Source organism: Ovis canadensis, chromosome 3 (assembly GCF_042477335.2).
Source record: "Ovis canadensis isolate MfBH-ARS-UI-01 breed Bighorn chromosome 3, ARS-UI_OviCan_v2, whole genome shotgun sequence".
NCBI classification, from domain to species: Eukaryota; Metazoa; Chordata; class Mammalia; order Artiodactyla; family Bovidae; genus Ovis; species Ovis canadensis.
Genome location: NC_091247.1, coordinates 57,808,633 through 57,952,811, shown reverse-complemented (window position 1 = coordinate 57,952,811; position 144,179 = coordinate 57,808,633). Strand labels below are relative to the sequence as shown.

General features: G+C 45.0%; 1 protein-coding gene, 1 long non-coding RNA gene and 1 other non-coding gene across 4 annotated transcripts; 2 read left to right on the top strand and 1 right to left on the bottom strand.

Moving 5' to 3' along the window:
* Window positions 1–28,390: 28,390 nt before the first annotated feature.
* Window positions 28,391–28,462, top strand: TRNAS-GGA (transfer RNA serine (anticodon GGA)). The gene has a single exon. It is a non-coding gene; the product is annotated as a tRNA-Ser (tRNA).
* Window positions 28,463–54,681: 26,219 nt separating this feature from the next.
* ST3GAL5 (ST3 beta-galactoside alpha-2,3-sialyltransferase 5) lies at window positions 54,682–116,897 on the top strand. Of its 2 annotated transcripts, XM_069583122.1 has the most exons (8): window positions 54,994–55,192; window positions 82,981–83,102; window positions 83,335–83,458; window positions 86,327–86,441; window positions 105,295–105,638; window positions 109,333–109,519; window positions 110,706–110,864; window positions 115,541–116,897. In XM_069583122.1, exons 3-8 carry the CDS (start codon window positions 83,337–83,339, stop codon window positions 115,787–115,789), a joined length of 1,176 nt encoding a protein of 391 aa, XP_069439223.1. In that variant the 5' UTR covers window positions 54,994–55,192; window positions 82,981–83,102; window positions 83,335–83,336; the 3' UTR covers window positions 115,790–116,897. The 2 variants fall into 2 exon arrangements, with proteins under 2 accessions (XP_069439222.1, XP_069439223.1); XM_069583121.1 differs by lacking the exon at window positions 82,981–83,102 and having other exon boundaries at window positions 54,682–55,192.
* LOC138436879 (uncharacterized) lies at window positions 59,350–62,566 on the bottom strand. Its single transcript, XR_011255652.1, has 2 exons — window positions 61,436–62,566; window positions 59,350–60,054 (listed from the first exon to the last, which is right to left on the bottom strand). It is a non-coding gene; the product is annotated as an uncharacterized lncRNA (long non-coding RNA).
* Window positions 116,898–144,179: the final 27,282 nt, after the last annotated feature.

Below are 144,179 nucleotides of genomic sequence, written 5' to 3'. Positions count from 1 at the left end.
TATTCTTGCCTGGAGAATCCCATGGACAGAGGAGTCTGGCTGTCTACAGTCCATAGGGTTGCAAAGAGTTGGACATGACTGAAACAACTTAGCAGACACTCACACACAATCAGGTCTATCCCTGAATCTACCTGTAATCGGAGTTAATAAATTATCTCTTTCCTCAACATGCACTGGGATACAGACTGGAGGTAAAGGTCAAAGTAGCTCTGTTTCTTCTTTCAAGTTCCCGAGACAGCCCTCAGTTAGAGCTTGAGACCAAAGGGGCAATGCTTATCTCTGAGTCAGAAACCATAAGGGCAAGTCCAGTTCCAGATCTATGACCTGGATAGACCTCTGGAGTTAGTTGTTAACAGAGTTTGTGAACTCAAATAGAATACATGCCCACTAGGACTGCAGGGATGTATTTCCAGAAAATCCCCAAGTTTCGCAAACAGTGGTCTGTGATTGCTCAAACCCCAGGGCGGTCCAGGCCCTGCAAGGATGCTGAGAAGAAGGGGCCACTAAAGCAGCTTCTGATGGGGAGTCCTCCCCTACACTGTACTCAGCAGTGGCCTTGGAAAAATCGCTAGATGAGGGGTGTCCTTGCAGTTAGTAGGAAGGGGGAACAGTTGGGTTGGCTGGCCTAGATACTGACTGCTTTGCCTGGGCTGTCCCTGTTTCTGCCCTTTAGAGCATGGAGCATTCTAGGAGCTGCTCTGCATGGTTTTCCCTTCTTTTCACCTAATGGAGTGAACACTATATCAATTAGTGTGGAATACTATGCAAGTCAAGCATTTTTGCATTGTGCAAATTATCAATATTCCTACTGATTTTTAATTTTTATCTATTTGGCCTGTAAATTACAGAGAAATGTATTAAAATCTCCTATTATGATGACAGATAAGTCGATTTCTTATTATTCTAATTTTTGCTTTTCATTTTTTTAACCCCCCTTTTTTTGGCCACTCCTCAAGGCATGTGGGATCTTAGTTCTCCAACCATGGATTGAATTTGCACCCTCTGCATTGACAGCACAAAGTTTTAGTCACCTGGATCATCCAGGAAGTCCCTTGCTTTCCATTTTTTAAAAACAACTACTTTTTAAGAGCATTTTTAAGTTCACAGCTAAATTGAGCAGAAGGCATAGAGATTTCCCATATAGCCACTGTCTGCATGCATGCATAGTGTCCCCACCATCATTATATCCCTCCAGCGTGGTACATTTGATACAACTGATAAATTTACACTGATGCGTCATCATGCAAAGTCCGTAGTTTACATTAGTGCAGCTTGGTGTATATTCTATGAGTTTGGACTAATCTATGGTATGTATCCACCATTAGAGTCTCATACAGGATTGTTTCACTGTCCTGAAAATCCTCCTTTTAGCTCAGCATTCCACTGCTTTATAGCCCATGGCTCCCTTACTCAAGGTCCAAGTTGGCTTCTGGAGCTCCAGCCCTCACACCTCTCTTCCAGTCAGTTGGATGGTGTTAGGGAGGGAGAGGCTCTATATGACATAAAGATCCTTTGTGTTCACAGCTCTGCCTTCTCAGGTTCTTCCCTGTCTCTCATCCTTCATGGCCACATCTGGGTGGGCGCTGGAAGGGCTGCTTCTTGGAGCTTCATTGCCTTCAAGGTCTGCTTCTGCTGGTACAGACTTGTGAGTTTAGAGTGTGCTTTGGAAGGGAGTGGATTAACTCTCGGAGGTTGTACCAGGCCAGTCTTGGGATTTTTTTTTTTTTCAATAAAGTTCCCTTGAAAACTTAGTAGGCTTCCAGGCTTTTTTTGCTTTCTCTTGGAACCAAGACTGTTTCTTTTAAACCTCAAGACCATCATCTTTCAGTTACTGTCTCTGTTCTCCCCATACTTCTCCCCTTGAAATAGTCCGTTTCATTGCCTTCCAGGAACAACTTTCCTGAACTTTTCACTGAAAGGTAACATATGTATATAAAAACATACAAGTTAGAGTAAACATTTTGACAAATTTTCACAAACTGATCACACCTGTGTAACTGATACTCAATTCAAGAAACAGAGCATTGTCCATAGTATAAATCTTACAGTCAGTACGTCCCTCAAGGGCAACCACTATCCTGACTTCTAACATCATGGATTTCTTTGTTTTGCCTATTTTAAAATTATATAAGATTATGTATAAATAGAATAATCCATGTACATTATTTTTGTGTCTGTGTTCTGTTGTTCAAAGCCCTAAATGTTTGTGGATATCATGTATGTTGTTCTGTGTGGCTATGATTTCTTTATTCTTACTGTTGTATAGCATTCCACTGTGTGAATATACTGCGAATTATTTATTCTGCTGTTGATGGGCATTTTGAGGGTCACCAGCTTGGAGCTAGTACAAATAGTGCTTCTATTCTCATATTTATCTTTTAATGAATTTATGTACATGTTTCTGTTGGGTGTTGTTTCAGTTATCTATTGCTGCATGACAGTCTGATTTATTTTATTCTATTTTTGTGGCCATGCCCTGTGGCTTTTGACAGAATTCAACATTCATTTATGATAAAAACTCTCAACAAAGTGGGTATAGAAGGAACCTACCTTCACATAAAGGCCATATTTGACAAATCCACAGCCAACATAATGTTAATAATGAAATGTTGAAAGCATCCTTGCATCCCTGGGATAAATTCCACTTGATCATGGTGTGCTGTGCCATGCTAAGTTGCTTTAGTCATGTCTGACTCTTCGTGACCTGTTGACTGTAGCCAGCCAGGCTCCTCTGTCCATGGGATTCTCGAGGCAACAATACTGGAGTGGGTTGCCGTTTCCTCCTCCAGGGTGATCATGGTGTACGAAACCTTTAATGTTTTGTTGAATTCAGTTGTCTATTATTTTACTGAGGATTTTTGCATCTATATTCACCAGTATATCGGCTAGTAATTTTCTTTTTGTGTGTCTTTTCTGGTTTTGGTATCAGGGTGATGCTGTCCTCATGAAATGAGTTTGAACGAATTCCTTCCCCTAAAATTTTCTGAAATAGTTATAAAAGGATAGAGATTAATTCTTCTTTAAGAAGAATCACAATATTTTGTAGAATTCACCTGTGAGGTCATCTGGTCTTGGACTTTGTTTCCTTAGAAATTTTTAAATTGCTGACTCAACTTAATTACTGGTAATCTGTCTGTTTATAGTTTCTATTTCTTCCAGACTCAGTCTTGGGAGACTGCATATTTCTAAGAATTTATCCATTTCTTATAGTTTGTTCATTTTATTGGCATATAATTGCTTATAGTCATCTCACTATATTTTGTATTTCTATAGTGTCAGTTTTAACTTCTCCTCTTTTGCTGCTTATTTTTTTTTATTCTCCAGAGACATAAATGGTGTAATGGATGGGGAAACTTACACATCTGAAACAAGGCTCTGGAGTGATACCCTACCGTGTGCAACAGACAGGTAGCAGTCTTTCTTCTCATGCTAGGTCTTATTTATTTGGGCCCTCTCTTTTTTCTTGATAGCTACATTTTCTTTTTTTTCCCCTTGATAGCTACCGTTGGTAGCTTAGGTGGTAAAGAATCTGCCTGCAGTGTGGGAGATCAGGGTTTGATCCCTGGGTTGGGAAGATAACTTGGAGAAGGGAATGACAGACAACCCACTCTGGTATTCTTCCTTGGAGAATCCCATGGACAGAGGAGCCTGGTGGGTTACAGATAGTCCATAGGATTGCAAAGAGTCAGACATGACTGAGTGACTTACACTTTTTTGTTTTATTCTTGGTGAGTCTGGCTAAAGGTTTTGCATTTTTTTCAAAGAAGCAGCTCTTAGTTTCATTGATGTTTTCTCTTGTTTTTCAGTCTCGATTTCATTTATTAACATTTATGCTCTGATATTTATTATTATTTATTTTCTTCTATTCATTTTGGGTGTTGTTTGTTCTTCTTTTTCTAATTCTTTAAGCTCCGGGAGTTGGTGGTGGATAGGGAGGCCTGGCGTGCTGTGATTCATGAGGTCGCAGAGTCAGACATGACTGAGTGAGTGAACTGAACTGAACTGAAGCTGTAACAGCAGATGATTTAATTGAGGTTTTCCTTGTTCCTTGAGGTAGGGCTGTGTAACTATAAAATCCTCTCGTAGAAATGATTTTGCTGCAACCCAAAGATTTCGTGTTGTTCTATTTTCATTTTCGTTTGTCTCTGTGTATTTTTAAAATTTTCTCTTTGATTTTCTTTAGTGGTTTTCAATTTCTCTTTTTATATTGTTACATTTGCTTTAATGTATTTAAGTGTTCCTATTTAGGGTGCATACATATTTTCCAGTGCTATCTTCTTTTTGTATTAATCCATTTATCATTATGTAATGTTTTTCTTTGTCTCTTGTTTTAAATCCTATTTTTTTTCTGATGTAAGTATTGTTCTTTCAGTTTTCTTTCTTTCTTCTCTTTTTCTGCCGTGCAGCTTGCAGGATCTTAGTTCCCTGACCAGAGACTGAACCTGGGCCATGGCAGTGAAAGCCCAGAATCCTAACCACTATCACCAGGGAACTCCCTTCCAGCTTTCTTTTCACTTCTGTTTACATGAAATACCCTGTTCTAAACCCTAACTTTGAGTCTCTATGTATCTTTAGATCTGAAATGAGTCTCTTGTAGACAGCACATATGTGGGTCTGGGTCTTGTTTTTGTATCCATCCAGCCTCTCTGTGTGATTAGAACATTTACATTTAAGCAATTATTGAAATTTACATTTAAAGCAATTATTGATAACTATTTACTTAGTGCCATTTTGCTAATTGCTTTGGTGGTGTTTTCAGAATTCTTTTTTTGTTCTTTTCTCCTTCTTTTGCTCTCTTTATTTGTGATTTGATACTTTTTTTTTTTTAATGGCCTCACAGCTTCTTAGTTCCCCAACCAGGAATCAAACCTGTGCGTTTTTCTAGTTCACCTACCAAGAGTTTTACCTTTCAGAGGTACTGGTTTGATGAAAGAGTCTCTAATCCTACTGTCCAGACCACACAGATTCCAGAACTTGCTCCTACTGCCAGCACACAAGACCTAGGACAATACACACGCTCCAGGCTCTCAAGGATTGGCAGGTGTCTTCTGGATGAGTTCTAACTTTAGCATTTGCTTAGCCCTGTATTTTGGTTTTCTCATCTTGAATCTCTGTAGATTTCTCTTCCTTTCTCTCTATTTTAACTCTATATTTTAAAAGATGTTTTTAAAAATAGTGTATCCAGCATTTCTGGGTGGTCTAATTGTCGGGATTTCTCTAGCACTTCTGCTGGGAATGATCACTTTTGGATGGCTGCCTGATGACAAATGCAGCTCCAAGTTGACCTGAGCATGTCCAAATCTATCAGGTGATCAGAGCTGAACCAAAAGGCCTATTGCATAACAGATTTTCTTCTTTATAAGGCAGTTGTGGTTGATCACAGAATATTTTTCCCTGCTGTTACAGTTCATACAAACAATTTGACAATGATGAGTTGCTCTCAGAGGGGGGCAATTTTGTACCTTCTTTCCCTACAGGAGACATTGGGCAGCGTCTGAAGACATTTTTGGTTGTCACAGTTGAGAAGGGGGTGCTGTTGGCATCCAGTGGGTAAAGGCCAAGGTTGTTGCTAAACAACCTCTGATACACGGCTCCCAGGCAACAAAGATGATCTGACCCTAAATGTCAAAAGAAATTTTGGAAAATAACTATAATGTCTCTTAAAAATCTTCCTGTCTCAAGTATAGGATATGACGGCTGTTTCTTCTAACTCTTCTGGCTTAGATATAAACTTTGAAAATGTTTATTTGTCTAAAAAGGATGAAGGAAAATGAACATTGCTACCATCGACAGACCATCTTTTCTGCTTCAGGCATGGTGTTAAATGTGTTAAATGAAGATAGTATCATTCATTTCATCATTTTCTCCAGTACTCTGGGTCAAAAGTTGACATAAAACTTTCAGATAAAACCATAAGTCGACTGCAAGTTTCAAGCAAATTATGCAACTCAAAACAGTATCAACTTTAGTTAAATTTCTAGGTTTGAAAACATGTGGCATTTCTTTGTAAAAATTTTTTATTTATTTTTGGCTGTGCTGGGTCTTCATTGCTGCTTGTGGACTTTCTCTAGTTGTGATGAGTGGGGGCTATTCTTCGTTGCGGTGCTCAGGCTTCTCATTGCAGTGGCTTCTCTTGTCCCCAAGCACAGGCTCTAGGGTGCTCAGGCTTCAGTAGTTGTGGCACATGGGCTTAGTTGCCCCTCAGCATGTGGAATCTTCCTGAACCAGGGATCAAACCCATGTCCTCTGCATTGGCAGGTAGATTCTTAACCACTGGATCGGTCACCAGAGAAATCCTACTTGTGGCATTTTAAAGTTTAACTTGACAAGGTCAGCATATCATAGTGTGATCGATGTAACCAAATAACTTTCTTCTGACTTTCGGAAAACCTAGAGATGGCAAACACAAGCCTGACTTTGCAGGACTGTGGGTCAGGCTGCGGGTAAGAAATGCTCCTAGGATCACTCCCTGGCCTCCATCTTAGACTCTACCTGTGTCAGCCTGTAAGGTCGTCCTTGCAGGGTTTCCCTTTCAGGGAAGGGAAAATTGAATAATGACTTGAAAATCTGATCGGCAGCATTAAACCCACTTGACTGGTTAGAAAGAAAATAAATACACACTACTGTATACAAAATAAACAACAAGCCCCTACTGTATAGCACAGGGAACTATATTCAACATCCTGTAATAAACCATAACAGAAAAGGATTTGAAAAAGTATATGCATATATATAACTGAATCACTTTGCCGTACACCTGAAATTAACACAATGTTGTAAATCAACTATGCTTCAATTTTAAAATAAATAAATAAAAATTTTTTAAAAAGGAAGAAAATAAGAGAGGGCCTCCCTGGTGGCTCAGTGGTAAAGAGTCAGCCTGCCAATGCAGGGACATGGGTTTGATTCCTGGTCCAGAAAGATCCCACATGTCCAGCGGCAGTGAAGACCATGTGCCCTGACTGCTGAGCCCGTGTTCTGGAGCTCAAGAGCCCTAACTACTGAAGCCTGTGCTCTACAAGAGAAGCCACCACAACGAGAAGCCTGACATTACAATAGAAAGCAGCCCCTGTTCACCACAACTAGAGAAAACCCAGCGCAAACAGCAAAGAAGACCCAGTGCAGCCAAAAATGAATAATTTTTTTTAAAAAGAAAGAAAAAAAAGAGAATAAATATCCTCACAAATATAGTGCCATTTGACTTGAGGAATCCCACAGGGTTGTCCAGAGAGCAGGGCCGGGGACAGGGATGGAGCAAGCAGGTGTGAATAAACAATGGAATAAAAGTTGTACCTTGATTAGGAAGGACTGTGTAGGTTATACTGAGAATGATTCTGAGGTAGTGTCCAAATCCAATGGGAAAGAGTACAGTTATTAGCTCAGGAGAGTTGATTTATGTCTTATTTGCTTTGTCTGCTATCATGTCCTGCTTTCATTTGAGAAAGGCACAATTAATCAGGAAAAGTTATTGATGGTCTCACTTATGCTATTGATACGGGGTTAGGAGAGGAGTCATTACACAGTAGAAAGGGTATAAATGCTGCTGAGTGTTGGCTCATGTCATCAGAGTCATCCACACGTCCTCATTGTCTTATAACACTTTGTGGCTTTCATCTTTCCTAGACCTAGAATTGGTGGGATTCATATTTATGGCCTTGGTACAGACTGCCAGATATTCTACAGCAGTATCACTCCGTTTTATTTTCACTCCCATCAGCAGTAGATGACTGTGCTTGCTCACTCACGACCTGCCAAACTTGGGTGTTGCCATTCTTCTTAATATCTGTCAATCTGATGGTTGAAGATAGCTGCTGATTTTGATCCAGTCTTGTTGGCTCACTTTTCAAGCTTGTGTTCCCATGGTCCTGCCCCTAAAATTACTCCATAGTCTAACTTTTACCTAGTCAAAGGTAAACGTTTGACTCAATCACTGTGTGACTAAGTGATTGAGTCTCTATCACTAGAAACAGATCTCAGAGATCAGGACTCTTCTATTTCAAAATTTCCTCTCTTCTTCCAGGGCCTTAAATATTCTGTGGGGGGGTAGAAGAAAGTGAAAGCGAGAGTCGTTCAGTCATGTCTGACGCTTGGCGACCCCATGGACTATACAGTCCGTGGAATTCTCCAGGCCGGAATACTGGAGTGGGTAGCCCATTCCCTTCTCCAGGGGAGCTTCCCAACCCAGGGATCAAACCCAGGTCTCCTGCATTGCAGGTGGATTTCTTGCCAGCTGAGCCACAAGGGAAGCCCAAGAATACAGGAGTAGGTAGCCTTTCCCTTCTCCAGCGGGTCTTCCTGACCCAGGAACTGAACCAGGGTCTTCTGCATTGCAGGCAGATTCTTTACCAATTGAGCTATCAGGGAAGCCCTATGTGGGCAGCCCCCAAAATCCTTAAAATGAACAACCTTGGGCCAATTTACATGTGGAGGAAGAGTTTACTGTTGGCTCTTGCACGATTGGGAATTGGGTGTGTTCAGCAGATTTGGGATGTGTAACTCCCAAAGACCTTTTAATTGGGAGGTACTCTGCACCCTTCCAGAAAGGTGGGGGCAGCCTGAATGACCATGTTTTCCCAGGAGACTCACCTTTGGTCATAACCAATTAGACCACAAGGAAGAGCTGATCCAAGCTGAGCCAATTAGATTCTCGGGCATCCACAGCAAGAGACACGGAAACCAATCTATTGTGTTATACTGTGGGCCGCAGGAGTTGTAAGATCATGCAGGGTTGAAGCTGTTCGGAGTAGCATGGTAACCCCGAAATAATGAGTTATTGCAAAGCAGCAGATATCCAAAGCCTGCAGAAAAAATTCTTAACTTTGAAGCAGAGATGAAAGAACTCAGGGAGAGATGGGTTGTGGAGGGGTGGGGGGCTGGTGGGGGAAATAGTCACCAGATTCGAATTCTGGCTCCAGCAGGTGTGCTCCCTGAGGTTATTGTGAAAGTGAAAGTGTTAGTCAGTCCTGTGGACTCTCTGTAGCCCACCAGGCTCCTCTGTCCATGGGATTCTCCAGCCAAGAATACTGGAGTAGGTGGCTATTCCCTTCTCCAGGGGATCTTCCCAATCCAGGGATTAAACCCAGGTCCCCTACAATGAAGGCAAATTCTTTACCACTGAGCCACCAAGGAAGCCTTACAATAAATCCTCTTTGTACGGACCCATCCTGACCAAGACTATGAAACAACTGCCCAAGTCCAGCGGTTTTTGCTCATTTTTCACAGTACTCACACAACCTTTTGAGAACTGCCCTTGACATCATGACATAGGAATACACACCTACCTAGGTATATTTGCTCATCATAGGTGTATGATTACCAAGAGGTTACTGAGTAAGCTCAAGTGTCTAGCACTATGCTGGGGATCAGGTACAGAGCAGAAAAGTAGAGGACATAGGTCCTCACTCCACGGAGTTAAAGTGCGAGAGAAAACTAACATATGAAAGAATTATACCCCGATCTCTCATAAGGGCTGGGCCAAGAATGCTGTTTCCTTGAAAAGACTGCTGAGGTCAGATTGACATGTGCCAGACCCAGCTGGAAGGCACGTGGGAAGCTGTTGGGTCAGGGCAGCCCTAACAAGGAGACGTCAGGTTGTAGCTGGAGCGACCATCCTTCGTACATCCACCCAACACCCAGCCGTGTCCTGGTGACTTGCGGCCTCCCAGGAGGTTGATGAGCCCTCTGGGGAGCAGCCCTCAGGGCCAGTAGGTGTGCCTACAGTCAGGTTGCTCAAAAAACTGTCATTTGAAAGGGAGGAGTTATTATTCTCTTACTTGGCTTGGCACAGTGACAGGGGAGTGGCAGGGGGCATCGAGGTTACGGGCCCAGGTAGGATGGAGGAAAACAGAGAAACTGACAAACTGACCCACTCCAGGCCATGAACTATCCAGGTGAAAAGTCTTTTTTCTCTATAAAGGAGGACATTGTGCTTCCTTCACAGGAAAAGTTTTAAGACTTTGGCAAGCTAAACTGTGGAAATTACATTGCTGCTCTCAAAATGCTACTTGAAAGAGCATTGCACCTATCCTGTTGATCGTGTTGAATGTATTCTTAATTTACTTATCTATGTTTGGACTGGCTGCACAGCTTGTGGGATCTTAATTCCTGAGCCAGGGATCGAACCCAGGCCCCCAGAAATCCTAACCGCTGGACTGCCAGTATTTTTTATTTGACACTGTGTGCTTCTTTGAAGGAAGCAGCCTGCAGGCCCCGCCTGTTCCCCCTTTCTGGAACCACTCCTGACCTGGGATTTAGGGGCCCAGTAATGGCTGATATGAGTGGACACATCACATGCCATGAAATTCTAGATGTGCTACAGGCATTATCTGTCTCCTTCCTGCAGAAGCAAGCATTACAACCATTGCACTGAGGTAGAGGAGGTCAAATGACCCTCCAAACATCACACAGCTAGGAGGCTTATCCCTCGGCCCTTGCACTTGACTCACTCACTCTGTTGCCCTTGGAAACCTGCCTGCCCGCGTGCTTCCCTCCTGATCCACGCCAGCCTCGTGGGCTACCCCGGCTGTCATGTGCTCCAAGCATTCAGATTTGAGAAATTCCTTTCCACTCTCTGAATAAACCCATTTGTCTCTTGCCTCCAGGTCTTTGCACATACTGCTCCTTCCTCTTCATTAAGACTTTGCTTGAGGGGCTTCCCTGGTGGCTCAGTGGTAAAAAATCTGCCTGGCCAGCGCAGGAGACACAGGTCTGATCACTGATCTGGAGGATCTCACATACCATGGAGCAGCTGAGCCCATGTGTGGGCCACAACTATCAAGCCTGTGCTCGAGCCTGGGAGCCGCAGCTACTGAAGCCTGTGTGCTGTGTGCTCTGCAGTGAGAAGCCACCACCACGAGAAGCCCGTGCGCAGCAGAGAACAGCCCCCACTCTCTGAAACTAGAGAAGAGCTCTCATAGCAACAGACTCAGCACAGCCATAAATAAACAAATAAAATTATATGTAAGAGAAGAATTTGTTTGAGTAACTTTTCCAATTGTCAGGGTCTCAGCTTAGACCATATGCCCTCTGAAGAAGCACTTCCTGAACCCTCTGGGTCTGACTTAGGGTACCTACTCTGGGCTCTGACAGCACTTCCCTTATTGTGGGTCTCATCGCTTTGGAGTGGAATTGCCTTTTTTTTCCTTAGGCCATACCAGGCAGCATGAGGCATCTTAGTTCGCCAGCCAGGGGTGGAACCAGGCCCCCTGCATTGGAAGCACGGAATGTTAACCACCGGACAGCCAGGGATGTCCCTGGAATTGCCTTGTTACATTTCTGTCTACTGCATGAGTGCTGCCTACACTTCCCCCAGGGGTTAATTTTGCTCCCTGAGTATCCTGAATGATTAGTATAGTGCCTGGCACATGGGCGTCCCATAGGTACTTGCTGGAGAAGGAAATAACCGATGACGGCTTGGCCCCGCCTCCCTCACGGTCAGTCCCCGCCCGCTCTCCATCCTCGACCACCTGCAGGTTCTCTGGGTTCCTGCGCGCTCAGCATGCCAATGGGGCCCACTGTTGTTTGGTGCTGACTGCTGACCCAGAGCCTGCCTGCTGCTGTCCAGCCACCCCCGCCCCCAGACCCATCGTTTGTCTGCTGGACTGGGTGCGCTTTCTGTGCCCCGCGTCTGCCCCACCTGGAGAGTAGGTCTGGCAGGTAAAAGACCCTCCTGGGACTCTGGGCGGTATCCGTCTGAGTATCCACCTATGGAGCCATTCACAGAGATGGGCTTAATCCATACATAAACAATCTATGTTTGACAATCACAAGAGACCGAAAAGAGGGCAAAGCTACTTTTCACCCATTCCTTGAGAACGGGAATGATGAATAATGGAAATACGAATACATCGCGGACTCCCAGCTGAACACCACCCAGGACCAGAGTTTGGGGCTCTCTTGTTAGGCAAAGCTATAACCCTTTAGTTGCTGAAGGTGGGGAGCCCAGGAGAGGGGCCAGAGCTGAGGGAGTGTGGTCTTCAGGTGGAACGAGACAGCAGATGTATGGCAACCAGTATAGAATAATTTCGATACCTTAACAACCCATAATCGTTTCTTGGTGTGCTCTAGCTGAATGTGTTGTTTCTTCTACCAGTGACCGTGGTCGTCAGCAGGATGACATGGAACTGGAGTGATTGGGTTGAATGATTGAAAGGTCAGCTTGTCTACTATTGCCTAAAATAGTGGGCATCAGCAACTGATTCGTGGTTCAGATGGGGAAATGAACAATCCACTCTGGTGATGTTTCCTTGTGACTTGGGGATTGAGAAACACACTGTGGGAATACAAGAGCTAATACCGACTCAGTTCCTGCCCAGAACAAGCGTTGACAAGAGCTGAGTGTGTGTGTTTGTCTAGATATGTGTCTAGAGATATGTGTCGAGATATGTGTCTAGAGTGTATGTGCTTGTATGCGTGTGATGTGTGGTTTCTGTGTGTGTGATGTGGGGAGTAATATAAAAGTTTCTAAACTGTGTGCCATGGTTGTGGTATGGATGTGTGGTTGTGTGTACAAGGCCCTGCGTTCTGGATGGGACTGCAAAAATGGAGTCTGGGGGAAAAAAAGAATGAAGGGAGCCATCTCTTAGCCAAGCCCTTAGAGTGAGTTGTACACCATCATCCCAGGAGGCCGATTGAACAGGAGACTGGCTGGGACCACCTAGCAACTGACAGAACTCAGTGATGGTCCCCCTGCTTGGGTGGGCTCCCTACCTCTGCAAGAACGTTTTGACAAAAAAGGAGAGAAAGGACATCCCAGTTTCCTTTGTAGCTTCTCTACTGTTTCTTGTTAGAATGCTGTTTTTTGTGTTGTTTTTTCTTTTCAGTATAGTTTTTTGCCAAAAGAACTTGCCCTAGAGAGCTTGTGAGGAAAACTTAAGGCCTTAGTCAGTCAGTCAGACCACATCAGACAAAGCAAAGCCTTCAGCACAGAGGAGATTTTCTCCTTTCCCGGCAGTGACGGTCACACAGGGATTAAAAAGGATTTTGGTCATGGGAGTATCATAATGAACAACCTGTTCTAGGAGCCTGAGGACTCGGGTAGATCCGAGGAGAGGCAACAAACACCTTGTCCAAGGTCACTGCACAGCTTCTCTCTGGTTGAGTGTTGGCAGGGCTGGGGTGGGGTTACTGCTCAGCGTAGATGACTGGGGGCTTCCCAGGTGGCCCTGGTGGTAAAGAACCCACCTGCGAAATCAGGAGATGTAAGAGACACCAGTTTGATCCCAGGGTGGGGAAGATCCCCTAGTGGAAGAAATGGCAACCTACTCCAGTATTCTTGCCGGGAGAATCCAACATAGATTGTTGAAAGAGTGGAGTCTCACTCTGGGCTCCCTGACCCCCAGCTAACAGGATCCTCTAATTCTCTGGCACCTTCAGAATCTCATGGATCATGTGGGGCTGTGACCCAATTGTCACAGTCTCTCCAAGCCCCAGGTCTGAGGGCTTGGACTGTCTTGGTCCTCAGCAAGGGAGTACCATGGGGCCTTGACATAAAAGTCACAAGTAATGACATTTGAGCTTACTGAGGTCCATTTGTAAAATTAGGGGATTCCCTGGTGGCTCGGATGGTAAAGGATCTGCCCACAATTCGAGAGACCTGGGTGCAATCCCTGGGTTGGGAAGACCCCATGGAGAAGGGAATGGCTACCCACTCCATTGTTCTTGCCTGGAGAATTCCATGGACAGAGGAGGCTGGCAGGCTGCAGTCCATGGGGTTGCAAAGAGTTGGACACAACTGAGCAACTAACACTTTCCCTTGTAAAATTATTTTAAGAAACTAATTGAATGGGCCTCATTCTCCATTTTTGGAAAACCCTTTCCTAAATGATTAACTGATGATACAAAATGAAAATGTTTCCAGCTGGTTGCCGACCACGTCCTCAACCATCTCTCCAGCTCAAAGGTCTTTGATGTCTCCATAAATGTTCAGAACACAGTTCTCCCAAGTTCACTCTTAGACCATTTGAGGAATAGCCTGATTTTTTTTTTAATCTTTTTTATTGAGGTATAATTTACACACAGTGAAATGCTCAGTTCTAACCTATAGAGTTTGATGAGTTTTGACATATATTGGTGAACCACTACACCAATCGAGACATAAAACATTTCTATTTCCTGGAAAGTTCCTTCTTGTTCTTTTCCAGTCAATCCAATTCTTCTAACTTTTATCACCATAAATGTTTTTTTTTGTTTTTTTTTTCTAGTGTCTATTACAGACTGAATGTTTATATCCCTCCAAAATTCATATGTTGATGGTATTAGAAGATGAGGTCCTTGGGAAATGATCAGGTCATGAGGGTAGAGCCCTCATGAATGGTAGTGCCCGTATAGAAGGGATCCTGGAGAGATTCCCTCACCCATTCCACCATGTAAGACACAGTGAGAGCATGGGGACTCTATGAACCAGGAAGAAAGCCCTCACCAGACACCAAAACTGCTGGTGTTTTGACCTTGGACTTCCCAGCCTCCAAAGTGTAAGAGGTAAAGTTCTGCTGTTTTTAAGTCACCCAGTCTGTGGAATTCTGTTATAGCAGCCCAGATGAACTAAGATCGTCATATAAATGAAATCAAACAGTACATGATCTTCTGTGTCTTGTTTCCTTCACTCAGCATAACGTCTATGAGATTCATCTATGTTGTTTAATATGTTGGAAATCCTTTCCTTTTTATTGCAGAAGGGTTTCCCATTGTGTGTATAGTCCACAATTTGTTTATCCATTCATCCATTGATGAGCTGTTGGTTTCTTCCAGCATTTGGCTACCAAGAATAAAGTTGCTATAAACATTTACACAGATTTCTTTGTGTGGCTGGATATAAGTTTTGTTTGTCTAAGGTAAAAGTATCTAGGAGTAGGACTACTGGGCCATAAAGCAGGTGGATATTTAACTTTACAAGAAACGTATGGCTTGTTTTTTAGATAACTTTTGTGAAAGGACGTTTAGAAATCAGCTTGCAAAAACCACACCAAAAAGGTTTTTACAGGGAGAAGGTGGTAACAGAGAGGTCACAGCCTTTATGGAAAATGGCTGTTTTAACCAACTCCTGAGTATTCGCTAACTTTGGGCTGTACTGAAGAAAATGCTGTTCAAGTTACTAATGGAAATGGACTAAGTAAAGTGGTAATACTGAGACACACAGAAGGTTATTTGTGCCAAAATGTTGACCAAACCTTTCGGAATTTTGCTTTAAGCTCAACCAATTACAATTTAGCAGGTTGATTTATTGAGAATGTAAACTCTGGAAAGGTCACACTTTGAAAAGCTCATCTGAGTTCTAAATTTTCACTTCTGTAGACTCCATCTTACCCCAGGAAAGATAAACAAGCTTTTCTGTGATTTGAGGGTTTGGCTAACTGGGCCTTCACTGTCTGCCAGATGTACTGTCAACCCTTATTCTATGAGACAGCAGCTCTAGGAAGCTTTTGCATTTGGGGGACTAAACAGGAGAAATGGATCTGACGTTGGCTGGCCCCTTGGGATCTGGAGTAAGGGAAAATGATGGCTGCACCCACATGGGGGAGTCCTGAACCCTATGGAGACCCTGCTTCTCTTGGCAAGACCTCCAAGGAGACAACTACAGGGTAGTTGGTGAGGTGGGGAGCCAGGAAGTGTGGCCAGGAAAGCTTATATGAGAGGCTGGACTTGTTCTCCTACCTGCAAAGTGGGGCCGTCAGAAGTAGGAAAGTAGAGCGTGAAACCACAGTTAGAGAAACAGCAGCATCAGTAGGCTCCTGGGAGGTCTCAGGGGACCAAAACTATGGATACTGCCTTTCCTGGCAATGTTCGTTGTTCTCTGTCATGGGATGAATCATTGTTTACTGTTTTTCAGACCCTTCACATATTAGGGTTTTATACTTGCATCCTAACTTGTGACTCTGCAGTGGTACACATTAGCGTGAAGGAAATATACTTCTGTCTTTGATGTTGGCATGGCCACATGACCAGTTTTAATCAATGAAGTGTGGGCAGAGAGGTACTCACAAGGCCTCAGGAGGCATCAAGGGTCTCTGCTCAACTTCCTGGGCTCCTGCCACTTGCCATGAAAGGAACATGCCCTGGCAGGGCTAGTCCAAGGGAAATAAAGAGGAAGGTGGATGTAAGCCAATTTGAAGGCTTAATCCGCGCCCGGGAGGTTTGTGGCTTCAAGCAGAGCTTTCCCAGCCAAACTACAGATCTGAGGGAGAAAAATCAATGCTTGTTGTTGTATGCCATTGAGTTTTGTGTGATTTGTTATGCAGAATTATTATAGCATTTGCCGACTGATACATAACACTAATATTGCTTTCCTCTTCTTTCACAGTAATGCAAATCCAAGTTTTCATTTGGGCTGATGGCTCAGACTGTAAAGAAAATGCCTGTGATGTAGGACACCTAGGTTTGATCCCTGAATTGAGAAGATTCCCAGGAGAAGGAAATGGTTATCTACTCCAGTATTCTTGTCTGGAGAATCCCATGGACAGAGGAGCCTGACAGGCTACAATCTGTGGGGTCACAAAGTTTTCACTGGCTTTTTGGAATAAAACTAAATAGCCCAGCCTTCCTTGCAACTAGATATGGTCGTGTAATTGAGTTATGGTCAATGAGATGTTAGTAGAAGTGTTGTGTGGTAGCTTCTGAGACTTTTCTTTGAAGGCCAACGACATGCAATGTTTATCCCTTTCTGCATCCTGCTATCTGGAACAAGGATATAATGGCTGGAGCTCCAGCTGATATTTTGGATCCTGAGGAAGAAGGCCATATCCTTTCTCCTCTGGCACTCTCTTCCCTCTGGCCGCCCTCTCTTCTGTTAACTGCCCTACTTGTTCAGCATTCCTGCCCACTCTGTTTTACAAGCATTCTTGTCAAGAAATATAAGAAGATATTTGACTGATATAAATTAACATATGACATAATTGCAAATAGCTTTCCCCACATTGCCAGGTAGCCAACTCCCAAGTGTGCCTCCCCCACCACTAAGGGTGATTAGAGGCGGAAATCCCCTCCATCATTTGCGGGGCTTTCGGTTGACAGCGATACACATTTATGGGCGTTTTCCTACAAACTGGTAAATTTGATGAATGCTTAGATGCATCTAACAAATCTCCCCACAATCCATAGAATATGTGCATTGATGAGCCCAGTTTATAGATAAGGAAACTGAAGCTCAGGGAGGTTAGGGAACCTACCCAATTCTTACAGAGTGTGAGTGACCCTGGGACCAGGGTCCCAGCCCAGGTCTCCCAATTCAGAGTCCCACATCCTTTCCCTTATTTTGCACATCCATTTATTTCTCAGTATCCCCATGGGGTCTACCGCAGACCTGGAGCAGTGGAGATGTTCAGAAAGGGGGTGAAAAGGAAGTGAATGAAGCTTATCTTTGCCAGGTTGCTCAAAGGTCTTTTTTTCTTTAAACTTTTTTTTCCACTTTATCATTTATTTAATTTACTTTTGGTTGTGCTGGGTCTTTGTTGCGGCACATAGGGCTCATCATAGCTGCATCAGGGTTTTCTCTAGTTGTGGTGAACGGGGGCTACTCTCCAGTGTAGAGCTCGGGCTTCTCATTGCAGTGGCTTCTCTTGTTGTGGAACACAGGCTCAAAACCGTGCGAGCCTCAGTACTTGTGGCTCCTGGGCTCTAGAACACAGGCTCAGTAGTTGTGGCACAAAGGCTTTGTTGTCCTGCGGCATGTGGACTCTTTCTGGACCAGGGATCGAACCCATGTTCCCTACATTGCCAGGCAGATTTTTAACCACTGGACCACCACGGAGGTCCCACGCCTTTTTTCCTCATGTGAGATGCATCAGTCTTCACCACCAGCACACACATGTGTGACAAGAAGGCTCACTCTGGGAGATTCATTTGCAAGAGAAGAGTACCCACTGGCCTGTATGGGCACAGTTGGGGGCATAAAATGGGCAGGAGAAAGATGCAGGTGGGGAGAAAGTCACAAGAGGTGTTGCTTGCTCTTCTGAGAGGCAACAAGAGCTGCCTAAACATCTGCTGAGAAGATGGAGAGAAGAGCCTGAGAGAGGAATCCCTTGGGAGAGTTTGAAGGAAATTGAATGTCAAGGAAACTCAGAAACCACAGAAGGAAGGAGAATGTTGGAAAAGGCACAGGCTGGCAAGATGCAGAGACTCTGGAAAAACTAACATCCCTTCACATCATCTGTAACATCTGGCCTCTTTCAAAACAGATTGTAGGTAACTGGATGCTAGACCCTCTGCTTGCACTGTGGCCGCTGCTAGCCCGGGTACTACCAATGCCACCAGACACTGAATGCCTTAGCCATCAGTCCCATCAGAAGGAATTTCCATTACATTGTTCAGCCTGGATTGAAAATATCAAGTGAGGTCCTGATGGGTTGTACTTAGTTCATGTGTCTTTGCTCCCCCTACCAGAGTTCAAGGGGAGCCTTTTCACCCCTTTGGGCTCCAGAGCTAGACATTCATGCAAGGGCAGATTCCCCACAATCAGGAAGCAGGCTCAGATGCTACACAAACTATTAATCACCACTCTATAATCCTGTCCAGCACCACATGTCTGGAACAAACCACCGAGGGACTGCCAGCTTCCACTGCTGTGGACCATGCCTTTGCAAACCTCGGCAGCCAGTTCATCTAAAGCTGCCATCTTTTCCACATTTGCATTTGCCAGGCTGGTTTGCATTTTATGCATTTGGTTTTAAATTAATTTTTTCCCCCTTTGCCTAGGAATATTGGCAGAAGTAAACAAGAAGTAAGTGAGAAGATGCCAAAGATGGATGGGATGGGAGCAAACCATTTACAGGGTCATGGTCGATTTGCCATGAGACAGCCTGGCAGGAGATGTGCCTTTAGCCATCAATTTTCCATTAATTCTTGGAACCAGACCCTCTGTGGTACAGTGGTGAGGAAGGCAAGGTTGATTTTTATGCTCAAAAATGTTGGGACTGGGAAATCCCTGGCAGTCCAGTGGTTAGAACTCTGCTTTCACTACTGAGGGAAGGGTTCAATCCCTGGTTGGAAAACTAAGATCCCACAAGCTGCATGACATGTCTGAAAAAAATATGTTGGGACTGGAAGGGACCTTAGAGTAATCTAGCCCACTTTTTTTGTCTAGCATTTTTAAAGCCTTGGAATTCATGCTTTAAAGCAGTGGTCCCCAGCCTTTTTGGCACCAGGAACAGATTTCATGAAAGACAATTTTTCCGTGGACCAGGGCTGGGTGGGGGGATGGTTTTGGGGTGACTCAACCATGTTACATTTATTGTGTACTTTATTTCTAATCTAAAGCTGCCGCTGATCTGACTGGAGGTAGCAATTCGAGGCCTCCCTCGAATTGGGGGACTCCCGCTTTAAAGGAAATCTTCATGAAAGCCCAAATTCTAAAAATAGATCAAACAGGAAACACTCTGGCTAAAGTGATATTGAAGGCCCAGGGCAGCTAAAGAATCACTGAGTCCACACAGACACAGAAAACAAATATGTGATTACCAAAGAGGAAAACAGTTAGGGTAGGGAATAAATCAACAGTTTAGGATCATCAGATATCAGTCATTTCAGTCGCTCAGTCATGTCCAACTCTTTGTGATCCCATGGACTGCAGCACACCAGGCTTCCTTGTCCATCACCAACTCCTGGAACCTGCTCAAACTCATTTCTGTTGAGTCAGTGATGCCATCCACCTGTCTCATCTTTTGTCGTCCCCTTTCTTCCTGCCTTCAGTCTTTCCCAGCACCAGGGTCTTTTCCAGTGAGTCAGTTCTTCCCATCAGGTGGCCAAAGTATTGGAGCTTCAGCTTCAGCATCAGTCCTTCCATTGAACATTCAGGATTGATTTCCATTAAGATTAACTGGTTTGATCTCCTTGCAGTCCAAGGGACTCTTAAGAGTCTTCTCCAACACCACAGTTCAAAAGCATCAGTTCTTCAGAGCTCAGCTTTCTTTATGGTCTAACTCTCACATCCATACTTAGCTACTGGAAAAACCAGAGCTTTGACTAGATGGACCTTTGTTAGCAAAGTAATGTTTCTGCTTTTTAATACATTGTCTAGGTTGGTCATAGCTTTTCTTCCAAGGAGCAAGCATCTTTTAATTTCATCAGATATAAACTATTATATATAAAACAGATAAGTTTTACAAGTTCCTACTGTACAGCACAGTGAACTATACTCAATATCTTATAATAACCTATAATGAAAAAATATGTATGTTCATATTCATATATGAATTACTTTGCCATACATCAGAAACGAACACAGCTTCATTTCAATTAAAAACCAAAAAAACAGTAAATGAAAATGACCCTGACCAGGGGCTTCCCTGGTGGTCCTGTAGTTAAGAATCTGCCTACCAATGCAAGGGGCACAGGTTTGATCCCTGCTCAAGATCATGTGGGATCAAATTAAGATCTCACATGCCTCAGAGCAACTGAGACCATGTGCCGCAACTACAGAACCTACGTCCTGCAACTACTGAAGCCCTTGTGCTCTACAGCCCATGCTCTGCAACTAGAGAAAGCCTCTACACAGCAACAAAGACCCAACACAGCCAAAAATAAATTTTAAAATTAATAAAATTTTTTTAAAAGAGAGAAAATGAGCAATGCAAAAAAAAAAACAAAACACTAAATCCAACTCTTGTATACAGATGAGGAAACTGAAACCTAAATATGAGAGTGACATTTGTAAGGACACAGAGCCATTCAGTAGCAGAGCCAGCTCCCAGACCCAGACCTCTCAGGACTCCTCCTCCAGCCTCATGCAGGTCAAAAAAGAGCTTTTTCAACTTAAAATTCTAGAAGACATTGGAGCACAAGCAGTACATTGCTCAGACTCCCTCTAAAAGAGGGACAGAGTGGGGCACAGCCTCTCTCCCACACTGCAGTAGGCACTAGACTGGGCAGGACTGGGTAGAATTGTTGGTGATGCCCAAAGGGAGGTGGGGTGATTCTGAGGATGTATGTCCAGTGGGAACAGCAGTGGTCAGGGTTCTAACAGGAAGCAAATGGCATCTCAAACTGAGGAGAGTTTGAAGAAGGGCCATGTACAAAGATGTGGGCAGTGTGAGGGGCTTCCCAAGTGACTCAGCAGTAAAGAATCCACCTACAATGCAGGAGACATGGGTTTGATCCCTGGGTCGGGAAGATCCCCTGGAGGAGGAAATGGCAATCCACTTCAGTATTCTTGCCTGGGAAATTCCCTGGACAGAGGAGTCTGGCGGGTCACAGTCCATGGGGTCACAAAAAGTCAGACGCAGCTGAGCAACTAAGCGTGCATGGGCAGTATGAAGGGAAACTTCCAAGGGCTGAGGAATCCCAGGGTGAGCAGGCTTCATCTCTCCCAGACCTGAAGGCACAAGCGCTGAAGTGGTTAGAATACAGCCACCCGGTCAGAGCTGCAGCCTTTGTTAGGAGAATTAGACAACTCACTGCAAGTTCGATGTAAGCAATAACTTCCTGCCCCCAGTGCCTTCCATTGGCTGAACCTGACCAGAAGCCAGGGCAAAGTAGCCTTGGATGAGCCCATTCACAACGGTCAGCATTGCAGGACACTGGGCATGGCTAGAGGGTGGGGAGGTGGTCTGGAGGGGCGAGTGGAAGACAGCTACCGCAGTGTGGTCCGGTGGAAGTACAGCTTCCAGTAAACCTTTGCGTGCTCATGAGCACACCCCCCAGGCGCTCCCAGAAATTCTCATGGGGCACAGGCACTTTGCAGGGGAGGATGCTGGCAAGAACCTGAGAAACAAGGTCATGAATGTGACCTCATTTGTACCTACAGGGCCTGAGGAAATTCACATACTTCATTACTGAAGCCCAGCTCCTCTCATGTTGGTCATGGAGGAACATGCCCTGCTTGCAAGATCAGGTGAGGTCTATAAAGGTACATTTTGCCTTTGGAGATTTCCTCGTCTCCAGCACTTGCTACCATGGCAGCCTCAGGGGAGTGTGGCTTCCTCTTTGCTTTTCACATCTGCATTCCTGCAATGTAACTCCCATCCCAGAATATGGGATCCAGGTTAGCTCAGACTCCACAGGCTAAGGGCACAGTCTCCGACGAGACAGCCTTTGTACCACAAGCAAACCACAGATTTGCGTTGGGGGTGGGGGGCGGCAGTCCTCAAGCCACCCAGATTTCTGAATAACCAGCTAGATATCTGGGGGCTCCTATTACCCCCTCAGGTTGATAATTCACTAGAGTGACTCAGAACTCAGGCAAGTACTAGACTTATGATTTCAATTTTATTATAAAGGATACAAATCAGGTGGCATTAGTGGTAAAGAACCTGCCTGCCAATGTAGGAGACATAAGAGATGAATGTTCAATTCCTGGGTTTGGAAGATTCCCTGGAGGAGGGCATGGCAACCCACTCCAGTATTCTTGCCTGGAGAATCCCATGGACAGAGGAGCCTGACCGGCTACAGTCCATGGGGTTGCAAAGAGTTAGACAGGACTGAAGTGACTTAGCCGCAGCAGCAGCAGAAGTGACTTAGCACGCACGCACACAAAAATCAGGACCAGCCAACTGAAGAGGCACATCGGGAAATGTCCAGGAGGGTCCCACACTCAGAGCTCCTGTTTCCTTTCCAGAGTACATTGCCTACCCAGCACATGAATGTTCATGTAAGTTCACTAGCCAGGACTTCACCCGAGCCTCAGTGTCCTGAGTTTTTCTTGGGGTTTCATTACACAGGCTTGATTAATGGAATCACAAGCCACGTAATTGAACTCAATCTTCAGCCCCCCGACCACTCTGAACCAATATCACCTGACTCAAGCCCCAACTCTGTAATCACATAGTTGGTCTTTCTGGCTTGGCCAGAAGCTGAAGCTCTTGGCCAGCCTGAAGCTCTCTAGGGCCAATCAGAAGTGACCGCATCAGCATGAACTCAGGTGTGGCCCCAGTGCCTCTTGCAAATAACAAAGATACTCCTAACAGTCAGGAAGTGCCAAGAGTTTAGAAGCAGCATGCCAGGACTCCAGGACAAAGACTGGATACATTATTATACAATGATATCCTATAACATGGTTGTCACAGGCTGAAACATTTACTTTGGGCCTGACTAAAGGCGAGCTGGAGAAGGCAATGGCACCCCACTCCAGTACTCTTGTCTGGAAAATCCCATGGACGGAGGAGCCTGGTAGGCCTGCAGTCCATGGGGTCGCTAAGAGTCACACATGGCTGAGCAACTTCACTTTCACTTTTCTCTTTTGTGCATTGGAGAAGGAAATGGCAACCCACTCCAGTGTTCTTGCCTGGAGAATCCCAGGGACAGCAGAGCCTGGTGGGCTGCAGTCTATGGGGTCGCACAGAGTTGGACACGACTGGAGCGACTTAGCAGCAGCAGCAGCAGCAGCAAAGGCGAGCAGTGGGATGGTTAGGATTTTCCTTGGGTCCCTACCTACCATGATTTCAGTGATGACATAGAGTGCTATGCATGGTTGGGGGAGGATATTCTGAGGCCACATCCAGGATCAACTGGAAGGAGTGATATGATTAACAGCCATACAAGCCTTGTGGCATTCCCAGGTGGCTCAGTGGTAAAGATCCCCCTGCCAGTGCAGGAGATGCAGGAGACCCGGTTTAATCCCTGCATCACGGAAGATCCTCTGGAGGAGGAAATGGCAACCCACTCTAATATTCTTGCCTGGGAAATCCCATGGACAGAAGAGCCTGGCAGGCTATGGTCCACGGGGTCACAAAGAGTTAACTTAGCAACTAAGCATGCATGCATGCCTGCCAACTTTGGCATAGAAGAGGATTGAAAGGGAAGGCGAGATCATACAGATACTTGCTAGGGATAAAGGGATAACATTTTTAAAAGGGAATAGTGAAAGTGAAGTCGCTCAGTCATGTCCAACTCTTTGCGACCCAAACGCCCCGAAAGGGAATAACCTCAGAGTAATAAAAATGATAATACTGTTTGCAAAGACTGCTTGTTAGAACACACAAATCCATTCCCACTTTGGCTCCCATCCTAAGGCCAAGTAGTGGGTACCATGTTTAACTTGTACCACCCAGGAAGTCATATCTTTTAATTTCTCCTCCTTAAAATCTAGCCTTGTGAGACAGAGACTCAGAGAGATAGGAGTGCCTCTCCTGCCCACCACCTTCTGGTTTCCAAGCTAAGGAATCGCTTCTACACCCAAACAACTGTCCTAGTGGGTGTGTGTCCTCTTAAGGAATATCATGTCAACCAACTCTGGGCTAATATGCACTAGTTACCATACAAATTGTTAAGCAAATCAGACACTTCATAGTACTAGTACTAAATCACTTCAGTCATGTTTGACTCTTTGTGACTCTGTGGACCATAACCCTCCAGGCTCCTATGTCCTTGGGATTCTCCAGTCAAGAATACCGGATTGGGTTGCCATTTCCTCCTCCAGGGGATCTTCCCGACCCTGGGATCAAACCTGTGTCTCTTACATCCATCTACTGCACTGGCAAGTGGGTTCTTTACCATTCGCACCGCCTGGGAAAAGCCCCAAACATTTCTTACAGGTTGGCTAAAAACTTGCTGCTTCCTATTTCTAGAATGCACTTCTACTATTCTTTCATCTCCCCTCCCCTGGATGAGGAAGGCTACCTACAATAATTTCCATAGTCCTGTGCAGAATAAAAATGCAAGGCTCCTTGCTTAAAAATTATTGAAGGTTTCAAGACAGAGTCAGCTGAGCATTAAAGCAAGCACAGGACTCTTCTGGGCACATGCTGGTCTATGAGGCTGCACAAGTCACATGACCACGAAACCAACCCTGTCTGGGACCCCTCCACACTGCCTCACAATCTCAGGAAAGAACTGATCCTGGCACATCTGGCACCTCCAGGATCTTGTCCAGCTCCACAGCCAGCATCCTTCTGATGAACATCCTTCTGTAGTTGGCAGAATACATCTCCTGCCTCTCGCCTTGCCACCAGTGCAGGAGAAGCAGGGAATGTGAGCAATAAATAAATCTGTTTTAAGATACTGATGGAAGGTTGATTGTTACTGCAGCATAAAATGGTGCATCCTTTTTTTTTTTTTTTTAAATTCTGGCTGTGCTGGGTCTTCATTGCTACACAGGCTTTTGCTAGTTGTGGAGATGGGGGGCTACTCTCTAGCTGCAGTGCGTGGGTTTCTCATTATGGCATCTTCTCTTGTGGAGCATGGGCCCCAGGGTGTGTGGGTTTCAGTAGCTGCCGACACGGGCCCAGCAGTTACTGTTCTCTAGAGCAAAGGCTCAGTAGTTGTGGAACAGGGGCTCAGTTGCCCCAAGGCATGTGGGATCTTCCTGGACCAGGGATCGAAACGATGTCCCATGCATTGCAAGATGAATTCTCAACCACCGGGGAAGCCCGCAACCTGGTGCATCCTGACAAATACATACCAATGCTGGGTGTTCAGTCTAATCATGTCCAGCTCTTTGCAACCGTATGGACTGTGGCTCACCAGGCTCCTCTGTGAAATTCCCAACTCAGGGATCAAACCTGAGTTTCATGTGTTTCCTGCATTGGCAGGCAGATTCTGTACCACTGAGCCACCTGGGAAGACCAATATGTATCGATATTCTATAAAGTCTTACATATTTTGGCAGTCATCCTGCCCATGTGGGTGTCTCCTTGATGCCCAGACAGGACAAGCCTGGCTGTTTTCCTTGAAGGAACATGACTTGACTCTATTATCAGAAACTCCAAATTACACAGGGCACAACTATATCACCCAATGCTATTTTTAGCATGGGAATTTTCCAGAAAACCAAGGCAGGTGCTTTCGACCAACGTTCTGACAAAAGAGTAAAATGTACATTTATAAATGCATCATAATAGGTCACCACAAAATAAAAGGACTTATGTTTTCATTGGATGGCTTTCTTAAGTGAGTGCCAACTGCCTCTCACTGCTGCATCTGAGGTGATGCAGCTCAAGAAAGAGGAAGGGAAGGAAAATACAAAGGTTCAACTTTTACTGATTTGTGGCAATTACCTCCTTCCCGGAGAGGTATTGTGTGAGCAGAAGAAAAGAACAAAGCGCTGAGAAATGCAGCCTCCTCTGGAAGCTCCCAGCCCCTTCACCCCCTCCCCACTCCATCCCAGTGAAGAAGAGCACAGAGGTGGATATGATGGGTCCATCAACTTTTAAGTACAGTGTTCAAGATTTAAAAATTAAACATCATGTTAAGTTGTTTCAGTCGTGTTCAGCTCTTTGTGACTTTATGGACTATACTTGCCAGACTCCTCTGTCCATGGGATTCTTCAGTCAAGAATACTGGAAATACTGCCATTTCCTTCTCCAGGGGATCTTCCTAACCCAGGGATCAAACCTGTGTCACTTAAATCTCCTGCCTTGGCAAGCATTGGCTCTTTACCACTAGTGCTACCTGGGAAGCCCCCCACCAAAACTAAACATAGCCAGAGGATTTTTTTTTAGGGCAGTGAAAATATTCTATATGACACTCTAATGGTGAATCCGTATTATTATACATTTGTCAAAGCCCACAGACTATATAGCGCAAAGAATGAACCCTGGACTTCCCTGGTAGTACAGTGGTTAAGGATTTGCCTGCCAGTGCAGGGGATGTGGTTTTGATCCCTGGTCTGAGAAGATTCCACATGCCCCAGGCAACTGGGCCTGTATGCCACAACTATTGAGTCTGTGCTCTAAAGCCCGTGCTCCACAGTGAGAGAAGCTGCAGTGATGAGAAGCCGGCGCACCACAACTGGAGCGTAGCCCCCTCTGGCCGACACTAGAGGAAGTCTGCACACACCACCGAAAACCCAGCACCACCAAAAATAAATAACTGAAAATTGAAAACAACTACAGCAAGCAAAAAAAACCCTTTCCACGTTTACCTTTCTTCGGAGTCCTAAGGAGTGGCAGGTTGTGGGGAGACCTGTGTATGGGAAGCCCAGAAACGGACATACATAGAAACTCTAAAGCCGGGTCACCCAGTTGCAAAGGAGGAGAGATGGCCCAGTTCAGCCACAAGGACAGGGCTCAGAACGCAAACGTGGAGCTGAGCAGTGTTGCTTCCTGAATGCCAGAGCTACGGTCACATATAAGAGTGTAAATGGCTTCAGGCTGCTGATGTGGCTGGGGGTATCCAAGGCAGAGCGCCTGATGCTCTCGGCTCCTCCACTCAGGTGGCTGAGACCACTGAGTTTTGTGTCTGCCCATGTGAGGTACGAGGGGGAGGTGAGTCCATCCACTTGTCATCACCTTTTGCATGCCTTATTTGCTCTTTCAGGAGCACCGCCAAGTAGGTGCCCTGAATGCACACAGGCCTGTCCCTTGAACTTGATTCATGGTGTGGCCTCGGGCAGGACGCAGATGTGGGAAGTTGGCAGTGGCAAGTCAGATGTGTGCGCAACTCTCTCCATAAAGATAAACATCTCTCGGCCCACTAGCGTAATTACAGAGATGCTTTCTGTGGAAGAATCTGAGGAAGAAATAATAGCAATAACATTTTGGAAGCAGGAAAGCAAACCAAGGTAGAATAACTGGCTGAGCAGCCTTTTGAACCCAATCCCAAGTATGACTTGGAAACAGATAGAGCAAAGGTTTCGCACCACAGACTCCTCAGAGGGAGGAAACGAGACACAGGAACTTCTGGGTCCAGCAGGCAGGAGCTGTGTGGTTAATTGGGTGAGGACTAGGAGAAGCACTGTCTGAGGAGCAGTCAGAATATGTAAGTGGGCTTCCCAGGCGGCTCAGTGGTAAAGAACCCGCCTGCCAATGCAGGAGACACAGTTTCGATCTCTGGATCGGGAAGATCCCCTGGAGAAGGAAATGGCAACCCACTCCAGTATTCTTGCCTGGGAAATCCCACAGAGGAGCCTGGCCGGCTACAGTCCATGGGGTCGCGAACAGTAAGTAGGTCATAACCTACTGACTAGAACAACAAGAACAAACAACAACAATAAATGTAAATATATGTTTATAGATGCACACCAAGCTAGGATATGTAAATTACCTTGAGCTCACCAAAAACGATGTTTGCGCTTGGTACGCAATCTATGAGTATCTGCTGTTACTGTCTTTCCTGGGTCCCTCAAGGCCCTTTTGATTCCACTGGGCACATACCCCTCTCTTGCTGCAGTAGAAATCTGGAGTTCCACTCCCTGCAGAGGGTAACAGAGTGGGTCTCTGGATTGAGGGCCAAAAGACTGAATAATGTGGAGTGAGGAACAGAAGGATGGAGGACTCGTGCCATTAATGTATACATTCAAGGACTTTCAACTCTTCTTGCGGCTCAGGGTTCAGAACATGCTGGCAGCCTGACCCACCTTTCAGGAAGGAACCTGGAAGATTTTCCTCTAGGAGTCTGGGCAGCTCTGGGCTATGTGGGAAACTGCCCACCCAGATCTCCTACAATATGGTCAGGCTCCATCCACACAGGCTGAACTGATGAGGAAGTGCCATCTGAGATGGTTCTTGGGAGGTTTTAAGAGGGAAGTTCCCTGGTGGCTCAGAGGTTAAAGCATCCGCCTGGAATGCGGGAGACCCTGGTTCAATCCCTGGGTTGGGAAGATCCCCTGGAGAAGGAAATGGCACCCCACTCCAGTACTCTTGCCTGGAGAATCCCATGGAGGGAGCAGCCTGGTAGGCTACAGTCCATGGGGTCACAAAGATTTGGACACGACTGAGCGACTTCCACTCACTCAGGAGGGAAGTTAAAGAGTTGGGGTGGAAGGAATAGTATAACAAATATGCAGACACAGGATAGGTGAGGCCTTGGAGAAAGGGGGTGAATGGGAACTGGGCCAGGGAGCAGGGCAGGAGTAGGGAGAAATGAGAGATGAGGTTGGAAAGGGTGTCTGGGATCAACAGGTGTCTGACAAAGGGATGAATGAGCAGGAGCAACCGGGTTCATCTGCAAGTCTGGGCTGGTTGTTGCGCTGGGGACCAGATGGAAGAAGGCCCTTAAGACCAAGCTTAGGAGATGAAAGCTATTTCAGTAGATAATAAGGAGCCTGATGAAAAGTTTGCAAACAGGAAAGTGACATACAGAATTGAGTTAGACTTGAAAGATGAATTAATTTATGAGCCAGATGCTGAGGAAGGCGATGTGGGGCTACACCAAGGTTAACTGGGAAACTCTTGGATGAATCAGTGTCCATATTTAGAGGATGAAGAAGAGATCAGAGACTACAAAACAGAAATTGCTCAAAAAGGAATTGAGCCCCTTGGACAGGAAACAAGAACTCTGATGGAATGCAGGAGAAAGGATTGAGCAAGAGAGAAAGAAAGCAGCTGCCAGCACATCCGATGAAAACAAACACCTTGAACTCAACAGGCGACTTCAAATGTTACTAAATTTTTTGGCAGTTGTCTCCCCTTTAACCAGCCTAACAAGGAATGGCAGGAAAGACTCATTTCCATTTTCCACTGATGTGGTCTCTTTTTAGCTTTCCAACTGAAAACAGCCTCATGGACGCATTAACTTGTTTGAAGCAGTTTACAAATAGAGGAAGTTTGGGAAGTTGACTTTCCTAGCAAATGTTTTGTCCTTGGAAATTCTTTTCCCCTCAGCATTCTGCATGGGACTTCCCTGACGGCATAGGTAATTACCAGGTCCATCCTTCTGTGATGGGAGGTGGCAATGCCAGCAAAGTAGCCCATGAAGGAAACAGGATCCTCCCCTCTAACTTGGAAGTTGTATTTCCCCACCTGCCTGCAAACTTGAAATTGATCCCCTTCTCTTTTCTCTGAATAAAGGCATGGAGGTCTTGGTTACAAGGGCAAATAGTGGTTCGAAAAGGGAAACAAAATGTTCATTACTAACCATTTACACCTTGGTTCATGTAGCAGGGCCCAAAGGAAGGAAGGCGTCCCAGGATAAATAGTAATTCATACTGATCACACTTGAGAGTAAATTAAAGACTTCCACGCTCATCATCTTGATCCTCAAAGTAGCAATGAGGGCCTTGTAGGAGTATCATCTCCCTCTGACGGCTGAGGGAGTCAAGACTCAGAGAAGTTCAGTGACTTGCCCAAGAGCACGCAGGGAGCTGGCACTGGCGGAACAGGTGTGGAGGTGGACGGTCTGGGGCACCCTCCCAGGGCTCTGTGAGGTGGCAGGACATCAGAGAACCTTGGGCACAACACCACCTTCTAGGGTTGAAGCCACATTGTTTGTTTGTTTAGTCCCTGATTCATGTCTGACTCTTTGTGACTCCATGGACTGCAGCCCTCCAGTCTGCTCTGCCCATGAGATTTCCCAGGCAAGAGTACTGAAGTGGATTGCCATCTCCTTCTCCAGGGGATTGTCCTGATCCAGGGATTGAACCTGTGTCTCCTGCATTAGCAGGTGGGTTCTTTACCATTGAGCCGCCAAGGAAGCCCTGAAGACACATTCAGTTCAGTTCAGTTCAGTCGCTCAGTCGTGTCCGACTCTTTGCGACCCCATGAATCGCAGCACCCCAGGCCTCCTTGTGCATCACCAACTCCTGGAGTTCACTCAGACTCGCGTCCATCAAGTCAGTGATGCCATCCAGCCATCTCATCCTCTGTCATCCCCTTCTAATCCTGCCCCCAATCCCTCCCAGCATCAAAGTCTTTACCAATGAGTCAGCTCTTCACATGAGGTGGCCAAAGTACTGGAGTTTCAGCTTTAGCATCATTCCTTCCAAAGAAATCCCAGGGTTGATCTCCTTCAGAATGGACTGGTTGGATCTCCTTGCAGTCCAAGGGACTCTCAAGAGTCTTCTCCAACACCACAGTTCAAAAGCATCAATTCTTCGGCTCTCAGCTTTCTTCACAGTTCAATTCTCATATCCGTACATGACCACTGGAAAAACCATAGCCTTAGGCTCCCGTAAATTTCACTCATTGCCAGGGCCTCTTCCTTCTGAGTGAGATAGAAAAAAAGGAAGAAGAGAATCATGGGCAGTAAAACCCAGACCACCCATCAATCTTGAAACCCACATCTCCATTCCAGTTCTTTGTTCCTCTATGGGAGAAGGTTCTGGAGAGCCAGCCCTACAGTCACTAACCACGCCAGATTTCCCTCCAAGAGCTGAGATTTTCTGCCTAAAAACCTGGCACTTTCTGGGAATTCTGTCCTCCTGACATGTGATCACTTTAGTTCACAGTCCAAGGTCCCTGAGGTGCTCAGAGGTGGGACTTGACTGCCGGTAGGTCAACCCACCAAGATGGGTAAACACGGAGGTGGCTCCAGATGTTCTCCAGAAAGGACTTTGCCCCCCAAGCTCAGGTCCTGGATAGACATTCATAGGAACTACATCTGAAGGAGGCAAAAACATGGCCATGACTCTGGATTCAAATAATCCCAAATAAGCTGCCACTGTAACAAACCTTCCCAGGCTTCCCAAGTGGCACTAGTGGTAAAGAGCATGCCTGCCAGTGCAGGAGATGTAAAAGACATGTGTTCGATCCCTGGGTCTAGAAAATCTCTTGGAGGAAGGCATGGCAACCCAATCCAGTATTCTTGCCTGGACAGGAGACTGGTGGGCTATAGTCCATAGGGTCACTAAGAGTTGGACTTAGCCCACACACCACGACAAACCTAGACAGCATAGTGAAAAGCGGAGACAACACTTTGCCAACAAAGGTAAGTCTAGTCAAAGCTATGGTTTTTCCAGCAGTCATGTATGGATGTGAGAACTGGACCATAAAGAGGGCTGAGTGCCGAAGAATTGATGGTTTCGAATGGTGGTGCTGGAGGACTTTTGAGAGTCCCTTGGACTTCAAGGAGATCAAACCAGTCAATCCTAAAGGAAATCAACCCTGAATATTTATTGGAAGGACTGTTGCTGAAGCTGAAGCTCCAATACTTTGGCCACTTGATTCAAAGAACCAATTCATTGGAAAAAAACCCTGGTGCTGGGAAAGACTGAGGGCAGGAGGAGAAGGGGGCGACAGAGAATGAGATGATTAGATGGCATCATTGACTCAGTGGACGTCAGTCTGAGCAAACTCTGGAGACAATGAAGGACAGGGAAGCCTGGTGTGCTGCAGTCCATGGAGTCACAAAGAGTCAGACATGATTTAACGACTGAACAACAGCAATGAGGCCAGTGCTACCCTTCCTCAGGATCCCCATGGCAGATCCTTGCAGATAGGAAAACCCCAGCAGAACAGCTGATAACTTGCAGAAGCTTTGACCCAACCCAATGTGGAGCTCAGCAAGGCTGCCTGCATTGTCAAGGCCACAGGAAGCAAGGCATGAAGGAGGCCAAAGTGTTCTTTGCAGCTGAGTCCCTCTGGGAATTCAAGGAGAGCTCTGAGGCTCCTCCCTGTCCCTCCCCTCATCCCCACTCCCACAAGGTACATCCTCACTCGACAGTTTGCAAGGGATCACTGGGGTTTATAGGGCCAAAGCTGCCCATCTAAGGACTTTGGCTAGAGGACCCAGGGCCCATAGTAAAACTGGATGATTGCTTTCTCACCCCTTTACCTCAGACCTCAGGGGAAGAATGAGAGACTGGCAAGAGCCCCATCCCCCACCTGGACCCCACTCTTGACTCAGACCATCTCATCAATATATCATTTGAAAATAAATAATCATTAAAAATGCCCAGAATAGGGCTTCTCTGGTGGCTCAGTGCTAAAGAGTCCACCTGCCAATCCCGGAGATACCGGTTCAATCCCTGATCTGGGAAGATCCCACATGCTGAGGTAAAACTAAGCCCACATGCCATAGCTGTTGAGCCTGGGAACCCGGTAGCCACAGTTCCTGAAGCCCTAGGTCCATGTGCAACCACAAAAGCCACCGCAATGAGAAGCCTGTGCACCGCAACAAAGAGTAGCCCCTGCTTGCTACAAACTAGAGAGAGCACACGCACAGCAATGAAGACCCAGCAGAGCCAATATAGATGAATGAATAAAGAATGGTTTAAAGTGACCATGATAGGCATTCATCTGTGACTCATCAGTATATCTTTCACATCTGAATGCTCTTGATGGCCCAATGAATGCAATTTAATTCAGCATAGTACAGTGAAGGGACTGTTTGAGTCAGAAAGAGCAATACAGCATGAGCATTCAAAGCAGCAATCACAGCATCGTCAGGAAAACACATACACGCTAGTGGCCATTCAGGCCAGTGTTAAGTTAAAGTTTTGGAAGAACAGGGGAGGCAACCATTCTTTCTGGATAGAGGAGAAAAGTTGGTCAGCGGGCTGAGAGAGGAACAGGTATTTGGTTAGACCTTTGGGCCTCTGCTGGGAAGGGCTTGTGATCAAAGCAGAGAGGTGAAGTACACATGTGTTTGAGAAAAGGTGAGTACTCTGGAAGGGCGATATAGGACAGATGTGAGTGTTGAGTTAGGGGAGAGAAGGAATGAGCCATCTACTTGGGCTAGGTAGATCCAAGGCCCAGACACGGAAGGGAGTGTAAGAGAGATTAGTAAGCAACATGGAACACTTGGGCACTGTTATCAGAACAGACTGGCTTCTCCCCTGAGAAATAACATCTATGGTGAGAAGGGCATTGAATCAGGGACTTCCATGGTGGTCCAGCAACTAAGACTCTGGGCTCCCAATGCTGGGGGCCTGGGTTCGATCCCTGGTTGGGGAGCTAAATCCCACATGCTGCAATGCTACAACTAAAAGCCATAATGAAGACCAAGGATTCCGAATGCTGTGAGTAAGACCTAGCGCAGCAAAAGAAAGAAATACTTAAAAAGAAGAAGAGGTGCATTGATCCAAGAAGACCATTCCTAACTCTGGCACTCATAGCCAAGGGACCTTGGATGAGTGGGTTCCCTCCTGGGTATTAGCTAGCTCCTGTATAGGTGGAAGAAATGAATGCTTTCCATTGGTGATGCTTGACATCACATCCTCCTAGCAGAAAGCAGATGGCCCACGAAAGGGGGAAGCTAAGGACAGCTCAGTGAAGGAACTGTTGACCAAGCGCACGCATGCTAAGTCATTTCAGTCATGTTGCACTTGGTAGGACGCTATGCACGGAAGTCCACCAGGCTCTTCAGTCCATGACATTCTCTGGGCAAGAATACTGGAGCGGGTTGCCATGCCCTCCTCCAAGGGATCTTCCTGACCCAGGGATCAAACCCACATCTCTTAAGTCTTGTGCATTGGCAGGCAGGTTCTTTACCACTAGTGCCACCTCAGAATCCCGGTTAAGGGAGCCAAAAGGAGATGGCAAAATGCCAGAGACTTGCAACATCTGGAAGCCATTATCACTCCTTGACCTGAAGGGATACGTTGAGAAACCAGAAGCTGGAGTTCTTAATTAATAATGTGCTGATTGTGACCTGCAGAGTGCAGGGGCAGAGCCACTTTCATGGGGGTGGGTGGGGACGGTGCACAGGACAGAGCTCCCTCAGCATGTGAACGTCCCTTTGAGGAAACGAAACCCGTGGGGTCATGTTGACTGAAGGCACAGTTTCAATACACCTACACAAAGGAGGTAGAGTCATAAAATGTATTACTGTCAGGATTCTAAGAGCTGGGGGAAGGGGGTGGGGCACAGTGAGCTGGAGGAAGGCCAGCCATCCAACGAAAGGTCGTGAGTGAGCAGGACAGACAGAGCAGGGCAGCAAGCACCTAATGCTTATAAGACAGCGCATGTGGAGGTTACTAAGTTTTCTAGCACTTAACTCTCAATGGTTATTTTTTAAAAATATTAATTTATTTTTGGCTGTGCTGTGTGCAGGCTTTTCTCTAGTTGCAGCAAGCAGGGGCTACTCTAGTTTCTGTGCACCAAGCTTCTCACTGTGGCGATTCCCTTGTTGGCAGAGAACTGGCTCTAGGGTGCGATGGCTTCAGAAGTTGTAGGGTAGGGGCTTAGTTGCTCTGTGGCAAGTGGGAACTTTCCGTACCAAGGATCAAACCCGTGTCTCCTACATTGCAAGTGAGTTCTGAACCACTGGACCACCAGGGAAGTCCTAAATGGTCATTTTAAAGCTGCCCCTGGGAATTCCCTGGCGGTACAGTGGTTAGGACTCCGCACTTTCACTGCTGTGGGTCTGAGTCTGATCCTGCATGCCATGCAGACAAAATCAGTAAGCACACAAGTAAATAAATAAATAAAGCTACCTAATAAAGCAGGAATCCTGAGGGCAGGAATCCTAAACTCAAGTCCATGTGAGAGTTGGACCATAAAGATGGCTGAGTGCTGAAGAATTGATCCTTTCGAACTAGGGTGCTGGAGAAGACTCTTGAGAGTCCCTTGGACTGCAAGGAGATCCAACCAGTCAATCCTAAAGGAAATCAACCCTGAATATTCATTGGAAGGACTGCTGCTGAAGCTGAAGCTCCAATACTTTGGCCACCTGAGGCCAAGAGCCAATTCATTGGAAAAGATCCTGATGCTGGGAAAGATTGAGGGCAGGAGGAGAAGGGCGCGACAGAGGATGAGATGGTTGGATGACATCATTGACTCAATGGACATGAATTTGAGCAAACTCTGGGAGATAGTGAAGGACAGGAAAGCCTGGCACATTGCAGTCCATGGGGTGGCAAAGAGTCAGACACGACTGAGCGGCTGAATTAAAATGTCCAGACTCTGAGTGTGAGCAGGATTATCATACTGTAAACTACCTAGGCAGCAACTCAGAAGAAAACAGAAATTGCTTTTCTGATCACAAGGGGTGACAACATGAAGCTATTAGCTGTGAGAGAGGGTCTGCAGGACCAAACCTGTAGCCTTCGATAGAGAATATGGCCAGTGACAACTGGGGAAAAATAGGTCAGAGGCCAGAGGCGTGAGCACCCTGACCTGCAGCTACCCTCTGTGCCTCTCAGCTGAATACACGCAAAAACCAGAGAGCGAGGGAGCAGCTGGAGGTGATCTGCAGGGCTCAGCTTCTCAGGCAGAGCAAGGTGGAGATGGGCCTGGAGGAGGCGTGGAGAATGTCTCACACAGGTAGCAGGCTGACAAATTAAATAGCTATGTGTTTGTTTTCATGTGTAATAGAGAGGCTATAGCTAGCACATCAAAACCATCCATCCATTCACAGCTGTCACTGAGCAGGGAAAGGCTGGAGCAGATCTTTCAGGGATAAAACATTAGATGGTTGAGAGAAAAATATTAAGTGATGGTAAGGTAGTACAAAAATACGGCAAAAGTCAGGGACAGCATTTCTACAACTGAAGTTTGGGAAATTCTGGGCTGGGTGATATATAAGATTTCTTCCCTCTCTGACTCTGAGTTTCTAAGGGTCTCCATGTAGCCATAACTGAGTGCAAGAACTGTCTCAGGTAGTCTAGGTTCAGTTATATGTTACAGTCATTTAACAGGGTGGGATGACATTGGACTTCCAGTGACTTCAATACTCTTTTAAGACTGTTTTTGCTCTTCTTCTCTTTTTTTAAGTTGGAAGATTTTTTTTCTTTATTTTTTAAATATAAATTTATTTATTTTAATTGGAGGCTAATTACTTTACAATATTGTATTGGTTTTGCCATACATCAACATGAATCCACCACGGGTGTACACGTGTTCCCCATCCTGAACCCCCCTCCCACCTCCCTCCCCATCCCATCCCTCTGGGTCATCCCAGTGCACCAGCCCCAAGTATCCTGTATCATGCATCGAACCTGGACTGGCGATTCGTTTCATATATGATATTATACATGTTTCAGTGCCATTCTCCCAAATCATCCCACCCTCTCCCTCTCCCACAGAGTCCAAAAGACTGTTCTATACATCTGTGTCTCTTTTGCTGTCTCACATACAGGGTTATCATTACCATCTTTCCAAATTCCATATATATGCATTAGTATACTGTATTGGTGTTTTTCTTTCTGGCTTACTTCACTCTGTATAATTGGCTCCAGTTTCATCCACCTCATTAGAACTGATTCAAAAGTATTCTTTTTAATGGCTGAGTAATACTCCATTGTGTATATGTACCACAGCTTTCTTATCCATTCATCTGCTGATGGACGTCTAGGTTGTTTCCATGTCCTGGCTATTATAAACAGTGCTGCAATGAACATTGGGGTACATGTGTCTCTTTCAATTCTGGTTTCCTCGGTGTGTATGCCCAGCTGAGGGATTGCTGGGTCATAAGGCAGTTCTATTTCCAGCTTTTAAAGGAATCTCCACACTGTTCTCCATAGTGGCTGTATTAGTTTGCATTCCCACCAACAGTGTAAGAGGGTTCCCTTTTCTCCACACCCTCTCCAGCATTTATTGCCTGTAGACTTTTGGATAGCAGCCATTCTGACTGGCGTGAAATGGTACCTCATTGTGGTTTTGATTTGCATTTCTCTGATAATGAATGATGTTGAGCATCTTTTCATGTGTTTGTTAGCCATCTCTATGTCTTCTCTGGAGAAATGTCTGTTTAGTTCTTTGGCCCATTTTTTGATTGGGTCGTTTATTTTTCTGGAATTGAGCTGCAGGAGTTGCTTGTATATTTTTGAGATTAGTTCTTTGTCAGTTGCTTAATTTGCTATTATTTTCTCCCATTCGGAAGGCTGCTTTTCACCTTGGTTAGAGTTTCCTTTGTTGTGCAGAAGCTTTTAATTTTAATTAGGTCCCATTTGTTTATTTTTTATTTTATTTCCAGTATTCTGGGAGGTGGGTCATAGAGGATCCTGCTGTGATGTATGTCGGAGAGTGTTTTGCCTATGTTCTCCTCTAGGAGTTTTATAGTTTCTGGTCTTACGTTTAGATCTTCAATCCATTTTGAGTTTATTTTTGTGTATGGTGTTAGAAAGTGTTCTAGTTTCATTCTGTTACAATTCTTTTACATTCTTTTTCATTCTTTGACCAGTTTTCCCAGTACCACTTGTTAAAGAGATTGTCTTTTCTCTATTGTATATTCTTGCCTCCTTTGTCATGGAAGATTCTTTTTTAATTTTTATTTATTTGTTTTTGGCTGCGCTGGTTTTTGTTGCTCATGGGCTTTCTCTAGCTGTGGCAGCGGGGCTACTCCTCCCTGTGGTACACAGGCTTCTCACTGCAAGGGCTTCTCATTCCTGTGGCTTCTCTTATTGCAGAGCATGGGCTCTATGAGGTAAGGGCTTCAGTAGTGGAGTCTCCCAGGCTCCAGAGGGTGGACTGAGTGGTTGCCCATGGGCTTAGTTGCCCATGGAACCTTTCCAGACTAGGGATTAAACCTGCGTCCCCTGCATTGGAAGACAGACTCTTAATCACCAGGCCACCAGGGAAGTCCATTCTTCCTCTTCTTGAAGGTTAAAAAAGCATAAGACACAGAGGTAGAGAACAAACTATGAACACCAAGGAGGAAAGGTAAGGGGTGGGATGAACTGGGAGATTGGGACTGACATATATGCACTATTGATACTATGTATAAAACAGATAACTAATGAGAACCTACTGTACAGTACAGGGAACACTACTTGGTGCTCTGGGAAAGAAATCCAGAAAAGGGCAGGTACATGAAAACATATAGCTGATTCACTTTGCTGCATAGCAGAAGCTAATACAACATTGTAAAGCAAATATACACCAGTAGAAATCAATTAAAAAAATAAAATGGGGATAATAATAGTACTCACTGACTAGGGTTGTCATAAGAATCATAACATTTCCCATTACTGTTTTTAAATTATTATTATTTTAAAAATTGCTATTATTGTTGTAATTACAATGCCTTCAAAAAAAAGTTGTGTCTATTTATGTGCCCACAAGCATAGTTTAAGAGTATTGCCCAATTGCTTCAGAAATAATTATAAAGGAATCGGGAGGAAACAATAAAGAAAAAAACACAAACCAAAACACATGAACAAGAACATTTACAGCATCATTACTTGTTATAGTCTCCAACTGGAAGCAATCCAAATATCAGTCAAGGGGATTAAGAAACAATTGTTATATATCCATACTAGGCAGGAATGAAAACGAACACATTTAAGCTGCATGTAGCTACATAGATGAAACCCACCAACCAACACTGAATGAAAGGAACCAGACACAGAGTCCATATAGTGGGATTTCTTTTGTAAACAGTTCAAAAACAGGCTAGACAAATCTTTGAGGTAGAAATCAGAAGAGTGGCTACCATCACAGGGAGGAGGGTGAGTGAAGGTGGAGACCACAAGGAGCACGGGGCTTGCTTTGGGAATGTAGGCAACACTCCTCCCCCTGCCTACCTCTCTACCCGCCACAATGACTACTGTTTACTGAGCACTTTCTATGTACCAGGCTCCTCACACACTACAACCGTCCAACAAGCCTACAGAGCTGACATTTGATTTCTGTTCCATTAATGAGGACGTGGGGGCAGAGTTACTATCTGCCAGGGCCAGCATGTTCATGTCCGTGTTCCACCATCACTAAGACTACTGTTTATTGAGCGTATACTGTGTACCAGGCTGTGTACACGCTGTTGTTGTTGTTTAGGCTCTAAGTCATGTCTGAATCTTTGTGACCTCATGGACTGCAGCCCACCAGGCTCCTCTGTCTATGGGATTTCCCAGGCAAGAAAACTGGAGTGGGCTGCCATTTCCTTCTCCAACACTCTTTCTTGACATGGTATCGTCACTGAGACAGAATTCACTGAGCTGTACATTTGTGATTTTTGATCTTCTTGGTTGGTCTCATACTACAGTAAAAAATTTTAATTTATGTGTTTAGAAAATGGAAAAGTTGTGACGTTTCCCTCGTTGATCTAGTGAAATGGCCACGAAGGATGAATTGTCTCTCTGGGTGGTGTGCCTCTGATGACCAAAGGAACTTTGTGGCAATGGTCTTCGGCTTGGGTCTATGAAGCATGTCCCTAGAGGTGATCTACTTCTTACAGGCATATGAGAAAACCATCAACCTTCAACCATTTTCAAAGGTTTTGGGGGAACTACCTTGTGGTCCAGTGGCTAAGACTCAGTGGTATCCACGCAGGGGATCCCCCAGCCTCATCCCTGGTCAGGGAACTACAGCTCACATGATGCCACTAAAACAACGAAGATCAAAGATCTATGCTGCAACTAACACCAATTGCAGCTAAATAAATAAATATTTAAAAATAAGTTTAAAAAAAGGATTTTTGTTCCAAAAGTGATATGATTTCCAGCCCCAAACCTGCATGAGTGTTGGCTTTTGGTTGGAATTCTCTGAGGAAACTTTCTCTTTATTTTGGTTCCACTCTGAAATAAAAGTAGGTGTGTGCATGCTCAGTCACTTCAATCATGTCTGACTCTTTGCAACCCCGTGGGCTGTAGCTCGCCAGGCTCCTCTGTCCATGGGGATTCTCCAGGCAAGAATACTGGAGTAGGTTGCCATGCCCTCCTGCAGGGGATCTTCCCGACTCAGAGATCAGACCCCGATCTCCTGTGGCTCCTGAATCGTAGGCAGATTCTTTTATCGCTGGACTTCTGCTGAGTCACAGGGAAGCCCAAAAGAAGGTATCTTAAGGCTAGTAATTATCTATGGTGAGTATCACACTGTCTTGGAGAGTGAGATCTGACTACATCTGTTGAAATTTCCCCCCTTTGAGGGTTCTGGGTACCCATAAGGATCTCCCATTTAATCTAACAGTTTTGTCTCCATCTCTGATCTACCTGGCCAGAATTAACAGATGGATCCAAGGCAACTCTGACTCCTGCTCATCTCTCTGTAGTAACATTTTTTCATTGTTTCTGCCTCAGAGGGGCAACTCAGCCTTCCTGTAAAAATATGTTTTTGATAGTTTCCTCAGCAACTTGGGGTTTTTGGCAGATTTCTCCAGCAGCTAGCCTGCTGTATTGCTGGAGCATGGCATTCTTTTTTTTTATTTTGTCTTCATTTTCCGACAGTCTCTTGGAATCCTTTGCTCGTCCTGTTTTCTCTTCCTGGATTGATCTTCATTTTCTCCATTTGCTAAGTCCTACTGAAGAGCAAGGAGACCAAACCAGTCAATCCTAAAGGAAATCAACCCTTAATATTCACTGGAGGGACTAACGCTGAAGCTGAAGCTCCAATAATTTTGCCAACTGACGCAAAGAGCCAATTCATTGGAAAAGACCCCCAGTGCTGGGAAGGATTGAGGGCAGGAGGAGAAGGTGGCCACAGAGGGTGAGATGGTTGGATGGCATCATTGATTCAGTGAACATGAGTTTGAGCAATCTCTGGGAGATAGTGAAGGACAGGGAGGCCTGCCGTGCTGCAGTCCATAAGGCTGCAAAAAGTCAGACAGGACTGAGCAACTGAATAAGAACAACAATTGTGATGGGCAGAAAATTCTAAAACAGCTCCCAAATCCCAAGCCTCTGGTGGACATATACTTTCTCCTGGTTCTTCAATCAAACACTAATCTAGGTTACTGTGAACAAATTTTCCAAATGTAATTAATGTTGCAACTCAGTTGATCTTAAAATAAGGAGATTCTTCTGGGTAGACTGGAATTAATTGTATGAGGTTTTTAAAAGAAGAAAATTTTGTTCGACTGGTAACAAAAAAGAAAGTCATGGAGCTCTGCTCTGGCTAGCCTGGAAGAAAGCAAACATCTGTGTTGTGAACCTCCTAAAGCACCACAAAGCAAGGAACTATGGGCATCCCCTAAGAGCTGGAGGTGGTTCCTTGGCCAACAGTGAGCAAACAACACAAAGACTGCAAGCCCATAACTATGAGGAAATAAACTGTGCCCTAAAACCAGTGAGCTTGAGTGAGGATCCCAAGCCCACACGAGGACGGCGGCCAAGGCCAACACAATTTCAATCACATGGGATCCTAAGCAGAGAATCCAGTCACGCTGCACCTGAACTTAAACTGTGAGATAGTGTGAACTTCCCTGGTGATCCAGTGGTTAAGTCTCTGTGCTGCCAAGGCAGGTGGCATGGGGTTGATCCCTATTTGGTCAACAAAGATTCTGCATGCCATATGGCGCATAATGTATTCTCCCCACCCTGCCCCAAAATCTGTGAGATAGTAAATTTGTGTTGTTTTAATCTAAGTTTATGGTAATTTGTCATACAGTAACAGTAAACTAATACAGCCCCAAATTAATGTAGCTACCAGTATATTTACCTTAACTTTTAATGCCACATTCAACTTTCACCCCTCTAAGAGGTGCCCTTGAGCCCTCAGGCAGATCCAGCCATGTCTCCTTGGGGCTCCCTTGGTGCCTTGTTTACTGTCTTTCTCTTTTATCTCACTGTGTGACTGATTTTGTTTATTTATTCTCAAGTGTCTTTCTCTTCTGCTAGACCATTTGGTCCAGAAGGTCTTAAAGGTCCTGAAGCAAGGACCAGTGTCTTAGGTGGACTCTCGAGTCTGATGGCCTGGGTTCAAACCCTGATTCTGCTACTTCTTAGCCATGTGATCTTGGTGGGTTATTTCCTTTCCATCTGATCTTGGGTAGTTTATTTTCTTTCCCCAAGTTTCTCCTTAGACAAGATATCTCTTCCCTCAAAGGGAAGTTTTGAAGATAAAATGCAGCTCAGCATCTTGATTAGCATAATACCATAAGCTAATAATAATTATGGCACATAACAGGCACTTGGCAAATGTTTGTGCAATGAATATACAGGTGGAAGATGGATGGAATGAGGGCCTGCTTGAATCTCTGTGTGTGAAGACATGTCCCATAGCTTCCAAAAGGATTCAGTCTCTGCAGAACTCTTTCCTCAATAAACTGCCCTCTGCCAGCAGTCTCCCCTGATGCTTTTGTACCGTCTCTTTCCCTCCCTTGTTTGTTTTACTCCTGCTTCTCCCTTGATTGTTCGTAGGAAACATTCCTAGAAAAACCTCAAGGGACCGACTTCCTTTGTGCTTCAGGGCAGCAGACGGAGTCTGCGTTCTGTTGGCTGCTGCTGTGCTCCAGCCTCTAGGGACTGAGGGAAGCACAGAGTCCCCAGAGGACTTGAATGGGAGTCTAACAGAAGGTGAAACCCACCAGGGGTAAAAGATGAAGACAATCCCTGGGTCAGAACCCCCACGAGGCAGTGGTGGAGGGGGAGGGATTCCTGAGCCCCCAGCTCACACACATCCTCAGTCTTGGTTACTACAACTTCCTTCCTTCCTTCTTTCCTTCCTTTCTGGCCACTTACAAAATAGTCACATCAGCATCATCCCTAGCAGCTTCAAGGATGCCGGTCCCTGGGGAAGGTGCAGCTCCTGTCTTGGTGTTAGATGACAGTCATTTGGCAGATGAAAACAGAGCATCTGGAGAGGCCTCTGTTATTGTTGTTCAATCACTAACTCGTGTCTGACTCTGCAGCTTAACAGACTATAGCACAGCAGGCTCCTTTGTCTTCCACTATCTCCACAAGTGTTTTCAGACTCATGTCTATTGAGACAGTGATGCTATCTAATCATGTTATCCTCTTTTGCCCCCTTCTGCTCCTGCCTTCAATCATCCCCAGCATCAGGGTCTTTTTCAGTGGGTGAGCTCTTTGCGTAAGGTAGCCAAAGTATTAGAGCTTCAGCTTCAGCATCAGTCCTTCCCATGAATATTCAGGGTTGTTTTCCTTTAGGATTGACTAGTTTGATCTCCTTGTAGTCCAAGGAACTCTCAAGAGTCTTTTCCAAACCACAATTCAAAAGCATCAGTTCTTTGGTACTCAGACTTCTTTATGGTCCAGCTCTCACATCCGTACATGACAACTGGAAAAACCAGGTAATTTGAACCAATGACTTCCTTGTTTTTATTTATTGTAAAAAATAACATTTAGTAACATGGAAGTACATTTCTTAAAAAAGGAAGAAAGATTACTCACCATCACCCTTATCTCACAACTGGTTTCTTTTTCCAAGTTATCTTCCAGTTTTTGGCCACATGGAAAAATTTGCATACAATCTATCCTTGTGTTTGTTTGTTTTCATTTAATGTTATGTCTTAAACCTTTTTCAGTTTTGGAATAATCTTCACATTGATCTCTCTCTCTCTCTGTTTTTTAACTGAAACTATTCCAGCCAATTTGATTGAAGCATAATTAATGATTTCTTACCCCTTCAGGACATTATTCACTCCCTTGAATCTTTGAAGCTGGCTCTGGGCAACACTGGAAATGAAAGGAAGTTTGTTTTCTAAGCCTATTTGCATGCCTTACAGATCTTCTTTCTTCCCTGCTAGCAGTTTTAGCCCAAGAGTTCTCTCACCAAGGGAGCAATCTGCACTCCATTTCCAACCTGCTCTGAGTCTGTGCCCTCATTCAGCGAGCTATTAAAAAAAAATAAGAATATAGTTCTACTTTTTCTCAACATAAAAGTGATACATGCTCATGTCATCCAATTTGAGAATATATGAAAACAAAAGAAAATAAAAATCTGTTGTAATCTTGCTGGTCAAGATCAGATGCCACGGTTCTTTGTCCTCTCAAAAATGTTGTTGGCACTTTTGACGCCACTCATCTGTGTTAGGATTTTTACCTCCCAGAACCTCCTATGCCTTCCAAATTCATCTTAGAAACTAATTTGTGTTGTAGTGATTACAACTGAATGAGTAAACCCTAGAAAGCATATTATCCTGAGGCCTTAGGCAGCTGTTGAGGAAAAACACAAACACACACACACAAAAAGGTACGTAATGCACTAACTGGGGGCACCTGAGGTTGGCTAGTGTGACCACAGTGGAATTCATTGGCTTATAATCTGCAATATGTAGAAGTAGGATGGACTGCAGGTCTGGTTTGATCAAGTGGCTCAAAATGTCAAAAAAGAATGGTTTCTTTCTAATCTCTCTCTGTATTTTCTCCACAACATTATTGTCTTCCTAAGGTAAGTTCTTCTTCCTTGGAGGCCTTGTCAGTAATCTCTAGGACTACACATTGCTTGGCCCTTGTCTAGCAGGGTATGACAGCATCTCTCTCATATGATTTGATAAATTCCCACAGTCTCCTGTGATTGGAACAGTCTGGTTCCTATGGCCATCCATGAACCAATCCTACTGGCAAGGAGGATGAGCAAAATATGCGTGGCTGAAACCAGTAAGTCTTAAAGGACTCCTTTACACTCACAAAAATTAATGAGGAGCCCAAGTTCAATTCAGTTCAGTTCAGTCGCTCAGTCACATCTGACTCTTTGCGACCCCATGAATCACAGCACGCCAGGCCTCTCTGTCCATCACCAACTCCCAGAGTTCACTCAGACTCATGTCCATCGAGTCGGTGATGCCATCCAGCCATCTCATCCTCTGTCGTCCCCTTCTCCTCCTGCCCCCACTCCCTCTCAGCATCAGAGTCTTTTCCAATGAGTCAACTCTTTGCATGAGGTGGCCAAAGTACTGGAGTTTCAGCTTTAGCATCATTCCTTCCAAAGAACACCCAGGATATCAATAATTACCTTAAGTGTAAATAGATTAAATGCATTAACCAAAGACATAGACTGGCTGGGTGGATGAAAATATGTGCATATATGTACTTCCACTTACAACATCACTCTACTTGACACCCCTCCAAAATTCTATGTAATTACTTTATATTGTTAAGTTAATCATGTTCCTATTATGGCTTATAATTGTAAATATCTTTTATTTTTTGTCTGGCTATTGATTGTGAAATTGATAAACATCTTTTACTACTGTGATCGTGTAACTGTTATTCACTTAATACCATTGTATCACAATCGGTCAACAGAAAAATAATAGAACTCTATATCACCCAAACTAGGATCTAATAGAAAAATCTGCAATCACTTTTTAAAATCCAGATGCATATCAGAATTATCTTGAAATTTTTTGAAAAATACAAATGCTCAAGTATTGCTTTTTTCTCCAGAGCTCCAGATATGTTTCTAATGAGCAGTCATGTTTAAGAACAATTGGACTATATGACGATCTTTTATTTAGTTTGTTTCACTTTTTCTATTTCATATTCAGTGTTCCCATTTCATCTAGTTTATGTTCTCCAGTTTCTCCATCTCTTCTTATTTTTATGTTCTTTCTCAAGCCTTTATCAAGTGTAATAGAAAAGCTTTTATATACTTGTATATATAAATATGTATAATATATATATTTTAGAAAACATGAATTTTTGCCTAACTAAAATTTTATGACACTTTGATTCCACTTGTTTGACTTAGTATGAATAGAATGCTATATTTCTAATTATAAAATAGATATGCAACAAGCAACAAAGGTTTACTCTGTAGCATATAGAACTACAGTCAATAACCCATGATGGAAAATGATTTTAAAAATAATATATGTGTATTTGTATAACTGAATTATCTTTCTGTGCACCTGAAACATTTCAGGTCAACTATACGTCAATTATATATATATATATATGTGTATATATATATACATATATATATATATATATATTTTAGAAAGAAATAGAATCCAAATTGGAAAGGAAGAAGTAAAATGGTCACTGCAGATGACATGATACTATACCCAGAAAGTCCTAAAGATGCCACCCAAAGGTACTAGAACTCATCAATGAATTCAATAAAATTGTAGATACAAAATTAATACACAGAAATCTATTTCATTTCTTTACACTAATGGTGAATTATCAGAAAGGGAAATTAGGAAAGCAATCCTATTTACAGTCACATTAAAAAGAATAAAATACCTAGGAATAAATCTAACAAAAGAGATTAAAGACCTATACTTGGAAAACTCTTAAGATTCTTTTGAAACTGGACATGACACAAACAAATGGAAAGATATACTCATGGACTAGAACTAATATTGTTAAACTCACCATGCTATGCAGAGCAGTCTGCCGATTCAACACAATCCCTAACAAAATGCCATGGCATTTTTCACAGAACTAGAACAAATAATCACAAAATGTATATGGAAACACAAAAGACCCTAAGTATCCAAAACAATCTTGAAAAAGAAAAACAAAGCTGGAGGATTCCAAACTAGAAACCTTCAGTAGTCAAACCAGTATTGTACTGGCACAAAAACAGACACGTGCATCAATGAAACAGAACAGAGAGCCCAGAAATGAACTCATATTTACATGAGAAATTAATCGATGACAAAGGAGGCAAGAATATACAATGGGGGAAAGAAGTTCTTTAGTAAATGATGTTGGGAAAACTGGACAGCTACATGCAAAAGCGCCATCCTGAACTATTCTCTCACACCATGCACAAAAATAAAGTAGAAATGGATTAAAGACTTAAATGTAAGACCTGAAAGTATAGGTAGCATGCTCTTTGACCTCATAAGTAATGTTTTTGGGATATGTCTCCTTAGGCAAGGAAATTGAAAGCAAAAATTAACAAAGGGAACTACATCGAACTAAAGCTTTTGAGTGGCAAATGAAACTACCAACAAAATGAAGAGGCCACCTACTGAATGGGAGAAGATATTTCTTCACCCATTTGTAAACAATATATTCAATAAAGGTTCAATATCCAAAATATACAAAGAACTCATACAACTCAACAACAAGAAAGCAAACAATGTATTAAAAAATGGGCAGAGAATCTGAATAGACATTTTTCCAAAGAAGACATACAGGTAGCCAACACGCACATGAAAAGAAGTTCCACAGTACTAATCATCAGTTCAGTTCAGTCGCTCAGTCGTGTCCGACTCTTTGAGACTCCATGAATTGCAACACGCCAGGCCTCTCTGTCCATCACCAACTCCCAGAGTTCACTCAGACTCACATCCATCGAGTCAGTGATGCCATCCAGCCATCTCATCCTCTGTCGTCCCCTTCTCCTCCTGCCCCCACTCCCTCTCAGCATCAGAGTCTTTTCCAATGAGTCAACTCTTCGCATGAGGTGGCCAAAGTATTGGAGTTTCAGCTTTAGCATCATTCCTTCCAAAGAACACCCAGGACTGATCTCCTTTAGAAAGGACTGGTTGGATCTCCTTGCAGTCCAAGGGACTCTCAAGAGTCTTCTCCAACACCACAGTTCAAAAGCATCAATTCTTCGGCGCTCAGCTTTCTTCACAGTCCGACTCTCACATCCATATATGGCTACTGGAAAAACCATAGCCTTGACTAGACGGACCTTTGTTGGCAAAGGAATGTCTCTGCTTTTGAATATGCTATCTAGGTTGGTCATAACTTTCCTTTCAAGGAGTAAGCGTTTTTTAATTTCATGGCTGCGGTCACCATCTGCAGTGATTTTGGAGCCCAGAAAAATAGTCTGACACTGTTTCCACTGTTTCCCCATCTATTTCCTATGAAGTGATGGGACCAGATGCCATGATCTTCGTTTTCTGAATGTTGAGCTTTAAGCCAACTTTTTCACTCTCCACTTTCATCAAGAGGCTTTTTAGTTCCTCTTCACTTTCTGCCATAAGGGTGGTGTCATCTGCATATCTGAGGTTATTGGTATTTCTCCCAGCAATCTTGATTCCAGCTTGTGCTTCTTCCATCCCAGCATTTCTCATGATGTACTCTGCATATAAGTTAAAGAAGCAGGGTGACAATATACAGCCTTGACGTACTCCTTTTCCTATTTGGAACCAGTCTGTTGTTCCATGTCCAGTTCTAACTGTTGCTTCCTGACCTGCATACAGGTTTCTCAAGAGGCAGGTCAGGTGGTCTGGTATTTCCATCTCTTTCAGAATTTTCCACAGTTTATTGTGGTCCACACAGTCAAAGGCTTTGGCATAGTCGATAAAGCAGAAATAGATGTTTTTCTGGAACTCTCTTGCTTTTTCCACGATCCAGCAGATGTTGGCCATTTGATCTCTGGTTCCTCTGCCTTTTCTAAAACCAGCTTGAACATCTGGAAGTTCACAGTTCACGTATTGCTGCAGTCTGGGTTGGAGAATTTTGAGCATTACTTTACTAGCATGTGAGATGAGTGCAATTGTGCAATAGTTTGAGCTTTCTTTGGCACTGCTTTTCTTTGGGATTGGAATGAAAACTGACCTTTTCCAGTCCTATGGCCACTGCTGAGTTTTCCAAATTTGCTGGCATATTGAGTGCAGCACTTTCACAGCATCATCTTTCAGGATTTGAAATAGCTCAATTAGAATTCCATCACCTCCACGAGCTTTGTTCATAGTGACGCTTTCTAAGGCCCACCTGACTTCACATTCCAGGATGTCTAGCTCTAGGTGAGTGATCACACCTTCATGATTACCTGGGTCGTGAAGATCTTTTTTGTACAGTTCTTCTGCGTATTCTTGTCACCTCTTCCTAATATCTTCTGCTTCTGTTAGGTCCATACCATTTCTGTCCTTTATCGAGCCCATCTTTGCATGAAATGTTCCCTTGGTATCTCTAATTTTCTTGAAGAGATCTCTAGTCTTTCCCATTCTGTTGTTTTCCTTTATTTCTTTGCATTGATCGCTGAAGAAGGCTTTCTTATCTCTCCTCGCTATTCTTTGGAACTCTGCATTCAGATGCTTATATCTTTCCTTTGCTTTTTGCTTCTCTTCTTTTCACAGCTATTTGTAAGGCCTCCGCAGACAGCTATTTTGCTTTTTTTGCATTTCTTTTCCATGGGGATGGTCTTGATCTCTGTCTCCTGTACAATGTCATGAGCCTCCATCCATAGTTCATCAGGCACTCTATCAGATCTAGGCCCTGAAATCTATTTCTCACTTCCACTGTGTAATCATAAGGGATTTGATTTAGGTCATACCTGAATGGTCTAGCAGTGTTCCCTACTTTCTTCAATTTAAGTGTGAATTTGGCAATAAGGAGTTCATGATCTGAGCCAATGCAAATCAAAATCACTAAGAGATATCACCTCGAACCTGCTAGAATGGCTATCATCAAAAGACAACAAATAACAAGTGTTGGTAAGGATGCTGAAAAAAAGGGAACCCTTGTTCACTATGGTGGCCACTATGGAAATAGTATAGAGATTCCTCCAAAAGTTAAAAATAGACCTACCATATGATCTACCAATGCCACTCCTGAGTATTCATCTAAAGAAAATGAAAATATTAACTCAAAAAGATATATGCACCCCTATGCTCACTGCAGCATTATTTACAATAGTCAATATATGGAAGCAACCTTAGTGTCCATCAATAGATAAATCAGGAAAGATGTTTTATATATACATATGTTTTATATATACATATATATACAATGGAATGCTGATCAACTGTCAAGAAGAATGAAAGTTTGCCATTTGTAACAGCATATATGGACTTAGAGGGTACTATGCTAAGTGAAATAAGTCAGATAGAAAAAGACAAATACTGTATGATTTAACCTTTAACCTACATGTGGTATCTAAAAAACAAAACAAATTAACATAACAAAACAGAAACAGAGCTATGGATACAGGGAACAAACAAGTTTTTGCCAGAGGGGAGAGAAGTGAAGGGGGAAAGAAATAGGTGAGGGTGATTAAGAGACACAAACTTTCATTTGCGAAATAAATGAGCAATGATTATATAAGGTACAGTGTGGGGAATATTGTTCAGTCACTCAGTCCTGTCAAATTCTTTGTGATCCCACGGACTGCAGCACGCCAGGCTTCCCTATCCTTCACAATCTCCTGGAGTTTGCTCATACTCATGTCCATTGAGTCAATGATGCCACCCAACCATCTCATCCTCTGTTGCCCCCCTTATCCTCCTGTCTTCAGTCTTTCTCAGAATCAGGGTCTTTACCAGTGGGTTGGCTGTTTGCATCAGGTGGCCAAGGTACTGGTGCTTCAGCTTCAACATCAGCATCAGTCCTTCCAATGAATATTCAGGGTTGATTTCATTTAGGATTGACTGGTTGGATCTCCTTGCAGTCCAAGGGACTCTCAAGAGTCTTCTCCAGCACCACAGTTTGAAAGGATCAATTAATTCTTCAGCACTCAGCCTTCCTTATGGTCCAACTCTCACATCCATACATAACTACCAGAAAAACCATAGCTTTGACTATATGGACCTTTGTTGGCAAAGTAATGGCTCTGCTTTTTAATATGCTGTCTAGGTTGGTCATAGCTTTTTTCCCAAGGAGTAAGGGTCTTTTGATTTCATGGCTACCGTCACCATCTGCAGTGATTTAGGAGCCTGAGAAAATAAAGTCTGTCACTGTTTCCATTGTTTCCCTATTTATTTACCATGAAGTGATGGGACCAGATGCCATGATCTTAGCTTTTTGCATGTTGAGTTTTAAGTCAGTAATTATGTAATACCTTTGTATGGTGACAGATTGTAACTGGACTCATCATGGCGGTCATTTTGAAATGTATAAAATATTGAGCCACTATATTGCGTAACAGGAACTAACTTAGTGTTGTAGGTCAATTATACTTTAAAAACAAGCAAACAAAAAACAAGCAGATGCACAGAAAAAGAGATCAGATTTGTGGTTACCAAAGGCAGAGAATGGTGGGAGGGGAATTAGATGAGGGCAGTCAAAAAGTACAAACTTCTGGCTATGAAATAAATAAGTAAAAGGGATGTAATGCACAACATGATAAGTATAGTCAACACTACTGTATATTACACATGAACATCGCTAAGGGAGTAAACCCTAAGAGTTCTTACATGAGGGAATAATTTTTTTCTATTTCTTTAATTTTGTATCTAGATGAAATGGTGGGTGTTTACTAAACTTATGATAATCATTGCATGATGTATGTAAGTCAAATCATGTTGTACATCTTAAATTTATACAGTGCTGTATGTCAATTATATCTCAATAAAACTGAAAGAAAAAACTGAATTATTTAAAAATAATAAAATAATTTATAAAAATAATAAAATTTCATGTTGACAAAAAGGCTGATGTTTTCAAAATCAAAAAGATGGTGAGAAGAATGCTTTTTTTTAAAAAAAAAAAACAACATATATTCAAGTCTCTTTAAGTATGGCTTAATAGAATGCAGCTGTATTTTCATATCTGCTTTTGCATTCAATCTGTTACAAGTTGTTTTGGTTAAATCATGTGAAGAAAACCTGCTTCACATTGATACAAAATTGGAAAAGCAAAGAGTACTCTAATAGTCTTTCAGGAATATTATGGATATTCTTCTTTGATAGTACACCAAAACTCTACAAGAGGTTATTTCTTTATTTATATAAATACTGAAAAGCCGTCAAGTTGATGGCAACACAAGTTTTCCAAAATTCCAAATTTCTTTTGAAATCCAGAAGGTTTTCAAGATTGGCAACAAGTAGTCAATTATTTTCCTTGAAGAGACAGGCTTGCTTAGTTCATTTGCAAGAAGAAGTCTACCAAACACCCAAGCTGAGATAACCATAATTTGTCAGTTGTTTTCTCAAGTAAGAATGGAGTCCCATGAAAAAACAAAACAAAAAACCCACCAGCTATTTCAGCTTGCAACTCAAAGGATTGCATGAGTGCTTCTTCTTGCACAACCATTACATGTCAGTTTGCAGCAAGTGTTTTATGTGCAGTTTCCAGGTAAAATATTTACAAGGTGTGTACTCAAGAGACGCTGAGCTTTTAATGAGTTAATCACATTTTTGTTGCTCCGTCCAGAAAATTCTCAAATGAAACTGCCTTTCTTTTTTCCCACCATGAATGTGTGATGATGAAAACACTACTACAGTTGGGTGCCCTTCCTTTGGGAAAGCACCAGAACACCTTTTGCACACCTTCGCTTTTGCACCATCAGTAACAAAGGAAAATAATGTCTTAGTTTATAATGAAATAATTTTGACTTCAGAGATTCTCTGAAAGGTTGCCCCTGAAAGGTCGTCTGAAAGGGACACCCCTGACCAGGGGTCTGTGGCCCGTACTTTGAGAACCACTGACTTGGACCAATCAGAGACCAGTCATAGAGCTAACAGTGGGGCAGGCTTACCTTAACTGTATGTTGCATCACAGAAGGGGGAAGATGAGGTGAATGTTGGAAGCAATCACAGTATCTGCTATGAGAATGACCAAAGTAATGAGCATAAAGTAACGAACAAGTTACAAAATCGTGGGTGCTGTCCCAGGTTCACAAACAGCCCCACCATTTTGCTAGCCAAGGTCCAAAGGCTTTTCTGAGACCAGTATCTGTCTTGAGGTCTTCCCAGGTGGAGCCAAGGTAAACAGTCCACCTGCCAATGCAGGAGACTCCAGAGACATGAGTTCAATGCCTAGGCCTGGAAGATCCCCTTCAGTAGGAAATGACAACCTGCTCTGGTAGTCTTGCCTGGGGAAATCCCATGGGATAGAGGAGCCTGGTGGGCCACAGTCCATTGGGTTGCAAAGAGTCAGACATAATTGAGCACACACAAACCTATGAGGCTTTGAGATCCAGTGGCTGATTCTCATCTATTGTTTGGGGATCTCTGTCGTAACCCTGAATAGTAACTAAGGGTGGTGGGGACTTCCCTGGTCATTCAGTGTTTAAGACTCCACGCTTCCACTTTAGAGTACTTCGGGTTGATTTCCTTGGGGAACTAAGATCTTGCATGCTCTGCATTGTGGCCAAAAGTAACTAAAGGTGGCCCTGCAGCTTAGTGGAAGGAGTATTAAGAGCACAGCTTGCCTTGTTGCACAGAAAGTCAGTCTCTCTCACAATCTTCCAAGCGAGGGTACTGCTGAGCCTCATGCCAGCCATAAAGGGTATCTGGTTCTTGCCTGCCTCTGGGCAGCTGAAATGTGGAGGTGGGTGGATGAGGTCCCTGCACAGGAGAAGAGAATGGGGGTGATAAAGCCTTACCATGGTTCTGCTGGGCTCCCTGGTGGCTCAGTGATAGAGAATCTGCCAACCAATGCAGGATACAGAAATGGCAACCCACTCCAATATTCCTGCCTGGGAACTCCCATGGACAGAGGAGCCTGGAGGTCTATAGCCCATGGGGGTCACAGTCTGATACAACTGAGTGACTGAATGACTAAACAACAACAATGATTCTGCTGGTGGTGGATTGACTGGAAGATCAGCTGTACCCATTTTTAAAAATACTTTTAAATGAGGTCTGGCTTTATGAATAAAGAATACCTGGGAGAAAAGCAGAATAGCAGCTGAGGCAGATAAAAGTAAAGAGTGTCTGATAAGGCAGGCCTCTGTTTATCTCCAAGAGAGAGGGGCTGAGGTGCTTAGCATTCTCCTTGCAGCTGTCACTGACCCCAGAGAGTTAGGCCTCGGCTCTGCTAGCCAGCCTTGGCCAACACTCAGAATTCAGATCTCCTAGTGACAACTTTTCCTCCAATATTTTAAAAATGCTCACATGTCCTCACCTTTAAATAATCGAGAAACACTTTTAGGACAAAATCCTTTTGAAAGGTGTGAAGGCAGTCCTTCCATGCTTTCCTTTCCAAGTTTTCCCTGTTGATCTTTGTTACCCAAGATCCCACATTTTCCCCCCAGTCCCCCTGCCCCCAGCTGGGGAAGAGGACAGACAACTCCAAGTCCTGTTTAGAACTGTGCAAACCGTGTGCCAACTGTTGCAAAAAACAACAAAACAAAACAAAAAAAGTGACAAGACTCTCCGTTTATGCAAATATATCTGGCTCCGTGTCTAGGATCTTGCTTTTCAAACTGGAACCGTAACCTACATCACAGGCACATGACTGCGATGCCCTGTGTTCGCCAACCCCAAAAGAAAGTCTGAAAGCAGAACAACTTCACCGACCTTACTGAAAACTCAACAAGTCCTACCGCACAGAAATGTCGCAAGGCGCATAATATACTCCTGGCTCTATTAAAGAAACAACGTATCGTGTGCTTTCAAGTCTTTTAATTCCTGAACTTGGGGATTCACGAATATTCACGCTTTAAAAAACTGTATGACATTTCCTCTCCAGATTCAAGGGGGACTCCAGAGATACGGAAATGAGCGCTCCAAACGCAGGTTCGCATTCATACTCTGCCACTAAAAGATTTAGTGTGACTCACTTCTGCTGAGTCTCAATAACCCATCCCCGAAATTAGCGCTCTCTCACTTTTCTCCAATACTTGGAACAACATAAAACTGTTCAGTAAATCTTCAGATACACTCAGGCAGCTCTCGTTGTTGTCTCCAGGGCCCCAGGAACTCCAATCCAGTGTTGTCTGCAGGTCCATCCCAGAGAATAAAGCACGTGACTCCATAAAGCCCCTTCATTCAGCGACTCCGCGTCTACGAGTGCTCTGCGCAGTAAAACCCTATACTCAGTCCAAACACCTTTTGTTCCTTCACCATCTAACCGCGCGCAGAGATCTGGACGGCGGTGGGTGCCCGGGACCCCGTCAGCGCCAGCACACAGTCCAACGCGCGTCCAGCTGGGGGCGCCCGGCTCCCCTAGGCCCGCTGGGTGGAGGGTCGCGAGTCCAGGGAGCGGAGGCAGCCTCGGGAGCCCTCGCGCGCTCTGATTGGTTCTCGTGTCCTCGTGACTCCAAGGCCCGCCCCCGCCCCTCCTCCGCATCCGAGCCGGGGAGCGCTCGGTCTGGGACTGAATGGGCGCTAGCGCGGCGCTGGGGGCGGGCCGGGGCGCGGGGCCCGGGACTAGAGGCAGGCTGGCGCCCGCTCCCTAATATGCGAAAGAAGGCGGCGGGTGGCGCGGAGCGGCGTCCCCTGCAGCCGCGAACCGAGGCGGCGGCGGCGGCACCTGCCGGCCGAGGTACGTGGCGCAGCCCCCTCCTCGGCGTAGCGGGGCCCGCTGGCCGGGGGCGGCGGCGGCGATCGGTTCCTGCCCCCGCGTGGCTGGGCCCGGCGGCTCCGCCCCAGCCTCCCACGGGCAGCGCCCAGGGCACGGCTCCCCCAAATGCGCCTGGCGGGGGCGCGGGCTGGGCGTCGTGGCCGGGCGTCGTGGCCTCGCGCGGAGCGGACCGGCTCGGTACGCCGCGGCCCGCGCAAGTGTGGACGCGGTGGAGACGGAGGGGTGAACGACCGGGATGTGCGCTCCAGGCGCGGTGTCCCTCTCCCTTCTGTGTTCCGCAGCGACTTGGGGTTTAATTCATTGCTCGAAGCTTCCGAGCTCATTTCCCCGGGACAGGATTGGGGGGTCCCTCGGTGACTAGCTGCTCCGGCGACTGCCTTTCGCATCCATCGGGAAGGCGTGATGTGCAGTGTCTGCAGGTAGAAATTCGCCAGTGACCTTTTGTGCCCACTCTGTGCGGCCAGCCCTGCGGAAGAGACACGTTTTGTGGTGACCTTTGGTGTTTCCTGAATTGTAAGGAGTAGCTTGACATGGGCGTGCATTCATATGCGCCTTTAGTGTGTTAAGTAATACAAGATTTTCTGAGAGCATCTTCGAATAGGAAGAAGCTAGGTTCTGCCCAACCCCACAAGAGGTGGGTGACCTTGGCCACGCCGATCCCCCTGTAAGACTCCATCTCCTGATCTGTAGTGGGAGGCTTGTCCTGCAGATGGCCAAGGTCCCTTTCAGGCCCCTGGTTCTGTGGTTCTGATGGCAAATGTGTTCGCCAATGAAGAGGGTCCTGCGGAATCACTAGCTCACTGGAAAGACACATTTTATGTCCTCATGTCTTAGTTCATGTCTGTGGCCTTTGCTTCATTAAGTATCAGTCTGTTTAAAAAGGAAAATGGTTTTTACCTGCCAGCCTACATCTGCCCCTTTGGTTTACCTGCGCATCAGGCCAAGCATGGATCTGACTTTGGGATTACCAAGAGGAAGGAGATGTGGCTCCTGCCCTCTGGTGTTAAGCTGAGCCCTCCACTTGATAATCTGCTTCCACAGAAGAGAGGAACCTTGGGGAGGAATCCTGTCTGCTGAGTGAAGGGGCACAGAAGCAGAAACTGTCAGGATGAGTTGTGGTTTCACTCGCCTAATCCTGAAAGCTTGACAGGTTAGGAGAATGTCTTACATTTCTAGTTGTAGAGCCAGGAATCACCTGAATTCCAGCCAGGGCTTGGACGAGGAGAGACTGATGTAAACGGGCAGAGCCCTGTGACCAGAGTGTAGTGAACCGCTTCATGGGTCTGTCTGGTGTCTGAGGGACGCTATTTCTGTGAGATGGAATGAATCTTGGTTATGATTAGTTGTTGGGTCTTCCTCTAGGCGAGAAAAAAAAATGGGTGAGGTGAGAAGGCATGAAGGTGTTTGTGGAAGAGAGAGGGAGAGGGCTGACAGGCATCAATGATAAACATGCACATTAATGACTGCCTATTTTGAAAATGCTTATAATTTTGGCTTAAACTGCCAGATTGTTTCATATTACCACGATAGGTTACTATTGAATTTTTTGGAATTAACTGACTAGTTTTTATTGGAATATAGTTGGTTTACAATGTCATGTTAGTTTCTGCTGTAAAGCCAAGTGAATCAGTTATATATAAATATGTGTTTGTTGTTGTTTAGTCACTAAGTCGTGTTCGACTCTTTTGCATACATGCTAGGCTGTAGCCCGCCAGGCTCCTCTGTCCACGGGATTTCCCAGGCAAGAATACTGGAGTGGGCTGCCATTTCCTTCTCCAGGGATCTTCCCAACCGAGGGATTGAACTTGCATCTCCTGTATTGCAGGCAGATTCTTTACCGTGGAGCCACTGGGGAAGCCGCATAATATATATATATATATTTAGATTCTTTTTCCATATAGGCCATTCATTATACAGTACTGAATAGAGTTCCCTGTGCTATACAGTAGTTCTTGTTTATCTGTTGTATATATAGTAGTGTGTATATGTCAATCCCAGTCTCCCCAAGTAACCCTTCCCTCTGCTTTCCCCCTTGGTAACCATAAGTTTATTTTCTACATCTGTGATTCTGTTTCTGTTTTGTAAATAACTTTGTGCCGTTTTTTTAGATTCCACATATAAGCGATATCCTATGATATTTGTCTTTGTCTGACTTGCTTCACTCAGTATTACAATCTCTGGATACATTTATGTTGCTGCAAATGGCATTATTTTGTTCTTTTTTTCTGGCTGAGTAATAGTGTTGAATTTTATGACTGTGTTCGAGGCAGGATAAGAAAAACCCTTTGTTCTTTGATGTGCCTCCTCCAGTCCTCCCCTGTTTGCCCTGCTGGTCTGTTTGGCAGGAGTTTGTCTAGCAGGTTGGCTCTTGGGAGGTGAAAGAGACAATAGAGAGGTTTCAAGTCCTCTATGGGAGTCCATCCAGGTGCTGGGGGCAGAAGGGAGAGTCTTGGAAGAAGGCTCATGGCTCCCTTTGCACACCCTTCTGGTTCCTGAGAAGCGGTTTAATCAATTTAATCTGAATTGCCTGTGGAGGTGCTCTCAGAGGGCATGCTCTGTGTTTTTGGTTCATCTGGGAAGGCTTGGCAGAATTAAAGCAACTGGAAGTATACACACATTAACAATGGTACGCACTCCCTAACTGCCGAGAAGCAGCAGCAAGGGGCTGGATCAGTATGAGGGTTGTAAGTTAGCAAAGGCATCCAGAAGTGGGTGAATCACTGGCTTAGTGTGGGAGGAAACCATCACTATGGATGGTGACACGTAGGCCATTAGGGAGAGAGACCCAGCTTGAGCACATGTGCAGAGGGGGAGCAAGGAAGATGTGGCGAGCAGAAGAAAAATGAGGTTAGAGAGGTACAAGGACATTACCAGGCTTGTCTTACTTAGAAGAGTGTTATCTTGTTTTTCTAAGTGTAGCATACATGCTAGAAAAGTAGGCCTAAGTGGATTACTGTCCAACAGATTTTACAAATTCAGCATACAATGCTCTGAGATCAAGAAGCAGGAGCACCCCGTGGGTCCCCTTCGAGTCACTGCATCCTGGAAGAGAACCCCCACTGACTCTCGAGCTTGTATCACCGGAATTCTGCAGTGTCTGTCTGCTTTCCTTCGGACTTGGGATTCTGAGACTCACTCCAGATACTGCCTCTCGCTGTAGGATGCTCACTCTCATTGCTGATTGGGCCTGTGGGTGAAAAATACACTATATCTTTGTCTGTGCACTGTTGATGGACACTTGGGCAGTTGGCAGGTTTGGCTATTAGTTAGTGCTGCCATGACTCTTTTCATACCTGGCTTGTGTGTGTGCATATTTCTCCTTTTAACAGCTTTTTTAAATATTATATTTAATTTTTTAATTTATTGTGACATTTGGGTTCTGGTTCCCTGGCCAGGGATTGAACCCAGGGCCACTGCATTGGGAGCATGGAGTCTTGACCACTGGACCATCCGTGTGCTCAGTCACTCAGTCGTGTCCACCTCTTTATGGCCCTATGGACTGTAGCCCACCAGGCTCCTCTGTCCATAGAATTCTCTGGGCAAGAATTCTAGAGTGGGTTGCCGCTTCCTACTGCAGGGTATCTTCAGACCCAGAGATCGAACCTGTGTCTCTTGTGTCGACTACGCTGGCAGGCAGATTCTTTACCACTAATGCCACCTGGGAAGCCCCTGTATGTGCATTTCTGATGAGGGTCTATGTACGGGTGTGATTCCTGGGTCATGGGTATGTGTATACTCAGCTCTGCATGGGTCGTTCCTCACTACTAACTGATTAGCTCAACATTGGCTTTGAACCGGAGAGACGGAGGAAGGGCGTGTGCCAGGAGCCATGATGAGTTACCACATGGCTGTGGGCTGTAGATTCTCGGCTAGCGCAGTCACCTCCAGGCCACAGGCCACCCTGGGTCAGGCGGCAGGACAGGCTGAGCCCTGGAAAGCCCTCTAGCTCCGTGAGCCTCTGTGGTCAGGGAGTGGTTGTCTCTGGCCAGACTGCCACAGACAGCCCTGGGAACGTCTCCCTTACCTTTTCTAACGCTGCACTTTCTCTGCTTTGTTTTTAGTTATGTGACTTGTGTTCCCTGTACCTCTGGGTTTCTACTGAAGAATTCCCCCACGTCCTAGAGGAAAAGTTTATTTCTTGTTTGATCTTTTGAGACCATGCAAGACATTTTTGCTCCCCTTTAGAGTGTGGAACAATATCCAGAATTAAGTAATACTGGGTGGTTCATCAACTCTTTATACCCATGAATTCTTCCTCTTTTCAAGCTTTAAATATCTGGAATTAATGGTTCTGTTTCATGTGATGTGATATGATTAAAGAGGAAAAAATTGATACAAATAACACATTTGAAAAGTCTGTTTTGATGGACTAGGACGTTGTGTTTTGAACATGAAGTCTGCCTTTAAGACGAGGTGTCATTTTCATAATTAAAGGCTTACATGTGTTGAGTTCAAAGCAGAAGCAGTTTTTCTGTTATTCATATAGAGTTCCTTCTTCTCTAGTCCTTTCTCTCCCCTCAGCTTCTATTCTCTTCTGTGTTGTTCTCCACCTCATTTCTGCTTTTCACAAACATCTTGTTTTCATTTCCAATCTAGACTTCAGCAACAAAAGAGGAAGACAGAGTTGTGGTACTTTTTTTTTTCAAATAGGGCTGCCAATACTCTCTGTGCTTTGCTTGTCATTTTCTTCAATCAAGTCCTTAGTCATCCAGGATTTGGTATCTGGTTTTCTTGTTTAATCTTCCTTTGGAGTGGCTCTGTCCAGTAGAAATGTAACCCAAGCCATATATATATAATATCAAAGTTTTGGTTTCCCAGGAAGACTAAAATAAAACAAACCAGAACTAAACTTAACTTGTATGCTCCTAATAATACAGCTCCAAACTATACAAAGTAAAAAGAATGACAAAAAAAAGTTGACAAATGTGACAACATAATGAGAGATTTTAGCATATCTATTTCAGTAACTGATGGAACAAGCTAACAAAAAACCAATAAGGGATTGATTTAAAAAGCAAAGCAATTAATAAGCTTGATCAAACCAATTAAATAGAAAACATGGTTCCAGCAAGTGAAGAGTATACTTTTACAAAAATTGAACATACACCAGGTCATAAAGTAAGTTCTAACATATTTAAAATAATTAGTATCATATTGACCAAATTCTCTGAATGCAATGAAACGAAATTATGTATCAGTTTTAAACTATAATTTAAAAACATATTTGAAAATTTAAATTTGAAAGTATTTAGATTTGAATGATCAAGAAGTAATAGCAATGAAAAAAGATATGTCAAAATTTGTAGAATGAAGTGTACACCTAAAGCTTGTGGGTTGCAACTAAATAAGGTAAGGGAAATATGTGGTCTTAATGACTCATATTTGCAAGGAAATAGGCAAAAGTTAATAACCCAGTCAGCTAAATTAAGAAGTTAGGAACTTAGCAATTAAACCTAAGAGATTAGAAGGATTTTTTTAAGACAGGTGAATTAATTTTAATAATTTATTTTCATCAAACCAATATGTATAAAATATTATTAAATTAATATAAAAGTTGTTTTGAGCTATTTTACATTCTTCTGGTAAAACTTAATTCTTCAAAGCCTTGTATATATCTTACATGAGAACATATCTCAGTTTGGACAGGCCATATTTGAATTACTCAGCAGCCACATGTGGTTCATGGTATCTTTGTCTCCTATAAACACTGAAGGTATTTATGGTGATAAAGAGGGCAATCAGAGCTAACAGTAGAGGGGTTCAATTATCTGCCAAGAGAATCAAGATTCATGAGAATCTTAAGAGTGTTTTGTGGTTCGCAGAGGGTGACATCTTACATACTACTCTCTACAACAAACCCACATACTATAAAATATAGGACAGAAATAAAGATAAATGCTGTACTGACTCACTATATCCTTACCTGTTTTAGACATTAAATATGTATATGTATAGGCCATGTTATATACACATTATATATGTATATGTATAGGTCACGTGTTGCTGCTTGCTATGCCCCCAGGCACATATATATTATATTATGTATATATAGACATATATGTATGTATGTTCTTTTAATGTTCACAGAACCCATATGAGTTTGGTACCATTATTATCCTCCTTTTACAAATGAGGACATTGAGGCTCAGGGAGGTCAAGAAACTGTAGGGGATGGAGCAGGGATTCAGACTCAGGCAAACTGACCTGGAGGTGGTAGATGAGGCAAATGCATCTCTGTTTTTGTAGCACTCAGCACATTCACACCCCACATCAGAAGAGCTCCCATCGAAATTCCTGAGAGGATGTCTTGAGGTGGTCTCTGGTCCAAGTTCCTGCCTTTCCAGGCATAGTATCCTCACTCTCCATGGCAACTTCCTCACTGGTCCTGCCTCACAGTAGGACTTCCCGTCTCCAGTCCTACCTCGAGAGAGGTCTCTCCAAACTCCAGTTCCAGTTTAAATCCCTCTTGCACAGTTGCTTCTTTTATCTCAGGATGAAATTCCAACCCACCATGGCACGGTCTGCTTCCTTTTGCAGCCTCTCGGTATGTTGTTCCCTCCAGGGCTGGGCCTTCAGACACCACTTCAGTGCCAACTGTCCCTGCTCAGGGGCACCTGCTTCGCCAACCCCCGCCGAGTCCTATCCATTATTCCTTCCAGAAGTGGGGGGAGGCTTTTCTAAGCTCCCTCCCAAACACACAATACACCCAAGTCCCCCAAATGTAAAATATCTCCTAACACTGCCCTCATATCCAATGTAGAATAAGTTAACAAGAAAAATGAGGAAAATATTAACATTGGTGATGGGTCTACTTGTCTAATTTTAAAAATGAGATGAGAGCTTTTTGAAGAAGAGGCTGTATCTGTGTTGCTTCTTGCTATACCCGCAGGCACATACTCCCTGCCTGATTAAAAATGAGGTTACGTGAATGACAGTATGCCTGTTTGGGATCCTGCCCAAGAGCTGGTTTTCCACATTTTTGGAGCAGAGAGTAAAAGGGACGTGTGATTTAGGCATAAAAGGAAATTGTATGTTTTAGTGATGCCTCTCACAGACCTGAATAAATGTTGTCGGTTTTAGGAATTCAAACACTCTTAACTTGTTCTGAGCTTAAAATGACTCAGACAAAGCTTTCCTCTGCCTCATGTGGTTTTTCCCTCTCCTTCAGGCTCTCAGTGGCCAGGGCCTGTCAACCTTTGGGTTGTTCCCAGTCCCTGTTCCTCCAGTTCCTTTTCTGGGGTCATTGTCACTTTCTGATTTGTCGTTCTATATGACTATTTTGGTTCTTCTGTTCCTAAGGACAAAAAGTATTATTGAACATAGTCAGCCCTCCATGTTGACCAACTGCAGATCAAAAATACTCAAAAAGGAACATTTCCTGAAAGTTCCAGAAAACAAAACTTGAGTTTGCTGTGTGCCAGCAGCTATGAACATAGCATTTATGTTGTATTAGGTATTATAAGTAATCTAGAGCTGATTTAAAATATATATGGGAAGATGTACATAGATTATATGCGAATACTGCATCATTTAATATAAAAGACTTGAGCATCCATGGATTTTGGTATCCAAGAAGTGGTGGTGGTCCTGGAACCAATTTCCTGTAGATATCAAGGGACCGCTATACCAGATTACTACAGAAACTGCCTCCCGAATCCTCCGCCTTCCCTTCCCAACTTAGCAGCTAACTGCTCCCTGAGGAATATTGCTAAGGTCCTATTTGGTGACCTCTCTTCATAATCTCAAAGCATAAGAACCTATACGCATACTCTTTCTTCTGGGAGGTGGGATCTTGGTTATTTTAGAATTTGCACACTCACTTGCCCATTATACTCCAGTTTAGGGAAAGGTCCCCATGTTGGAGCTTGAGTCCCAGAGTGGCTGTTGTTAACTGTTCTTTCTACTGACTGTCACTTTTTCCTATTAAGTATTATTTATGCAGCCTGGCTACTTGCATTCCCTTTAGATGAAGAGGGAGATCTTCCATTGAAAAGGTGGCTTTTAGATTTTGCTGTGTTTGTGGCATTCAGGAGGGTGCCACAGATGTGTTCTGCTGTGGTATCTTCTGCATGTCTAATTTGCTGTCACATGGGTGCCCACCACCCAGGAGATATTACATAAGATGTTTTGTTAGAGCTTGGGAGGGACCTGGGCAGTTCTCCGGGCAGTTACCTCAGTTTACTCCAGTGTCCTGTCTTATCCCTTCTGGCCTCCTCCTCTTATCCCCCTTTGTTACCCCTGCCTCGGCCGTGAAATCATCTCAGTGCATGGTGGAACAGTGACAGCTGGTGGGGCCTTCTTGCATGCTTTGCTTTTTTTGTTTTTTTTCTACTAGCAGCCTGAATTTGTTATGCAGGCTGGATCTCAGCAGGCTGGGTGCTAAAAGAACAGCCGCTGCCAGCTCAGTCACCAAGTTCTGTGGCCTCTTCCTTTACCACTCTTGTCATCCCCCATCTCTCTGTCCCTCTCCGTCTCCCCTGCTCCATCAGCCCTGGCTGCAGTGGTCATCAGAGCCCCTTGACCATCCCTCCCGTGGCCTCTTACATCCCTGTGTAAGCTCTCTGCCTTCCTGCTTAAGGACCACTTAAGGTCACTCCTCCTCTGGGGCCAATTTGGAGGCCCTCATTCCTTCTTTTCTCAAATTTTTGATGTTCACTCATTTATTTGACTGTGCCAGGTCTCAGTTGCAGCACGAAGGATCCTTAGTTGGCATGCGAACTCTTATTTGCAGCACTTAGGATCTAGTTCCCTGACCAGGGATTGAACCTGGGCCTCCTGCATTGGGAGCACAGAGTCTTAGCCCCTGGACCACCATGGAAGTCTAATGATTCCTTCTTTGCTACATCTTCTCCCACTTTCCCCCAGATCCCCTGTGACCTGGCCAGAGCAGCCATCCTGGGCATCTTGGCATGCCAGTCCTCCCATCCGGAATACCTGCCCTCTCTCTCCTTTGTGTCTCTGAGGTCCAGTCTATCCTTAAAAGACCTATTTATACTTTGTCTCCTCAAGGAGGCTTCCCTGATTTCATCTGATGGCACTAGTGTTCTGTTGCCTGGGGCACCCCAGGCGTACTGCCCCGCCTCCGCTTTTTGGCATTTTGAGTATTTAGGTATTTTTGTTTTCCCTGGTTGGAGTTTTCGTTTCAAGAGAAAGGCTATGTCTTAGTTTTCTTTATATTCCCTGTGCCTGATATATGCTTATTACATGTCTGTTTTAAGTATCATTAGGTGAACAAAGCAAATTATACAACAGTACAGACCAGCCCTCCCCAGCTGGGGCTCTGCTGCTGCTGTTAAGTCGCTTCAGTCATGTCCGACTCTATGTGACCCCATAGACGGCAGCCCACCAGGCTCCGCCGTCCCTGCGATTCTCCAGGCAAGAACATTAGAGTGGGTTGCCATTTCCTTCTCCAATGCATGAAAGTGAAAAGTGAAAGTGAAGTCGCTCAGTAAGTGTCCGACTCTTCGTGACCCCATGGACTGCAGCCTACCAGGCTCCTCCATCCATGGGATTTTCCAGGCAAGGGTATTGGAGTGGGTTGCCATTGCCTTCTCCAGGGGCTCTACAAGAGGATTAAGCCTGAATGCTCTAAGGCCACCATGATAGTGGGTTGACCAAAAAGTTCATTTGGAATTTCCCATAATATCTTACAGAAAAGCCCAAACGAACTTTTTGGCCAACCCCAATATATTATGAATTAACTTCTCTCCCATGCTTCTGGAGTGATTTGAGTTATAGACCATTGCGAAAATTAAAATAGACACCCAATCCTATTATGTAGCATGGAGAGCTCTGCTCAGTGTTGTGTGGCAGGCTGAATGGGAGAGGAGTTTAAGGGAGAATGAATACATGTGTATGTGTGACCGAGTCCCTTTGCTATTCACCTGAAACTATCAAAACATTGTTAATCGGCTGTACTCCAATATAAAATTAAAAGTTAAATAAAAAGAGGAAATAGACACATAAATACTTTTCTGTAGGGCTTACCTCTAGTGGAACCCAGCCTGAAGATGTCTAGTATAAGTAATATGATCCCAATCCTGATAAAACATACATATTCCAAGAGGAAAGACAGATGCAATATAGAGCATAGTGTTAGGGGTGGACATCACTGTGTCGTAGTGTAACAACCAGTGTGTGATTTCAACATGTTCTTTCTGAAGTTTTCAACTTTGTGGTAACAGAGTTTAAAAAAAAAGTTTTTTGAATAAGCTAAATTGAAGGTCCTAAACCTGGCTGTGCCTTACTATAAGGCAATGGAGAGTTCAGTTCAGTCGCTCAGTCATGTCCCACTCTTTGCGACCCCATGGACTATAGCACACCAGGCTTCCCTGTCCATCACCAACTCCTGGAGCTTACTCAAACTCATGTCCATTGAGTCGGTGATGCCATCCAACCATCTCATCCTCTGTTGTCCCCTTCTCCTGCCTTTAATCTTTGCCAGCATCTATTCCAATGAGTCAGTTCTTCGCATCAGGTGGTCAAAGTATTAGAGCTTCAGCTTAATGGAGAGTTAGGGCTTTGTTTTTAAATATAGGTTCACTGTGAGAACTATATTTAAAAACAAAATCCGGAGTCTGCATTGGCTTATAGTAAGGCACAGCCAGGGTTAGGAACTCCAGTTTGGCTTATTCACAACCCACTCCAGTATTCTTGCCTGGAGAATCCCCATGGACAGAGGAGCCTGGTGGACTACAGTCCACAGCGTTGCACAGAGTCAGACGCAACTGAAGCGACTTAGCACACACGCACCTATAGTGAACCAATCCACCAGTAGTGGATCACTGAACTGACCCTTCAGCAATGTCCCTGGAGAGCCAGGCCTCTGAGTGAGGATGACCAGCTGTCAGACCTCTGAACTTGGGTGTTGCCACTACGCACTTTGTAAATGAAGGGCCGTGTCTAGCAGGCATGACTCACCATAAGAGAAACTAGGACAGTAATGGGTACTTACAGAATACTTTCAAAAGCAAATCTAGAGGTGTTTTTTCTTAACAGCTAAGAGTGAACATTAGTTGCTGTTCAGTCGCTAAGTTGTGTCTGACTCTTCATGACCTCATGGACTATAGCACGCCAGGCTCCTCTGTCCTTCAGTACTTCCCGAAGTTTGTTCAGATTCATGTCCATTCAGTTGGTGATGCTATCTAACCATCTTATCCTTTACCACCCCTTTCTCCTTTTGCCTTCAGTCTTTCCCATCATCAGGGTCTTTTTCAATGAGTCATCTCTTCAAATCAGACGGCCAAAGTATTGGAGCTTCAGCTTCAGTCCTTCCAGTGAATATTCAGGGTTGATTTCCTTTAGGACTGAACATACCCTGGGGTTATTCAAATTAAGTCTGAGACAAGAATTTCAATGCTTGTTCTTTCTCATCAGCTGTTGCTTCAACCAGCTCTGTTTTTTTATTTTCTCTCTGAAGTTTGACCTTACTTGACCTCGCACAGAATTTTATCCATATGGTAGGTGCTGAAACCAGTAGATTGGATGAGGAACAGGGTAATCTCCATGGTGAGTCTCTAAGTATCTCCCATCAAGTTACTTACTAACTACAAAGGGAAGATAGTAACTTGGTAGTGGATAAACTTGCCTTACACAACTTTGAGCAACTGATTTAACATCAACGGTATTGGGACAAAGCAATGTCAGGGCTTTCCTGAGAAAACACACCAGGATGGACCAGTATCACTTCTGGGAAATTCCTGCCTGAAATGTGTACCTTGAATCTAATCATGAAGAAATGGGCAGATCTCCACTGAGGGACATTCTTCAAAACAACAAGGCTGTACTTTTCAAAAAATGCCAAGGTCATGAAAGATAAAGGAACTGTTTCTGATTAAAGGAGGTTAAAAAGATATGACAGCTGAATGTCACATGCGGTTCTGGACGTGTGTTCCTGTTTTTGCTCTGAGGCCATTATTGGGACTGCTAAAGAGATTTGTCTGACGTCTTCAGAGTAGAGAATAGTATTAAAACTAATAATTTCCTGATTTTTATCATCATACTTCGGTGTGTCTGGGAGTGTCCTTTTTAGGAAATACTAAAATATTTAGGGTTGCATGTCATTGTGTCCTCAGCTTACTTTCAAGTGGTTAAAACAAGTAGTATGGATATCATAAAACAGAATCACCAAGCAGATGTGGGAGAATGGTAACAAGCAGGTTGTCTGAGCGAGGCAAATTGTTTGTACTCTTTTTTCAGTCTCTCTATGTGTTTGAGGTTATGTCCAAAAATAAAGGTTAAAAGCCCAAAAACCTCCGGGTCGTGGTGTTGCAGCCAGTGGGGCCCCAGCGGCCAGGGCTCTCAGTGGCTGTCCTGTCCAGGATCACTGCTGAAATCATTTCCGGCAACACTGAGCTCTCTTCAGAGCTGGTTTTGTAGAAAATGGGTTGGAGACCACTCAGTGTGGCTTCACCTGACAGGAAGTTCTTTCCCTAACTTCCTGTTGCTGTCATCGCCTCTGCTGTCCCAGAAGGCATCATGCCTGCTGTTCTCCCCTGGGTGTCTGGTCAGCCAGCTCCAATCCACACATTTGCCGGGTTGAGATTAGACCTACAGCTGTTCCTGCCAAGGAGACTTCCTAGGCAGAGTGTAACTTCACATTATCACCCAACCTGCTTTGAACATACTAGCAAACGTCTTCAGAGAGGTGACTTGGCTACCGTGTAACAGGCAACAGCCAAACAGGTAAGTATTTTCTTTTTTCTTGAAAAACAGAACCAGTTGCTTTTTTTTTTTTAAGTTGTTTTCCCCCCTCAGCTTTATTGGGATATAATTGACATGTAACGTGTAAATCGAAGATGTACAACATGTTGACTTGATACACTTATTTGCTGCAAAATAATTACCACCATAGCCTTAGCTTAAACCTCTATTACATCACATAATTATCATCTTTTGTGTGTGGGAGGGGTTAGAACATTTAAAATTTATTCTCTTAGCAACTTTCAAGTGTGCAATACACTGTTATTAACTATAACCATCATGCTGTGCAATAGATCCCCAGAACTTACAACTGGGGGCTGACACCTCCACATTGCTCCCACTCCCCAGCCCCTGGTAACATCCACTCTACTCTCTGTTTCTGCGACTCCTGCTGTTTTAGAGTTCATCTGTATATGGTATTCCAGTTGCTCTTTTATTTCTGTGTTGGTGGGTGGGAGAGTCATTGGATTATGTTTATCCCCCTTCCTCACCATACACACACAGAGATTCCTGATGGAAAAAGAATTCCCATCAGTGTTCTCCATGTGCTCTGGACACTGCACAACCAACCAATGAACGTGATGTCTGGACCCATGGAAGGATCTAGGCCTCATGTCTGCCTCTTGTTAGGATCTTGCTGAGTTTGGGTTAGTTTTTCTGTGTGGATCTGGCTGCAGGTCACTGATCAGTGCATTCATATATTCATTGGCTCATTGGTTCAACAAATATTTAAGGGCCTTTTACACACTAGGTACTGTTTCAGGATTTGAGGTGACTGCAGTGAACAACATTTACAGTCCCTTCTCTAGGAATCGTATGCTTCAGTGGGGAAAGCAGAAAGTAGGCAAACACGGAAGAATCATGATAAGTGTATGAAGTATTCATTGATTCAACAAGTATTTAAGTGCCTTTTACATGCTGCTGCTAAGTCACTTCAGTCATGTCTGACTCTGTGCAACCCCATAGACGGCAGCCCACCAGGCTCCCCCGTCCCTGGGATTATCCAGGCAAGAACACTGGAGTGAGTTGCCATTTCCTTCTCCAATGCATGAAAGTGAAAAGTGATGCTAGGCACTGTTTTAGAATCTGAGGTTCCAGCAATGAACATCAACAGTCCCTTCTTTAGGAATCTTATGTTTTAGTGGGGAAAGCAGAAAGTAGGCAAATATGGATGAGTTGTGATGAGTGTATGAAGCAGAAAAGTGAATCAGTGGGCTTAGGGTAGGAATGCAATGCTACAGAGGGTGATCGAGGAGGCAACTTTTGAATAAAAACCAGGATAAGGATGGTGTAGGAGGGCCACGGATTTGTCCCTGCAAGAGTTGCTGTCTTCTTAACATCTTTGTCACTTCAGTGAAACCTTGAAGGAACAACATCTGAAGTTTCCAGGCATGTTCTCATTTTGGAAAATGTTTATGTAGTCCAAGGGCTCAGCCTTAACTTCCTTTAATGCTTTTAAACCTATAAAAAGCAGGCAATTGAATGATAGTCATCATGTATTCTCAACATTGAAGTATACCAGTTAATTAGAAGTAGATTACAAAGCATACCTCAGTAGTCTTGCGAGTGCTTGCATCTTGGTAGGTGGTCAAAATTAGAGTGTAGACTACATAAATATTCTGGCTTCACAGATGGTGCTAGTGATAAAGAACCCACCTGCCAATGCAGGAGACATAAGAGACTCAGGTTTGATCCTTGGGTCGGGAAGATCCCCTGGACGATGGCATGGCTACCCACTCCAATATTCTTGCCTGGAGAATCCTGTGGATTGCAAAGAGTTGCAAAAGTTTACAAAGAGTTGGACATGACTGAAGCGAATGAGCATACATGCACACAGACTACTTATTCACAGGGCAACACTTCTATTTTCTATTTAGAAGACAGGTCCTCATAATTTTTACACAGTTTGCTGGCAGATCGGAAATTCTTTAGGCTAAACTCTATTGTTATTCACAGCTGTGCAAACTTGCTGGTGAGCAGTTTCCCAAACAGCCACACCCCCTCTCATACCTTGGAGGGATCTTGCTTGAAAAGCACATTTGGTATCCTCACCTGGTCCTGCCAGGCAGGAAGGTCTGGGGATGAGGTCTGGGAATCTGTGTTTTGGAGTGAGTGGTTCTTCTGCACTGGTCAGGTTGGAGGATCGCAGGCTGAGGTGGGTGGAGGCACTGAACATTCAAATTGAACGAAGACTAGAAGATATGGGATGATGATTGAGTGTGATCGCAGCATCCATGCTCTCACCAGCAGGTTTGTTGTGGTTTTGACCTCATGACTGAAGTTTCACATTCCTAAAATAGAACCGAGCCACTGCCTACCCAACAGAAATAGGAAAGTCCCATAGGACAGAGGTTTCCCACCTTTGCTGGTGGGAGTGCAATGAGATGATTAAGTTGCATGGATCCAGGAGTGAAAGCGGTCCTTCTCCCCACCAACCCAAGCACACCTGTGAACCCCACTTCTGCAGGCTGGTATTTGAACACAGGCCTGTCTGTGCCTGCCAGTTGGTTCCTGTCCCATGAGACAGTTGAGAACAGCACCCCATACCATGATGAGTTAAGATTTCTTGAGGTTATGCAACCCAAACCAAATCTAGAAAACGATTAGATACTGATCTTCAGTTTTTGCCTTGCTTCATTACCTGAAATACTTCAAAAATATAGCAGTGTGGGGACTTCCCTGGTGGCACAGTGGATAGGAATCTGCCTGCCAATGCAGGGGACACGGTTTCAATCCCTGGTCCAGGAAGATCCCACATGCCGTGGAGCATCTAAGCCCATGATCCACAACTACTGGGCCCGTGCTCTAGTCTGCGGGCTGCAACTTCCGAGTCCTCATGTTGAAATTACTGAAGCCCGTGCGCCTAGAGCCTGTGCTCCACAACGAGAGAAGCCACAGCAATGAAAAGCTCAAGCAGGGCAATGAAGAGTGGCCCCCACTCACCACGACTAGCTAAAGCCTGAAAGACCCAGTGCAGCCAAACAACAAATACGTACAAACAACAACAACAACAAATACAGCAGTGTTGAGGCTTTAATATAGAGAGACTTTATCCCAGTGGGTAGTCAACAGACAATGGTAACATTTTTGATTCACCAGCTGGGAGAGAGGGGAGGACCAGAGATGCTAGCAGCTTCTAGTGGACAGAGGCCAGGGATGCTATGAAACAGCCCACATTGCACAAGACAACCTCCTGCCACCTACAGCAAAGAACTGGTGGTTTAGTTGTTCAGTCATGACCGATTCTTGCGACCCCATAGACTGTCCCACCAGGCTTCTCTGTCCTCTGTCCATAATTTCCCAGGCAAGAATACTGGAGTGGGTTGCCATTTCCTTTTCCAGGGGATCTTCCCAATCCAAGGATCAAATCCGCGTCTCCTACATTGCTGGCAGATTCTTTACTGACTGAGCCACCAGGGAAGCCGACAGCAAAGAATTACCCAGCCCCAAATGTCAGCAGTGTTGAGGTAGAGAGACTCTGCAAGAGATCAACTCTTATCTGTGTCTCTTATCTGTGTTATATGTTAGGGTTCAAAATGAGCATTCCTGTTTGAAAAAAAAAAAGAGTTCCACAGCTGAGACTGGTTTGCAGTTAGCCTCCTAGCTTGTATGAAGATGGCATTCTTCTTGGTTGGACAAAGGGCACAAGTCACCAAGACTCCATGAGCCCCAGGGAAGACACTGGCTGGTGTGCTCTTGAGCTTTTCCAACTTAACCATACCCCTTCTCCCACAGCTTCCCCTCCCAGTCGGGTCAGGGTAGAAGAAAGTTTAGTTTAGAGCTTTGGTCTCACCTACTGCTTCTCAGCTTCTGGATCCCAGCCCCGTGGCTTTTGTGACAGTGCCCGTGGGTGGGCTTGAGTAAGACCACACCATGTCTGTATCTGAGCTGTGTGTCAGGCACCACACCTCTGAACAGCCTCCTTCCCTCCCACTTTCCCCACACCATTTAGTTACATTCTTGTCATTTCCCTGGACCTTGGGTTTCTACAAAGTGGGGTCTCAATCCTTCATTTCGCTCTCTCTCGTTGTTTTTTTTTTTTTTTTTTTTGCCAAACTGCACAGAATATGGGCTCTTAGTTCTCAAGTTAGAGATGGAGGCTGTGCACTCTGCAGTGGAAAGCAGAGTCTTAACCACCGGACCACCAGGGAAGTCCCTCAGCCCTTCATTTCATCTCAGTCCCCCCACAGAGCACATTGGAGGAATTGATGAAATTAGAAGTCATCTTTTTTGTGTGTACAGTGGTGATTGTCATTGCTCAGTCACTAAGTCACATCCAACTCTTTGTGACCCCATGGACTGCAGCACGCCAGTCTTCCTTTGTCCTTCACCATCTCCCAGAGCTTACTCAAACTCATATCCATTGAGTCGGTGATGCCATCCAACTATCTCATCCTCTGTCATCCGCTTCTCCTGCCTTCAGTCTTTCTCAGCATTGTGATCTTTTCCAATGAGTTGACTCTTCACATCAGGTGGCCAAAGTATTGGAGCTTCAACTTCAGCAGCAGTCCTTACAATGAATATTCAGGGCTGATTTCCTTTTAAGATTGACTGGTTTGATCTCCTTGCTATCCACGGGACTCTCCAGTGTCTTCTCCAACACTACAATTCTAAAGCATCAATTCTTCGGCGCTCAGCCTTCTTTATGGTCCAGCTCTCACATCCATACATGACTACTGGAAAAACCATAGGTTTGACTATGTGGAACTTTGACAGCAACATGATGTCCCTGCTTTTAAATATACTGTCTAGATTTGTCATAGCTTTTCTTCCATGGAGCAAGGGTCTTTTAATTTCATGGCTGCAGTCACCATCTGAAATGATTTTGGAGCCCAAGAAAATAAAGTCTGTCACTGTTTCCATTTTTTCCCCATCTATTTGCGATGAAGTGATGGGACTGGATGCCATGATCTTCATTTTTTGAATGTTGAGTTTTAAGTCAGCTTAGTGGGGACACTTGTATTACTTTTTTAGGTTAAAGTGATTCAAAATGCATTTTGTTTAGGAACTGTTGTACTCCTTTCTTAAATGCTTGAATTTCCAGAGTGTTATGGACTTGAAATTGTCATGCAGAGTCACAGATTTTATTGAAGGTGTCCTTGTCTGATTTCCAGCAGCATTTTCCTCTTCTTTCCAATCCCTGGAAGGCTCTGCCCTTTGTTCTTCCTCTTGGGGATCTAATCTCTTTAGAGCAGCCTTAATTGTCCCTTTATCCAAACAACTCCATGCCCTTATCAAGGCATCGATGGCCCTACTGCTGACTTTGAAATATTCCTTGTCTCCACCCTCCTCACGGGCAGGATTCTCATTCCATGCAGGAAGCAGCCTGAGCAGCATGTGAAACCTTCCTGGCAGCTGGGGATGGTCACATGATGCAGTTCTGGCCAAAGGGACAGAACTGGCAGCCTGTCAGGGATTTCCAGGGAAGTTTTTCCTCCCCTGATGGAGGTGCCTCCCCTTCCTCTCCGGTTCATCCCTCCTCTCCCTCCAGCCTGGGCTGGAGTTGATACTGGTGGGAGCCAGGAACACCAACGGCTTTGAGAGCCCCTGCACCAGCCCCTCTCTGTTTGTCCCTGGACTTACCATGCTGTGAGAAGAAGACACCCCCAGGGACTTCCACTGCAGGGGCACAGGTTCGATCCCTAGTCAGGGAACTAAGATCCCATATGCCTCAAGGTACAACTAAAAAAAAAAAGAAAAAAGACTTACTCTTTTAGCTGAAAGCCTTGGCTGAAACTCCGGCGCAGATCCCTCCCCAGGGCTCCAAGCATGGGGTCTATCAGCCTGACGGCCCACAGGCCCTGGGGACTCACATGTCCTTCTTGTGACATCCCTGACACTTGAGTTCTCCATCCTGCCTGCTCACCACATCTGACCTACCTCAAGCCCATCTCTTCTGCAGCTGGAAGCCCTTCCTGACCATCTGGCCACCAGCATGGCGGCCAGGGCACAAGGTCTGCTGCTGAGGCCAGCCCTGTCTCAGGCTCGCCACCTCCATCGCATCCCGGCTGCCTCCCCAGTGATGCGCGTACACATATCATGACCCCCTACCACCACACCCGAATAAAATCTTCAAGGTTTCTTCTTGTGATCGTCCATGACCTGCCATCGTCCATACATTGACCCTGCAGACATAATGGTCAGGTTCTCTAAAAAGTGAAACTGTTAGTTGCTCAGTCCTGTCTGACTCTTTGCAACCCCATGGACTCTGTAGCCCTCCGGGCTCTTCTGTCTATGGGGATTCTCCAGGCAGGAATACTGGAGTGGGTTGCCATGTCTTCCTCCAGGGGATCTTCTCCACCCAGGGATCAAACCCTGGTACCCTGCAGGTCGCCTGCGCTGCAGGCAGATTCTTTACTGTATGAGTCATGGTTCCCTAGAAGCAGAGCCTGAGATAGGAATCATGGTCTCTGCTGTCCCCCAATGAGCTTGACTTCCTTGCTCAGAGTGACCCCAGGCCTTTTGTACTCCGTTAGTCATTGCCTGGGGACAGAGGGCACATCCGTGGAGAAGTAGGTAGTTGTGTGTGGTGTCAATACTTGCAGCTGAGATGTGGTGCCGGCCCTGGGATATCCAGCAAACCCACAGTATTGCCCTTAACTCCTGCCTCTGCCCCCACCCAGGACATACTTTCTCAGCTGCACCTAGCTCACTTGGTCCCCAGACTCCCCAGCCCTCTGCTTTGCTCCTGCCCACAGGGTGGGTCTTCCCTCCTCACCTAGCTGCCCCTGCTCCTGCTATAGCTGGGTTTGTTGTCCTTGGCACCAGGGGATGTTTAATCTCTTCATACTTCAGAGCAGCCGTCTCCTCCTGGGGCAGGCTTTCTATCTTGCCTCCTGTCCACTTTTATCAAGTATCTAAAACACAAACCCCAAGCACAATTCAAGTAATTATCTTCTCTGCTTTCCCGTGGATGGGTGTAACTTGTACCAGTTGAGGTTCACAGGAGAGACGTGAATTGACTTCATCTTGTTGACTGGCTCAGGATGTCACTCTCAGACCTTCTGAGAAAGGCTGGCTGGAAGGGTGGGTATTCTGTGGAGCCCGGGGTGGAGGCGGGGGGGAGGCATTTCCAGCTGCCTCTGGGATGTCTTGGTCTAGTTATTTATCATCTCAAGTTCCTCATATCATCATGAGTTCAGTTCAGTTCAGTCGCTCGGTTGTGTCCAACTCTGCAACCCCATGGACTGCAGCACGCCAGGCCTCTCTGCCCATCACAAACTCCCAGAATTTACTCAAACTAATGACCATTGAGTCAGTGATGCCATCCAACCATCTTATCCTCTGTTGTCTCTTCCTCCTGGCTTCAATCTTTCCCAGCATCAGTGTCTTTTCAAATGAATCAGTTCTTCAAATCAGGTGGCCAAAGTATTGGAGTTTCAGCTTCAGCATCAGTCCTTCCAGTGAATATTCAGGACTGATTTCCTTTAGGATGGACTGGTTGGATCTCCTTGCAGTCCAAGGGACTCTCAAGAGTCTTCTTCAGCACCACAGTTCAAAAACATCAATTCTGTGGCACTCAGCTTTCTTTATAGTCCAACTCTCACATCCATACATGACTACTGGAAAAGCCAGAGCTTTAACTAGATGGACCTTTGTTGGCAAAGTAATGTCATGCTTTTTAATATGCTGCCTAGGTTGGTCATAACTTTTCCTTCAAGGAACAAATGTTTTTTAATTTCATGGCTGCAGTCACCATCTGCAGTGATTTTGGAGCCCCCCAGAATAAAGTCTGTCACTGTTTCCACTGTTTCCCCATCTATTTCCCACGAAGTGATGGGACCAGATGCCATGATCTTAGTTTTCTGAATGTTGAATTTTAAGCCAACTTTTTCACTCCCCTCTTTCACTTTCATCAAGAGGCTCTTTAGTTCCACTTCACTTTCTGCCATAAGGGTGGTGTCATCTGCATATCTGAGGTTATTGATATTTCTCCCGGCAATCTTGATTCAAGCTTTTGCTTCATCCAGTCCAGCATTTCTCATGATGTATTCTGCATATAAATTAAATAAGCAGGCTGACAATATACAGCTTTGACGTACTCCTTTCCCGATTTGGAACCAGTCTGTTGTTCCGTGTCTAGTTCTAACTGTTGCTTCTTGACCTGCATACCAATTTCTCAGGAGGCAGGTCAGGTGGTCTGGTATTCCCATCTCTTTAAGAACTTTTCCACAGTTTGTTGTGATCCACACATTCAAAGGCTTTGACATAGTCAATAAAGCAGAAACAGATGTTTTTCTGGAACTCTTGCTTTATCAATGATCCAGCGGATGTTGGCAATTTGGTCTCTGGTTCCTCTGCCTCTTTTAAATCCAGCTGAAACATCTGAAAGTTCACGGTTCACGTACTGCTGAAGCCTGGCTTGAAGAAGCTTGAGCATTACTTTGCTAGCGTGTGAGATGAGTGCACTTGTGCAATAGTTTGAGCATTCTTTGGCATTGGCTTTCTTTGGGATTGGAATGAAAACTGACCTTTCGATTCCTGTGGCCATCATCACTAAACTACTAAAACTGACTTCCATTGCTGTTTCTTTCCGTAACCGGGACCCAGTTGGTTTTGGCCTGCATCTTTTCGGTGCAGGTCTTCATGATTTCTTGATCCGTGTCTGTCCTCGTCCTGTCTTCTTTCTCACCCGGATGTGCCTCAGGCTACCCTTCCCCTCAGCACCCAGCGTCCTGCCCCGCTGCCCACGGGCAGCCTGGTGAGGCCCCCTTCTGCCCTGCTGTGCCGCCCTTCTCAGGCCCTCCCGCCTGGAAGGGCACACTCTCCCGGCTACCGCGTCAGCGTCTCAGCTGCACGTGCTCAGCTCCCCAGGCCAGCCGCGTCGCTCCTATTTGCTGCTTCGTCAGCTTCGGTTTTGTTTTTGATAAGCTTGCGTGTATGTACGTGTTCAGTCGCTCCAGGCATGTCCGCCTCCTTGTGACCCCATGGGCTGTAGCTTGCCAGGCTCCTCTGTCCGTGGGATTCTCCAGGCAAGAATACTGAAGTGGGTTGCCATGCCCTTCTCTAGGAGATCTTCCCAACCCATGGGTCAAACTGGTGTCTCCTGGATGTCCTACTTGCAGGCAGTTTCTTTACCACTGAGCCACCTGGAAAGCCTGCCTTTATTGTTAAAAAAAAAATAAACAAAAACCCAAAAAAACCCTTTACATACAGGTCTACCCACCTATTCCAATACCTACCCTCCCTAAGCAACCCCCATGTGGAAGTGCATGGATAAAGACGGCTGAAATTCTCAGCCCCCTACTTCTCCACTTGTGACTTTCAGCAGATTAAATGTATCAGGTTAAATGCAGATAGCAGTCCAATGAAGTAGGTGTTTTAGTGATTTAGGATTTAGTGATATCTTGTGTAGGATTATTCCCCCCAATAAATATTAGTGCCCTCCTCTTTGTTGCACCACTAGTTGCCTGTATAGTTTATCTAACAATTTTTCACATACTGGTCTGCAGCATATGTTATACTCTTACCTTGGATGGTTAATTCTTAATTTGAAACTATTGGTGCCAGATCTACAAGTGGACTGAAAGCCTGGACCTTGCCCTAATGTTTCTTCGTCAGGGCCTTAATAAGGGTGATTTGCTCATCAGATACATAAACATTTGAGAAGCAGCTGTTACATTTTCATATGTGAGTGGAAATATGTAATTTTGAAAACCAGGTCTTTTCTGCATAGAAGGGATTAGTGGAGGCTCTTACCCTGGCAGTCTGAATGAAAGGAGGGAGATATTCATCAGCCCTGGGATCTTAGCACTTGGAAGGAGTGGGAGGAGCTGCCCGTGAAGGAGATGGACAAGTTGGGAACCAGGAAAGTGCCACAGGGCAGATGGTGATGGCCTGCCAACACATGTCCTTGGAGGAATGCCTGAAACCACCATCACCTCTGAAACCTCGTAAGAAACGGAATATTTATTCAGTAAATAGGTATTAGTTGCCTATTATGTCCCTCTTAACCATCCTGCTGCTGCTGCTGCTGCTAAGTCACTTCGGTCGTGTCCGACGCTGTGCGACCCTATAGACCGCAGCCCACTAGGCTCCTCCGTCCATGGGATTTTCCAGGCAAGAGTACTGGAGTGGGATGCCATTGCCTTCTAGGCACTGTGAACTCAGTGGTGAGCAAAGACACCTACTCTCTTGGAATCTATATTCTAGTGGGGAAGACAAGAGAGAAATGTCTATTCAAAAGAAAAAATTATGAGTAATTTGTCTCATAATAAGTGTTCTAATGGAAACTTCAGTTGCATGCCATCCTCCACCAAAGAGAACATTTTTAGAAATTCATTTATCTGTCTTCGCTGCCACGCCCAGGCTCTTCTCCAGTTGCGGAGAGCAGAGGCTACTCTACTTGCGGCTCATGAGCGTCTCAGTGCAGTGGCTTTTCTGGGTGCACACACTCCAGGGTGCACAGGCTTCAGCAGTTGTGGCATGTGGGCTCAGTAGTTGTGGTGCACACAACTTAGTTGTCTCACGACATGTGGAATTATTAACCCACTGGATCACGGGGAAGTCCCAAACAGAGCATTAAAGACAAAGGAATTGAGTGGACACAGTGCAGATGGTATAGAGATGAGCATGACTAGAAACCCCCGGGTTCTCCGAAGGAGCACCTTAGCGCCACTTAGCTGTGTGTCAGCTGTAAGTCTGTGAAGACAACTCAGCTTGGCCCTCCTTTTGTTGTGTGGAGGGACATGGAATCTAATGGTCCCTGCTAAGTTGAAAGAAGATATTCCAGCCCAAGTGAAACTTCATATGGGAAATCAAATTCTCCTGGTTTGAATGGATATACCCCAGAACGTGATCACATGTATATATACCTATGATTTTACAAACCAGCTTTTTTTCTTACAGTATCTTTCTGTGTCAATAAATGTAGGCACTGAATACTTTAAGCAAGAGCTTCTCAAACTAAATGTTTATATGAATCCTTTGATTCAGCAGGAGTGGGGGGTGGTGAGCAGTTCCGAGATTTCATGTGTCTAACCTCAGCAGAGGACGTGGTCACAGATTCTGCTTCATATATCAAGGCTTTAACAGCCGCGAGGAATGTCCCATATGATTTACACCACAAGTTAGCAACAAATTACCTATTGCTAGGCATGCTAGAAGGGCTTCCCAGGTGGTGCTAGTGTTAAAGAACCTGGTTGCCAATGCAGGAGACCTAAAAGACACAGGTTCGATCCCTGGGTTGGGAAGGTCCCCTGGAGAAGGAAATGGCAACCCACATCAGTATTCTTGCTTGGAGAATCCCATGGACAGAGGAGAATGGCAAGCTACAGTCCCTGGGGTCTCAAAGAGTTGGACACGACTGAAGTGACTTGGATGCACGCATGCAGGCATGTTAGATAGTTCAGTAGAATTTACATTTAACTCTTCGCTCTTATAATTGCTGTTCACATTCAGTTTCACTTTGAATCTTAAATATCATTGGTAAAGTACATTTTGGTGGTGGGGAGTTTATCATGTTTGATGACAGACTATAGGCGTATAACACACGTTCATTCCATGTGGGATGTTTCTTTCTTTCTTTTTTGGCTGTGCTGGATCTTTGTTGTGGCATGCAGGCTTTTCAAATTTCAGCATGCAGGTTCTCTAGTTGTGGCACACGGGCCTAGTTGCTCCACGTCATGTGGGATATCACTTTCCAAACCAAGGATCAAACCCTCATCCCCTCTGATGGAAGGCAGATTCTTGACCACTGGACCTCCAGGGATATTCCTGGGATGTTTCTGAAGGTCCTGCTCTGTGCCAGGTCCTACCCCTGCAGCTCAGTCATTCAGGCAAAAGGGTAGAGGAGACCTAAAATGTACACAGGAAATTTCAGTTCATAATGGTAAACAGAGATAGGGGAGTGCCCAGGGGTGATTATGGTGTTTAAAATGAGTTTCACAGAGAAGGAGAGGGTTTAAGGATGAAGGAGCTTCCCTGGTGGCTCAGACAATAAAGAATCTGCCTGCAGTGTGGAAGATCCAGGTTCGATCCCTGATTTGGGAAGATCCACTGGAGAAGGGAATGGCAACCCACTCCAGTATTCTTGCCTGGAGAATCCCATGGACAGAAGTGCCTGATGGGCAGCAGTCCATGGGGTTGCAGAGTTGGACATGACTGAGTGACTAGCACTTCCACTTTTGCAAGGGGAAAATGGTGCCGAGAATGGGGACTGGGACCCTGGAGTCCTGCGCCTTGCACGGGGGAGTTGATGATTGCAGAGGTAGGGATGGAGGTATGATTCCAAGGCACCCAGTCTGTGGTCTGCAGACTGAGTGAAGGAGCAGCTGGGCCGTCACGGTGGGGAGGAGAGACCCATGAAGGAAGCTGGGCATTTAGAAGGGGGCTCGGGAGAGAGAGCCTGCCCAGAAACTGACAGGGCAAGCACAGGAGGGGCTTCCAGAAGACGCTGCCTGTCCAGAGACCCCAGGAAGGAACATGGACAGGATTCAAGAAGGGCCTCGATGGGGCTGGACTGGAAAGCTGTGGCCAGAAACCAGAGTGCCTAAAGGATGCAGCTCACCTAAGCCCTGAACCATTGGGGTGGAAGCCTGGAAGGCAAGGGCAGGGGCCAGCGACCAGTGGGCTGCTGTCACCCTGTGCCGAAGCCAGTACTTGTCACAGAACTAGAGGTGCCGTCCCCTCTGTTGGGTAGAAACCTAGGATGCTGCTGGAGTTACCTGCGGGCAACTCCATCGCCTCTGCTCGTGTCATACAGGAACGCCGCTCAGTCGTGTCCGACTCTGTGCGGCCCCGTGGACTGTAGCCTACCAGGCTCCTCTGTCCATCGGATTCTCCAGGCAATAGTACTGGAGTGGATTGCCATTTCCTTCTCCAGCGGATCTTCCTGACCCAGGGATCGAACCCCGGTCTCCCGCATTGTACACAGACGCTTTACCGTCTGAGCCACCAGGGAAGGCTGCCGCCCCCGTCCTTGCCTTCCAGGCTTCCACCCAGATGGTCCACAGTCGCAACTCAGCAGGAAGCCGGGTGGCACAATGGAGTCTGGGAATGCAGTTTGCAGGTTTCAGTCTCAGTGGCAGAGAGGATGAGAAGGAGGAGAGGGAGAGAAGAGGCCAGAGCCCACAGCCCTGTCCAGGGCGCCAGCAGTAGGCAAGGGCAGAATCCAGATTCTAATAGCACCATCTGCTTTGTTCTCGGGAGGTCCACTCAGGCGTGAAGTGTCATTCTGGTCATAAAAACACAGGCATCATAGAAACTTCCACTTTATAAATGTCTTGATCATAAGCAGCCGCTTGGGAACCTCTGCTTGGCTGACTGTGTGTCCAAGTAACCACAGAGTTATGGTGGTTGAAAACCCTTCAGGGTCTCAGTTGATCTCATTTCTCCTTTAAAAAGAATTCAGTAGATTCTTCAGCAGAAGTTTGCTCCTGAAGCCCCTGGCATGGTTTTGTTTTGTTTTTCTAATATTTAAATGGAGTGACTCAAGTCTATGAAAATTCTTACATTCTAGTGCTGCAGGGTTAGAATTGGGGAGAGTGTTAATGGTAGCAAAACATCAAATACTTGAATGTCAGTTTGAGAAAAGTTTTTTTCAAAGAAAACGTCACAATACTAATGGGGGAAATGAAGTGAATAATGAGATGTTACTTCCTCCTGCTACAAGACTAAGTATAGTAAAGATATGATTTCCTAAATTAATATATAAACGTACCATAATGCTATAGGTAGGTGCCTGTACTAGCTGAGATTTAAGTAACAGTTGCTTAAATAAGACTGAAGTTTATTTCTGTCATGCAAGAGTCCAGAGACAGGTGGTCCAAGGTGGATTGGTGGCCCTGTCCACAGGGGTGGCCCAAAAACCCAGGTCTCTTCTCTCTTGTTGCTCCTCCACCTCTTGGGCGATGTGCTGTGTCCAGAGTGGCTCATAAGGTATTTCAGCCATCAGGAAGAGGGATAAAGGAGAGAGCGGAGTACACCAAGAGATGCACCCTCAGGTTGTACAAGTCACTTTTGCTTGTTTCCCACTGACTAGAACTTAGCCCTGAGACTGTACTTAGCCCCTGGGGAGGCTGGGAAATGTAGTCTTTATTCTGGGAGGCCATGTGCCCAGCTAAAAATCCAGAGTTCTGTTCAACTGAGAGGAGGGGGGAAACTGACATGGCGGGGAGATGTCTTGATGTGTACTACAATACCCATTAGAATATTACTTAAAAATTGAGAATCTGAGAATAAAATTAATTCAAAAGATTAAGTAAGCAGCGTGCCTGAGAACATACATATTTTTAAAAGAAAAACTTCTTTTAAAATTACCATGTTTTCTTTTTCCCTTAGTGTAACCCTCTTCCTCTGTGTACATTCCTTTTCTTTTTTATGTACACTTTCTTTTTAAATTTTTATGGTAGAAAATTTCAAATATCATTGAGAATTGTATAGTGAGCCCTGTGTACCCATTGCCTAGATTCAGTAGCAATTTAAGGTTCATCTTGTTTCAGCTATTCCCCCATACACTTATCCACTTCCTGTTTTTTAAGCAGTTTTCATATCTCCTGTTTCGTCTGTAAATAGTTCTGTATGTGTCTCTAAAAGGTAAAGGCTCAAAAAATAAATCAGACCTAATTTTGGGATAGTTGTAGAGTCACATGCAGTTGTAAGATATAACACAGATTACTCCTTTTCCCCCCAGTGGTGTGTATCTGTGTGTGCTCAGTGGTGTCCAACTCTTTTTGACCCTATGGACGGTAGCCCTCCAGGCTCCTCTGCCCATGGGATTTCCCAAGCAAGAATGGATTGGAGTGTGTTGCCACTTGCTGCTCCTGGAGATCTCCCCAATCCAGGAATCAAACCCAAGTCTCCTGCATCCCCTGCAGTGGCGGGTGTATTCTTTACCAGAGAGCCACCTGGGAAGCCCTTCCCCCTAATGGTAGCAAAACTGTAGACTATTGAAGCTGGGATATTGACTGGCATATAGTCAGGAGACAGAATATTTCCATCCCCACATGGACCCCTCATGTTGCCTTTCCATAGCCACTTCCATCATTCCTTCCCTTACTCCTGACCACTACTAATCTGTTTACATTTCTATAATTTTGTCATTTCAGGAACATTACGTAAATCGAATCCTATACTGCATAACCTTTCAGTATTGGCTCAGCTCGAGATTCGACCAGTTACTGTGTCTATCAATCCGTCACTCCTCTTTCTGGCTGAGTAGTATTACGTGGTACGGCTGTACAGCATCAAGGCTCCTTAGGGAATTCCTGGTGGTCCGGTGGTTAGGACTCTGTGCTTTCACTGCTGAGGCCCCAGGTTCAATCCCTGCTCAGGGAACTAAAATTCTGCAAGCCACACAATGTGCCTCCCAACCCCACCCCTGTGAAAAAAGTTTCTTTAAAAGCATCATCTACCAAACTTATGTGCCTCTTCCCCTCCTCCTCCCTCTCCTCTCTTCACAGCAATGCCAAGTGACCACAGCCGTGTGAAGCTAAGAAGCGATTGCTCACGGCCCTCCCTGCAATGGTATACCAGAGCTCAGAACAAGATGCGAAGACCCAACTTGTTGCTAAAAGACATCCTCAAGTAAGACTGGGCCCTCGGGCCACAAGATGCCTCTGATTTGGGCAGAACTGGGAGAAAAATTCAGTGAGAGCTTCTTGGCCACACTTGGTCACGGTCGTTTAAAGGCATGTCTGAGTCAGGGTTCAGAGCACATGTGCCCCAGGTGCCTGCATCAAGTCGTGCTTGGTGGCGGTGCAGTGCTGGCCTAGAGGGTGTCCAGGCCCTGCAACTTCCAGGTCATAGCCCTTCCCACTGCTGTCCAACAAAAGAGGGCTTCCCCCTCGCTATTTCCAGTGAGTCTAAAAATGCGGTTAATTAAAATTCCCTACAGGCATTTGAATAACATTTAATATTAAACACTAAAAAGCATGAGAAATATTCCAGCCAGGTCACCCTTCCATCCTAATAAGAGGTGTGAGTGTGAGCATGCGCATTCAGTCATGTGTCTGACTCTTTGCAAACCCATGGACTGTAGCCCTCTGGGCTCCTCTGTCCTTGGGATTTTCCTGGCAAGAGTACTGGAGTGGATTGCCATTCCCTTTTCCAGGGGATCTTCCCAACCCAGGAATTGAACCCGGGGCTCCTGCCTGCAGGAAGGTTCTTTACCACTGAGCCACCTGGGAAGTCATTAATAAGAGAAAGAATTGTTAAAGGGGGGATCTTGTCGGTTTTATTTGGTACCAGCAAAACCAGGTGGTTAATTACCCTTTTTTTTTCATGTCTCTGCGTAGAAATCCAACACTGAAATCTAGTCTCTCAAGTTATTTTACAAATTTGGGAAGGAGATGGGTAGAAAAGAAAGTGTATATTAATAAACATCTCTTTTTATCATCAACCAATAATTATCAAGGCTTCCACATGCCTGGCCCTGTGCTGGATACTGGCCAAGTGGGAGATAGACCTAGGACCAGAACTCCATACAGTGTGGATGGGACAGACTCACAGCCAGGAATTACAGTGCAGCAAAATCAGTGCTGTAGACACTGAACCTGCTATTAACCTTTTCTTCCTTCCTTTTTTTTTTTTTTTTTTTGGTCCATGCTGCATGACTTATGGGATCTTAGTTCCCCTGATCCCCTGCATTGGACGCTTGAAGTCCTAACCACTGGACTGCCAGGAAATTCCCCGCTTTTTTTCTTTTCTAATCAAAATAAGGGAATTATTAATGCACTGAATATAATACCTTTACTGAGGGCTGAAGAAAGGAATAGGTAATAACTGCCTTCACAAGATGAAAAACAGATTAAAGATACTCATCATCTCTGCTCCCACACTTCCTCTTTCCACTTAAAGATGACTAGTATTACCAGTCTTGTGTGTGCAACAAATGTTCTGTGTGTATTTCCCTCCCCACACCTTCAGTTTTTAACACAAATGGTTGCGTCCCACTCACTTACCCATTTTTACACAAATGGTTGCGTCCCACTCACTTCTGTATTTGATCCCACAGAAGAATTAAGATACTTGTTCAGGTTTCATGGTGGACTCTATTGAAATGAGAATCAAGAAGTCTTTTTTAAAATTTTGTTTTTAAATTGGAGGAAAATTGCTTTACAATGTCGTGTTGGTTTCTGCCATACAATAGTGCAAATCAGCCATAATTATACATATATCACCTCCCACTTCCTAGTGATACTTTCTTGCATCATAATCCTCAGATACTAGGAAATATTTCGCACTATTGTGTACAGTATACTATGCTAGATGCTGTATTTTTTTTAACTGTCCCTTTCTTTAAAAAATAGATTATTTTCCCCTTAAGGTTATTCCTTCACTTTGTTTTTTCAATAACACAAATCATTTAAAGGAGTGTTTCTTAAACTTGATTTAAATTTTTTTAACCTTTACTTTGTTAGTAACCCTTGGGGAGCTTAGTAAAACGAGATTTCTTAGGAACTCCCTGGCAGTCCAGCAGTTAGGACTCATCATTTCACTGCCTGGCCCCAAGTTCAGTCCCTGGCTGGGGAACTAAAATCTCATAAGCTTTATGGCCTGGCCAAAAAGAATGAGATTTCTAGAACCAGGACTAAACTCAGTTCTTTTCTCCCTGTGTGTGTGTGTGTGTGTGTGTGTGTGTATTTTAAACTGTAAAATAGTTTTAATTTATCAGTCTTTAAAAAAAAATTTATCAGAGTTTTAAAAATTTTTTTCACAGGTGGTCTTCAAGGTGACTAGTGGTACTGCCTTAGTTCATTCTGTCTCGTTTCTGGGTATAATTTTTTAGAAGAATAATAAGTAGATTATTTACTTTGTTTTCTTTTTTTATGGAAGAGCTCACAGTATATTCTCCAAGTTTCTTTTTTATTATGGTAAAATATCTTAGATTTACTGTTCTAACGATTTCTAAGTGTACAGGTTCATCAGCATTAAGTACATTCACACTGTTATACAACATCACACCATCCACCTCCAGAACTCTTGATCCTTTGTACCCATTAAACACTACCCCCTCCTCTGCTTCCTCTAGCCCCTGGCAATCAGCATTTTAGGTTCTGTTTCTGTCATTTTGACTAGGTGCATCTCATGTAAGTGGAATCTTAAAGAATTTGAAGGGCTATTTTAAAGTAGCAAACAATTAAAGCTGAGATTCTGTAGCTCAAAATTTATTAATTTTTTTGAAGTCAAATAATTTTTATTGTGATTCAGCTTTTACTGTGGTGCCTTTGCAGAAGAAAATTTTTTACTTGTTTATAACAAAGACAGTCATAAGTGACTCATTTATCTTGTTAGGAAAATAAGAAATGCCGCCCTACTAGGTCATCTTAAAGGCTGTACTTTCTTGCCATGCGTCAGACAAACTCAATTTGGGTTAGGTTTTCAGTTATTTCACGTGTTCTCTCTTGATTATTCCATGACAGCGTCACTGTGCCTCCTTAATCTTTTTTCTAGGTGTATACTGCTTGTATTTGGAGTGTGGATCCTTTTTTATATCCTCAAGCTAAATCATACTACTGAAGAATGTGACATGAAAAGAATGCCTTACATGGATCCCGATCGCATAAAGGTTAGCTATTCCATCAGTGTGGTTTAAATTAGAATAGTTCCAAGTGTATACTTAAATAGTAACATCATCTCTAAAGTGTTATAAGTAAATGTTCATGAACGTTATAAGCAGAAGGGAAATCATTTAACCTTTGCACTTCAAAGCACCCCCCTTACCCTCATTGTTCTTCCTTCATTCATTGATGTCATGGGGTGAGGTTTTGAGCACTAGGGATGGGTTTTGTGGAAGACAGTTTTTCCATGCCCTGGGGTGGGAATGGGGATAGTTTGGGGATGATTCAAGCATATTACATTTATAATATCACTGCTGATCTGACAGAGGTGGAGCTTAAGCAGTAAGGTGAGCAGTGGGAAGCGTCTGTAAATAGAAACGAAGCTTTGTTTGCTTGCCAGCTGCTCACCTCCGGCCATGTTCTAACAGATCATGGACTGGTATTGGCCTATGGCCAGGGGGTTCATGAAGTTAATATGCTATGATCCTATCAATGTAAATGTTCTTAAAGCAGATCAGAAAGAAATTCTTTTCCTATTGTTTGTCATTTCTGTGTTTAATTTTTTAGTTTTAATGATTTTACATTGTATTTCAGGATTTTTCCTTCAATGTGTATTTATTTTTTAAAATCAGTTGTCATATTAAATGCTAATTCTGCTGAAATTATCTGATAATGTTCAGCCCTGGACAAAAGATGAGATGATTTTAAGTAAAGTAGCATGGTATTAATGATAACTGACACATATGGGTGCTTTACATATATTATCTTTATAAATTGAATTATATTTAATTGTCATGCAGTGTTCTTTGCATCTTACAGATGAAGCCCTGAGAGGTTAAGCTGCTGGCCCAAGTTCACACTTAGTTTTAGTTCAGTCGTTCAGCCGTGTCCATCTCTTTGCAACCCCAAGGTCTGCAGCATGCCAGACTTCCCTGTCCATCACCAACTCCCAGAGCTTGCTCAAACTCATGTCCATCAAGTCAGTGATGCCATCCAACCATCTCATCCTCTGTTATCCCCTTCTCCTCTTGCCTTCAGTCTTTCCTAGCATTAGGGTCTTTTCCAATGAGTCAGTTCTTCTCATCACATGGCCAAAGTATTGGAGCATCAGCTTCATCATCAGTCCTTTCAATGAATATTCAGGACTGATTTCCTTTAGGATTCACTGGTTGGATCTCCTTGCAGTACAAGGAATTCTCAAGAGTCTTCTCCAACACCACAGTTCAAAAGCATCAATTCTTTGGCACTCAGCTTTCTTTATGGCCCACCTTTCGCATCCATACATGACTACTGGAAAGACCATAACTTTGACTATGCCAACCTTTGGTGGCTAAGTAATGTCTCTGGGTTTTTAATATGCTGTCTAGGTTGGTCATAGCTCTTCTTCCAAGGACAAGCGTCTTTTAATTTCATGGCTGCAGTCACCATCTGCAGTGATTTTGGAGCCCAAGAAAATGAAGTCTGGCACTGTTTCCATTGTTTGCTATCCATTTGCCGTGAAATGATGAGACTGGATCTTCATTTTTATGAATGTTGAGTTTTAAGCCAGCTTTTTCACTTTCCTCTTTTCACTTTCATCAAGAGGCCCTTTAGTTCCTCTTTGTTTTCTGTCAAAAGGGTGCTGTCATTTGCATATCTGAGATTATTGATATTTCTCCTGGCAATCTTGATTTCAGCTTGTGCTTCATCCAGCCTAGCATTTCACATGATGTTTAGTTTAGTTAGCTAGTTTAGTTAATCTGGTGTATTGTGTGTGTGTGTGTGTGTGTGTGTGTGCGCGCATGCACACGCTCAGTCATGTCTGTGACTCTTTGTGATCTGATGGATTATAGTTTACCAGGCTCCTCTGTCCATGGAATTTTCCAAGCGAGAATGCTGGAGTGGGTTACCATTTCCTTTTCCAGGGGATCCTCCTAACCCAGAGATTGAACCCACGTCTCTTGCGTATCCTGCGTTGGCAGGTGGATTCTTAACCACTGCCTCACCTGGGAAGTGCATATACTGTGGAGCTGTTCTAAAAATGATTTCACAATAGAAGTTCATTTGACCCTCATTATAGTCCTGGAGATAAAGCTATTATTATTATTACCCCATCTGATAGCGGAGGATATGTAGGAACAGCAAGATTAAGTAACCTGTCTAAGGTTACCTGAGTGCTCGAGTCAGGGCTTGGACCCAGCAGTGTGGTTTCAGAGTGCAGGCTCCTGATGACTCTGCTCCTTGCCTGGGTAGAGTGTCCACAAAGAAGAAGCCAGAAGTTATAGGTAGTGTGATGCAGAAAACAGAGAGCTTCAACTTTGACCTGGTTTCAAATCTAAATGCCACTCAATTACAGTGAGACCTTGGGCAAGTGACTTAATTGTTTGCTGTGCATGCCTGCTAAGTTGCTTCAGTCATGTCTGACTCTTTGTGACCCCCTTGGACTGTTGCAGCCTGCCAGGCTTCTCTGTCCATGGGATTCTCCAGGCAAGAATACGGGAATTGGCTGTCATGCCCTCCTCCAGGGTATCTTCCCGACCCAGAGATTGTACCCCAGAGTCCCCATTTTCTCAGTTGTGGGGCATTGATAACATCATCTGAAATGGAGTGATCAGAGTCCAGTAAGATAACAGGCACAGAGCCCCTTTTCTAGTTCTGATTTTTACTCATGTATTTCTAATCTGTATATGCTTGGAAATACCTCAGATTTTTTGGGGGACAAACAGGTATAAACACATACATGAAAAGGGCGTAGTTAATAAATCCACACATGGCTTGTGTAGAACCCTTGTGTCTCAGGAGTCTTGCTGATCATGGGGCCTTTCTTTCGTGCTGTTTCTGTCCTCAGACGTTTGCCGACTCGGTTCATCCCGGCAGCATGACTTGGTTCCTGCCAGTCTCTTCAGCCCCTGTGTCACCCCACCATCGTAGCCCTGCCTGTATCAGGCACACAAAAAAACCCTTAATCTACGATTAAGTTGTAGATCTTCTAAGGAGAAAAGCCTATTCAAATTCCCCACCCGATTTTTAACTGCGTTATTTGTCTTTTTATTACTGAGCTGTATTAAATTCCAGAGGAAGGAGAGAGGTTCCGTGAACCACAGTGCAACGTCTCCTCTTTGAACTCCAGATTGTACAGAAAATCCAGGGTTAAGTTTTAACAGGCAATTATTTGAGGACTTAACAGTAATATGCGTGTGTGTGTGCTACGTCTCTTCAGTTGCGTCTGACTCTACGGCCCTGTGGACTGTAGCCCGCCAGGTTCCTCTGTCCATGGGATTATCCAGGCAAGATACTGGAATGGATTGCCATGTTCTCCTCCAAGGGATCTTCCCAGCCCAGGAATCGCATCTTTAACATCTCAGGCATTGGTGGGCGGGTCCTTTACCACTACTGCCACCTGGGAAGCCCCTACAGTAATATACATTATATTTAATATTCCTTTGAGGAATAAGACAGATGCCTCCTCTTTGACTCTTCATAATTCCCAGTAGACAGAAAAAAAGCTCTCCCTCCTCTTCCCCCTAAGCCATGCAACGTGAATTCCCCCTTTAGGCTGGTGGGGCCAGTTTTAAACTGAAGTTCACTGTTGAACCAGTAACAGCCTCTCATGGGTGCTAGTGCCCTGCCCCAGTTGGCTTCAGTAAGGATTCCTGACTAGTCCTTGAGCAGGGGTGGAGGGGCCAGGGTACCTAATGGGCAGGGTCAGCCTCCCAAGCTCCACTGCCTGCTGGAGAAGGGATGAGACAGGAAATGGAGACCCAGGAGGCAGCCCAAGGGGCCAGCCACATCAACCCAGTTCTGAAAGACTTCTAAAAGATCATTATCTTTTCCAATTAGAAAGTGCCCCAAAATTGTGTGGAAAGGAGAAGGAAGGGGGATATGGTTGTGTAAGTCAAACAGGTTTGTTCAAGTCTCAGTTTGGAAATTAATAAAGTAAGAAAGTGAAAACCTGCTCTAATCATGGTGAGATGAGGGGCGTCTTTTATTCTATTACCTGACACTTTAAAAAATGTTAGCGCTGTTGACTCTGTCAAAATGCCCTACTTCTCACGGTAGTCATGACTGTGCCAGAAAGCACCTGTCTCAGAGAGCACGGCCAAGGAGAGAAACAGCAAGAGTGAGATGCTGCTAAGGCTGTTGGGTGGGGAATAGCAGAATATGATGCTGAAAGGAGACAGGACCAGAGCATGAAAAGCCTTGAATTCCACTCTGTTGTTATTCAGTGGCTCAGTCCTGTCTGACTCTTTGCGACCCCATGGACTTCAGTGTGCCAGGCTTCCGCGACCTTCACTATTTTCCAGTGTCTGCTCAAACTCATGTCCATTGGGCTGATGATGCCATCCAACTATCTCATCCTCTGTTAACCCCCTTCTTCTCCTGCCCTCAATCTTTCCCAACATCAGGGTCTTTTCCAGTGAGCTGGCTCTTCACCTCAGGTGGCCAAAGTATTAGAGCTTCAGCTTCCGCCATCAGTCTTTCCAATGAATAGTCAAGTTGATTTCCTTTAGGATTGACTGGTTTGATCTCCTTGCTGTCCAAGGGACTCTCAAGAGTCTTCTCCAGCACCACAGTTTGAAAACATCCATTCTTCAACCCTCAGCCTTCTTTATAGTCCAACTCTCACATCCATACATGACTATGGGAAAACCATAGCTTTGACTAGACTCTGAGCAGCTCCTAAATTTAATATCTGATCCCACATCACTAAACAGGAAGAGAAAACATCTAAGTCCCCGTTATAGAGGAAGTGAACAGGGAACTTGCTGGTGTGAATGGCTGGGAGGTGGTGTTCAGTATGAGCTCCCTACAGAGAAATCTCTGTGTCGAGGCTTTGGTGGAGACTGACCTGTCCTACCAAGAGCGCTTGGATGAATCTGATGATTATGGTTGTATATCAGCAGGAGATCTCAGAGTCATGTGGGTGGGGCTCTGTTAGCTTTGTTGACAACATTCTGCAGCTTGCAAGGCCAGCAGCCTTGTTGGACTCTGAACATCTGGTTACATTCTGCCGGTATGAGTACAGCGGAAGTGTGGCTCTGGCCAAGTGTTTGCTGTGGGTTTTGTATTTTCTATTTAAAGATGTCTCTTAATATGTAGCTTGTGCCAAAAGACTGACAGTGGTTTCTGCAGGGTTGCTACGACAGTTTGAGTGTGGTGTAGGTGCCAAGTTGCACTTAAGAGATATTTGAAGAGAGACAAGGTCATAGTCACAGCAGTTTAGGTTGGGGCCACATGGTAGCACCATTTTGAACTTGGCCTTCTCTTGGGAACTAAAGACCACACATCATCACCCTGGGGACTGCATTCTGGGCTGTTCATCAAGGCCAAGTTTATGTCTTTGCTCTGACTCCATAGACCCACACTCACATATCTAAAGTAAGCAGAGTATTCCCTGGTGGTCCAGTGATTAGGACTCCATGATTTCACTGCAGAGGGCCTGGGTTTGATCCCTGGTCAGGAAACTAAGATCCTAAATGCCACACAGTGCAGCCAAAAATAAATAAATAAAAAATGAAGTAAGCAGAGTAACCCTGGGCTGAGTTTTAAATCAGTCCAGGCATTCACACTTCCAAACTGATCCTTCTCTCCCTGGTGTCCTTACTTTTCCCCTGACCATCCTTCAGTAGTCTCATAGAGGTGAGGAAACTGAAGCCTAGACCTCGGGCTCATGCTTTAACCAAGTTTACACTACGATAGCAGGGAGATCCAACCAGTCAGTCCTAAAGGAAATCAGTCCTGAATATTCATTGGAAGGACTGATGCTGGAGCTGAAGCTCCAATTCTTTGGCCACCTGATGTGAAGAGCTAACTCACTGGAAAAGACCCTGATGCTGGGGAGGACTGAGATCAAGAGAAGAGGGCGACAGAGGATGAAATGGTTGGATGGCATCACTTACGTGAGTTTGAGCAAAGTCAAGGAGATGGTGAAGGACAGGGAAGCCTGGCATGCTTCAAAGAGTCAGACACAACTCAGCGACTGAAAAACAACACTGTGATAAAGAGATCTGGAACTGGGTCTAGATCCAGATTGTCTGATTGTTTTCTTCTTAACAGTGTCTTTTGATAAAATATACATGCTGTAAGACTTACTGCTTCTCCTTTTAAGCACCCAGTTGGAGGAGTGTTATTGATATTGTATATTTCTCCCAGCAATCTTGATTCCAGCGTGTGCTTCATTCAGCCCAGCATTTCTCATGATGTACTCTGCATATAAGTTAAATAAGCAGGGTGACAATATACAGCCTTGATGTACTCCTTTCCCAATTTGGAACCAGTCCATTGTTCCATGTCTGGTTTTAACTGTTGCTTCTTGACCTGTGTACAGATTTCTTAGGAGGCAGGTCTGGTATTCCCATCTCTTGAAGAATTTTCCACAGTTTGTTGTGATCCATACAAAGGCTTTGGCATAGTCAATAAAGCAGAAGTAAAAGTTTTTCTGGAATTCTATGCTTTTTCGATGATCCAGTGGATGTTGGCAATTTGATCTCTGGTTCCTCTGCCTTTTCTAAATCCAGCTTGAACATCTGGAAGTTCACGGTTCATGTACTGTTTAAGCCTAGCTTGGAGAATTTTGAGCATTACTTTGCTAGCGTGTGAGATGAGTGCACTTGTGTGATAGTTTGAATGTTCTTTGACATTGGAATGAAAACTGACCTTTTCCAGTCCTGTGGCCACTGCTGAGTTTTCCAAATTTGCTGGCATATTGAGTGTAGCACTTTCACAGCATCATCTCTTAGGATTTGAAATAGCTCAACTGGAATTCCATCACCTCCACTAGCTTTTTTAATAGTGATGCTTCCTAAGGCCCACTTGACTTCACATTCCAGGATGTCTGGCTCTAGGTAAGTGATCGCACCATCGTGGTTACCTGGGTCATTAAAATTGATTCATTGGAAAAGACCCTGATGCTGGGAGGGATTGGGGGCAGGAGGAGAAGGGGACGACAGAGGATGAGATGGCTGGATGGCATCACCGACTCGATAGACATGAATTTGGGTAGACTCTGGGAGTTGGTGATGGACAGGGAGGCCTGGCCTGCTGTGGTTCATGGGGTCACAAAGAGTCGGACATGACTGAGCGACTGAACTGAACTGAAGGTCTTTTTTGTATAGTTCTTCTGTGTATTCTTGCCATCTCTTCTTAATATCTTCTGCTTCTGTTAGGTCCATACCATTTCTGTCCTTTACTGCGCCCATCTTTGCATGAAATGTTCCCTTGGTATCTCTAATTTTCTTGAAGAGATCTCTAGTCTTTCCCATTCTGTTGTTTTCCTCTATTTCTTTGTATTGATCTCGGAGGAAGGCTTTCTTAGCTCTCCTTGTTATTCTTTGGAACTCTGCATTCAGATGCTTATATCTTTCCTTTTCTCCTCTGCCTTTCGCTTCTTTTCTCAGCTATTTGTAAGGCCTCCTCAGACAGCCATTTTGCCTTTTTGCGTTTCTTTGTCTTGAGAATGCTCCTGTGCAGTGCCACAAACCTCTGCCCATAGTTCCTCAGGCACCCTGCCTGTCAGGCCTAATCCCTTGAGTCTATTTGTCACTGTCACTGTGAGAGATTTGATTGAGGTCATACCTGAATGGTCTAGTGTGCCGGGGTCTAGCCCCGGTGGATCCAGGGGATTCGAAGCGGGGATAGCGTTGGCGAGGAGAGACTTATTTATTTAGAGATATAAGATTAGATTAGGAAGAAATAGTGTAGTAGGAAAATTTAGGCGGAGAAAAAGAGGCTGAATAACTTGGCTACGGGGAAAACCAATAAAACTCCAGACAAGGAATTTGCACCATCTACGACAGGCCACCGGCGTCGTTTGAATATTGGAGAGTGCCCCGCCTTGGGCTCTCTCTCTTACGGATCTTAGAAGCCGGGACAAGTAAGTAAACATGGTGAGCCTCCACGTCCCAGATGGGAATTCAGCCGAAAAAGGGAGAAAAGAACGACATGGGGAAGCCCAGCATCGGTGCAAGACTCCAAAAACTATTTTTCAAAATCAGCTTATATACCCCAAGTTGTACATAAAGAAATAGAGTTATGCAGGGGCAGCAGTCCTGACCCTCACTGAGACAAGGCTTTCTTTTTGCATACCCTCCCATATACAAAGGTCTCAGGTGGTTTACATTATCTTCTGGCCAAGAGGCTTGTTAACATTTTTATGGCTCTCTTCCTGGATAATTGTCTGTCAACCAGAAAACTCCTTTTCCCTAGAAGTGTTTTTTCTTTACTCTGCATCACCCTCAAAGTACTAAGTAAAGTTACATTCCTGTAGAACAGAGGTGCAGTGGGTTATAACAAAGAAAGTACTTAACTCAAAGATCTAATGTTGCTAATACCAGGTCTACTACCTGTTTTTCTATATACCAACTATATCTAAAAATAGAGGATATGAAAATTTGGCAGCAAGTATTGGCTCAACAAATGAAACCTTTAATCAGTCCTATTCTAATGATTTTGACTCCTCAAATGTAGGAAGCCCCTATATTCCTAGGATGTTTTAAGCTTCCTGTGCCTCCCGCAGTCAGGAGGCCTCAAACAACCACATGCACAGCTGTACGAGTCCTACAGGCAGGCTAAAAAGCCATCAGAGGGGTTTTTGGATTGAAACACTCGTATTATGCCCAGGAGATTTATTATCTAAAAGCTCTAATTTTTCCAAAAAAAGGTGGTGGGGGGACAGTCCCCTGTTAATGACAGAAGAGTAGGTGGAAAGCATAACACAATAAAGCAGGCAGATTCTGGTCTTGGGGGTGGATGCTCAGGAATTTCCAGGGGGAATCCCTGAAGCCGATCACGTCCTTGCGTTTTGTCAGGCTTCCTTCCGCATGACCTTGTCACGGGTGGGATTCCTCACGCTGGCTCCCAGCACTAGTGGTTTTCCCTGTTTTCTTCAATTTAAGTCTGAATTTTGCAATAAGGAATTCATGATCTGAGCCACAGTCCTCTCCAAGTCTTGTTTTTGCTGACTGTATAGAGCGTCTCCATCTTTGGCTACAAAGAATGTAATCTGATTTCAGTATTGACTATCTGGTGATGTCCATGTGTAGAGTCTTCTCTTGTTTTGTTGGAAGAGGGTGTTTGCTATGACCAGTGCGTTCTCTTGGCAAAACTCTGTTAGCCTTTGCCCTGCTTCATTTTGTACTCCAAGGCCAAATTTGCCTATTTCTTCAGGTGTCTCTTGACTTCCTACTTTTGCGTTCCAGTCCCTATGATGAAAAGGACACCTTCTCTTAGCATTAGTTCTAGAAGGAGCATCTAGTAAGTTTATAGTTATACCTCCATCACCACAATCCCACTGAGAACATTTCATTACACGTTAATTCCCTCTCAGAATTATGCCACTCAGAATTATGCCACTTGCCTATATTTCTGAGAAGGACTGTCCTAAAAATTATGGGGTAGAACTGAACATGGAGATGCTACTGAAGAAAATTCATTTTTTAATACCCTTCTGTGGATTCTCACTTTGTGGTTTTCCATGGCAAATAGCTATGTCATTGACAGCTGAGGCTGCCTGGTGTCTGTTTATTCTCAGTCATGGGCAGTCAGCAAACTCAGCCTGGAAGTCTTTCAGAAACTGAATCTCCTGTGTCCCTGTGTCAATTCAGGAGCAAAGGGGCTTCCTGTGTCTTTGAGAGAGTCTATAATCCTCTGCTTGGCGGTGGTCCTCACTCAGGATGGATGTCAGCCAGACTCACCGTGTCCTTCCTCACCAGCCTGCTCCGGTGCCCAGCTTTGGCACTGTCTGCAGCAGAGAAGAGGAAGGTTGTGATGCTTCCGGTCTTGATTGCAGCTCTGCAAGGCGAGCTGTCCTCCCTGGGCATTTTTCTTCTGAGCTTTGAAGCCCGGAAGAGGAAGGAGGGAGGCTGAGACTTCTGTGGGGCGTGTTACATGTTTCAACAAATTGAAACAAAAGAGGAAAAGGAATTGCTGTGGTTTTGGCCATTTCCAGTGGCACTGAGAACTTTGTCACTGGGATGGATTTATAGCACCTGCTATGAATGAGGGACAGGAAGGGTCACCATCAGAAGGTGCTCTGCTCATGGTCTAGAAAATTCACTTTGAAGCCTGAGATGGACTCTCTGCCAGAATGGACATTTCACTCCTTTCAAATTAGAGAGAAAATTTGGCGGCCAGAAGAGTCATGCTCCGGTCTCCGACTCCATCACCTAACCTCTCTTTCCGGTCCTGTGTCAGTCATGAGGCTTCTGTCTCCTGGTACTTTTCTGATGTTCTTTTTTATCCCAGGAGATTTGTAAAACAAGATGCTTGGGATATGCTTCCATAGTGAAGAATTAGACCTTTTGTTCTCTAAAAACTGTTGTTAATAACCCTCAGGCCTGGGGTCTCGAGACAAGTGTGCATAGTACATGTGGTCCCTCTGCATGCCCTGCCCACTCAGTCTGGCGTTAAGTGCCAGTGGTTGCAGAGCGTCGCTGAACTTGGAGGCATGGTCACGGTGAGGCCTCCATTCAGGGTCTTCTGGGGTCACAGCTGGCTTCTTGCTTGGCTTTCTCACTGATTCCTTGCAAAGATGCCAGTTCAAACTCTTGCTCTCAGTGGTGATTGTCAGCTGTTCTCTGTGGGCAGAGGCTAGGATCATAGGAGCCTGGGAGGCGATCAGACTAGGTGACCTGCCAGCTCAGCTGTGTCCTTCTGGGTGAGCCACACTGAGCCCACAAAGTGAAGATAGGAGCGTCTTGCCAGGTGTCCTAGGCCGTCATGCTGGTGGCCTGAGACCGTGACATGTCTGCAGCACTGTCCAAGGCTCCAGGAACATCACTTCTCTTCTCCAGGCGTGGGGCCAGATCCTCAAGACATAAAAGACATAAACGATGTGCTCTTTCCGGTACTAATAACTTTCTGAAGCTGTGATTTTAAAAATAGGGAGGGGGTTCTGCTATATTCAGAGAATTGTTGTTTCTACAAAAATTTTATCATGCAAAAATCAGATAGGACTTTGAGAAAAAAAACATAGTTGAGGCAAACTTTTAGAACTGTATACAGCAATAATAATCCTCATAATAGTACTGACACAGTTCAAAAGACATGTTTAATACTAAAAATAAGTATCCCAGCAAATAGAGGGCCACCCCCACACACACACACACACACGTGCTCACACATGCAGTTTGATGGAAGGAGGGATAAGGCAAGGCCAAGGCTGCAGCATGTAGTGATGAGGACGTAGGGCAATGAAGGAGAACTTCCTGACAGACGGTCCCAAGGCAGCATTTGGCCAGACTGAGCCAAAGGGCAGACGGCGGGGTGAGTGGCCGTTTATTACATGTTTGTCCATGTCCCGCTGCCTTCAGCCAGGCTAGTGTACTTGGCCTTCAGCAGTCATTTCTTGTTGATGCAAAACATTAACGTTGCAGGGAAAATTGTATACAAAACCGAGGCAATTTTTTGTTGACAGGACAAAGTTGCAGGTTACATCTAGTTTCCATTCCAGGCTGTGAAGCTCATTACCCTAACTGATAAATAATCCTGTTTTTCATCCCACTAGATAGGAACCTGAAACAGGAAACCTGTTTTTTTTTCCTCTCTCTCTCTCTCTCTCTCTCTCTCTCTCTCTCGGCTATGCTATACAGCATGTGGGATCTTAGTTCCCCAACCAGGGACTAAACCTGGGCCCCCTGCACTGGGAGCGTGGAGTCTCAACCACTGGACCTCCACAGAAGTCCCTAGGAATCTTTTTTCTTTTAAACTATGGTTTTAAAAAATACCATAAAATTTAAATTAAATTTAAAATTTACCATATTTATTATCTTTAAATGTAGTTTAGTCCTGTTAAATATATTCACACTGGAACATTTCCATCTTACTAAACTGAAACTGTCCCCTCCCCGCAGCCCCTATTAATCACTGGTCTATTCTAGAATAGAATAGAAACCACCATTCTTTCTATTTCTGTGAATTTGACTACATTAGATAATCTCTATAAGTGGAGTTCTACAGTACTTGTCTTTTTGTGACTGGCTTATTTATATTGTTATGCCCAGTGTCCGAGTCCCCAAAACTGAGAGAATAAGACATCCACAGCAATGCAAAAGCATAAAGGGGTTTATTGCTAGCTCGAGCTAGGGCTCAAGTCTCATCCAGCGCAGTGGAGTCTTGACGAGAGCCCCAAGCTCTGAATCACATCTACTTTTATACAGACGGTTTTTTGTTCCTGTAACAGCATAGCTGATTGGTTAAACCATACGCGCACGCGGCACTTTTAAACCTCGCATCACTATCCGGATTGGCTCAGGTCTGGCGTAGGCGGGGGGCTACGGGGATTTTTTTCTGATTGGTTGAGCTACGCTGCCTGCGGGAGTTCCCAGTGCCTCAGCTTTCCTAGAGACTAAACCTCAGGCCTAGCCTGCCCCTTAGAGCCTGTCCTGGCTCCAGTTTGGTCCTAACATTCCCCCCTGTCTTCAGCTACATAGAGGAATCTTCCTCTTTATTTTGGGGCAGGGCCTGATACTGTTGCCTCAGTCCCATCAGTTGGATGGTATTGACACGGTGACGCGGCCTTCTGCAAAGGCAACAAGTTTAGTTATTATGCATGGACCAAAAGTAAGTATTAATAGTAGCACTGTTAGAGGGCCCACGAGGGTGGAAATTAGCGTTGTTAACCACAGGGACTGTTGGAACCAGGACTCAAATCAATTTTGAGACTTTTTTTTTTTTTTTTAGCCCTTCTCTTGGCCAGGGACTCCCTGATTACCCCTGAGTGATTTACATAAAGACAACGTTTTTCCCCTAACACAGCACATAGGCCCCCTGAGAGACTTCATACTCAAGATACTTTTTGGGAATTGGGGAGGAGGTCTCTTTTTTCTGTAACTTCTTCCTGCTGTGCATGGGCGTAGGCCTGCCTAGCAGAGCAGAAATCTCTCTACCTGATCTAAGTTGGGGTTTTCTACATCTAAAACCCGCTTCTACCCTTGTAGTTGCAGCAATTTAGTTGGCCCCCTCTCAGAGATGAAATAGACAAGGGCCAAACAAGAGACTTAACAGGATGGTCATCTCCGGTCCCCGGAAACAGAAGGCAACATTTGGGGTGAGGGTTTGTGACCCCTTCTGATTGGTTGGTGGTGAGGCAACAGAGCAGTGCTCCAAGAATATTGTGTTCAGTCTGAAGTTACCATCTTCCACCTGGGTGGAGGCTCAAAGACATTGTCATGCATATTTTTTTGAGCAGGAACCAGGACTCTGTCTGGAGGCTGCACCAACCTTTGATTGTTTTTGTTTTTATATCTCCTCCCTTCCCTGATTAGCAATTGTTTGAATCTATGCTTTGGAATTCAGGGAAGGCCAAGGAGGCTGAACAAAGTCTATATCCTACAGATAAGAAATGGAGAACACAGAGCAGATCTATACTCCAGAGCCCCACAGGGTCTCGCTCAGTTTTAATTTTAGGGAACTAGGCAACAGTGACTATGATAACTTCCTGTCAAAATGGGGCATAGGACTGCCCCAGCTTAGAGCAATACAAGCTCTAATCTGAAAGTACACCCATAGCATCACCTAGTTATTTTCTAGGATATCTGAACCGTAGCTATTCTATTTTGACTTTTAATTGTAAACTATTTTTTAATAGCCAAAGCAGATTTTACTGTTAATGACATCAGTGTTTCTCTAGATATGAGAAGATGCAAGAATTGGGACTCATAAAATCTTCTCCTGGAAAGATTTAACTATCTGAAGGCCTGTTCTGCCAGTTTTTCCCAGAGCACAGAGTGCCTCATTCTTGATTTTTACCCTGAACTCTTTTCAGGGGCGTTGAAAGTCAGCAGTTGCAGCGGCCATGATTTAATCTTTGTAGATACAGACGGCGAGTGTCAGTCTTCAGTTGGCAGAGCCCCTTTTTGCTCATAAACTTGACCATGATTATGAGGGGGGGTGGCACTTCATGACCATTTTATCTCATGGTGCTGAGAATGTCTGTTCTCAGGTTTGGCAAAAATTCTGTTGACAGGCCACTCAATGTGCTGTTACTGGATTAGGCCATAAAACAGTATCTAAAATTTTCTGGACCACCTGTCTTATTAGCTTCTTGGTTCAGGAAAATATTCCCTCTTGTTGCTTTTGGCCATATCTAGAGTTACACTGTTACCATCATCGATTTTATATGGGACTATATATTATTTTATTAGAGGCCTTATACACACATTTGACAGTGTAAGAAACAGCAATTTTGTAAGACAGGGGAAATACAAATAACATAGCCAGCAGTATTAGTAAAGTCACAAGTAAGACTTATGTTAAGAACTTTCATTAGATGTAGCCCAGTATATCTTCAGGTCATCTGACTTAGCCTGTTCTGTAGAATCTTTATCTTCCAGGGAAATTATATATTGGTGCCATCTATAAGGCATACAGCCCAGTTTTTTAGTGTTACTAGACTGATTATCTTTAGTATGATTTATTTATTTATTATTTTTTTTAACAGAGGAGACTTTAAACCTAAATTATTGTAGCCTGGTATTATTTATATAAATCCATCTCATAATTGTGGGAGATTTTTCCCTTCTTTGTGGAAACTTTTTTGTTCTGATTGAGCTTGGGTAGTAGAAAAAAGCTCAAATTTATAGCCAGAGTCAGAGCAGGCATTATTAATTGGCCCAGTGAGGGGATCCTATCTAATAATACCATAGTGACCTGAATATGACTATAATTTTTAAGTAAATTTTCTCAGGGCCAACCAGTTAGAGTCTGGTAGTAGAGAAATTTACCAAGGTAACCCAGAACTAGACACAGGTAATTGGCCACAAACCCAACAACTGGATTGATTTTTAAAACTAGCATAGGATCAGGCCTGTGATAGAAAAGCATTTGACTTATATGCAAAGGTCTAAGAAGTCAAGAAAACATAAATGACCATAGGAATCAGGTTCCGCATCTCGGGGAAGCTGTCTACCTCTGATGTCGTCGTCTTCTCATCCTGGTGTAGTGTAGTTTCTCCTGATAAAAAAGCCCTTCCATCCAGGTTGGAGACAGTCCCTTAAATTATGTCTTTTTCCTGACCTGGTTGCAGGTCATGAGGCATCTGATCTTCATCCAAAGATAGATTACTGAAATAAGCTTCAGAAACAAACTTAGGGTGTTTTTTAAGAATTTAATTAAATTTTACATCAATATCACATAACGGCAAAGAACCATCTAAGAGATGAGTCTTACTAGATGCAGACCTCCATTAACAAACTGGGATTTAGCATTTTGAAATTTTTTTTTATAGTTACCCTTATTTTTATTAAATATAACCAAATTAAGGCTAGTTTATTTGCAAAATAGGTCTGTTTTTACTGATTTTGGTCTGATGATTTTTATAACCATAATTGACTATAGGCTTTTTATTTTGCTGAAACATTTATAGAGTCTCAGACTGAACTTTTAAAGTAAAACAGGGCTGGGAAACTCACACCAAAGGCTTATCACAGATTCTGCCTAACAAATCTAGGTGAATTTTTTCCTTTTAAGGTCTCAAAAATTTCTTGAGATTTTTGTACCCATGAGATAATCTTCCTAACTCATTTGATAAACTTATTGGAAACCTAAGAACTCCCAATTTCTAGAGGAGTCAGAAAATATAATTGTTTTGTTTATAACATTTAATTTTATCAAAGTATTGTCATAATTAGTTTGAGAGGAAGATTTTCCCTACTCCCTGAAAACATAAGATTTAAACCCATAATTTTTTAGATAGAAACCATAAAAGTTATAAGCATATTTACTGGTTCATTTAGTCCTTTTGTTAACTTTTGTGAAGTCATCAGGTTTTCCATTAAAATACCAGGACATATCAGAATGTTAAAAACTCCATATAATTTTTAGGATATCTGTATTAGTTAATTTACCATACATTATAACATGAGCAGATTTATTATTCATTTGATAATCTTTTCCATGTAATTTAACCAACCAAATAAACACAGTTTAATATCTCTCCTTGGGATGCTCCAGGGGCCTTCTGAAGCACCTCAAAGTTAGCTAGAGATATAAAAGCTCATATCTTATTTACATTTTTAGAAGTTTTTTCACTTGAGGTAATTTCTTTGTTGACAAACTTGTAACAGATATAATATTTAACTTGTATTAATCCTAGGTACAATGAAAATATTTTACTTAACGTTAATTATTTTAAGACATGTCTGTATTAGATAGGTCAACAAACAAACATTAATATCAGGTATTTAACATTGAATATTTTACAGTTTACATGAACCTGGAATTTATTGTTTAATTTAGAATTACTTGATTTGTAAGCACTTACCCCCCTTTTTTTAAGCCAAATAAATAGAGCTCATATACATATTAACTACAAAAATATTACCAAGACATATTTAGACAGACACAGTGCAAGATCTAGCTTTAAGCCTTTTTTTTTTTTTTTTTCAGTGTCAGGAGTTAGAGATGGTCTAGATAAGTGTTCTTGAGAGCCCTGGTCTCAAGGCACAGGGAAAGAAAATCAAGTTTTAATAAAATGGTGGCAGGTCTAAACCACATGGTGGCCGAACAAAGCAAACTTTCTTCTCCAGGGGATCTTCTCGACCCAGGGATCGAACCCAGGTCTCCCATATTGCAGGCAGATGCTTTAACCTCGGCTCCACCACGTAAGCCCTTAAATGCAAAAATATAGTCTCTCAGGAAACCGCTTATAGAGACACAGAACTTCAGATCTAAGTACTAACATCAAAGATTTCAAAGGAGGAAAGGAAGCCAGGTTGAAAGAAAAAGGGGGAGGAGGCAGGAGAGGGGGGCAAAAGGGGTGGCACAGACGTCTCCTGCCACCTACAGATACCCAGGCGTTACGGGACTTTTCCCTGGGCCTCCAGAGAAGGGAGGACTGGAACTCGGCCCTACCAGAAATCAGAACCAGAATTCGAGTTCTCTGCCAAGAGGAGGTGATCAGTCTCCAATCCTCAGCTCAGGCTGAGGGCCCTTCGACCAGATTCCTGCGTCCAGGACCGGGGGAGGGACTAGAAAAACAGGGAAGGATAGGAAGGGTTAAGGAGAGGAAAGAGAGGGGGGAGGGGAGAGAGGTCAATAAAGTCTCTTGTTCCTTACCAGTCGGGGCACTCTGGCCAGTTGTCCGCGTCAGGAGGAGACCAGGGACAAAAGGGTCCCGGTTGCAGCTGCTGGGTCTGGTCCATTGGCAGGCAAGCTGGCCCCTGAGTACCCCGAGTGGTCAGGATGTCAGTCTTGGCTTTTTCACCAATAACGATAGAATTTGTGCCCTAGATTTGAAATCAGAAAAATGGTCAGTCATAAGGGACAAAGGAGTAGAAGTCGCTTGCCCCATGATTACAGAGAAGAACACAGGAGACAAAATGAACACACAAAGAGCAGAGACAATGCCGGCACTCACACAGACACGACAAACAGATAACAAATACACATCGGCCGAGAACACAGCACTAGGTCTTCCTGGGCCCCCCTTTTTAACACTTTTCCCCCTTGACAGTATCTTACCGGCAGGACGTCCACAGAGCCAGCCGCCTCCCCGGCACGATGCCAGGCCTCGGCTTTACGCTGGTCTTAACCAGAAAACAGAGCCAGCCGCCTCCCCAGCACGATGCCGGGCCTCGGCCTTACGCTGGACTTTACCAGAATTAACATCGGTATTCAGAGATCACTCCTTCTAGTGAGGAAACCCCTTCTGCCGGGAGAGTGTTTTTCTTCCCAGTTGAAGGGATCCCGGACGAGCCCCCAAATGTTATGCACAGTGTCCGAGTCCCCAAAACTGAGAGAATAAGACATCCACAGCAATGCAAAAGCATAAAGGGGTTTATTGCTAGCTCGAGCTAGGGCTCAAGTCTCATCCAGCGCAGTGGAGTCTTGACGAGAGCCCCGAGCTCTGAATCACATCTACTTTTATACAGACGGTTTTTTGTTCCTGTAACAGCATAGCTGATTGGTTAAACCGTATGCATGCGCGGCACTTTTAAACCTCGCATCGCTATCCGGATTGGCTCAGGTCTGGCGTGGGCGGGGGGCTATGGGGATTTTTTCTGATTGGTCGAGCTACACTGCCTGCGGGAGTTCCCAGTGCCTCAGCTTTCCTAGAGACTAAACGTCAGGCCTAGCCTGCCCCTTAGAGCCTGTCCTGGCTTCAGTTTGGTCCTAGCAATATGAATATATCTTTGCGGTTCATCTGTGTTATAACATGTATCAGGATTTTATGAACCATGAAATCTTCTGAGAAGATTTTTTAAAAATGAAATCTTAAACACCTTTTGAACCCTGGATTTACTTGAATGAGCTAGGCCAGAAGGGTGGGAGGTGGGGGCCTTCCTGTTTCACTCATGCAATGAAACATCTTAATTGAGTTTTATCTCCTTTTCATGTGCTTCTCCTAGATTTTCCTCTCAAACGTCAAGCATAAATTGACTCCTTTTAAAGTGTCTTTTAAAGCTTATTTATTTTTGGCTGTGCTGGATCTTTGTTGCTGCACATGGGCTTTCTCTAGCCACAGAGAGTGGGGACTTCTCTCTAGTTGCCGTGCGAGAGCTTCTCATCGCGCTGGTTTCACTCGTTACAGAGCACAGACTCTAGGCACCCGGGCTTCAGTAGTTACAGCACGTAGGCTCAGTAGCTGTAGCTCATGGGCTCTAGAGCGTGGGCCAGTCGTGGCTCACATGCCGCATTGCCCCGTGACAAGTGAAATCTCTGGACCAGGGATTGAACCCTCATCCCCTGCATTGGCAGGAGGATTCTTAACCGCTGGGCCACCAGGAAAGGCCCATAAATTAACTCTTAAATGCAGGTGTTTTGTGTTACAAGTCAGTCATCCACAAGGGAGCTACGTCAAACACCGCAGGGCCAAGTGTCCCCTGTCAGAGTGTACTTCTAATGCCTGCAGGCCTTTGACATGCAGGTCTGTGTGCTTCTTTCCAGAGAGCCCAGCAGTATGCCCAGCAAGTCCTGCAGGAGGAGTGCCGGCCCCAGTTTGCCAAGAGGTCGATGGCACAGCTCTTCAGGAGCAGGTACAGCTTGGACCTGCCACCATTCGTGACGAAGGTCCCTGCGGAGAGTGAGGCTGAGTACAAGTACGACCCTCCTTTCGGATTCCGCAAGTTCTCTGGGAAAGTCCAGACCCTCTTGGACCTCTTGCCAGAGCATGACTTTCCTGAACACTTGAGAGCCAAGAGCTGCAAGCGTTGTGTGGTCATCGGAAGCGGCGGGATCCTCCACGGACTGGAGCTGGGCCATGCCCTGAACCAGTTTGATGTCGTGATACGGTACGGTGGCTTGAAGAGCAGTCTCTGTCCTCTAGGCTGTAGCTCACTGCCGTGGGTCAGGGCAGCACCACAAACAGGAAGCACCCAGAACAACCCCACATGTCCCTGCCTTCTGGGGACTCACGTTTTGAGAAGTTGAAACAAAGACATGAAATGATTGGATGCTCCAAACTGTGCGGTACTGACCCTCATTTTGGTAAAAACCTTTTCAGTGGAGTTGAGGGTTGGAAGGATGGGTAGATTCAGATAAGCCAGCGAAGGAGGAAGGCTGTGCTAGGCAGGGCCCGGAGGAGGATGTGGGGAAGGGGGACATACTTGAGTCAGTGGGACACCTGGCTTTTAGGAGTGGGGCTTGGGGTGGGTGAACCTGGAAGGTGGCCCTGGCTGGGACCAGAAAACACACAGAAGCATTTAAACACCAGATCCCCTGGAGGAGGGTCTGGCAGCCCACTCTAGTATTCTTGCCTGGAGAATCCTATGGACAGAGGAGCCTGGTGGACAACAATCCATAGGGTTGCAAAGAGTCAACCATGGCTGAAGGGACTAATCACACTCACTACAGGCAGTAGGCAGTTATCCTGAATTACAGGATTTGCTGATAGTTTGACAGTCATGTTAGGAAACACCAGGATTTCCAGTCTGAGGTCTGAGGTGTTAGTGGAACCACTGGGATAGTTGAGGAAAATCTCTGGCTAGTGATGAAGGATGACAAGATCCATCTCAGACATCTTGAGCCTGAAAGTGGTGGTATGTCCACATAATGCCTTTGTCACCAGTTGCTGTGATTTTGGGCAAGTTTCCTTGCTGTCCTGTGCCTTGATTTCCTCATCTGTAAATGGAGGCCATGATGGCACAGAGCTCATAGGGTTACTGTGAAGACAGAATGAGTTAATAGGTGTGAAGCGTGTGGAACGGTGTCAGACTTACGGTAGATGCTCAGTGAAAAATGAAAGTGTTAGTTACACAGTAGCGTCCGACTCGTTGTGACTGCATGGATGGTAGCCCGCCAGGCTATTCTGTCCATGGAATTATCCAAACAAGAACACTAGAGTGCTGTTAGGAGCTATGTTTGGAAAATGTATAGGAAGGAGGAGGAGCTATGGAAGAAAGGGGAGGGGGTGTAAGAGGTTTCTAGGAAAGAACCAGACTTTTTCATAAGGGCTGAGAGAGGGAAGAAACAGGGAACAAGTTTTGAGGCAAAAGGTGTGAAGTATGGGAGTAGGGTCAGGGCTTCAGGGGTGTGGAAGTTGTGGAGGTGAGGGAGGGTATAACTGCTTCCTTCCTGTGGGGGCTTCCTGTGTGCCAGATGCTGTCCTGGCTCTGGTGGGGCTCATGCCTTGGTGAAGCCATCCTGTTAGCCAGTGTCAGAGGTGAGGACACAGAGGCACCACAGGGCAGGGAGTTCCGACCAGACCCTGACACTCCAAACGCAGAGTGCTGAGGCTTCCAGAACCTCCGCCCCAGCTCTGTGTGAGCAGCTGAGCGATGTCCACAGGCAGCACTGGAGGAGGCAGACGGGACCCTGTGCCCATCTTAACGGTACACAAGTGGGATACGGGAGGAGACAGGGTGAGAAACTGGGGTGCACACTGGCCAGAGGAGAGAGACTGTGGAAGAGGAGGGTGGCCTTGAGCTGATCTTGAGGAAAGGTGGGATTTGGCTAATGAGACGGCTTCAGCAAAGAATGAGACTCTTCAGGGACGTCCCTGGTGGTCCAGCGGCTGAGACTCCGTACTTCCTATCGGGGTCCCTGGTCAGGGAACTAGATCCTGCATGCCACAGCTAAGACGTGGCACAGCCCAATAAATAAGTAAAAATTAATTAATTTAAAATTTTTAAAAACAAACAAAAAATGAGAATATTCAGAGCATGTGACAGTGTCTGGCCCACAGGAAGCACCCAGAAACAGCGGTTTCATCGTCTCTCATCCCAATATTGTTCACAGTCCCTAAAAGAAAGGTGGGATTTGACCTTGAAGAAAGAGGGCAGGGAAATCTGGGTGAGGAGCCCTGTCTGGCTGGAGGAGAGTGAAAGAGGGGTCAGGGGCTGGCTCGATGACCACTGATGGTGGGGCCAGCCTGGGAGGCATGCACGTCATGCACAGGCACTGGGCACCAGGGAGCGCTGGGGACTAAGGAGGGAGACTTAGCCAGATGGTAACAGAAATCAGCTGAAAAATGTTTGGTGGGTAACTTTTAGGTTTAAAGCAGTTCTACAATTAACAGAAAAGTTGCCAGAGTCGTACAAAGAGCTCCTCTTTCCCCAGATTCCCCAGCTGATAACACTTGATCACACTGGCTTTATAATTTTCTCTCTTTATATTTTATTATTCTTTTCTGAATCCTTTGAGAGTTGCAAATTTCAAGCTCCTTCTTTACACCTAAATAATTCAGTGTGCATTTCCTAAGAACAAGGATATTCTGTTATAGAACTACAAGATGATATTCAGAATAAGGAGATTAACACTGATGCAGTAGAGACTTATTTACAATCCTTATTCAGATTTCACCAGTTATTCCAGTAGTGTCCATTATTTAAAAAGAAAGGAGGGGCTTCCCTAGCAGTCCAGTGGTTAAGACTGTACACTCCACTGCAGGGGACACGGGTTCAATCCCAGGTTGGGGGACTAGGATCCCACATGCCTACATTATGGCCAAAAGTTTTTTTTTTAATAAATAAAGGAAAAGAAAAAGAATATAACTGGTCCAGGATCATACTCTGCATTTAGTTGTCATGTCTAATAATATCTTTTAATAACCCAGGACTTAGGTATCTGAGATCTAGATGAGGAAGTAAAAGTAGAATGGAAAAGAAAGGTTTATACAGATGTGATAATACAGGGAAAAGACCAAACAGACTTTTCTTGAGATTTCAAAACTATGTACCTGGGTGAGTGATACTGCTTTAAGAAGAATTCTTAATGTTTCCCCCAGCCCATCCACACTGGCAAAGCCTCCATCGATCTAACAGTGGTCAGTACCCCAAACTCCTGCTTTAATTTAAGACCAGGTTGCACCCTGGTAACAGTCGGTAAAGAATCTGCCTGTCATGCAGGAGACCCTAGTTCAATCCCTCGGTCGGGAAGATCCCCTGGAGAAGGGAATGGCGACCCACTCCGGTATTCTTGCTTGGAGAATACCCTGGACACAGGAGCCTGACAGGCTACAATCCATGGGGTTGCAAAGAGTTGGACAAAACTGAACGACTTTCACTTCACTTTGCACTTGGGCTCAGTGCCCTCCTTGGGCCCAACCCTGTCTGTGAAACTATGGTTTGTGTCTGCTTTGCCGCGGTTTCTAGGTTTTCTTTTCTGATTATCTTTTTGAAATTCTGGCAAGGACCACTAATATCCAAGCACAATGGAAAGCTTTCAAGGAAACATTACTAGTGCCCAGAGAACACACACAGTATAATGTGTTTAGTTTGGCTTAACGTGGCAGGACTAGATGGAATTGCTTGTCATTCATAGATTGGATCTGGGCGGATGTTGCTAGTTCGCAGACTGAAGACTTCGCTCATCAACACCTGGAAAGGGCAGAGCTGAGGGATGATGGAGCTGCTGGAGGGGAAGCACCCTACCCCCAGCCATACCCTCATTCCCAGTCCTTAAAAAATGTGGAAAACACACTGCAGGAATTTTGCACGTGATTAAGTGGTTAATGTCAGTTTATCTTTGTCCTTTTTACTTAAATAGGTTAAACAACGCACCAGTTGAAGGATATTCGGAGCATGTTGGCAATAAGACTACTATAAGAATGACTTATCCAGAAGGTGCACCTCTGTCTGACCTTGAATATTATTCCAGTGACTTGTTTGTTGCTGTTTTATTCAAGAGTGTTGACTTCAACTGGCTTCAGGCAATGGTCAAAAATGAAACCCTGGTAAGCACTAGAAATTCACCCATTGGATGTGCCTTTGTAAAAAGTGAAGGACTTTCTAACTGGAATTATAGGGTTTTGGTTTTTTTTTTTCATTTTTAAGTTAACGTTCATGCTTTTGTGTTGTCTTTCAAATAGCCACTCGTTTTGTCGAAGCCCCTCAGAACTCCCCTTGGGAAATTGCTTTCAGAACCCAAGTCACACATGGAAACCGGTATCATTACTTAGTGGAAATAAAAAGCATGGGGCCAAAATTGCTATGATGAGGTTGACCACCCAGCTGATTTACCAGACCTGAATTTACATGGCTTCTGGCTGCTGTCAGAAATTAGACTTATGTGCATGAGTATAAATTATTATCAAGGCTGCTCAGAAGAATATCTGTAAATTCTCTGAGGGGTCCTTTCAAAGAGAGTCTCCAAAAATGCTTTGATTGGTGGTGCTCTTGTTGGAGTCAGTCCATAGCGTTCCAGAAGGGCAGATGTGGATGAGACGGCCCTGACTTGGGATTCCTTTTGTTTTCCTTTACAGTAATTTATCACCCTGCTTTATGAGGCCCCCTCCATTATGCTGAAATAAATTTTAGAGGTCAGCTTTTACGGAAGTGTGTGTGCGTTTATATGCACTTGCACAAACTGGCTGACTGTAAAATTAATAGGACATATCCAACTCTTTAGAGAAGCTTCACATGATGGAGAATTTGTGTCTCCAAAATTTACTGGGGTCCTCTGGATTTCCTCTGGGTAGTTTTTCTAGTTGAAAGATGAAGCACATATGAAATGATTTACAGTCAGACAAGAGATATCACCAGACAGAAAGTGGAGTAAGTGGCTGGGGGCCGGGGTGTGGTGGGGCCTGAGCACAGGTGGGCCTCAAACTGAATCTATTTGCTTGATCTTCCCTGGACAAAATGATGGCTTTGGATCCTACCATCTGAGGCCATTACCTTAAGAACGTCTTTCCCCAAACTGATGAGAGTTGCTTCTGCAGTTCCTTTCCTTGCCCAGTGCCAGCTTCCTGATCAGATCCTTACCGTTGCATGGCTCTGTGACTTTGCCACAGAATGCAGAACACAAACCCATGTGGGGCCACACCCACAGCTTTGCCCTCATTAGCAGGGGCCACATTCTCCCCCTCCTCTGATATCTTTATTAACTCTCCCTAATGATTGCTTGCTCTCTTTCCTTAGCCATTTTGGGTGCGGCTCTTCTTTTGGAAGCAGGTGGCGGAAAAAATCCCACTGCAGCCGAAACAGTTCAGGATTTTGAATCCAGTTATTATCAAAGAGACTGCCTTTGATATCCTTCAATACTCTGAGCCGCAATCAAGGTTCTGGGGCCGAGATAAGGTATTTTTGTCACTGCTGATACGTAACTGTTTCTCTCTGTGTTGGAAAGGAGCCGTCTCTATGCCTTTCAGTTAGGCTCAGCTGTAGACCCAGGAGCATCTTCCAGAGATGACACCTCACCATGTTTCATGTGTGTTTACCCCTCGACATCTTAACCTTAGAGGCTCCCCATTGTTTAATCCTTTCACCCCCAGTGGTTCGTCTCTTTAGTATAGTTAGCACTTCAATCACTGAGATATTATGTAAGGTATTCTTACTCCAGGAATCCATAGAACGTTACTCCAAGACTCTGGAAAAGTTGTCTCCATTTTAGCACTACAGGACACTTAAGAGAAAATTGACATTTATCATCACTCCCGAGAACCCTCATGGGCTGCAGTCTGTAGGGTTGCAAAGAGTTGGGCATGACTGAGCACGCATACATAGGTGATGGCAAATAGGCAATTTCTGTAGATCAGGGGTCCACAACCTCCAGAATCTAATGCCTGGTGATCTGAGGTAGAGCCAATATAATAATAGGAATAAAATGCACAGTAAATGTAACATGCTTGAATCATCCCGAAATCATCCCCAGCCCCCAGATTCATAGAAAAATTGTCTTCCACAAAACCGGTCCCTGGTGCCAAAAAGCTTGGGGAACTCTGCTCTCGAGCAGTGCTTTTCCGTTGATGCCCGAGTCCCACACCCCAAACATTCCGATTTCATCTGTCTGTGCTGTGGTGTGTACACTGGGATTTTCAAAGTTTCCTGGGTAGTTTTGTTTTGCAACCTACTCTGAGAACCTTTGTGCTGTAGATGGTTCACTACAGTAGATTCTTTACCTGCAGGCAGCTTGTGTGGCTCTGGTCGGAGATGCCTGTATCACCTGTTTCTTCGTAATCTAAAGAACTGTCTGTCCTAAGTCGCCTCAGTCGTGTCCCACTCTTTGCGACCCCAGGGACTGTAGCCCACCAGGCTCCTCTGTCCATGGGATTCTCCAGGCAAGAATACTGGCGTGGGTTGCCATTTCCTTGTCAAGGGGATCTCCCCAACCCAGGGATCAAACCTGCATCTCTTAGGTTTCCTGTACTGGCGGGTGGGTTCTTTACCACTAGGGCCACCTCCTGTGTCTCTAAATGAAACTTTTGTAAAAGCAGTGGAAATCATTTTTAAACAGGATTTTAAGCAAAGCATTTATATACAAGGGAGAGGAAGGGATTTTTAAATGTGAGGTTCTGCTACCCACACCAGAGGCCTGAGATACCTCCTAGGAGGTGGGGCTGATCCAGGAGGGAATTTGCAACACTGAATTGGACTCGGGGGGTCCTCATCCAATAGACAGATGAGCAGCTTCTTCTGTTTGCCCTTTGAAGCAAATTCTAAATAAAAAGATGATTTAACACAACTGTGTAAATTTTAAATTAAGAATTCTGTGGTTGTTAAGGAAAGTAAGTATCTGAATGTTGTTTAGTTGCTAAGTTGTGTTTGACTCTTTGTGATCTCATGGACTGTAGCCCGACAGCCTCCCTCTGTCCATGGGATTTTCCAGGAGAGAATACTGGAGTGGGTAGCCATTTCCTTCTCTGGGGGATCTTCAGTAAGAGCTGAGTCTAACTCTGGCTCCAGCTTCAGGCTTGGGTACCCAGCTCAGGTGAAACAGTTCACATGGTGGAAGTGGTTCCCTTCACAGGCCGCCGTTTTCCTCGGGGGCTCTGCCCTCCATCCATGCGGAGCCCAGGAGGGCCATGTGATTCCTGCCATTGCAAGAACATGGTCGGGATCCGTGGTGCCTTTTCCCTCTCGGAGGAAAGCGGCCCTATCCCCTACCAGTGACGGTCAGGTCTTTGCCTGGCTTTAGCTGGCCTCCCCTACTCAGAGCACATGCGGTGCCCCAGAATGTGGGCTTACAATTTTTAACCTGTTGGCATCACTTTTAACAAAACAATTTTTCTAAAAAAAAAGATAACATACTACAGCAAGACTCTTAAAGTAAGTTATAAGAGATTTCACTATAAATATACCTAGATTTCTATATCTTTTAAATGGCCTGGTTTCTTTATTAGATAGTATTTATAGAGTATTTTTACTTTATTTTACTCCATAGTATGTTTTAAGCATAGGAAAATGCTCATTTGTTGGTTTGCAGGTCAATTTTATTTTAAAAATAACCTTTAAAAATTTAGTTACATAAAATATGAAATTGCTGAATAGAAAAGGGTATCAGAAGCAAAGTTAGTGGGGGGAAATTTATCATAGAAACAACGGAGTAAATACTCTCAAAACATTAAGTGGAAGTGAAGTTGCTCAGTCGTGTCTGACTCTTTGCGACCCCATTGGCTGTAGCCTACCAGCCTCCTCCGTCCATGGAATTTTCCAGGCAAGAGTACTGGAGTGGGTTGCCATTTCCTTCTCCAGGGGATCTTACCCCCACCCAGCAATCAAACCTGGGTCTCCCACATTACAGGCAGACACTTTACTGTCTGAGCCACCAGGGAAGATCTTATTAAATCAAAAAGAAAACAATGAGCCAAAAAAGAAATGGGAAAAGAATTTGAACAGACATTCACAAAAGAAATTAATTCAGCCAAGGAATAGATGATAAAATGTTCAGTTCCACCAGTAATCAAATAAAAGGGAATTAAACCTACAATGACATTTTTTGCATGTTTTCTTGGCAGAGATTTAAAAGCTTGATAATGTCCTTGTTTGGCAGCAATGATGTAGAATTTAAGTTGGCACTTTTTCTGGAGGGTAGTTTGGCAATGTATGTATCAATTTAAAATATGAATAGGGAAATTGGGAAGGACACTAAAATTTTTATTATAAGGAAATTAGAGATAATCTGCCAGGCTATTCTAGGTTCATCGTAGGCAAGGTCAAATAGCCAAGGATTAAAATAGCCTATTGAAATTGATGCTTTCAAATTGTAGTGCTAGAAAGGACTCTCGAGAGTCCCTTGGACTGCAAGGAGATCTAACTAGTCAATCCTAAAGGAAATCAACACTGAATATTCATTGGAAGGACTAATGCTGAAGTTCCAATACTTTTGCCACCTGATGGCAAAGAGCTGACTCATTGGAAAAGATACTGATGCTGGGAAAGACTGAAGGCAGGAGGAGAAGGGGACAGCAGAGAATGAGGTAGTTAAGATAGCATCCCTGACTCAATGGACATGAATTTGGCAAACTCCAAGAGAGAGTGGAGAACAGAGGAGCCTGGTGTGCTGCAGTCCATGGAGTCGAAAACAGTTGGACACAACTTAGCGACTGTAACTGAACAACAACAAATTCTTGACCTGCTGGGTGCGAGCTGGCTGGAGTTGGAGAAGACAGGACACCACCTGAGAGTCCTAAACCCAAGAGGCAGGCTTTCTATGGATCAATTTCCCTTGGTTTCTGTTTGCAACCCTGCAAAATGACTGTTGAATTCCTTCATAATAAGGGAGGCTGACTTGAGAGGTAGACACGGCACACGGGGGATCAGGAAGCAGTTGTTACGAATGGTGGGCTCCCTGGATGTTTCCTGATCCCACCTTCATCTATGAACTCTGAAGGGTTCCCTGTTGTCCTAGCTGACAGAAAAGGACAGTTGCTTGTAGAAGCCACAGACTCAGCTCAGATGAATATGTTAGTAGATGCAAAAGAATATCAAGTAGTAGATGGGCAGTAGCCTCCAGGAGGGCTCTCTATATTCCTGTCTGCCACCCTGTGTGTTATCTTTATCTACAAACTGCATTGGAAATTCAGAGAGCACGCTTCCAGGTGTACTAGCGGCAAGATGTCGGACATGAAGAGGGAACTGCGATACAGTCAGAATTCAGAACTGGACATTTGGCATTCTAGACCAAAGCCAGTAAGGGTACATTTGAGGGGGAAAAGAACTCAAATGTGAAAGCCCATAATTTGAGGTTAAAAATGTACTTGCTTGATCAGAGAGTAAGCAGAAATTGACTGCACAACAGGACATGTGAAAATGACCTAGGGACATTATTTGCCAGGAAAACAGGTGGGGGCCTTAACCTGCAGGTAAAGGGTGAACACAGTCTTCACAGGGCAGGTTCTGAGTCCCCTCTGTTCTCAGGCAGAGGCTGTATGGAGCCAGGAGCCAGTCAGGACAAGGTGGGCTCCAAAATCCATGTCCCAAGAAGGGCTATGGCTGCTTATCCCAGAGCAGCCCATGTGGACTTTTGCATGTGAGAGAGGACATGAGTTTGATTCGCCATTATGGTCATCCTTTGTACGGCTGGTGGGTGAAGGTTTTAGAAAGAATACCTTTTAGCTTGGTGCTTAAAGGACCCACCAGGCTGCCTTTCACAGATATGTTCAAAGAATTTACATCGGGACTTCCTTGGGGGTCCAGTGGTTAAGACTCCATGCTCCTAATGCAGGGGACCCAGGTTCAATCCCTGGTCGGGGAACTAGATCCTACATGCTGCAACTAAGACCTAGTGCAGCCAAATAAATAAACAAATACTTTAGAAAAGAAAAAAGAATCCATATCACAGACCATGTTTTAGAGTCCAGATTCCTGACTTTGAGGGCAGGTCAGACTTTAGAATTGGGTGATATGTAAAATGGTGTGATATATAAAGTTGCATTCCTGAGTACATATTTGCATTACTTTGCATAGCATGTAGCGAACCTGGAAAGCAGTGACCTATGCTAAGACCTTTTCTCTTTGTCTCTTCTCCTTTGCAGAATGTCCCCACGATTGGTGTCATTGCTGTCGTCTTAGCCACACATCTGTGCGATGAAGTCAGTTTGGCGGGCTTTAGCTACGCCCTCAACCAACCCAGAACCCCTTTGCACTACTTCGACAATCTCTGCATGGCTGCCATGAACTTTCAGACCATGCACAATGTGACCACAGAGACCAGTTTCCTTCTGAAGCTGGTCCGAGAGGGTGTGGTGAGAGATCTCAGCGGAGGCATCCATAGTGAATTTTGAACCCAAAAAACCTCACTTGAAAATGCAGCTCCGGGGGACTTCCCTGGCCATCCAGTGGTTAAGACTCCGTGCTTCCAATGCTGGGGGCCCAGGTTCAATCCCCATTCTGGGAACTAAGATCCCGCATACTGTGAGGCACAGCCAAAAAAGAAACAAATGCAGCTCTGACCCAGAGGGCTGTTTTTCACAGCCTTCTGGATGAATCTCATCCTGCAAGTACTTTGAAGTGCAGCCAGTGTTTTTTAATTTTTAATTTAAAAAACAAAAGCAACCACAAAAGTTCTGCTTTTCCCACTTTCTCCCCCTATTTATTTGAGGCCAGTGTTTTTGCACAAAATTTTGTAAGTTAATTTTGAGAATGGGAAAGACTTTCCAAAGAGAATTGTATGTCATGATATTTTATTGTATAGTAAGGAAGTTATTTAATTTATAAAAGCTCTGTTCCTGTCTACTGCACACAGAATCCCAGGTCATTAAGTGGAAGAAGGGAGGTGACTCCTTTGATGACAGTCTCGAATGCCTGATTCTGGTTCTCTGTTAGTCTGTTTGGTGGGACGAATGTCGGACGCACTTTCAGGGTGACATGCTCGGTAGTTAAACCACTGGTTGGGCCAAGCTAGTGCGTGAGGCCTGGGCCACTTGGAGAATTCATGGTCCCTCTCTCTTGATCTGCCTTCTGCCAGAAGTCTTAGAGGAAGCAAGCAGGAGAAATATCCTGGAGGTCGCTGGTTAGGGAGGGACACTGAGACACTCTCTGTGTCCTCTGAGTACTGCAAAGCTGCCCTGGGTGGCAGAAGCCACAATCTTCCCTGCAATTAGGACAACTCTTAGATTTCCAGGAGTTTTTAACTTGTCCTTCCAAACACTTTCCACTGTCTTCTCTGAGGTGGCTTATAAAAATTAGGACAAAACCTCTGTTCTCTGGAGTCATAGAGGAGTAAACTCTTTCTAGGAATGTTTTCAGAAACACTGAAATGAAGTCTTCCCAGTGTTATAAATTGCCTATTTAAAAAAGAAATTTTTTTTTTGTTTTGAATGCCTACTTGGCAGTGTGTACCAGGCAGTGTGCCGGTCAAAAAAAAGAATAAAAGCTTTTGAGGAACTCTTATGAGCTAGTTAATTTGAGTGTTTTTTTTTTAAGGAAAGAAGTTTATAAGTGTAGTAAAATGTCCTTCTTGGATGCTGCTGCCAGGCAGGACCTCACTGTAGGGACAGTAGAGAGGGAATGAAGGGACCTCCTGCTACCCCTGTGTCTCTCTCTTCTCCAGCTCCCTAGGTACTGCTGCCCCCTCCCCCTGCAATTCTCATGTCACCCATAGCCGTGGTGCAGCTCTGACCCCCAGCCAAGTCCAGTGGCTCCCACATTTGCCAGCTCCTCAGCCTGGGCAGGGCAAAGAGCTGGATCATAGCCCTGAACAAGTCCCTGAGATCTCCAGGGTCCTGCGGCCAAGCTCAGAAGGGCCCAAGTAGCAAAATAGCATTTCTCTGATTTTATGTCTCGTCTTAAAATTTTTCTATGGATTTTGCTTTCTGCTCTTTAAGACACATCTCACCTGTTAAATGGTGAGACTCAGGGGCTTCCTTGGTGGCTCCATGGTTAAGAATGCACCTGCCAATGAAAGACACATAGGCTTGATCCCGGGTCCAGGAAGATGCCACATGCCTTGGAGCAACTAAGCCCGTGTGCCACAACTATTGAGTCTGCACTCTAGAGCCCAGGGCACTGCAACTACTGAAACCCACATGCCTAGAGCCCATAAGCGAAGCTACTGCAATGAGAAGCCTGAGCACTGCAACTGTGGGGTAGCCCCAACTCACCTCAGCCAGAGAAAAGCTTGCGATACTGCAAAGACCCAGCAACAGCCACAAACACACACAAAATATATGTATGTATATATTTAATGGTGAGACTTAGCTTTGAATATTGAGACTCAGGAAGATGGTCAGCACCTGTCCTGTGATTCAGATCAGTCCAGGCCTGCACCACACGTCTCCACCCTCTCATCCTCAGGGGCTACTTAGAGAAGACCCCATGGACTGTAGCCACCAGGCTCCTCTATCCATGGAATTCTCCAGGCAAGAATACTGGAGTGGGTTGCCATTTCTCCAGGGAATCTTCCCAACCCAGGGATTGAACCCGCATCTCCTGTGTCTCCTGCAATGGCGAGTGGATTCTTTACCTCTGAGCCACCTGGGAAACTAAAGCAGCCCAGATGTTTATTTAAGAAGACAAGAAGCAGCTAGGGCCTAACACTTGGACAGCTTTCCCAGGGTTGTGTGCACCACCTCATGGGTGTGTGTGGTCTCCTGTGCCCCTGCCTTGCACAAGCGTTGGGAAGCAGTCTGTCCAGCACTTTCCAGCTTTCATTTCAGCGAATGTCAGCCCTGGGCCTATGCCTCTCAACTTTTCATTTCTAGCAGGCAGTACGTGCTCTAAATCAGTGGTCCCCAACCCTTTAGGCACCAGGGGCTGATTCTGTGGAAGGCAGGTTTTCTATGGATCCGGGGGATGCAAGAGATGGGGAGCAGCCATAAGTACAGGCGAAGCTTCACTCAGTCACCCTCCGCTCACCTCCTGCGTGCAGCCCGGTTCCTGACAAGCCACGGACTTCTTAAAGAGTCCTTTGGACTACTAGGAGATCAAACCAGTCAATCCTAAAGGAAATCAACCCTGAATATTCATTGGAAGGACTAATGCTGAAGCTGAAGCTCCAATACTTTGACCACTTGATGAAAAGAGCCGACTCATTGGAAAAGACCCTGATGCTGGGAAAGACTGAAGGCAGGAGGAGAAGGGGGCAACAGAGAATGAGATTGTTGGATGGCATCACCGACTCAATGGACATGAGTTTGAGCAAACTCTGGGTGATGGTAAAGGACAGAGAAGCCTGGCAAGCTGCAGTATATGGGATCGCAGAGTCAGACACAACTTAGTGACCAAACAACAACAAATGAAGGTCCCTGGATAGCTGCCTGTGGGACCAACACCTGCTTCCCAGGTGCTGACCCTCAAGACGGACCACATGCTCAGCTCTTAAACTAAAGCACAGACCACCAGGGGAAGGGACTGAGGACACAATGCACTCCTTGCCCTTCCCTGGAGGCCAGACACCCTGACCCAAATTTCTCAGTCTGTTTCTCTTCTTTCCTACATCCCAAGGCCATTCTAGCCTGTTTTTGTGTTCACAGAACAGGGAATTTATTTGTATTTACCTACAACCAACACACACACACATATATAATTTATAAATGTATATATTTACCGAATAAATTCAGTTTCAAGAAAATTGGTTTTAAAGACAAAGAGGGAATTCCCTGGCAGTCCAGTGATTAGGACTCGGAACTTTCACTGCCAAGGGTGGTAGTTCAACCCTTGGTTGGAAACTAAGATCCTGCAAGCCTTGAGGCATGGCCAAAACAAACAGTAAAGACAATGAGTTCATTTAAAATATTGGTTTGTTGTTTAGTCTGCTAAGTCCTGTCTGACTCTTTTTGCAACCCCATGGACTGTAGCCTGCCAGGTTCCTCTGTCCATGGAATTTCTCAGGCAAGAATACTGGAGTGGGTTGCCATTTCCTTCCCCAGGGGATCTTCCCAACCCAGGGATGGAACCCAAGTCTCCTGCATTTGAAGGCAGATTCTTTTTACCTCTGAGCCATCTGGGAAGCCCGCAAAATGTTGGTTAGGTCCTTGATATGAAATACCTCTCTAAACTACCAGATGGTAACAAATTAGCAGAGATAGAATGTGCAGATAAGACCAATTAATGACTAAAGTCAAACTCAAAAGTAGTTTCATTTTGTTACCTATAACATATCCAGATATCCTCTCAGGATGACTCATTTGGGGTGGGAAGAAATTGACTATCAGTCCTAAAGCAATGAGAATTTGAGAGTACATCTGGAACTAAGTTATAAACTCTTTAGTGACAGAATTTTATATTTTATTCCATCTATAGCACCCACATAGCTCAATGGGCTTCCCTCATAGCTCAGTCAGTAAAGAATCTGCCTGCAATACAATAGACCCGGGTTCGATTCCTGGGTTGGGAAGATTCCCTGGAGAAGGAAATGGCAACCCACTCCAGTATTCTTGCCTGGAGAATCCCATGGGCAGAAGAGCCTGGCAAGTTATAGTCCATGGGGTTGCAAGAGTCGAACATGACTTAGCGACTAAACCATAGCACCCACAAGAAGACCTTGCCTATTGTAGGCATTAAATAAACATGTTTGATGTTTTAAGATTTTTCTTTCTTTCTTATGGCTGCACTGGATCTTCATGGCTGCACACGGGCTTTCTCTAGCTACAGCTAGCGAGGGCTACTCCTTGTTGTGATGCTGAGGCTTTTCACTGCGGTGGCTTCTCTTGTGGAGTTCTAGGCACATGGGCTTCAGCAGTTGCAACACGAGGGCTCTAGAGCACAGGCTCAGTAGTTGCTGGGCACGGGCTTAGTTGTTCTGAGGCACGTGGAATCTTCCCAAACCAGGAATTGAACTGATGTCCCCTGCTCTGTCAGGTGGCCACAGAGAAGTCCAAATATGTTTGATTTTATTTGATATCTTTGATGGAATTTGAAGACAGTCAGCAGATGGTTTAAGATTGTTAACGGTGAACTCTTGGGTCTATAAGCTGGGTTAAGGAAGTCTTTTATGCTAAGAAGAAGGGAAATACAGGTGATTAATGCAATAAATGCAGTCACAGTAAGCGCTTTGGGCAGGAAAGAGTTCTCTGCAGGAGATTCCTTGGCACTAACTTTAAACCAGGCTCCACCCATGCTCTTCTCACCTCAAGCCCTCACACATCTTTCAGATCTTTTGATCACACGATACCTTGCCTAACGTGTTGGTTCTTTCTGTTGATCAAAGAAGCAGAAATCTTGAGAACAGACTGTGCGAACAAGAGAGCACCTAAAGAAAAATCAGAAGTCGACAAGGCTACACACCGTGGGGGATGGCGAGGACTCTGACCCCCTTTCTCAGTGATTAACTGAGATTACTTTCCCTTTTTCCCTTTAAAAACTTTCAGGGCTGAGCATAACCTTTGGAGATGGTTTGGAGCGTGGCATTGAGTCCAGCCTCTCCCCAGACAGCTGGCACTCTAACTAAAAGTAACTTTCCTTTCTACCAACAGTTATCTCTGTCTTGCCTATTGATTTTTTCAAAATATCTATTTTTGGCTATGCTGGGTCTTTGTTGCTGTTCTCAAACTTTCTCTAGCTGCGGTGAGCAAGGGCTGCTCTTTGTTGTGATGCTCAGACTTCTCACTGTGGTGGCTGCTCTTGTTTTGGAGCATGGGCTCAGTAGTTGTGGAGCCAAGGTTAGCTGTCCTGTGGCATGTGGAATCTTCCCAGATCAGGAATTGAACCCGTGTCCCCTGCATTGGTAAGCAGATTCTTTTCTACTGGACCACCAGGGAAGTCCTCATATGTTGATTTTTGAACATCAAACAGCTGGACATGAGTTCTATAATATCACTTTTTCTTTACATAATTATCCTAACAATTTAAATGATATTTTGAAGAATGTGTGAAAGCTTATTAAGTCTGTTTAATGGCTGTATCATGTCCATATGTTTTTGAAAACCAATTTATTGCAGAAGTTTCTAAAATAGAAGTTTAATCTGTGTACCTTATCTTTTCAAAGACCCGCCGAGAGGTATGTATTGCAATGTGGGTTGGGGTTTCTGACTCTTAACAGGAATTCCTGAATCAAAGGTTTGCAGTCAAGGAAGTCTTAGTGAGTTTATTGTATGGAAATTGGAAACCAAGATAATACATCTCTATTTTACCTACACATTTCTCTTTAAAAAAAAAAAAACTATACATGGTTTACTCGATAAAGATAATTTTTAAAAGATGATAAGGACTTCCAGTGGTCCGGTGGTTAAGAATCTGCCTTGGAAGGCAGGGGACTTGGGTTTGATTCCTGGTTGGGGAACTAAGATCCCACATGCCACGGGGCAACTAAACCAGCAAGCAGCAATTACTGAGTCCGCACACCACAGCTAGAGAGTCCCTGCACTGCCATGAAAGGTCCTTCATGACATCAGGATGATCTGGCATGTCCCAGGTAAGACTGGAGGCAGAGAAATGAATAAATACATACAAAAAAGAAAATTGCGAAAGATGCGACGCATTTTGAACTGGGCAGTCTTTAAAATAACGGTGGACACAGGAATTCCCTGTTTGTCCAGTGGTTAGGGCTCAGTGCTTTTACTGCTGGGGCCCAGGCTCAATCCCTGATCAGGGAACTAAAATCCCACAAGTCATGAGGGGCGGCCAAAAAAAAAAAAAAACTGCCTTCTGACTCAGGTCTTGTCCTGGAGCTGCTTCCTCTTCCAGTATAAAGAGTGAGTGAGATTCAGATCATACACGCATACACATACTCCAAACAAGCAAAACTGTAGACTCCAGTGTAAACCAAAAGTCTTGTCCCAAAACAAAAGATTGAGAGGAATGTCCCAGCAGTGGTCTTTTCCTCCCTGTCTTGCCTATGGCTCATTTATGTCACTTTTCTTAGCAAATTTGACCTAAATTTAGGGACACAGTGTGCACTGTGGTCCTGAGGGGTGAGCTGAGGAGCAGTCAGAAGGACAGACCTCTGTCCTCTTACTAACCTCTCCTGCTCTCAACACCACCACCATGCATGATCTGGAAGCCTAATCAGGAACAGGAAACCATCTGGTCGACCTTTTGCTCTACAGCCAAGCATTTCCAGTTCATGCATGCATGCCGGCCTGGAGCCCCACATCTGGAAGGGGTGGTCAGTCTCAGTTCCAATTACACTGTCCAATTAGCAGGTCAAATATCCTGATTTTGACTTTAAACAGTATAATCACCATACTCATTGTTTTATATACTTATTCCTAGTGACCTATTTTTTGTTTTTTAAAAAGTATTTATGGGGCGTCCTAGGTGGTGCAGTGATTAAGAGTCTGCCTGCCAGTGTAGAAGATGCAAGAGATTTGGGTTCGATCGCTGGGTTGGGAAGATCCCCTGGAATAGGAAATGGCAACTGGCTCCAGTAGCTTACCTGGAAAATTCCATGGACAGAGGAGCCTGGCGGGCCAGAGTCCATGGGCTTGCAAAGAGTTGGATACAACTGAGTGACTAAGCATACGCACACACAAACAATGTATTGATGCCAAGACATTCGGAGTAACTTTCAGAAAGGGTTCTCCTGACCCTTGCACCTCAGCCTGCAGCTGCTTCAAAGTCTTTCCAGAATTTTCCCCAAACCTCTATAAAGAGCTAGTCCTGATTTTCTTCCTGTCTTCCCTTTCCTCTGCCCACCCCACCCCCTGTTCACATCCTATACTGAACATTGATTTAGCGTCTCTCCAACTAGAAAGAATCCTTTCTCTTCAGGAAGTTGGCAGAATTCAGCTGACAACTGAGGAGTTTCTGGCCTGGAGCAGGGAGCCAGATTTAAAAACCACAGACTTGTTTCTGTTTGTCAAATGTCAAAACTTCCTGTAGAAACAAGGACTATCTGATCTCTGTTGTCCAATTTTAGATACTTCTGGAAAAATAAAAAACAATGTTAAATATCATTTAGCCTTAAGATATGAAATAGAAGGAAAGCTAATTTAGATCTTTTTTTATTTCCTTAGCCTTTTTGAAGTCTCTGTGTATGACCTTTGCATAACAAACTTGTATTGCAGTAACCCTGCATCTGTCTGGCTTATGCACTGAGGAAATCTAAAACTTCTGTTAACACCCATTGATACTTTTATTTTTTTTTTTGGTGGCAGAGGGAGGGGTGATGCTGCACTGGGTCTTGGCTGCAGTGTGTGGGATTTCACTAGTTGTGGCATTCCGGCTTAATTTTGCGGAGGCATGTGGGATCTTAGTTCCCTGACCAGGGATCAAACCTGCATCTCCTGCATTGGAAGCCAGATTCTTAACCACTGGACCACCAGGAAAGTTCCCAGCCTTGCTGTATGAGAGAAGGAGAGGGGAATATTTTGAAGTGTTGATCCTATGGGCCAACAGACCAAAGTCGGTATGTCCACAAGCAGTGGCATGCTTTCACATTATTGTCATCATCTGGGTCCAGGGTCTGCTGTCTCCATCTCTGGGAGAGGGTCTGGCCAAGTCAGAACAAAGGCCATGTTGACGCCTACCTGCTCCAGGTGCAGCCCCAAATTCTCCAAAACTTGGAATTGAAACAAAGTTTCAGTGTTGTTTTTTTTTTTTTACACACACACTGAAATATATCAGCTCCTAGAATACAAAAGTGAGACCAACAGTGAGGGGTCCTGCTGCCGACTTGATTTTGTGGCTCTGGCTAACCATTCTGGCAGACTGTTCTGTACTGAACACTATTTGGTCAAATGCTGAAAACAGCTGATGCTCTGCTCATCCGTTCCAAACAGATGCTCTTGGCTGTATCTTAGTACTCAGTATTTAGTACTTAGTACTTAGTACTTGGCTAGCCCCTGACGATCCTGTCCTGTGACACCTGGTGCCAGTTATCTCTGCTTTGCCAGCAGTCACTGTTAGTGCAACAGCCTTCCTAGAACCATGACTGGACCCTGATGGGCAGGCTGCGGACAGAATGGACCCTGGCCTCCCACCCCGCTGTTAGAGGGGAAGGAAATGTTAAAGACCTGAGCATGACGACACAGGCATAGAGCAGAGGAGAGGGCATTGTGGAGAATGTAGGGGATGCCCAGGGAGTCAGCCTGAGACCAAAGGCTCGGTGGGGGAGAGGGGAAGAGCCGGGAAACAGAGCAAACGGGCTGATGGAGGTGGCACCACACAACCAGCTTTATCAGGGCAAACCCAAAAGGCAAGCATAGATAGACTCAGGGTCGAGCTTGCAGAGGCAGGAAGCCCTGTAGGCCAGGGTAAGATGAATATCAGGGTAAGATGGAACCACCAGAGGGTATTCGTGGTGTGTCTAACCTCCTTCAGTTTATACTGAAACATTATCTTAGAGGCTGGCTGCAGGTGGAAGGATAATGGAGGTGGGTTGGGTGGGGAACCCCGAAACAGAAAGGATGAGAAAAACCAAGAAAGGTGATTTCACTGCTGATAAGACTGAAAAGTAGGTGGTGCTGGAGAGCTGGGCCTGGTGAGTAGCTTGGCCCTGCTGTACCCCTTGTACATGACATGCATGACACCCCTGTATGCTTTGGGACAAACTACATCCTTTTCTGGGTTTCTCATCTTTTAAAGATGTTCAGGCTGGATTTAGAAAAGGCAGAGGAGCCAGAGATCAAATTGCCAACATCCATTGGATCATAGAAAAAGCAAGAGAACTTCAGAAAAACATCTAGCTCTGCTTCATTGATTATGCTAAAGACTTTAGACTGTGTGGATCACAACACACTGTGGAAAATTCTTAAATAGATGGGAATACCAGACCACTTTACCTGCCTCCTGAGAAACCTGTGTGCAGGTCAAGAACCAACAATTAAAACCGGACATGGAACAATGGACTGGTTCCAAATTGGAAAAGGAGTATGTCAAGGCTGCATATTGTCACCCTGCTTATTTAACTTCTATGCAGAATACATCATGCGAAATGTCAGTCTGGATGAAGCATAAGCTGGAATCAAGATTGCTGGGAGAAATATCAATAACTTCAGATATGCAGATGACACCACCCCAATGGCAGAATGCGAAGAGAAACTGAAGAGTCTCTTGATGACAGTGAAAGAGGAGAGTGAAAAATCTGGCTTAAAACTCAACACTCAAAAAACTAAAATCATGGAATCTGGTCCCATCATTTCATGGCAAATAGATGGGGAAACAACGGAAACAGTGACAGACTTTATTTTCTTGGGCTCCAAAATCACTGTAGATGGTGACTGTAGTCATGAAATTAAAAGACGCATGCTCCTTAGAAGAAAAGCTATGACCAACCTAGACAGCATATTAAAAAGCAGAAACATTGATGGCAAAGGTCTGTCTAGTCAAAGCTATGGTTTTTCCAGTTGTCATGTATGGATGTGAGAATTGGACCATAAAGAAGGCTGAGCGCCAAAGAATGGATGCTTTTGAACGGTGGTGTTGGAGAAGACTCTTGAGAGTTCCTTGTCCTGCAAGGAGATCCAGCAGTCAATCCTAAAGGAAATCAGTCCTGAATATTCACTGGAAGGACTGATGCTGAATCTGAAGCTCCAATACTTTGGCCCCCTGATGCAACGAACTGACTCACTGGAAAAGACCCTGATGCTGGGAATGACTGAAGGCAGGAGAAGGGGACAACAGAGGATGAGATGTTTGGATGGCATCACCGATTTGATGGACACGAGTTTGAGCAAGCTCCGGGAACTGGTGATGGACAGGGAAGCCTGGCGTGCTGAGCAACTGAACAACAAAAAAAGAGGGCATGGGGAGGGAGGGTTGTGGGGAGGGCAACACAAATTAATTTCCCTCTGAAAGTGATAGTCGCTCAGTCACGTCCAATGGTTTGCGACTCCACGGACTGTAGCCTGGAAGAAATTGTGGGTGCTTGCTCAGTTGCGTCCGACTCTTTGTGACACCATGGATGGTAGCCTCCCAGGCTCCTCTGTCCATGGAATTTTTCAGGTAAGAGTACTGGAATGGGTTTCCATTTTCCTTCTCCAGGGGATCTTCTCAATCCAGGGCTTGAACCTGTGTCTCCTGCCTTGGCAGGCGGATTCTTTACCACTGCACCACCTTGGAAGCGCAGTAGGGAGAAAATCCCAACACTAAAAGGAGTGGCTGTTAGAATGGACCACAGCGCCACCTCGCCACCTTGTGTCTATATGGTGTATGGCAGCTCTCAGAGCACAGGGCTTCCAGAGCAGGGAGTCCGCCCCTTTCCTGTGCAGGTCAGGCCTCCTCTTCAGCTGAGGTTACTTCCCTCCTTCCTGGTTGGCCCCTTTCCTGTGCGGGTCAGGCCTCCTCTTCAGCTGAAGTTACTTCACTCCTTCCTGCTCTATCTCTGACCACTTCTTCTTGGGTTCACCTTCCCCCCTCCAAGTCTCTGCTCTTGATCTCTTCTTTTCCCCTTCGATTGTAATCTCTTCCTGAGAAATCATCCACTCTCACAGGTCACCCTGGCTCTCTTTTCTCCCACACCCAGGTCTGCAGTGGGGCCTCCCCCTCAAGTCTTCAGAGCCACAGCCTAGCCTGTCCGTCTCCTGCAGGACATTGCCTCCTCCCCAGCTAGCCTGGATCTCAGACTCCAAATGCAGAAAATTCTAGGGCTCTTCCACTAAACGACTCAGTTTAGGCAACTGATAGGCAACATCTCGCAGGTAACAAATTCCTGGTGGCTCCGATGGTAAAGAATCTGCCTCCAATGCAAGAAACCTGGGTTCAATCCCTGGATCGGGACGATCCCCTGGAGAAGGGAACGGCAACCCATTCCAGTATTCTTGCCTGGGAAATTCCATGGACAGAGGAGCCTGGTGGGCTACAGTCCATGGGGTCACAAAAGAGTCAGACATGACTTAGCAACTAAACAGCAACATTTGTAGCATTATCTAATATTATCTAATAGGGAAGTGTGCTACTCAAGATCATGATCTTATAATGCTTAGCCAAAAGTAGCAGAGACCTTTGACCTATGACAAAGCAATTTCAATCCTGGGTACATAATTAAATTGCTGATAAATTCTCACACAGGTCTAAAAAGGAAACGTGTAAAAATATGTATCATAGCATGTTGGTGGATGCAATCTAGGTGTCCACCCTGGAGGAGCAGATGGGTCCAGCGTAGCCCATGTACACCCCACGAAGTACCACATAGCAGTTAGAGGCAACCGGACCTGCTGTAGATGCTACAAGATGGATCTAACTTCAAATCAAAGAGCTGAGCATAAAAAGCAAAGAACAGAATGAGACCTTTGTCAGTCCAATGGGCAAAATGGAAAGCACTGGAAATATTTTAAACAGAGAGGCTTGAACACAAAGCGTTAGTGATAAAGGGGTTGGATTGCTATAGGAACAAAGTGGAGGTTAAAGCTACTTACAGATTCATGCCTGCAGGAAGCAAAGAGCAACAGTGTTACAAGAACCACCACCACTGCTCCCTGCAGAGCTGCTCCCAGTAGCCCCCTCCCCCACCCCACAAAAGGCTTTTCCCATCTTCCCCCTCCAGTTTCCCTCCATTGCCTCCCATCATCACCAGAACCTCACAGGTAGAAAGGCAGGAGAGTCAGGGACTACGGTTTTTGGATTTCCAGACCCTGCAGTGGAGATGACGGTCTAGACAAGCAATCAGGAGCCAATGCACGTGACCCAGCATAGCCCACCTCTTTGCACCTCAGCATCCATGATTGATTGATTTAGTTCCTAAGTCATGTCCGACTCTTGGGACTTCATGGACTTTAGCCTGCCAGGCTCCTCTATCCATGGGATTTCCCAGGCAAGAATACTGGAGTTGGTTGCCATTTCCTTCTCCAGGGGATCTTCCCAACCCAGAAATCAAACCTGGATCTCCTGCATTGCAGGCAGATTCTTTACCAACTGAGCTATGAGGGAAGCCCAATACAACCCATATTTAAACTTCTGAGTGACAGTGATCGTGACACCCTGACAGCAGGAGGCAGCCATCACCATACTTTCTTGGACACGCTCACTCTGTCCGCAAAATATTAGAAACCAGGTTCCGCTAGTCGCTGCCTCCATCTCCGGGCAACGTTAATTTCTCTTCTAATTCAATCACCAATCCCACCTGAATTTTCTGTCACCTAGAAACAATCCTGAAGGGACTTCCCTCGTGGTCTAGCGGCTAGCTCCCCATGCAGGGGGCCTGGGTTCAATCCCTGGTTGGGAAACTAGATCCCGCATGCCACAACTAAGAGTTTGCAGGCTGCAACTAAAGATCTAGCATGCCACAAGGAAGACAGAATATCTGGCATGCCCCAGCTAAGACCTAGCACAGTCAAATACATTAATTAATTTAAAAAAATTTAAAGTACATGGATGCTCATTGTGTATAAAGAAGAAAAAAAACAATACTGTTATGTTAATATCATCATTTCTTATTTTAGGCAAAATTTTTAAATTAATTTATGTGTTTGTTAAAAAAATTTTGTGTTTGGTTGCCCTGGGTCTTCGTTGCTGTGTGTGGGCTCCTCTCCAGTTGTGCTGTACAGGCTTCCTGCTGCAGAGCACAGCATGGGCGCAGGGGTTCAGCGCCGTGGTTGTTGTTCAGTCAGTGCTGTCCGACTCTGCGATCCTATGGACTGCGGCACACCAGGTTTCCCTGTCCTTCACCATCTCCTGGAGTTTGGTCAAACTCTTGTCCACTGCAGTGGACAAGTTGGACTGGATGCCATCCAACCATCTCATCCTCTGCCTTCCTTTTCTCCTCCTGCCTTCAATCTTTCCCAGCAACAGGGTCTTTTCCAATGAGTCCCTCTTTGCATCAGGTGGCCAAAGTATTGAAACTTTAGCTTCAGCATCAATCTTTCAAATTGATATTCAGGGTTGATTTGCTTTAGGATGGACTGGTTTAATCTCCTTGCAGTCCAAGGGACTCTCCAGAGTCTTCTCTAGCACCACAGTTCAAAAGCATCAATTATTCGGCGCTCAGCCCTCTTTTTGGTCCAATTCTCACATCTGTACATGACTACTGGAAAAACCATAGCTTTGACTATACAGACCTTTGTCAGCCAAGTGATGTCTCTGTTTTTTAATACGCTGTCAAGTCTTGTCATAGCTTTTTTCCAAGGAGCAAGTATCTTTTAATTTCGTGGCTGCAGTCACCATCCACAGTGAATTTGGAGCCCAAGAAAATAAAGTCTGTCACTATTTCCATCGTTTTCCCATCTATTTGCGGTGAAGCGATGGGACTGGATGCCATGATCTTAGTTTTCTGAATGTTGAGTTTTAAGCCAGCTTTTTCACTCTCCTCTTTCGCCTTCATCAAGAGGCTCTTCAGTTCCTCTTCACTTTCTGCCATATGGATGGTGTCATCTGCATATCTGAGATTGTTGATATTTCTCTCAGCAATCTTGATTCCAGCTGAGTTTCATCCAGCCTGGCATTTCCCATGATGTACTCTGCATATAATTTAAATAAGCAGGGTGACAATATACAGCCTTGACATACTCCTTTCCCAATTTTGAACCAGTCCATTGTTCCATGTCTGGTTCTAACTGTTGCTTCTTGTCCTGGTTTCTCAGGAGACAGATAAAGTGGTCTGGTATTCCTGTCTACTTAAGAATTTTCCATAGTGTGTTGTGATCTACACAGTCGAAGTCTTTAACATAGTCAATGAAGCAGAAGTAGATGTTTTTCTGGAGTTCTCTTGCTTTTTCTGTGACCCAATGGATGTTGGCAGTTTGACCTCTGGTTCCTCTGCCTTTTCTAAAACCAGCTTGAACATCTGAAAGTTCTCAGTTCACATACTGTTGAAGCCTAGCTTGAAGGATTTTGAGCATTAACCTTCTAGCATGTGAAATGAGTGCAATTGTACAGTGATCTGAGCATTCTTTGGCATTACTCTTCTTTCGGATCGGAATGGAAACTGGCATTTTCCAGTCCTGTGGCCACTACTGAGTTTTCCAAATTTGTTGGCATATTGAGTGCAGCAATTTCACAGCATCATCTTTTAGGATTTGAAATAACAACTGGAATTCCATCACCTCCACTAGCTTTGTTCGTAGTAATGCTTCCTAAGGCCCACTTGACTTGACACTCTAGGATGTCTGTCTTTAGGTGAGTGATCACACCACCATGGTTATCTGGGTCATTAAGACCTTTTTTAATATAGTTCTTCTGTGTATTCTTGCCACTTCTTAATATCTTCTGCTTCTGTTAGGTCCATACCGTTTCTGTCTTTTATTGTGCCCCTCTTTGCATGAAACATTCCCTTGGTATCTCTAATTTTCTTGAAGTGATCTCTAGTCTTTCCCATTCTATTGTTTCCTCTATTTCTTTGCATTGATCACTTAAGGCTTTCTTACCTCTCTTTACTATTCTTTGGAACTCTGTGTTCAGATGGGTCTATCTTTCCTTTTCTCCTTTGCCTTTCACTTCTCTTCTTTTCTCAGCTATTTGAAAGGGCTCCTCAGACAACCATTTTGCCTTTCTTTTTCTTGGGGATGGTTTTGATCACAGCCTCCTATACAAAGTTACAAACTTCCATCCCTAGTTCTTCTGGCACTCTATCAGTTCTCATCCCTTGAATTTATTTGTCACTTCCACTGTATAATCATAAGGAATTTGATTTAGGTCATACCTGAATGACCAAGCAGTTTTCCCTACTTTCTTCAAATTAAGTCTGAATTTTGCAATAAGAAATTCAAGATCTGAGCCACAGTCAGCTTCCTGTCTTGTTTTTGCTGACTGTATAGAGCTTCTCCATCTTTGGCTGCAAAGAATATAATCGATCTGATTTCAGTATTGACCATCTGGTGATGTCCATGTGTAGAATCTTCTCTTGTGTTGTTGGAGGAGGGTGTTTGCTGTGACCCGTGTGTTCTCTTCCCAAAACCCTGTTAGACTTTGCCCTGCTTATTTTGTACTTGAAGGCCAAATTTTCCTATTACTCCAGGTATCTTTTGACTTGCTACTTTTGCATTCCAGTTTCCTATGATGAAAATGATATCTTTTTTTTTTTTTTTTTTGGTGTTAGTTCTAGAAGGTCTTGTAGGTCTTCGTAGAACCATTCAACTTCAGTTTCTTCAGCATCAGTGGTTGGGGCATAGACTTGGATTATTCTGATGTTGAATGTTTTGCCTTGGGAATGAACTGAGATCATTCTGTCACATTTAAGGCTGCACCCAAGTACTGCATTTTGTACTCTTATGTTGACTATGGTGGCTACTCCATTTCTTCTAAGGGATTCTTGCCCACAGTAGTAGACACAATGATCACCTGAATTAAATTCACCCATTCCTATCCATTTTAGTTCACTAATTTGGAAAACGTTGATGTTTACTCTTGCCATCTCCTGTTCCAGTTAACCTTGATTCGTGGACCTAATATTCCAGGTTCCTATGCCATATTGTTCTTTACAACACTGGACTTTACTTTCACCACCAGACACATCTACAACTGGGTATCATTTAGGCTTTGGCTCAGCCTCTTCATTCCTTCTGGAGCTATTTCTCTGCTCTTCTCCAATAGCATACTAGACACCTACTGACCTGGGGATTCATCTTTCAGTGTCATATCTTTTGCCTTTTCATACTGTTACTAGGTTCTCAAGGCAAGAATGCTGTTCATCAACTATATCTCAATATCTTTAAAAAAGAATCCTGAAGACATACATTTGAAGGGAAAATTGGACTTGAAGTAAACGTATAAAAAAATTAATAGATGTTAAAAAAAACATTTGTGCTGAGCACCAAGGCAGTGGGGCAGGTGAGGGTGCAGACAAGCGCTCATTCACTGGTATAAAAGTTAGTGAAGTGTGAGCCATTCCCCAGGAACCTCAGTGCAGACCCTGGAAACCCAGGCCCCAGAGATCATCCAGCACTGTGCTTAACAGTGTAGCCTCTGGAAGAAGCAACTCAAGTCCAACCTGTACAACCTCCTAGATGTGTGGCTTTGAGCAAGTTCCTGACCTCCCACGGTCTCGTGCTTTTGAACTGTGATGCTGGAAAAGACTCTAGAGAGTCCCTTGGACAGCAAGGAGATCAAACCAGTCTATCCTAAAGGAAATCAACCCTGAATATTCATTGGAAGGACTGATGCTATAACTGAAGCTCCAATACTTAGGCCACCCAATGTGAAGAGCCAACTCAATGGAAAAGACCCTGATGCTAGGAAAGATTGAGGGCAGAAGGAGAAGGGGATGACAGATAGTGTCACCAACTCAATAGACAAGAGTTTGAGTAAACTCCGGGAGACGGTGAAGGACGGGGAAGCCTGGAGTGCTGCAGTCCTTAGGATCGTGAAGAGTTGGACAGGACTGAGTGACTTAACAGCAACAACATCTGGAATAGAAGATGGAATGAGATCATCTGCCTAAAGTGCTCCATAAATATTAGCTATTAGCATTAATAGCCATCTCTGTGAATTATTTTTTTAAGTCTGACAGTAGACCACAAAGGACTACTTAGATTTTAAATTAATATTCCCTTCATAACATAGAAATTACCTAGTTATCCTCAAGCTGTTATGTTCAGTTTACAAATCTTGTTATTCTGTTTATAAATATGGCAACATGAGTCTAGTGTCTTTCAATTCTATTTGATTAATGATCTGTTAACTTGAGGACACTAAGCTCTTTTGAAAATTCATTTGCAAACTTAATTAAATTCCCCTAAACACTTTGAACTGCATTCATAAATTTAATATATTGTATTTTCTTTGTAAACACTTTGGTGGCCTAACAAAGCAAAATATCTCCAAGTAATAAATTGTCATGGTGCTTCCCTAGTGGCTCAGATGACAAAGAATCTGCTTGAAGTGTGGGAGACCCGGGTTTGATCCCTGGGTCTGGAAGATCCCATGGAGAAGAGAATGGCTACTTGCTCCATTATTCTTGCCTAGAGAAATCAGTTCTGCTTTGGTTCTCTAACAAAGCAAAACATCTCCAAGTAACAAATTCTTATAAGCCTAAGAAATAAGATGTATTAATACAGTGAAGCACCAGCTTTTTTAAAATCTCATAATATTCACAAAAATGGAATCAAATTTTCTTTCCCTTTCCAACTGAAACTCAAAAGTCTAGATACCATTACATATTTAAAATGCAACAGGCTAATCTATCAGTCTTCAATGTGCGAGAATCGCTTAACTATTATAATACTTTAAAGAAACCACGATACAAGGGTTGGGCTTCCCTGGTGGCTCAGTGGTTAGGAATCTGCAATGCAGGAGACACGGATTTCAACCCTATGTTGGGAAGATCCCCTGGAGAAGGAAACAGCAACCTACGCCAGTATTCTTGCCTGGGAAATCCCATGGACAGAGGAGTCTCATGGGCTACAATAAATACAAGTGTTACTCCTAAACTTAATAGTTTGATCCTTAGGGTTTACTTTATCTTATCATCTTCATGTTTAAACCTAAACTTTCCCAGGTTGGAAAAGGGCCCTTGAAGAATCCAATGCACTGTTTCCAGCAGGCCAGGGGCACCACCCTCAGGGGACTGGTTACATGGCTGATAGTGTATGGCCAAGTGGTGGATGTTTTTTGGTCAGAACTTCAAGACAGAATTGTGGATCTAGAAGCTACAGAGTCCAAACGGCTGCAGTTTGGATCCTCCAGGCTCTTTGTATATTTTGAGATGACAAGTATTAGTCAGTCAGTCATGTCCAATTCTTTGTGACCCCATGCACTGTAGCCTGCCAGGCTCCTCTGTCTATGGAATTCTCTAGGCAAGAATACTGGAGTGGGTTGCCGCTTCCTTCTCCAGGGGATCTTCCTGACCCAGGGATCGAACCCACATTGCAGGTGGCTTCTTTACCTCCTGAGCCACAAGGGAAGCCCTGAGATGACAAGTAGAGGTCCTCAAGTTCATCCCTTTCAGATAGAAATGGCTTTGCAACCTCAGCTCCCTAGGCATTTAACCCTTTACCCAGTTTTCCATAACCTCTTTTTTCACTTTTATTGGCTTAGTTGGAACATGAGTTAACATGTTCCATTCCTCATGACTCCTCCATCAAGCTTCTTCTTCTTTTTTAGTATTTATTTGGCTCTGCCAGGTCTTAGTTGTAGCATGTGGGCTTTTTAGTTGCAGCATGTGGTTCCCTAACCAGGGATAGAACCCAGGTCCCCTACATTGGGAGCATGGAGTCTTACCCACTGGTCCACCAGGGAAGTCCCTCCCTCCCCCAGGCTTCTTCAGTTGGATTGAATCAACCTGATCACCCGCTTCCCTGGTGGCACAAATGGAAAAGTTTTGCAATGCAGAAGTTCAGTTCAGTCCCTCAATCGTGCCTGACTCTGCGACCCCATGAACTGCAGCATGGCAGTCTTCCCTGTAGTTCACCAACTCCTGGAGCTTGCTGAAACTCGTGTCCATAGTGTTGGTGATGCCATCCAACCATCTCATCCTCTGTCGTCCCCTTCTCCTCCTGCCTTCAATCTTCACCAGCATCAGTCTTTTCCAATGAGTCAGTTCTTCGCATCAGGTGGCCCAAGTATTGGCGCTTCAGCTTCAGCATCAGTCCTTCCAGTGAATATTCAGGACTGATTTCCTTTAGGATTGACTGGTTTGATTTCCTTGCAGTCTAAGGGACTCTCAAAAATCTTCTGCCGTCCAGAAGACCCGGGTTCAACCCTGGGTAAGGAAGATCCCCTGGAGAAGGAAATGGCAACCCACTCCAGTATTCTTGCCTGGAGAATTCCATGGACCTGGGAACCTGGTGGGCTACAGTCCATGGAGCCATGTCTTGTTGGCTTCAGCTGCAGCAAAAAGGTCGCTCCAAGTACATAGCATTTTCCCACAGGCACAAGTTGCTGCTCGGCAGAGTTTAGAGGGGCAGGAGCTTTTACCGAGATAATCATTTACCCTTTGTTCTTAATCTGTTTTCCTCCCCGTATTCAACCTACCTTTCCTGCTTTTATTTTCAGGATCTTGAACAATTTAAGGGAAGTGGTCTAGGGGTTTGGGGAGAGGAGAAAGAGGTGGTTTGGGGAGAGTGGTGGTCCAGAGTAGCAGTGCCCACCAGAAGGGACAGAGCCTCAGGTGGCAAGGGTAAGCTGCGTGGGACGTCCGGGGCACACGTGGGTGTGGGTCCAGGCCCTGGGGCTGCTGATCTTGGTGAGGAAGCAGCAGAAACTCCTGAAGGCTTAGATGTGAAGCTCTCACAGTGGCCCCGACACACTAAATATTTCCCTTGCCTCCCCCTCCCCTTTTTTCTTATATCCCGTTAGGCTCCTGGGTGCTTGCACGGGCCTAGGGAGGAGGAACCCCACCTCCAAAGCCAAGTAACAGTGAATGCTTCTTCAGCCCTGGCAAGGTGAAGTCAGGTCTAACTTAATTTTTCTTTTTTAATTGAAGTAGAGCTGATTTACAGTCTGGTGTCTCTGGTGGTAAAGAATCTGCCTGCAGTGGAGGAGACCCGAGTTCAGTCCCTAGGTTTGGGAAGATCCCCTGGAGGAGGAAATGGCCACCGACTCCAGTACTCTTGCTTGGAGAATCCCATGGACAGAGGAGCCTGAGGGTCTACAGTCCATGGGGTCGCAATATACATATATATATATATATATATATATATATATATATATATATATATGTTCTTATGTATATATTCTTTCTCCGAGACCTTTTGCTTATGTGCGTGTGTGTGTCCAGTCACTAAGTTGTGTCCGACTCTTTGCGATCAGATAGGTTGTAGCCCACCAGGCTCCTCTGTGCATGGAATTCACCATGCAAGAATACTGGGGCGGGTTGCCATTTCCTTCTCCAAGGGATCTTCCCGACCAAGGGATCAAACCTGAGCCTCCTGCACTGCAGCCGAATCTTTACCACTGGGCCACCTGGGGAGTCCCTCTTTTTGCTTATAGGTAATTACAAAATATTGAGTATAGTTCCTTGTGCTATACAGTAAGTCCTTGTTGGCTATCTGTTTTATATACAGTAATGTGTATATGTTAATTTCAACCTCCTCATTTATCTTTCCCCCACCCAAGGTCTAATTTGATTTTAACGAAATAGGGAAGGGCACTATTTCCAGCGTTTGAGTCCTGTGATATTTACATAAAATGATTGTTCCTGGAGTAGGTGGAAGAGCACTGCAGGGTGGGAGATGAGAATTCTATTACTGAACCACCAACAGAACAAGACCACTGCAGGGCAGGTCTGGCTCAGCCATTCAACAGCAATTTACCTCACTTCGCCGACCCTCAGTTTTCTCATTTGTAAAGTGGAAATGGGTTTCACACCTACCAGGGTCCCTTCCAAGCCAGGGTCTGGCCCGCCTGCCCAGTCCAGGGTTTGGAGGCCCTGCAGGTGGCAAGTGTTACAGTCACTCTCTGTACAGAGGAGCAACCGGTGCCAGCCCAGCCTGGCCAGCAGAGGGCACTGCCATGCCATGCAGACTGTTCCTGCCTCAGCCTGCAGGACTGGCAGCTCACCTCAAGGAGGCCCCCCGTCCTCACAGCTGTATGGAGGAGATGTGCTATCCAGCATCCATCCCCCTTTCAGAGAAGCTGTCTCATCCCCTGGACCGGGTCACTGGGTCTCCACTCAGGCCAGCTTCCAGACTCTCTGGAGGATCCAGGTCACCACAACCGTGTGACTCCTCTTATCCCCACCATCAATTCCACTCCCATAGTATGCCAGGCCCGCTCAGACACCTCATGTCACTTAATCTCAAAGAAATGAGATAGAGACCATCGCCCTGTGGGGAAATTGACACAGGAGAGACAAAGCGACTTGCCAAGACCTCATGGAACTGCACTGAAACCCAGACCGCTTCGGATTCCAAAGGCCGCGTGATCTCCACAACAGAGTTGAGTCTCTTGAACGTGGGCCTGGGGGTTTGGGCTGTGGGGGGAAGCAGGATGGCGGGGGTTCTAGACGCCTAGCAGAGGTCTAGAAGGCGCACTGTGCAGGCACAGGCTGGCATAGCGCAAGCTGCGGTTGGCGTCACGTGGAGCACGGATGGGCCTGGAGATCAGATGCCCACTGTATGCGGCTTGTTTGGGGCAGCCCCGTCAGAAGAAGCTCAGACCCTGTGAGGTGTCTGTCCTTCACTGAGGCTGAGCAGGGCTCCTGGGAGGCCCTGATGACAGGACAATTAGGGAAATTGAAGGCAGGGGTGGGCAGGGGAGCCCAGGCCACACTCTCACTGTCCTGTTTCCTGGGTTGGCGACCGATGGCAGCTACAGGCAGTTGGCGCCCACCTGTCCTCCATCTCCTCCGAGCAAGCTGGCTCGGGGCCCTTTTCTGTTTCCCTCTCGGAGGTCACCAATGTGACATCTCCCAGCAGCCCAGATTTACCATCAGTGAAAATTCAATTCCCCCAAATGGGGAACCCTGTCTGCACAAGAGACTGGGTCAGACCTGCAGGGGTTTTGATGAGGGACCAGAATGGGGGAGATGAACACATCCACAGCTCAAGGTGACCCAAGGCCAAGGCGATGGGAGACCTGAAGTTGAGGAGAGTGTTGGGGTACCCTGGTGGGGAGGGCCCGGGAGGACCTAACGCACTGACGGTCAGCAGACAGAGCCTTGGGCTAGAAGAGGGGCTGAGCCCAGGCGGACAGGTGGGAGGAGGGGCCCGGGTTCAGAATCAGGAGAATGTGTGGTGGTGGGGAATGTTCGATGGCGTTTGTCAAGGATGAAACAGGGAAGGCGGGCAGGGGGCAAGCGTGGGGAGCTACGTATCAGGCTGAGGACGCCATGGGCACATACAGCTGACCAGCACGTCAGGAGGGCAGCAAAGCACCTAAGACTCTGAACCAGACTGCCTGGGTTCAAGTCCCAACCCAGCCAATCACTAGCTGTGTGACCTTGGGTGAGTCATTGGGTTCCTTGGTGTTCTAGTTTCTCACCTAAAATGCTGTTCAAGTATGACAGCTACTGTGAGCATGAAATAAATTCAACTGTGTGCAGCACTTAGCAAGTGCCTGACTGTTACAGCATATAAATAATAGCAACAGCTATTTGGGCCGCACATACGATGCTCCAGACTCTGAGCTGTGTCCCTATCTTCTACATCGTAGCTTTAACCTTCACGGGAAATCTCAGAGGTACTATCACCATACCATGACTGCACCCATTTTACAGATGGGGAAAGGTGGTCACAGTCACAGAGCAGCAAAGTAATGAGCCTGGCTCCACAATCCTGCTCAGAACACTTAGCTCATATCTCCTCCTCCCTCCCCCACCCGCCTGGTTCTAGGGACCTTCTAAGCCACCGGCTCTTTCCGCTGCCAGAGAAGGGTCCTGGGCCATGGTTTCTGTGGCTCATAGATCCTGGGATTCTGAGCCCAGCTTTGTGGGCCTGAATGCAAGAGTAGGAGAAGCAGCTCAGTTCCCCATTCCCTTCCGCCCCTCTTCGCCCCCGCCCCAGCCCTACCTCCACCCTGCAGACCCCTCCCCAGGTCCATGCCTAGCAGTCTAGGTTTTAGGCTACACACCAGCCACTCCCTGTTCAAAGCAGGGGGAAAGGCGTGGAACCCTTAAAACAGTGCAAATGTGTCCCGCGCCTGGGCCCGGCGCGCACAGACAGAAGTTGTGTACACAGGATTTTAGTATTTCCTCTCCGGCTCCAGCCCCAATTTGAGGGCCTGTAAAAGCTTGAATGGCGTCCAGTGCGGCGTGGTTTGCCTAAGCTCGGCTCCCGGCGCAGAGTCAAAGCAGCCCACACAGGGCTGGGGCGCCCGCGGGGGTCCCTGGGGGGCAGAGGGCGCCCATGTGGGGCCGCCGAGCCTCCCCCCAGTCCCCTCCCCCGCCCCCCCAGCCCTCTCCCCCGCCCCCCCAGCCCTCTCCCCCGCCCCCCCAGCCCTCTCCCCCGCCCCCCCAGCCCTCTCCCCCGCCCCCCCAGCCCTCTCCCCCGCCCTGGTGTGGGGCTCTGATGGCGGGAGGCGAGGGCCGGACTGCCTGCGTGATCCACTGCTTCACCGCCCCCCACCCCTCCCACGTTGCCTGGAGGAAGAAATTATGAGCTGGAAACCTCTCTCATTTCATGGGGGTGGGGAGGGCTCCCCGTGACTGAGGGGCTAGTCCAGGCTGTACCCCGGGCGGGGGCGGGGGCGGGGAGCCTTGTCCAATCCCTGCTTTTAAACCTGCCCCCAAGCACCTCCACCTTAGTCTGAAATCATTCAGTCTCTTCCCCTCGCTGGCTGTGTGTGTCTATACAACTCACTCACCCTCACTGGGCCTCAGTGCCCTCACCTGTGAAAAGGAGCTGGTGTGGCTCCATCTCAGGCTCCTGCCAGTCCCAGCCCCAGCATCTTGGGGTCCCAGGAGATTGTGAGCTGCAGGCTGGGTGCCCATCTGAGGAAGAGAGGTCTGATCCCCATCCCCAGGGGCTGTGACACTGGGCGGGGGGAGGGGGGATTGTGTCTCATGGCCAGAAAGAGATCCCTGAGGACCCTTCATAGTCAGGGGCCTTCCAGGGGTCACTCGCACCCTGAGCATAGCGATCTGTTGTGGACACAGCCTGGGTATCTGTGCGTGGAGGCTTTCAGCCTGCGTATCTGTGCGTGGAGGCTTTCCGCCTATCCTCCACAGTCTCTGCTCTTTGGTCCCCCTCTCACATGTGTGATGTTCAGGGCTGCATCTGAGCTGAACAGAACTCATTTGGTGACTTGAACTGACACTTAACAATCTTAGTCTGTGGAGACACGGGTTCAGTTCCTGGGTGGGGAAGATGCCCTGGACAAGGAAATGGCAATCCATTCCACTATTCTTGCCTGGAAAATCACGTGGACAGAGGAGCTGGGCAGGCTATGGTCCATGGGGTCGCAAAGAGCTGGACATGATTGAGCGACTGAGCACATGCACAGTTTCTGCCTTCGGAGCTCCATTTTTAGACGAAGTAAAGAAAGCTTGGAGAAATTAGACAACTTTCCCCAAATTACTATGTTGATCATGAATGTTGTTCACTGGCCATTTCCACTCTCTCTTTCAGGCATGGGGTAGGCTCACACCTCAGGGGGTCCCTCTGTAGTTGGGTGGGGCCATCACTGCCGATGGTGACTGCAACCATGAAATTAAAAGATGCTCCTTGGAAGAAAAACTATGACCAACCTAGACAGCATATTAAAAAGCAGAGACATTATTTTGCCAACAAAGGTCCATCTAGTCAAAGCTATGGTTTTTCCAGTAGTCATGTACGGATGTGAGAGTTGGACCGTAAAGAAAGCGGAATGCCAAAGAATTGATGCTTTCGAACTGTGGTGTTGGAGAAGACTCTTGAGAGTCCCTTGGACTGCAAGGAGATCCAACCAGTCAATCCTAAAGGAAATCAATCCTAAAGGAAACTCGATGGACATGAGTTTGAGCAAGCTCCTGGAGTTGGTGAAGGACAGGGAAGCCTGGCATGCTGCAGTCCATGGGGTCGCAAAGAGTCGGACACGACTGAGCGACTGAACTGACTTATGTGACTGGTCCCGGCCAGTGAGTTGTGAGTAAAAATTATATGAGTCTCTCCCAAGTCAAAGCATTCAAATGCTAATTCAGGACCCTCCAGATCTTTCCTCTCCCTCTGTTCCAGCAACCAGCAAGTTCAAAATGGTGGCCATTCATTAGCCTGCACCCAGTTCAGTTCAGTTCAGTTCAGTCACTCAGTCATGTCCGACTCTTTGCGACCCCATGGACTGCAGCGCACCAGGCCTCCCTGTCCATCACCAATTCCCGGAGTTTGCTCAAACTCATGTCCATCGAGTTGGTGATGCCATCCAACCATCCCATCCTCTATCATCCCCTTCTCTTCCTGCCTTCAATCTTTCCCACCATCAGTGTCTTTTCAAATGAGTCAGCTCTTCGCATCAGGTGGCCAGAGTATTGGAGTTTCAGCTTCAACATCAGTCCTTTCAATGCATGCTCAGAGCTGATCTCCTTTAGGGACTGGTTGGATTTACTTGCATCCCAGAGTGGGGAGAAATAGAACAGAACTCTGAATGGATTCATGATGGACATTTAGAATGAACAAAATAAATCTTTGTGTTTAAGCCATTATAAGCCATTACACTTTTTTTTAATGTATCTTTTTCTTTGTTTTTGGCTGAGCCTTGTAGCATGTGAGATCTTAGTTCCCGACCAGGGATAGAACCCATGCCTCCTGCATTGGCAGTGCAGAGTTTTAACCCCCAGACCTCAAAGCAAGTCCCTAAGCCATTACACTTTTAAGCGCATTTGTTACCACAACCTAACTCATCCTCTCCTGGCTGATACAGCCACCAAGTTGGACTTTGGAGGGCCCCTCACTCCAGCATAAGGGCGCAATGGCCTCTCCAGGAAAGGAGACAAGCCATAGAGTTATATGGACAATACGGCCCCTAGAGCATATTGCTACTAGAACTCTCTGCTCCTAGGAAACTGGACTCTGAGTGGCAGCAGGCCCCAGGCCCTCTGCACCAGCTCGGCTTGGAAAAGGCCCACAGGGTGTTCAGCGCCTGCGTCAGGTGACCCAGGGAGCCCTCCCTGCGCCACTTAGCACCAGCCACACAGCAGCTGGATCTACTTCCAAGAGCCCCTCTAAGGGGAGATAGGGGCAACCTGGGACCCACTGCAGCGAGTCTCTGGAGTAGAAGTAGGGGGACACAGTGGATTTCACAGTGTCAAGTCCAGGAGCTTCTGCTTTCCTAATAAAAGGGGACAGATTCAGCTGGTGTGGCCTCTCTCTTTTCATCTCTCTGTCTCTGGTTTGTTTTGAATGTGGGCATGATACCTAGGGTGTTTCCTTGGTGGCTCAGTAGGTAAAGAATCCACCTGCAATGGAGGAGACCCCGGTTTGATCCCTGGGTCGGGAAGATTCCCTGGAGAAGGAAATGGTGCTATACCAGTCATCTAAGACCACCAAGAAAAGGCCAGAAGAAACTCTCCTCCACTGTTGGTGGGAAAGTAAGTTGGTGCAGCCATTATGGAGAACAGTATGGTGGTTCCTTGAAAAAAAAACTAAAAACAGAGTCACCATATGATCCAGTAATCCCATTCCTGGGCAAATATACAGAAAAAAAGGAAAAGGCTAACTTGGAAAGATACATGCATCCCAGTGTTCATAGCAGCACTATTCACAATAGCCAAGATATGGAAGCAAATTAAGTGTGCATCGACAGGTGAATGGATAAAGAAGATATGGTATATATGAGAATACGTATACAAGAGAATATTACTCAACCATAAAAAAGAATGAAATAATGCCACGTGCAGCAACATGGATGGACATTCTAAGTGAACTAAGTCAGTCAGACAGAGAAAGACATCATATGATGTCACTTAAATGTGGACTCAAAAAATGATACAGATGAACTTATATACAAAACGGAAACAGACTCATAGACTTAGAGAACAAGCTTATGGTTACCAAAGGGGAAAGGGAGCAGCGAGGGGTAGTTGGGAATATGCAGTTAACAGTTACACACTGCTGTATATAAAAATGAATAAACAGCAAGGACCTACTGTATAGCACAGGGAACTATATTCAGTATCTTATAAAAACCTATATTGGAAAAGAATATGAAAAAGATGTAACCATATATTTAACTGAGTCACTTTACAGTATACCTGAAGCATTGTAAATCAATTAAATAAATAATTAAGGTCAGAAGAAACCTCAGAGTTGTTGAGCTACAACAGCAATGTTATAGCTGATTTCTGATTTCTTTCTCCTGATTTCTCATTATGAGAAAAAGACCCCCTGTGTGTGTAAACCTCTATAACCAGCCTTCCTGCTCCTTGCAGCCAAATACCTTCCTATCGGGTACAGTTCCTAGCAGGGGAGTTGGAAGAAGGGACTTTTTCTGGTTATCAACCCCTGCATTCCTCCCCTTTCCTCACGTGAGGTTACATGGCCCCAGATCAATCCAGTCCCCAGAAGTTGTCCCCAGTCAGTTCCAACTGCAACAGGGAGGAAGATGTAAGCACCCCACATCCAGGGGTGCCCCTTCACATCTACTCCAGAGTTATCGCCCCCAAAACACAAACCTGAACATGGCCCTACTCTGCCCCAGAGCCTACCACCTTCTCTCAGACCCTAAGAATGGCACTCAGATGCTCTTCCAGAGCCCTCAAGTTCCTTCCCACCCTAGATTCAGTTTACCTTTGCAGCTTTAAATCCCTTTCCTCCTTACCAGGCACCATCCTCTTCCTAAGCCGCCTCTGCCACCACCACCCTCCCACCCACCTTGGTCTAAGGTGCTTTTACTCTCTTTTGCATTCTTTGTCCACACTTTTGTTATAGCAAGTGCTCTTTCCCTTATAATTACTTGTTTGCAAATCTTTCCTTCCAGAGATTGTGAGCTCTGAGAACAAGGGCCAATCCTTACTCTATTTGTATATACCTTAGCTTCCAGAGTGGCTAGTACTCAAAACACAGCTTGTTGAGTAAATAAGACCTTTGGTGCCTTGGTGATACTTTGGATATTCACTGCGAGCTTTCTCTTTGGGTCTTATGTGGAGCCACTCTTCAGGTAAATTGTGAAGTTCCCCATTCTGAGGAAAGGGCTTGCTTGGTTTCCTACTAAGCATATTTAATGAGCACCCACCGTGTGCTTGTATCAGTTAGCCGCTACTGCAATCATGCTGTGTAACAAACACCCACAAAATCCCAGTGGCATATAAATGTAAGTACTTATTCATCTGTGACAAACTTAGACAGCGTATTAAAAAGCAGAGGCATTACTCTGTTGACAAAGGTCCATAAAGTCACAGCTATGGTTTTTCCAGCAGTCATGTACTGATGTGAGAGTTGGACCAAAAAAAAAAAGCTAAGCACCAAAGAATTGATGCCTTTGAACTACTGTGCTGGAGAAGACTCTTGAGAGTCCCTTGGAGAACAAGGAAATCAACACTGAATATTCATTAGAAGGACTGATGCTGAAGCTGAA

Excerpts from the sequence above, each read along its gene's own strand:
- ST3GAL5 (XM_069583121.1), top strand. The coding sequence starts at position 55,108 with ATGCGAAAGAAGGCGGCGGGTGGCGCGGAGCGGCGTCCCCTGCAGCCG. Across the intron at positions 55,193-83,334 it reads GGCGGCACCTGCCGGCCGAG|CAATGCCAAGTGACCACAGC; the intron begins GTACGTGGCGCA and ends CTCTCTTCACAG. Across the intron at positions 83,459-86,326 it reads TTGCTAAAAGACATCCTCAA|GTGTATACTGCTTGTATTTG; the intron begins GTAAGACTGGGC and ends TCTTTTTTCTAG.